The sequence below is a fragment of the Neolamprologus brichardi genome, chromosome 6 (assembly GCF_056152115.1).
Source record: "Neolamprologus brichardi isolate AB-2024 chromosome 6, ASM5615211v1, whole genome shotgun sequence".
Classification (NCBI taxonomy): Eukaryota; Metazoa; Chordata; class Actinopteri; order Cichliformes; family Cichlidae; genus Neolamprologus; species Neolamprologus brichardi.
In genome coordinates, this window is record NC_142109.1 from 6,223,288 (window position 1) to 6,359,390 (window position 136,103).

Consider the following 136,103-nt stretch of genomic DNA (forward strand, 5'->3'; position numbering starts at 1 on the left):
TGAAAGGGCAGTTGGCTCTGTCAGCATGCCTTCCTGTCTGCTCTATTTATGCTGCAGTGGTGGATTGTAGAGCTAGAAATTCTACATTTTCGAGATTTATATCCTGGGGTTTTCTGTTTCAGCGAGCTGTAATTTTGTAATTTCAAGAATCTGTCAGGAACTGGGCTGTCTTTTGATCCATACTTATTTTTATTCAACATCCAGTTAATTATTATTATTTTCTTTCCACAAGGCTCCTTACTTCTGCCTTGTTTCCTTTTCCTCCTTCCAGCTTTCTTTCTTTCCCATCTCCTGGTGACAGATGAGTGTGGTCAGAGGTCATGTGTTTGTAATTAGGTGAGCCCTGCCTCAGCACTCGGCCCTGTTTCCTGTTTCTAATCTACAGGGGGAACAGACTGCAGTTCAATCAGCCCTGAAAACAGCTGTTAGCCTCAGGCTCAGCCTTCGAATGCCACAACTTAAATAAAACTGTCTTTAACCTGTCTTCACAGTCTCATAACATTTATCAAAACCTTCTCCTCCACCACACCGGCTCCACACACTGATTTCCTTTTGCTTTGCCTGTTACATAACTGCAGAACGACTAAGACACAGGAATGCTCAAGGCTCCAGAAATGATACACTCATACTGATAACGAGCCCCATTTTTTATGTCCTTTGCTTTTTTTTTTAGATTAACTATTTCCAGCATCTTTGGGCCTGGTTCCAACTCACTTTGCTCTTCAGGTGGTTCTTGTTACGCTGGTTTAGTCTTTGTGGATTTTTCCAGCCTTCAGTGGTTTATTTCTTCTAAGTCTGTCAGCATAAAAATTTTTTTAGGGAACCAACATCAGCCGTGACAGAAGCAGTTCATCAACGCATTTACGTTATATGGGAATTATTTTCTTTTTGATTATTATTTGAGCGCAAACAAATAAAAATGGACGACGGTATCTAATAAGTAGCTCTCTTCTTTGTCTTTTTTTTCTATTTTCCTCTCCACTCAGGACTGGTGTAATTCTTGTATGCAATACATGAAGTCACTGATGTCATTAAATGACTCAAATTTAGCTGAAGCAGTTAGCATCATCTACAACTGCCAAAACACACAAAGATCCATCCTCCAAATTGCTCACAGGTGTGGAAATTAGAAGCCACTGCTGCTTTTTCATGGATTTTCACAACACAGGGTGTTTTTAGCATCATCTGTTTATTTTGAATGTCTCTCCTGTCACAAGACACATGGTACCAGCAAATTCAGCCCAAGGTCAGGCTGTGCAGTGCTCACAGAAACTGAAAAAACAAACAAACCAAGATCTACGTCTCAGCTCTACGGTCTTTAGTTTGCAAAGTTCTTCTAGAAGAACAATGTCTTTTGCATGTCTCCACTTTGGACATTTGGACCAAGTGGTGATATTTGGCCATAATGCCCACAATTGATGAAAATCTAAACACCACAGATCAACGCAAACACCTCACACCAACGATCAGCACAATGGTGGAAGGGTGATGGTTTGGGCTTGTTTTGCAGTCACAGGACCTGGGCACCTTGGAGTCACTGAGTCAACCAAAAACTCTGTTTACAAAAAATGTAGAAATGTAGAATTGCATCATCGTCTGGGCCGGCAGGTTGAATTTCTTCAGCTGCCTCAGGAAGTACATCCTCTGCTGGGCCTTCTTTATGACGGAGGTGATGGTGGGCTCCCACTTGACGTCCTGTGTGATGGTGGTACCATGGAAGCAGAATGAGTCCACAGTGGTGATGAGGGTGGCAGTCAGGATGATGGGAGGGAGTGGGGCTGCGTGCTTCCTGAAGTCCACAGTAATCTCCACTGTCTTCTGGGCCTTCAGCACCAGGTTGTTGCAGCTGCACCAGCACACCAGACGTTCAGCCTCCATCCTGTTGGGCCACAGGTGTCGAACTCCAGGCCTCGAGAGCCGGTGTCCTGCAGCTTTTAGATGAGTCCTTGATCCAACACAGCTGATTTAAATGGCTAAATGACCTCCTCAACATGTCCTGAAGTTCCCCACAGGCCTGGTAATGAACTAATCATTTGATTCAGGTGTGTTGACCCAGGGTGACATCTAAAACCAGCAGGACGCCGGCCCTCGAGGCCTGGAGTTCGACACCCCTGCTGTAGGCAGATCATCCCCGTCTGAGATGAGTCCGATAACGGACGATAACTGGTTAGTTTGTAATAGTCTTCAGATGCTTCAAAGAGCAGGGAGTAAAGTGGAGTTCGTACTGTGTGCGAGGATTATTATAGATCATCTAAATGAATCTGTAGCCCACCTTTCTAGCTGGTGTTTTTCACTCATCGGGGATAATTGGAAGGAAAATGTGTCTCAGTTGCTTGTTCATTGTTTAAGTTTAATGGGATTAGTTGAAACAGCCTGAACCGGATGGTTGTTTTCATGAATCCTGTAAACTTGAAGTTAATTGAGCTTATCGCTTTAACCGACTGTGAGAGTATTTATTTTAAGTGCTGTTGTTGTTAATGGACAACATAGTGAGCCAGTTTACACACTATGTGTAAAGCTTTTCCCATTAGAGTTCTTATTGCCAATAGTTTTGCTGGTTTTGTCACTGGTTCACTGCTGATTTATTTCTCTCTCTAATGGTGCATTTAATTGTCTTTGATGTAAAGAGTATCTTTTACTCAAATATATATTTTGACCCATTTATTTGCACGTAAATATTCTGTCTGTAATAGCAAAACATAGTAGGAAAAGCTAAACCAAACCAAATTAAACCCCTAAAGTACTCATTTGAACTAACAGCGTGCCTGCTGTGCATGTTGGAACAACCTCCACTAGTCTGGGCTGATGATCCAGGAAAGCTGTCCTGCTTTGTTTCCCCATAACAGTTTTCAGATCCCCATCGAAGGCTTAAAGTATTTACAGTGCTGCAGTCTGCCTTTCCTCCCCGAGCCTCCCTGAGGACGGCATTACAGCTAATGGGAGATATATGGCCAAACAGATGGAGCTGGCATGCTGTGGACTCATCCGCTGTCTCTCAGAGTTTGAGATGGGTTTTTGTTTGCTAGTTTGTTTTTTTATTTTAGAAATCTGGCCAGTTTTCAGACTTGATCACAAGTGTCATTCCCCTCATAAGGTTAAGTGATCTGAAGGGTGCAACATGAAGAGAATTAGACAGGTGAGGAAAATCTTCCAGAATTGTTAACACACAAAGTATAGAGCTCTTCATTTGATATAAAACTACAAGCCTTTTTGTTGCTCACTAATACAAATGAGGAGAGACTTGGTTTGTGAAGGAAATACTGTTTTTATATGTTATATAAACAAACACGTAGACATACACAGTCCAGACCCAACAGCTTAAGTGGTAAAACATATTAAAGCTATTATAGAAAGCTCATTTACAGACATTTACATAAACTGCTCTGCAGCCTCAAGTCCCTAAAACAATAAACAATAACTGTCAAATACATTCCTGCATTTGATAAAGCACCGTATGTATTTTCATATGCTGGGAAAGTGGTCAGCTCACCAAAATTACAAAAAGACAATAATGTAAATCCAGTTGTGCAATATTTTCATGCCACGTCACTGCAAATATAAGCACTCGAGTTGGATTATGATTTTCGTTATGTATGAGAGCAGATATGGAGTATGCTCACAGCCATTGTGATCCACTTGAAAAAAAAAAAGGGCTGGAGTTCACTAGCAAAGAAGAAATGTGAAGGAGTGAGAATGAGAATGACTCCACCTCAACGATCTTACTGCCGTTAAGTATTTGTAGGTAAATATAATTACAACTGCTTGTTTTGTTTTGACAAACAAATTATGATGAATGCAAATATTTATCTGTATTATTTTTCTTCTTCTTTTGAGATTGAACGACCCACTCTGATTTCTTTTGTATTTGTTTTATTATTGCTCATCTTCCCTGTGCCTTGTCCCTGATGTTCGTATGTTGCATTCCCATGCATGACCTCTGAACTGCTCCATGATCTTTGCCTTTTCCCTGCACCTCATTTGGATTGTTTGCTGTGCTGTCTGATTCCCTGTGTATGATCTCCGACAGTGTTTTGCATTAAAGATTGGGATGTTTGGACTTTTACTTGGTGTCTTGTGTTTGGGTGCATCCCTGTAGAATTTGTTCCACAAAAAGTCTGCAAATATTTGGTAGCATTTTTGTAATAAAACTCACAACTAAGGGCGTAATTCAATGTATTTTATATGAAATTACAATGTAATTATATTTACCGGCAGGTACATAAGAGGGTAACAAGTCAGGCTTTTGCAAGAAATCTGTAAAGTAATTTTAAGTATTCGGTTACTTGCAGTGAGTAAATTATACTTTGAGTAAATTACAGTATAATGTGTAAAGCCTGGAAGTCAAATGTGTTTAAGTCCCTCCATAATGTAATAATTTCCTGTAAAGCACCTGAAGATATGCAATGCTTAAAATCGACCCTGTGTCTGTTAGCTGGTGTTTCATGGAGTTGCCTAATGTATTTGCAATCATTTTATATTAGGATAGTGGGTCTTTTAGATTCAGCATTTCCATTTCTGCATGGCTCCATACAGTTGGTGGAATGGTTGCAGATGTGGGAGGTTTTTGTAATTTGGATGAACTGACATTTTAAATTGCTTCTGTGAAAGAGGACATTTGTTTAATGAATAGCCGACTGCCACAATACATTTCACTCTGACAGATTCTATGTTGCTAAGAGGCATCGCACCATAAATGTCACATAAAACTGATTGCACAGATTTTAAACTCCTGAAAAATTGGTGTGACGTCTGATTAAAAAGTACCTGAAAGCAGGTGATCATGGGAAATGGCACAAAAAGTAAGATCTTTGTACGATAAAGTATTTCTAGTGCAAAGAAATTATTTTAACTTTGTTCCCCTATGCTGTACCAGTTGTGCCTCCTATTTTCTTTTTCTTTTTAAGGTTTAGATTTAAGCATTTTGGGCCGTCTTTATTTAACAAAACAGCATTTTCCTCTCTGGGTTGAAAGGAATATTTAAGCACCTAAATTGTTTTGTGCGCTAATAAGTACCTGTTGGCACAAAGTAATATCCCTGGGAAAAAGACTTAATAATTGGACCCACACAGCCTCTCCATCCTGCCTTCTCCTCACTGGATGCTGGGAGCCACCAGGTATCCGTTGAAGGTGATGTAAACATCCACGTCGTCGCTGTAAATGGCGTTCTCCCGCTCCCTTTTGTAGAGCCGCACCCAGACCTCGTCGTTCAGAGCCAGATCCAGCATGACGCTCTGACTCTGCATGATGGACCGCTCGCTGGGCTGAGCGTACAGGATCACCTGCTCCTTGTCGTTGTGCATCAGGTGGAGGTATGTCTCCTTAAAGTTCCACGTGTGGATATTGACGTTGAAGAAGTAGATCCCGGGCACGTAGCAGTAGAACTTGCCTTTGAACATGTTAAAGTGCTCGTAGAGGTTGACAAACACAGTGTCGAACACCAGCGCCTGGTAGTAGTCCAGGCTGTGCAGGGATTTGCGGCGGCCCACAGAGAAAGAAGAGTGGGGGATCTTGCAGGCGTCTCCGGGTGTGCCTGCTTGGCCTTTGCTGCCTTTAGGGCCCATGGGGCCTCGGTAGCCAGGAGAGCCCTCCAGACCTGGTTTTCCGGGTGTACCTTTGTCTCCTTTGTCTCCTTTATCACCTAAAGGGACAAAATGAAACGTGAACAGGGAGGAAGACAGAAAACCCACAAGCGTGACTTGCATGTTTGAATATTTTAACCCTTTAAAGCCTGAGCAATGAAATAATTGCCTGAAAATTCTATATTCTTGAAAATATAGTGTTTAGTAAACCTTCTGATGAAATCTTTCATTTTTAAATTTCATAAATGATTTTATATGAGTAGAAGTCTCAAAAACTCACAGGCTCAACACATGTATCAAATGTGATACACTTGGCTTAACAGGGTTAAAAGTAAAGCTCTTAACAGACATTTTAATAAAGAAGAGGTTAGCTTTTGCAAAGTGAGATGTACTAGTGCTCACATTAATAGCAAAGGCATGTCAAGACCACATTAATTTATTCCCAGCTGGCTGCACCAGATGTTTCTTTCTTCCAAGAACTCAAAGTGATCTTGCCATTTAGCAAAGTGCAGCATTTAGTTGGATTCAAAGATTTTCTCTCAACTCTTCCATTTTCAGGTCTCCGTTTTATTGTGCGCACAGTACCATTAAGCTTGAACTTTTTCATAGTGGCTACAAATCTAGAAGCAGCAACAAATTCCAGTAAACCTTTTATATCTGACATTTCAAATCCTGCTTATAAATCTAAAGGAACTCTTTCATGAGACCTTGTGAGGATAGCATGTCTGTAAAAAGCAGTTTGTTTCCAGAATCTACTGCCTCATTAAATTTGAAGTAATCACAGCCAAAGACCAGAAGGAACTGTAATAATTTCAATTAAACACATTTATTTCTCCTTTTTCTGCTGCTGTTCTAGGCATCTGAAGGTGAACTGCTTTAGCTAGATAAAAGTCTGCTGACACCCTGAGACAGCACACGAGCTCTACTGGAGGAATGAGCATCATTCTTCTAAAACTGACTTGGAGCTTTCATGATGGCGCACTGTTTCATAAAATCTTCTATAAAAGAACAAATAGGGGTTGGTGCAATCCAAAGGTATCAAAATGGTCATCTAGCCTTGCTTCCTTTAAATTGCCTCCCCTTTGGCCATACAAACTGATTGGTGCATTTAATTCATACACCAATCAGTCATAACGCATAACGCACATATTGAACAAATATGTAAGACTGCATTCTTCCATTTGCGCAACATCTCTAAAGTTAGAAATATCCTGTCTCAGAGTGACGCTGAAAAACTAGTTCATGCATTTATTACTTCCAGGCTGGACTACTGTAATTCATTATTATCAGGATGTCCAAAAAACTCACTGAAAAGCCTTCAGCTAATCCAAAATGCTGCAGCAAGAGTACTGACAGGGACTAGAAAGAGAGAGCATATTTCTCCTGTTTTGGCTTCCCTTCATTGGCTTCCTGTTAAATCCAGAATTGAATTCAAAATCCTGCTCCTCACATACAAGGTCTTAAATAATCAGGCCCCATCTTATCTTAATGACCTTGTAGTACCATATCACCCTATTAGAGCACTTCGCTCTCGCTCTGCAGGCCTACTTGTTGTTCCTAGAGTATTTAAAAGTAGAATGGGAGGGAGAGCCTTCAGTTTTCAGGCCCCTCTTCTGTGGAACCAGCTTCCAGTTTGGATTTGGGAGACAGACACTATCTCTACTTTTAAGATTAGGCTTAAAACTTTCCTTAGTATATAGTTAGGGCTGGACCAGGTGACCCTGAATCCTCCCTTAGTTATGCTGCAATAGATGTAGGCTGCCGGGGGATTCCCATGATGCATTGAGTTTTTCCTTTCCAGTCACCTTTCTCACTCACTATGTATTAACAGACCTCTCTGCATTGAATCATATCTGTTATTAACCTCTGTCTCTCTTCCACAGCATGTCTTTATCCTGTCTTCCTTCTCTCACCCCAACCAGTCGCAGCAGACGGCCGCCCCTCCCTGAGCCTGGTACTGCCGGAGGTTTCTTCCTGTTAAAAGGGAGTTTTTCCTTCCCACTGTCGCCAAAGTGCTTGCTCATAGGGGGTCATATGATTGTTGGGCTTTTCTCTGTATCTATGAAGCGCCTTGAGGCGACTTTTGTTGTGATTTGGTGCTATATAAATAAAATTGAATTGAATTGAATTGAATAACAAGACCACCTGTCTAATATTGTGTTGGCCCCTCTTTTGCTGCTAAAACTTCCCTGACCCATCAAGGCACGGACTCCACTAGACTCCTGAAGGTGTGCTGTGGTATCTGGCGTCAAAATGTTAGCAGCAGACACTTTATGTCCTGGAAGTTGCTAGGTGCAACCTCCATGGATTGGCCTTGTTTGTCCAGTACATCACACAGCCGCTCAATTAAATTGAGATCTGGGGAATTTGGAGTTCAAGTCAACACCCCAAACTCGTTGTTGTGCTCCTCAAACCATCATGAAGAACTTTTGCTTTGTGGCAGGGAGCATTATCCTGCTGGATGATCCTCCAGTCATCATGGAACACCATTTCCATGAAAGGGTGTACATGGTCTGTAGCAGTGCTAAGGTAGGTGGTACAAGGTTTCTCAGCAGAACCTGGAGCATCACACTGCCTCTGCCAGCTTGTCTTCTTCCCATAGTGCATCACTCACATACTGCCATCTGCTTGATTTAAAAGAAAGCGTTCATGAGACCAGGTCATCTTCTTTCATTACTCTGTGATTAAGTTCTGTTGCTCACATACCCATTGTTTCCAGGAGTCAGCATGGTCACCCTGATTGGTGGCTATACAGTCTTCTACATAACAGCCTGCGATGCACTGACATCTTTCTACCAAAAACAGCATTACATTTTGAAGCTAGAGTAGCTCAATCTTTTTGATTGGATCAAGAGGTCCGGCCTTCGCTCCCCACGTGCATCAGTGAGCCTTGGCTGCCCACGACCGTGTCGCTGGTTCACCACTGGAACACTTTTGATAGATTGATAGACTGACCACTGCAGACCAGGAACACCACACAAGAGCTGCAATTTTGAAGATGCTCTGACCAAGTCATCGCAGTATGGCCCTTCTATCAAACACATTAACGGTGAGAACACAATGTTTTCTTGCTCCCTAATACATCCCAGCCACTAGCAGGTGAAAAGATAATCAGTTTTATTCACTTCATCACTTCACCTGATTGGTGCATGTTCAGCTTAAAATATAATGTTTTTAAAAAATTACTTGGATATGTTTTCCTAGTTTTTATTTGCTCTTTTCTTGTTTATATCTGTCTTCCCTGGTGGATTCTGCTAAGCTGCCACCACACACCACCAAATCGTCCTCTGGATTTGAAATTTAAATGCGATGTGACAACAAGCTCTAAAAATGATTAATGAGATTTTGTGACTACTGACTGAAATGTCTCTATTTAAGCGAACATTTTGAGTGGTGCTATTATTCCCGAAACACAAGAGAATACTTTTGAGCTGATTGTACATTTGCATGTCAAGTGACACTGCTTATTCGGTAAGCCTTCCTACATGCCATCACCATATCGCTGTGGAACAGCTGTAAAAAGATGTGAGCCAAGAAAAGGCTCAGGCATACATAAACAGAAGCTAATTTAGGAGCAGTGCAGCTTACTGAAATTATGGGATGAAAAGTGGGTGACCATTTTCACTTTCAGCTGACAGCAGAGTTGGCTCAAATCTATCTATCATCAAGGATCTAAATGCAACTTTATTACAGCAATATTCTAGGCCAATTCGAAGATGGCTTGACAAGCCTAAAGGCAAGCACTTGTGCTCCCTATTTTATGCCATATACTGACTGGCCACTTCATTACACCTATTCAACTGCTCGTTAATGCAAATATCTAATCAGCCTGTCACATGGAGGAAGCCTAGTGCATTTAGGAATGTAGACGTGGTCGAGACAACCTGCTGAGTTTAAAACTGAGAATCAGAATGGAGAAGTAAGATGATTTACGTGACTCTAAAACTGGCATTGGTTCTAGATGGGCTGATTATTGCAGAAACTGATGGTCTTCTGGGATTTTCCAAAACAACCATCTGTAGGGTTTACAGAGAATGGTCCAAAACAGAGAAAATATCCAGTGAACAGCAGTTCTCTGGGCGAAACTGACTTGTTGATGTCAGAGGTCTGCGGGAAATGGCCAGACAGCTTTGAGCTGATAAGAAGGCAACAGTAACTCAAAAAAACATTAATCACAACCAAGGAATGCAGAGATGCTTCTCCCTTGCAGCAAAATGGCTACAGCAGCAAAGGACCACAGTGTGGTCTGATGAATTTCAATCTCAATTTCTGATGCAACTTTCAGATGGTGCGGTCAGAACTTGGCGTAAACAACATGAAACTATGGCTCCATCCTGCCTTGTACTGTCCCAATCAAAAATTTAAGACCACTTGATAAATGGTAGAAAATCATATTTTGCATGGTTGGATCTTGACAAGGTTCCAAGCAGAGCTTCAACATGCAACAAGAAGAAATGGGAGTGAGACAAAACATTTTTTGAGCATGCAATTTATTGGAAACAACGTTTAAACTGAAACAGGCTGTTTGACAGCTGATCAAAAGTTTAGGACCACATGCCAAGAGTTCATGATCAAGAGTTCAGTGTTAATTGTTTGGAAGATACTGGGGATCATATTATTGGTTGGGTTTTCTCCTAAATACTGTAGTGCCTGTACAAAGAGATTACATTATAGCTTTTAGAAAAACAAAAAACAAAACTGGTGTATGATAGTTTCGTCAGTTTTGAGAGGCTCTGAGGTTATAGGGTGATAAAAAGAAACCTGTAAGTATGACTTTCAGCAAGTCTTGCTGAGCTTGCTCTGCATTATTTTAGGCAACTAAAACTGTGGTTATGATTTAAACACCTCTGGGATCGCTAAACCCCACAGGAAGAAGCCACAGTGCTTCCCTCTTTAACCATGACCAACACTTCCTGTAGAGGTAAACACTGCTCATCCTCTCCACAGAGCCACAGTGACGTCACCAGCTGTGACCAGCGTCCAAACAAAAAAGTCCTGAGCAGAGTTACAGCAGTTTCTACAAACAGTAGCTTAGCAGCACATCTGGGCACAATGACCTACAGGGAGTGACTTATCCGGCAATAATACACAGTTACTGTTACATGTTGCAAAATACTTAGATGAGAAAAAACCCCATTGTTTCTTTGGTTTGGAAACCTTTACATGTTTTTTAACCTAGTTTTAACAAAAATAATATAAAAAAAATATAATGGTAAAAAAGGAAATGGTTCTAAGTGTGAAATATACACTTTTACGTCATGGGTTTTAATTTAATTACTAACTTTCATGTGCTCATTTTAATACATACACTATAGACAACATAGAATAGTATTTTAAATATTACTAAAACTTCCAAAATAAATGAACCATCTGTTGCTCTTCTTGTAGGCAAATATAGGTCTATGACACTGTAGGTTTAGGATATTACGATCAGATGGTTATGAGTCACTGAATGTCTGGAAAAAGATCACACACGGTGCTCCTTTCCCAGGCCTGAGGCCTCAAAAGTAGTATACATGGCAGTATGGGCGGAGATTGTAACAGCAGTTACAAGTGGAAAGTTAAATGAGAATTGCTGCAAAGATTCAGGAATGACTGCAACAATAAACGTGTTATCAAAGAGAGTCACGTGCACTTAAAAAAGCACCAATTAGCCAATTGTTGCTTTTCTTTACAACTATGCAGCTGGAATGTGGACACTGCTGTTCCATGTATCAAGTACATTTCAAGCAACACTTCTTTTTATTTGCTTTTGATTTACTTGGGATGATTCTAGAGTCCGAAAGTGGATCAAGACCCACAAGTTGAGCAACTTAAAAGATAAACTTTAGATAAACATGTTAATTTGGGAACTGAAAGTACACTGACACTGAAAGCTGCAAATGTTAAACGGCAGGGTTTCATAAAAACAAACTTAAGATCCTATTACTAAAATTAAGCAACATTGCACGACACCAAGACTTAACTCCAAAGTCATGCATTTTGGAATCAACTTGACAGAAAGGCAGACATGAAAGGTCAGAGGTCAAATGTGACCTGATAATTGGATGGAAACTATAACGTGTATTTAGACAATACCTAAATGTTGCAAATAGAAGCTAAGGCAACAGATTTTTAAGCATAGTTTTAGAGATAAAAGACATTTTATGAAGGTTTGGTCTTATTTGGCCTTGAAGTAATTATTATGATGGCTAATATGTTAGGATGAGTGACAAGCCCTGATCAGAAGACCTGTGAGTCCTGCTGGTGACATATGGATACAAACATTTGCTAATATAGGTGGGCGATTCACCATGCACAGGCCTAAAGGTGAACAACAGAACCTGAATGTTGCATTTTCAGTCAGTCATCCAGGTGATTTCTTCAGTGTCAGTTGACTGCAGGTTTCCCCAACCTTATAAAAAGTACATTATAGGCCGTGAGTTCAGTTTTATCATCATTAATATGCAAATCATCATGACCTTTGATGAATGGCTATGAGTACCATTCACAGAGAGCTGGTTAAATGCTGCAGTTGTAAGATGTTTCAAAATGCACCATTAGGCCCCCTCCTTGTTTCTACCAATAAAAACACAATGTCCAGATGAACAGAATCAGGTTTCTGGGATTTTGAGGATGGATCAAGACAACAAATTAACTTTTCAATGTAATGCTACTAAAGAAAAATGAGTGGGTGTAAATTCTGATTTGCTCGTGACTGAAGGTTCGGGTTTCTTTTGAGAAATTTGGCAGGCTAGTGTCTCTCAAACTGAGATTGACTTACTGACTATGGTTACACTGTTTGAGTAAAACCAACAGCACATACTGCTGCATTTTTGATCATGCACTCAGTTCAGTTTGCTTGCTGTGCAACGCAAAGTTGCTTCACATTTTGACTCCCCACTGGATCCATGAAATTACAGTTGGACTTCGATGAGGAAAGTTGTGACATGGCACAAAAACACTTGAACTGTGTTTGCATGTGTGTAGCTTAATGATAGACCAGCAGAGACATTTTTGTGGTTCAATGGTTGGACTGGTTTACGGGCTGATCGTGGGTCAGAACAGACTTGGCATGTCCGGTAATCAAAGAACCAACAGATAAAACAACAGAGTGATGACACATCATCTGGATCGCTCTGGCTGAGTTGGCTGACTGACTTATCATATTAAACACACATGTTCTTGCAAATCCCTCTCCAACTCCATCTCTTGCATTGGGAAATCCCACTGATTCCCACTTATTAATCCCACTGATTCTCTCACAACACTTCCCCCTCTTTCTCTTACCTTCATTGTATATATATATGTACTAGTATGTGCACGCACAGATAAAGCCACACAGATGCACAAACACTGACACTCAAAGTCTTCACTGTTGGCCTTCCTCACTGCCTGCAGTAACAGTAACTCAAACAAGCTGTCATGGATTTGACTGTGTAATCAGGTGTAGTCAGCACAGGATCCACAGTGTTTATGGGAGGGCAGATTAAGGAGTCAAACTGGACCACTTCCAAGTTTTATTTAATCTGCTTCTTTTTAATTTAAAGTGGGCCTGAGGTTAGTAGGACATGTTTTGTTGGTCCTTTTCCCCACTTTCTGCTTGATGTGTGTCTGTAGCTGTGTAACCGAGCCCATGTTTACTGGTGTTAATTTGTGTTTATTGAAGTAACCACGTTTTTGGTTTTTTAAAGAAAATACACAATGTAGGAACAATTTGCTCGGAAATATTTGTGATATTGAAAGTGGGTTGTGACAAAGAGCTTTAAGATCAGGTAAGCTTTAAGGTTTCTCACATTTATTTTAATATTGCCCTGTAATTGATAAGTATTAGTAGAAGCTATTGCAACAAGACAACCTAGGACTTTTTGGACCACTGAAAATCTGGGACACCAAAGTAACTGCCTGCTTATTTGGCAATGCAGTCTAGAGCCTGGTGAATTATACTGTGGCAAGCATTGTTTTTCTCTCTCTAAATGGGCCACTTTATAGTGTAATTATCTTTGAGTTTAGTTTAGACCAAGTCTGAGTATCCTACAGCCCATTTCAAATCAAGTTACCCATTCTCTTAAAACTCATTGCACAAATATCAGGTTCAGGTTAGATGCAGTCCAGAATTGGATGTATGGTCAACCTGCCTTTGGTTCAAACTCTGAACCCCATGAAGACTCTTAGTAACCTCTAGTAACACAGTACCATGTAAGTCAGAGGTAACAGACAGGTAGCAGTCTGTTTATGTAGACTCCAAGTTAAAATGTCAAACTTTACTGCAGAAACAAACATGTTTAGAGGAAGATACAGAAAAAATACTAGCAGCCACCAGCGCTGGTCCTCAGTAGATGCGTTCTAGAGTTATCGTGTTCATGAAGTTGGGTGTTCATGCTACCCACCCATCCAGCTGGCATGCTGACAACAATACCCCTCGGTCTCTTTGATGTTTGTGATGTTGGTGCTTTTATTAAATATTTGCAACTGTATTAAAAGTAATATTATTTGCCCAATTACCGAACAGAATATCCAAGAAGTCTGTGATGGTCACATCATGGATTCCTGACTATCTATCAGAGAGGCCTCTATGTGGCAGAAGACAGGAGACTTTTCTATACAGTTTATAGCTGTATATATTATTGTGACGTGCTTTTTAACAAACTGCAAACTTCCCTCGTTTGGCCTTTGAGCTTTGGCTTGTTGACTGATTCATTTATTGTAAGAAAATGTCATTCCACCTTAATGAAATCCTTGCATACATTCATATTTTGATGCTGATATACATTTCCTACCACAGATACTGTGAAAAGCCACCATTGTCACTAGTATTTGGCTGCCTGCTGCTTTACAAAATGTTAAAAAGCGGCTGATTTTTGAAGTGGTTCCAGATTCCTTCTGTTGCGCGAGTATCTAATTTCCCTTTCACTGACAAGCTCTCATTTTACTCTCAGTTCCACTTAGCCATCACTGCATGGCTACACTTAGTAGCTCTATTCCATTATTATAGATATGTGATTACTCTCCTGATTAAGGAGTACCTCTCTCTCTCTCTCTCTCTCTCTCACACACACACACACACACACACCTGGAAAAGGAAAAGCACAGACTTTGTAAATGCAGCTTAAAATAGAGCCCTCGTAGTGCACACTTTGAAGAGTGAATGATTTTTTTTTTAGAAAATTAACAAGCAACGATTCTCCAATCATGGCATCATTTGCATGATTGACCATCAAAGTGAAGCTGCAATTATCAACTGAACGCAGTCTGTAATCAGCAGTGTTTCAGAGCTTAACAGATGCTTTTCAAGTCCGTGGTACCTTTGAGGATGGTCATGTTAATGACAGTTCGGACTTCAGGCATTTGATACTGAGCCGTGGCTGCGGGAGAGTCTTGCTGGTCGCAGCATCGTCTGCAGAGTCTGGAAGGAGACCTGGAGGGGGAGGGGACACAGCAAACCAAGGGAAGGAGCAACAGCAGCCCAAAACACCCCGACAACATGGCTGTCTCAACCTGAGGATGGAAGGAAAGAAACGAAATAAGCAATCAAAATAATGGTAATGCTCCAGGACAATGTTAAACTGTATGTCCATATGAGGCCATAGTGATGGCAGATGTTTACAGATGCATGCAACTTTATGGCTCATATAATAATAATGGTGTTTTTACTCTCTGATCAAGAGGAATTTGAAAGTGAAAAAAGATCAGCCCCCAAACCAACATTTTTTGGTTAGTTTTGTTGTTTGTTGGTGTGCCGTATTTTTCACATTCCTGTGGAAATCCGGTCTAGAAATCTGGACTATAACTGCATCTTCTTAGGAGACAATGATGTTGACAGTATTTCTCAGGTTTCTCTTGCAGCCCTTATTAGCCATTGTGTCCCTACATTTAGTGATCTATACAAGATATAATATACTACAATGCAATTTTACCATGACATTGTGGTTTTAGAGTTTCAGCAAGAAGTATTCAAAAACAAAGGCTTGAAAAAACCGTACTACTTCTTAAAAGTATGTTTGGCATTTTGAAATTTCAGAACTTAAGGTCAACTTGACAGACCAGATTATGTTATTTTAGGATTATCGTATAGTATCCAGAGGATCAAGAAGTGGAATATAAGCCTTTCTATAGACTAAAAACAAGAGTGAGAAAGTTTTCTGAGGCTGAAAATTTGATCACAATATAAAACAAAATTAATATTTTGGTTGAGAATCTTTTCAAAGCTGTTTATTACAAATGAAACATGAGTACATAATTGAAGGTTATGAAGAAAAAGACCCAAATGTGTCCATCATTATGTGCCTGTGTAACAGTAACCATAGCACAGACAATATGACACTTGATTGATGCTTTACCCAGAGTGCTTTATGGTAAAGCGAGTACATATGTTTCCAAGATGCATAACCCAGAGTCAGCCAGACCCTCCCACCCCGAAACTGTAACCACTGAGAAACACAAGACCATAAAATCCATCTGGTTAACAGGGGAATGCTACAATCTTTTCCTTTGAGCTTCTTTACACAACTAGAGACACAAACTTTGATGTTATATTAAATAAAAATCTCAAGATTAGTCTACATTGGGTTCTACAGTGAGCCCTAAGGAGCAGGGGATGTAACACTGACCAACTGACTGGTGGACAGCGAGCACCCCTCATGATGGATCTCAGCACATTTTGTTTTCTGCTGCCCCAACCGGTCATGGCAGATTGTGCCCCTCCCTCAGCCTGGTTCTGCTCAAGGTTTCTTCCTGTTAAAAGGGAGATTTTCCTTCCCACCATCACCAAGTGCTAGCTCATAGGGGGTCATCTGGCTTTTGTCTTTATTATTGTATTATCTTTGCTTTGCTCGAGGCGGCTGTTGTTGTGATTTGGCGCTATAAAAAATTTAATTGAACTGGAAACAATTGCCCAGTTTGTTGTTAACTACATATTGGTGCCTGTGGCTCAGGAATTAGAGCAGGCCATCTACATACTTAAAGGCTGGTTGATTGACCCCTGGCTGTTCCAGTCTGCATGCCAAAGTATCCTTGATACTGAACCCTGATTTGCTTCTGATTGACACATGTTGTATAAAGTGCTTTGAGCGCTCGTTTTCCCTAACATGACCAGCAACAGAAAATAGTCCATCGACAATTAATCAATAAAAATCTGAATATTGATCTAATATTTTTCCATTTACATGTGTTGTAATTTTCTGTTTTCTCAGAGAAGCATCTGAAAACAGTCTTAATAAAAACGTTTATTTGATAGAATTAGAGGCCTGCTGCTGCAGGAAATGAAGCCCATGAGAGTGGTATTCTTAGGCCATAAAAACAAAACTGCATGTGCTTGTCTGGTCTGCATTTTTCACCTATTCCTCTCATTCGCTCATATCTATTTCATTTTCATCCTCAAACGCAACACCTCTGAAAAGGAAAAGCACAACAGAACGAGAGGAAATGTTTGTGTGAGAAAGGAGAAAACTGAGGAAATGAAATAAACAGGGACGAGACAGATGAGAGATTCCCTGAGGTTTTTACAGTGATGGATGAATGTTAAAAGGATTTGAGATGACAGATGGCGCATGACTGTAGGAAAAATGAAATAACTGGAGTGCTGCCCCAACGTTTTTATCTGACTACTGATAGTAAAATATAACAGTTATTATCTGCCTCGCTATTACAGCCTGTCAGATGTCACGCAACGCATCTCTGCTCTGTTCTCCAACATGTCGGAAAAATTAGGCTCAGATTTATCATATGAATTTGTATTTCTGTCATTTTGGCAATATTCTGCGGCAAATGCAACAAGAAATGGCCTTCGGTTCCCTTTAAAGACAATCCAGACTAAAGCTGTATTTCTGTCACAAAGCAGTAACCATAAGACGAGGATGAGTGGTGCAGCTTGAAAGTGCTTACGTTGGAACGTTGAGCTGGTGTGGAAAATCTAAGTGATTATTTGGATTTTTTTCTTGGAAAGCTGTCAACTGTGGATTCACTGCAGTTGACACACAAAAAAATATATATTTTGCAGACTTCAAAGAATCCCACATGCTACTGTATATTTGCTCTCCAGTTACCAGAGTGTCCCCGAATGGGTGGCTTATTTTTACAGTGTCACAGGAACGCAGTGCACAGGACAGGGAAGCGCTCAGCAGGCACTCTGCTTGACTGACTGGCAACCTGTCAGCTTATAAAAACCCAACCCTTAGTGACAGGAAGTAATATTTCTACAGTCCCAACATAGGAAACACTTGTTGAAATTACAGGTTTTGGTCAGTGGAGGCGGTGCCCAGCCGCTGTGCACCGAGATGAAGAAAAGATGCATCTTCTTGGGTTTTCTGAAGCAGTTTTCGCACCTCAACCTTAGATAATGAGAAGAATCGTGTCATTCTGATGTCCTTTCTCTCATGTGGCGTGCAGAAGGAAACATATGTGTTTCACTAATGTAGGATTAAACCCAGAGACAAGGACACTCACTCACACCTGTGGCTCATTCAGAAGCATGAGCTGATATCTCTGTGTTGGTGCTGCTCTTATATTATGACACTAGCACTGGTCAAGGATCAACTGGCAGCAGCCAAGAAGTTAGCTCACGTACTTAAAAACTATCGCTAGCAAACCTACATTTGGCCAACAACAAAGCAAACTAAATAAAATATTTGTTCGTTGTATAAATGAATAAAGAAAATGCTTAAAATGTTGACCATTTGTTCTTAAAGAGAGTTTTATATAAAACTCAAAGTTATGACATTACAAAAATTACAATTACAATGTTGATCCTGGACCAACATTATTATGATGGGAACAACACCAACACGGGGATATCAGATATATCCCTTTAGAATGAGCGTTTCACCTATAACAAGCATGTGTTTGCACTGTGAGCGAAAACCAAAGTTACCAGAAAGGACCAACACAGGCAGGGGGAGAACGCGTGTACCTCTGTCTTAACAAGTCCTAAAACAGTTCAGGGCTCCAGCGTGTTCATGAAAACAGCCTGAACAGGTCAAAACTTCAGCAATATTTGTGCCACATAAAAATACTGTACAAATGCCTACATGCATATCAGTGAACCAACTAGAGGGACTATCATGGTGTCATGCGCGTGTCCTACGTAGAGCCTATGCATAGCTTTTCAGACCATGTCCACATATTGTAGCTATTAACTATCACCAGGGGGCAGTGTCTGTGGGGCTCACTTAAACCAATCAGCTTTTGACCTATGTATGCCATCCTCACCTTCAGGCCAGCACTGTTGCTTTTTGTAGGACTGCATGCAATCACATACGTATAGATGCATATCTCACATCCTTCACCCTGATAGCTGAATATCAACACAAATGAACACCAACAAGGTTTTATCAATTCTGCTTCAGAGGATGGGTTGGAAACGTGATCATGTGGCTTCAGGCCAATCATTGTAAATGGCAAAGGTGAGGGTCGAGCAGAAAACATGGGTAGCAACATTATTTGATGCATGAGTGCATTTAAAGGTATTGTTTAGGATTTGCCCCTAAAAGTACCACTTGAGGTTCTCCACGTTGGTCTAACCTGGTATATCCCATCCACTTCTCACCAGATTGGCAAGAATATTTATTTATTTACCGATAATTAATAACATAGTCTCCAAAAAATGAAGTGACATTTCCTCCAGCACCATGTGTTATCCTTTTGTGGTTTTTGGTAACACGTCTTGGCATGACCGTAACATTTGTCACAGGATGTGTCCTATAAGCCCAGCCAGTTCTTACTAAATTGCTTGTTACAGTTTTAGAATCAAATCTCCACCTGTATTTAATAAGTTCTACAGTTACATGCTTAGGTTTTTGAAAACTAATGACCACATTAATGACCTGCCTTACTGAAGACTATGTGGTAACCTACCATTCAGTGTGTTTTCTGTATTTTGGCAAAATTTGAAAATACTGCAGAAAGGGGGATAAACAGAAACATGAGTTATACTTGAAGATTTCGGGCAAGCACACAGCAGGCTGACACACCCTTGGCCTTATTTTATTATGCAACATGCTGTCAAATTGATGAGGCCCCACGTTCAGCTTGCTTTAAGGCAGGAAAAGAAAGTGTGCAACAGACGTTTTAAAGTTACTGAAAGCTGTGCAACTACAAAGGCAATAACAATTAGTCAGATTTTATAGCTGGTTTAATATCATCAAACAGGAAGAAAAATTAATCTCTTACATCATACTCTACCAACAAACATCACCCCAATGCGTGCCTGCGTGTGTGTGCGCGCGTGTGTGTCTGTGAATCATAACAAGTAACAACCACTAATCAGCTGATCAACACACACTGCACTCATGCAGCTGTTATAATGAATTGCTTTAAGAAGCCACGTCTACAACGCCAGAGCATCAACTTGGCATGCATCTGCACTCCGGATAAAGCACATACGCGCGCGCGCGCACGCACGCAATGTCGGGCAGTAGGCCGGCGCGTGAGAGCGTGCGCGGTGATATAGCTGCTGGGGTAAGTTTGCAAAAGAAAAAAAAAGCTACTGCTGAGTTGGCGACTTGTGAATAACTTCTTCAGCCTCTGCACGTCTCTGCAAGCGCACCGCCGGCTGCTTTTTTCTTTATCTTCATTCACCGTTTCTTTTCCCTTTTTTTTGTACAGCATTACGATGCAGAGTCGGTCGATTGTCATAAAGTCGCTGTCACATCTTGTCAGAGTGTCTGGTCGCTTTTCTTACCTGCAGGAGTCTCAGACGAGGAGGAAAAGCAGACTGCTGGTGTCAGACTGAGAGGAGGAACAACTGAGAAGAAACCTCTCTCTCTCTCTCTCTCTCTCTCTCTCCTATACACACACATTCCTCCCTCCCACTCCTGTATATAACCTACCCTCACACACAGCACAACAAATCCTCCTCTTTCATCAAATAACATAAAGTCAGTGTTACTCCCTTCTCCCCGGTGTGTTCATTTCCTGCAGCCCCTCCTCCACACAATCTCTCTCTCTCTTTCTCTCTCTCTCCTTAAACTCCAGATCCATCACTCTTACTTAACAGAGAGTCAAGATAGCTGCGCTTCCATCCAGGAGTTTTATAACAGGGAGCTAAAAGTGGCACAAGGAGCTGTCACCACCCAAACTCTAATATAGGTCATTGCTCTCCTCTGTCCAGGCAGCGCAGATGCCCATGACTCAGATTCTGGACTGCAGCGACATACTTTCATTTAATTTGTTCCATTTCAATACTATCACCGTCATAAAGTCCTGCTGTAGCTGCTGTTAAGACTGTGAAAATGCATAACCAGCATTTTCTTTTCTAAAACATGCTGCAGAATATCAGAATGAATTCAGCAGGCATGGGAGTATCTATCATCTGGGTGTCCTGGTGGTCCAGGCGCATGAAATAAGCGCATCCAAAATAAACAATTTAGCCAATTTAGATTCTGTTTATTTTGTTTTATTGGTATATCAAATTGTTCTAGTTCTTAACAAAGAGGTTATTGACATTTTCTTGGTGTCTTTAAAAAAAAACATTACTAAAAGTGGTGCAGGCAGCCATGAAAATCATAGGTCAGACAGCTCGTTAAAGCCCTCAGTCCCTTTATGGACAGTGTGTGTTACAATAAGCCTGGGGAATTTCGTGTGACCCAACTCACATCCTGTTCTCACAATATGAACTTTGTACTTTCTGGCAGAAGATACAAAGTTCCACACTGTAAGTTTGAAAGACTGAAAGTCATCAGTTGCTTGTTCAATTGATGCTCTGAACAGCACCGTGTAGTGTGGAGGTCATTGGGTGAGTGCAACCTAACAGTTACACGTACAGTTATTGTTCATGTTGATTAGTGTTATTAAAATGTGATTTGTTGTGCTTTGTATTCTTGGTAGTTTTAAAGGCTGTACTGTCAACTTAGATTTGAAGTCCAAAAGTCCAAAACTCCTCCTTAGGGATCATAAAGTAAACACATTCTGAAACACAAAATGGGTGGCTTCCATGCCCAGTGCGAAACCACTGTTCTCAGAGATTTCAGTCAGCTGATATTGCAGTGCAAAGACTGAAAAAGACCTGATGGCAGTGAACGTGAGCTCTTAACTAAACAGCAACCTGAATGGCAGAAAAATGAAGCCAGTGCAGACCTACCAAAAACTATAGTTCCTCCAAAAGCACACACAGGACTCATCTCACGTCTTTAGCTATGAAAATAACGTATTTACATCCTGGTACAAAATGCTGGTCTCCGTAGTTCAAATCACTATTGCTATCATTAGCTAATAATTTAGCTCTTCACCTGTACAAACAAGGTCATTCCTGTTTCTCAAAAGAACATTTTGCTAATGCTGAGGCCATGGATGGTGTTGTGTAGATTTCTACAAACTGAGAGATAAGTTCATTGGATGCCAAACTATCTATCCATCTGTTTTGTAAACTGGAAGCTGTGACCAGATGTCAGAGAGTGAGAGGCGGGCTACAGCATGGACAGGTCGCCAGTCTATCACAGGGGCCACAGTGGACATCTGTATCCTCCGTGTCTTCCCTCACTTTAACTGTTAATAATGTTCACCTTCCAGATATGATCCTTGTGTGTGCCTTATCAGTTACTGCCATGACAGTGGTCTCAGATGAGCTTTCTTCTCTTGAGATAGGTGTAAACTGGTGTTTCAAATCATTCAGGGGTGAAGCACAGTGACTCTGGTAAAAGGAAGATAGATACCCTGCAGCTTTTTTGTCCAAGGCCTCAAATTACTTTTCTCCTGGAGGAAAGGGTGACAGAGTTTGGTTAAATGGTGATTCTAAATTAGCCATAGGATTGAATGCAACTGTTAAGGGTTGGCTGTCTCCTTGTCTTAGCCCTATGACAGACTGGCAACCTGTTCAGGGTGTACCTCTTGCCCCATACAACCCAGAACTGGCTAAGTGGAAGAATATGGATGGAAAGATGGATGAGTATTAACTAGGAACCATGACGCAAACCATGCCAAAAAATTGATTCTGTTCATCTGGATGCAGAAGTCACTCATCCAAGTGACTTATTCAAACTTCTTAAGTCTCTGGAGACTGGAGAAGTCACTTGGATGAGTGACAAAATGTTTCTTCCACTGAAAACGCTGCATCCAGATCAACAGAATCAACTTTTTGGGATTTTCTCACCCGGATTATTGCGCATTGCATCAAGATGCAATGCGTCCTCTCAGCTTGGAGCTTGCCAGCTACTTACAAATAAGTCCATTTGAATGAATCCACTGCCCCACCATTTAGGCCACCTGATTAGGCACCTTCCTTCAAGCCAAATACATGAAAGCATTATGGAGCTTTTATTTCCCCAGGTCTACTCTACAGTTTTCTTGCTTTCATTCTCAAGGGGTAACACCTTTACTTTGGAAGAAAGATCCTCTGCCTTTGCTAGTCTGGCTAGAATCATTAACAGACATGATTAGTTTGGGTGTTTTTGTTTTTTGGGTGAAATAAATGAGCCTAGTGCATCTGTACTCGGAGAAGCATTCATTTAGGATATCTCTGTAAGATCAAAAGAGGGGAAATTCCCTGCTATTAGCACTGATTAGAGTCAAAAGTGAAAGAAGTAATAAAGTCACTTTTTAGTTGCCTCTACCTGAAGCCAGCTAGTACTTAGCACACTCTTTGGATAACACCCACACAAAAGGATAGCTGTGATGGTAAAAAACAGCTAATTATAAAGCAAGCGTACCCAGGTGCTGTTTTATAAAGATCCTTTGCCTTTGATCCTTTCTCTTTTACCAGGTCCCTGCTTCTCTGAACTCCTTCATGACACTTCAGCAGCAAACGCGGTCAGAGGCTTTTAAAACCCTAAGTACACCCAGCTTACAGGCTTAGTGATGATCTCATGGGTTTTGGGGTTTAGACACTAATTTGGTCATTTTTTTTTACTTTTCTAGTCTAGAAGCAAGACAGCAACAGGGTTTAGAAAAATCAAACTGTGTTTCGTTAGAGTTACCTCCCAAAACTTCCCATGATCTATCTTTGTCTAAACTCACAGCCCTGCTTCCTCCTCCTCCTTCTAGCATTCCATCACACGGGCTTTCGTCTATTCTCCGGGGTTTTTGATTGGGTCCTTTATGTTTTGCTTCCTGTCCAGGTCAGTGCTGAGCCCGCAGCCAACCAGACGCCACAGAAGTGAAAGTAGAAAACAAAGCAAAAACACAGAGAATACTCATGAAATCTGTGTCAAGAGCTTCAGACTGACCTTGAGCATGTAGGACCGTGCTGTATGCTGGGAGAAAGGAGTGGAAGTTGGGTTCCCTACCAATAAATTACTCTCTATCATATGTTTATTTTACAAGTGTTTATTTTAAAAATGTAACACAGCCATCAGCACTTCTGAGGGAAAAAACGTATTTCTGAAAAACGTCATTTAGACATGTTTGTTTTGGCAGCTCTGTTGAGCACACAAGTTCAGAAGTTCAAGACTGTAAATGTGAACGCATAAAGATACATAAAGATATAAAACCTCACACTGCAGTCACATAAACAAGAGTCACAGTTTTACGTCTCAGTATTCATTTTGTTTTGGTTGCCTGGGTTACATTTTCTCAGTCACGTGCAATGTTCTCATTATAATATAAAATAATAAAAAATAATGTGAAACGTTTATGTGGCCACATTTATGTCACTTACTGATTTATGGAATTGACTGAAATGTTCTCTCTCAGAAGTGTTATAGAGTCAGCAGCAACATGTATATAAATCTCACCGTGCAAAGAAGATCTGGTTTTGCTCGGACCAGACTCAACATTTGAAAGCACAAATGAATTGTTCCCTTTGTGTGCTTTGGGAACGCAGGGCCAGGGTTAAATCGGCCTCTGGAGCAACACTCGGGTAATATAACAGTGCGTCCAATGTACCATCGCTTGTTTTGATCAAATGTTTTGCTTTGTTTTGTTGGGGACAAAAGCAGCTCATTTCTTTTCCACTTTCCTACTCACCTCCATCCTCTCCACTTATAGCTTGTTTCTGAGAATGACGCCTGTGCTTTTCTGCCTCTTTACTCTTTGTGTGTGAATGAGTTGTCAAGTTGTTGTGCCTTGCCTTTTGTTTCTGCTTGTTATTGTTGAACTCCATTTTTGGTTGGCTCTTCTCAGCTCATTTGCCAACTTTGATCAACTTTTGACCTGTTTCAGTCCGTGCTTTTTGACTTTTCTGAACCACATCACATTTTCAGCAGTGGTTTCAGTTGCCTTAAACTGTGAAAGAAGTGGGCTCATGTTCTCCCAAGTCAGGGGTACTGTTTACTTATTGTCACGGTTCTGGGTCCGTTGGACCCAGTATTTTGAGTTTATTATATTTTGGTTTAATTTTCCATCATGGATTGTGTTCTTGTTCTCTTGTTGTGATTGTGATGATGATGATTATTATTAGAGTTTCATGTTTCTGTTATCCATGTTTTCGGAATTGTGGTTTCATGTATAGTTCAGTTCCATGTGTCATTTTCTGTCTCTCTGTGTTGAGTCAGTGTCTCTGAGTTGTGATTCATGTTTCCTGTGTTATTGTGAAAGTCTTTGTCTTATGTTAGTGTGTGCAGCTTTGTTCCCCCTGTCTCATTAGCCCTAATCTCTCCCAGCTGTGTCTCCCTCCTGTTGCCGATTCCCTCGTTACCACCCTGTGTATATAAGCCCTGTGTTTTCCGTGCTCAGTGTCGCGTCGTACCCTCAGATTATACCTGTGTGTTTTTGGTTTCTGTAGTCACGTCACGTTTGGTTTTCATGTCAGCAATAAAGCTGCCCTGACACTTATAAAAGCTCTTTTTCCAGTCTTAATTTATTGTTAGAGTTATCCACAGTTTGTTGGCTCACAAAGAGGCTAAGGGTTGTTGTTTCAAGATGTTTTTATTTGTCATATACAGGTAACAATGGCACATCATTACCAGCAATGAAATTCTTAGTCTGAGAGCCCTCTCAATATTGCATATAGAAAAAGTAAAAATGCACATAAGGTAAGACTTAGGTAAAAATAAATATTTAAATAAGATAATATATATTAATAAAAAGAGTAGAATAAATAAATAGGTTACTAAAAATACTGTAGTGGCTGTAATAACACACATCAGGGTTTCATAGAAACACAGACACTGATTACAGTGAAACATTATACTGGGCTGTCTGGGGTGTACATGCACCCAGTGTCAGCTGGAATAGACTCCAGTTGACATTAATATTGACAGGAACACAACTGAGGAATTCAGTTTGTGACTAAATAAACTACAGAGGCTGTCTTATGTTTGTGCAACGACTCCGCTGCAATCAATGACAAGCCCAGGGGTTAAACAGCATTCAGTTAATGAGCATTTAAATCTGATATGCAGCTAATGAAGATTACTGTCGAGTGAGTTCATTTTTTGTGTCCTGCAGCCTGGCGTTGCTTCCAATGATGGCTTGGAGTTGAGTAATAAGACAATAATGAAAATAATGACATCCTGTGGCTCGCATCGTTTTTTTTTTCTAATCCCTATGATGCAGTCAAATAACGTTGGTCACAGTACTTGAGGATCTACAAAGGAGGGTGGCATAAATAGAGTAAAGCTTTTTTAAGTGCCAGGCAATTTCAAATGCAACTTTCCAAGATGGAGAAAGATGTAAGAAAGGGGGAGCAGAAGAGGAAGAAGATGAGAGATAGGTACAGTACTTCCAGCTGCTGACAATAATCTTTTTTATACAACTGATACTTGTTTTGGGTTGCTGAGATATTGTTGAAGCACCGTCTGCTTTGATAGCGGCTGCCAGCTCTTTTTATTTTTGGTTCAGGTGTTTTTCATCAATCCAGAAGATTCTCCGTGGCTCTCAGGTCAGAGGAGATGACTGGCCAATCAAGCAGTGTGAGAAGACGGTCAGCGAACTATTTGGTATTAGTTTTGGCGCTGCGAGCAGATCTTCATAGAGTGTGTCAACAGATGGAAGCATGAAGTGCTCTGAAGTCTTCATGCAGATGGCAGTGTTGACTTTGGACTTGAAAAAGCAGAGCAGACCAACCACCACCAATAGCAACAGATAAAACCTTAAATCATCACAGATACCAAAAGGTCACACTGGACTTCAGAAACCTTGGATTGAGCCTCTTCCTACAGAATCCAGGACTTTGATTTCCAAATGAAATGCAGAATTTACTTTAATCTGAAAAGAGTATTTTAAACCACTGACTGATGTTTCACTTCTTTTTTTTCTGTAGCCCAGGTAAGACGCATCTGATGTAACTCTACTTATTTCTGATTCAGAATGGCTTCATATAAGTGACAGTTGTAGCTCTTTTTGAAGACTTCTTGATGCACTGGCAGAAGCTTCAGTCCACTTCTTGCAAAACTCTCCCAAGTTCTTGAATTAACTTTTCATGACAATCCTCCCAAGTCATCCCTACTGCTTTAGCATCTTTTTTTTTTTTTTAAATTTACCATGCTTCTTCCTTCCACGTTGATGATCATCTTCTTCATGCTCTTCATTTCCCTTTTCCATCACCCACCCAACCCTTCATACCACATAGCTTCCCCTCTGAGCCTGTATCTGCAGGAATTTTCTTCCTCTTAAAAGGGAGTTTTTCCTTCCCACTGTTGCCAAATGCTTGCTGAAAGGGGATCATGTTTTCTGCAAAATACTTTAGGGTCTGTACCTTGCAGTATGAAGTACCTCGAGTTGACTGTTATTATCATTTGTGAGAAAGCTTAAAGTTGGCCATTGTAACAGTCTCGGCACCAACGATAACCTGGGACAAAGTTCTGAGAGAAAGAATCAAACCCAGAAAAAATAAATTGGGGGGCTTCCAGCCAAGAAAAAATGTTTGTATGATTAGCACAACTGTCATAGTCGATAATGACAGTGAAAAAACAGATTTGGGGTCTTTTATACAGTCACTGGTTTTATCATTATACAGTATGCTGTCCTCGCCCTGAGTCTCTTAGTTTCACCAGCTAGACAGCGAGATAACGATGCTCCAATAACCAGACTTATTTTCCTTTTTGCGCGGATTTATTGAAGAATGGCTTCTGACCATTGCCTTCTCTTTGACCATCATAAAACTGAAAGTACAAAATACTGTATTAGCTAACTAACATTGTAAACTAGCTTGTTACACTCTTACTGCAAGCTAACAAGATAAAACTTTCAAATGTACAAATTATCGTACCATTTTCACACAAAACAAAAGATAATAATTATTTTATCGACACTCATACTTACAGACATATCTTGTCCAAGGCAACAACATTTTAAGGTCCGTATCAGCTTAGAACAATAACATTACGGTATCACTTTCCGCCATCTTTTATTTCTTCTTCACGTTCTCATTTTTTCCTTTCCCAAAGTAACCGAACCCATATTACAAAGCAGCCACTAGAGGGAGCTCTAGGGCAGTTTACAACTACAATATCCAATTTAAGTTATAAAAGGTAGAACATACAGTATACATAAAGTTTATTTAATAAACAAAATGATTAGATCCATGTCACAGTATCACATGCAGTAAACACAATCTCAGTCTTTTGGGACCTTCAGCACGAGGGGCCAGATAACCAACCATCTTCCAATCTTCAGAGCAAGTATTTTCATACATAATCTTAACAAAACAAGTATGTTTGGCAAAGTCGGTCTTTCATTTTCACCCAAGATATTTCTCTTTAATCTTAAAGTTAATTCTCTCAGATTTCCATCCTTTCATTGCCTTCCAGCTACATTATCTGGTTTACATAATTACTATTAACAGAGGAGTGCTCCATGACTTGGCTGCAGATGTGCCTTTCTATGAAGTCTGTTTAGCTGTTCAGCTTATGACAAAAAGTGACCTTGGAGAAAATCTGGAGACTCTTATAGTTAGCCTGGAGGTTTGGGTGTCTTGAGGTCTTTTTTAACAGATGTGACGCCACCTATAACCAGACAAGTGTATTAATAAATCCAGATTTTCAAATAGGTGAATATATGTTGGCTGAACATGATTTGTTTCTAAGAGTCTTTTCGAAATATCTAAAAATCTCCATTTTGCTGAGGAGAGATGGAGAGTATCAGTTTCAGAGATCACATAGTTCTTTCTCTCCCACCGGACCTCCATGGTAAAAAAAAAATGATGCCTATAGCTGCAGTTGGTTTAAAATCTCTCATTATGGGACACATTTTCTAAAGCCTAGAAAACAAAGTCAAAATGAAAAGGAGACTGCAGACAGTACACTGAAAGGTTATTTTGCCCAGTGACGCCAAAAAAATTACAGCCCACACCAGCGTAAATCAAAGCTCACACTAATTTGAAAAGGTCAAACACACCCCCACAAACCGCTGCACTCTCCTCCAAGATCGTACTTAGTGTAGCTGTGATCTTTGTGGAGACATTCAGTGTAAGTATTATAATCCACTTCAGGCTGGTGATAAGTGTTTTTCCACTCGACTCCACTTCTCAAAATGATCCACAATCCATTTCCTCTGGTCACCTGCATGAATATAACACTTCCTTTCTTTCTGTCACTTTATTTTTATCCTTTGTTCTGTGTCTGTGTCTGTCGATAGCTTTACCAGCGATTTTCTTTCTTGCATCGAGTTATGTTATTTCCCAGCTCTGCATGACTCCTCGGGTCCCATCTGTGGACACTCAACATGGAAGAAAATTAAACAGATGGTGGGACAGACAGGGGGACTTAACAGTGTGTGTGTGTGTGTGTGTGTGTGTGTGTGTGTGTGTGTGAGAATGTAATCTGAACTGCAGTTTCTGCAGTCTCTCTATGTGGATGTATCTCTTTATGTTGGATAGTTGAAAGTAATAATTCTAGGAGCTCCATATAACCCAAAGTTCCGAGTAATTATAGATGACACACTGGTTTCTGTCAAAAAGTAATTCTGTCGTTCCACTAATTTTTATTTATCTCTCCTGTGTTTACCTCCCACATCCAGCATGATTGTTGGCTGTAAGACTCTTTTAGCAGCAGACGTGTAAAGTAAAATTTGCACGTTCATAATATTTTGACCCACCTATTGTTGATGCAGCCATCCACACTGACAATGAATAATTTCCATTTCGTATGTGAATAAACAGATCAAACCAATCAGACCACTGCATTTGCCAAGAAGTGTGCTCGTAGTTCACTGAATATACAATCACATGGAAATGGTAAAATAATACTATTTTACCTCAGGCACACAGCTAGACACCACCATGATACATAATACATTAGGTTATGTTCTTTGTTGCAGCAGCCAGCTGTGTGTTCTTGTGCAAAGTTAATAACTGCAACGTTACCCGTGCAATGTGTGTGCACAGCTTTTGGAGATTTATCAGATGTTAAAGTTATGTCACCTTAAAAGTTTTGAAAGTTTTTTCAATTTTGCATCCTGCTCTGTCCCTTTAAAATACTGTTTCACTGCTACAGCTGAGCTCCAGTTAGTGAACTTAGCACCGAGATGATTTATTGCTACAGTTGCAGAGCTGGGCCAAAATGTTTACACTTCACTCTCTCTCTCTGTGCTTTTCTTTAGTTTCTGTGTCACTCTCAAATTTGATTTCCGTTCCGTTCAGATGCTTCAATGCAGAAAAAATATGAAAAAAAAAAGATTTGTCAAACCTGCCAAACTTTCATGTGTAATTCTTGGGCGTTACCGATTGCATTGAATCCAAAAAATGGATTTGTGTATTCATTGTGGGAAATATGTCAGTATGTTTTAGTGCTTATTTAAGGTTCTATTTAAAATCTATTTAAGATAGGCTTTAAAATGGTTTCTAGTCATCATTTGTAAATCCAAATCAATCAAATCAAACAGCAATCTGTAACTGTGTCCAAAACCTATACTGAGACAAAGGTTCGATATACAGTCTATGTTAACTTTGAATATGAATGTGGATCTATGTGTTAACATATTTATTCATCATCTAATGATATCTGGGAAGCAAATTTGCCTGTAGCCCATTAAGACACAATTTTTAATGACAACATTAGGGTCCCCAGAGCTAGAGATAAATAACTAAACATGGACAGCCAAGAGAAGTATCAGGGGGTGAAGGACCAACTAGAGCACATAGTAAATGATATAGATGGACAAACTGGTGATGGCTGACCAGCTGCACATAGTAGCGATGGACAAGCAGAGAAAGGTCCCTGAGTCTGACAAAAGCCACAGACTGAGCAGCTGCTATACCATCGCCTCGTGTTGCATACAAATGACATCACGGGACTTTTGGGTAATAACCCAACGCACATTACTCACCATAACTCGAAAATGAGTCATGTGGAGCCAGTCAGAGTAGATATTAATGAAAAAGGACTAAATGTGATTGTGTTGCCTTGAATGAGTTCAATTCAATTCAGTTTTGTTTATATACATTAATCCAACAGTTCAAGGCACTTTACATTGTAAGGTAAAGACCCTACAGTAATACAGGTAACAGAAAATCCAAACAATCACATGACCTCTTATGAGCAAGTGCTTTGGTGCCAGTGGGAAGGAAAAACTCCCTCTACCAGAAACCTGCAGCAGAACCAGGCTCAGGGAGGGACAGCCATCTGACACATCCAGTTGGGGGTGAGGGAAAGAAGATGGGGCAAAGACCCACTGTGGATCAGAACCAGAGATTAATAATAAGTACTGATTAAATGCAGAGGGGTGTATAAACACATGAGTGAGTGACAAAAGTAAGTGAAAAAGAAACAACCTGCAGCCTAGACCTCCTGCAGTGTAACTAGGGAAGAATTCAGGGTCCTATAACTCTATGGTTTATCAGAAAAGGAAAGCTTTAAGCCTAATCTTAAAAATTGAGACTTTATCTGTCTCCCAAATCAAAGCTGGAAGCTGTTTCCACAGAAGATGGGTCTGGAAACCAAAAGGCTCTACCTCCCATTCTTTTCAATATGCTACAAACCACAAGTAAGCCTGCAGTCTGAGAACAAAGTGCTCTAATAGGGTGATACGGTACTATGGCATCATTAAGATAAGATGGGGCCTGATTATTCAAGACCGTGTATGTAATGAGAAGGATTTTCAATTCCAAGTCACAGGCAGTGGCTTGTTTCTTTCCCATGCTCTACATTGAAGTTCACTTTTGAATTGGAAAAGTTTAATATGTCTTGTATCTAACTAATCAGAGATATTGCCAAACTTTTCTGCTTGTAACGCCCCCTCATTCACCTCCCCCTCCATATCTTTGTCTTTCTACACCCACCATTTTTTCTTCTATCTCCTTTCCACCCTAATATCTCCCTCACTCTTTCAATCCAATTTTCTCCTCTTCCTCCATTCTGTCATCCCTTGTCCTCCTCACTGTCCGCCCCCACTCCCTCACATCATTTAGGTCTTTTCATCTCTCGGTCATGCTGTCTATTTGATTGGAGCTTGCCTTTATGGAATTTCATTCTTTAGCTTTGGGGTCATTTTCTATCTGTCTCTTTCATTCCGCATATCCTCCTACTATATTCCTCATTTCCCATCTTTTTTTGAACTTTTTTCCTCACTTCTTTATCATCTTTCAATCACATTTCCTTCCTTTTTTATATCTTTCTGTGCCCAGTCTTCCCTCTCCCTTTAGTTGAGCTGTTCCCTCAGCTCATTTATTGAACTTTAGCCCATGTTCCTCTGATAATTCATATTCTTCCTCTCCTTTCCATAGTGCATTGTATTATGCCACCATTACATTAATCATTTCCATAGGTTTACTGAATAATACTAGCTTAGAAAGTTTACTTCTGAAACCATCAATCATTAAGAATCTGGACATGAAAATGTTATTTTTCTTTGCTACCATTAGCTAATATTTCCCTTTCACAAACATTACACCTATATAAACTAAAGTCATCATCAGTGTTGGGGAGTAACGGAATACATGTACCGCCATTACGTATTTAAAATACAAAATATGAGTAACTGTATTCCGTTACAGTTACCGTTTAAAAAGGTGGTATTTAGAATACAGTTACTTTGTTGAAATAAATGGATTACACTGCGGTACTTTCCTGTTTCATATTGTCGCGGGTCAGGACTGTTTGGGTTTTGTTTGACAGCTACGTTCTGTTGTTCCAGGCGGCAGTGTTACGGTTGCCATGGTTACAGGGTGACGCTCTCTCTCTGCGTGTTTCCTGGGTGAGAGAGGCCTTTTTGTTGTTGTGCTAAGCTAACAGGCAGAATGCTACCGGTATAGCTCTAAAGAATGTAGCATCATAGGCAGTGTAGTAGTTCGTGCTGCAGGGAGAATGGACTGCCATACACGTTATGTGTCTGTGAGCGAGGGAGGGAGAAAAAGGAAAAGTACGAGCTGTCATCGAGCAGAAACGGGAGCTGGAAGCATGTAAATATAATAATAACCACTGCAGCCAAGAAGAGTGCCTGACGAGCCCAGTTGTAAGTAAGCTATTAAGACTCGACTGTACACCGTGTTCGTGTTTTCCTCCAAAAACAATAAGTTCCGTTGGAGCAGCCTTTCAACGCCTCTCTCTGTCTCTCGCTAACAAAGTTGACCCAAACAACAAAGTAAAGCTAGTTTTCGGCTACGAGCTCGACAGGGAACCCGCCGTATTAGCCAGAGGTCCCTTTACTACGGTTCGGAGCCGCGGACCGTCAGTAACAGTAATAAATCACAGCAATAGTACATTCACGTAGTTGTAAACAGCATAAAGTAATCCAAAGTATTCAGAATACATTACTCTCATCGAGTAACGTAACGGAATACGTTACAGAATACATTTTGGGGCATGTATTCTGTAATCTGTAATGGAATACATTTTAAAAGTAACCTTCCCAACACTGTCATCATATTCTATAAATGACCAACACCGATAAAATCTAGATATATTTGGAAATCTTACATGAATGTGTGAGTGCCTAGGCTTTGCAGCACATTTGTATGGAGGCATGTTTCTAGGCGACTCACAACTGCCCACGTTTGACTTTTGAGTTTGAGGCCTTGTTCTGTGGTAAAACGTGCAACCCATCACCTCTCTGTTCCAGTGCTACATGTTTCATTAGGTCTCTCTTAAGGTCCCATCACAGCTTTTGAGAGAATCCTAGCAATGCTGAAGTCTGGAGTTTGGTCTTAGTCACTAAAACGCCTTCATTCGTTTCTTTTTCAGCCATTCTGTTGTAGACTGCCCTGTTTCATGACTCAGTTTCAGCCACACATTTGCTCTAGAATACTGTGGCATACAGAGGAGTTCACCGTTGACTCACTGACTGCAGGGTCCTCAGGTCCTGTGACTATAAAACAAACCTGAATCATCACACCTCCACCACCATGTTTGACAGTTGCTATGAGGTGTTTGTGCTGATATGCTGTGGTTTTCATCAAATGTGAAACTGTGCATTGTGGGCAAGCATCACCACCTTGTTCCTAAGCCATGCTGTCACCTAGCCCACGCTATCAGGATCGTTTTCTCCTGTTTTCTCTTGACAAGCCTCGTCACTGATGAGGGAATTGGAAACATTGGCTGATCAACTCAGTTCTAACACAAACCCTCTGATTAGATTCTTTGTTTCGAGGCTGGGTCTCCACTCCAGTGCTTTGATGTGTCCCAGTGTTAATCGTGCTTATCATTCCAGCCCTGTTTCTCTGTTTTGTAGCACCATGTCTGAGGCTGATACAGTTGGTTCAGTGTACACCAGACTCAGAGTGGAAACTTTTGAGACTCTGCTACTCCTCTGTGCCAAGCTGACCTTGCTGAATGGAAGGCTTCAAACTTTAGTTTCTAATTGCTCTCGGGCGACTCCAGCAGTGCATTCCTGTACCCATACACCAAAATTTGCCCAATCCATATCAGAGTACTCAAAAAATAATACATTACATACTATTTGGTCATTTTTGAAAGGTTCATTATTTATAAAATATTTTCACTAAATGTCTCATTACACTGCCCGTTTAATTTGATTTGTTATTTAAATGCTTGTAAGTTGTCCTTGAATATTTTGCAATAAAAAGTATTATTATTATTATTATAATTATTATTATTGAACAAAGATTTAACACTAAAACTTTTCTGTAATGTGAAAAAGACCATTTTTCATAGTCCTCTGAAAAACTAAGGACATCCCATAATTCAGTCAGTTGTAAAACCACTTTTTGCAGCAGAATTCATTTTTTGTATGGATTTCTCAGGCTCTCACATCATTGTTGAGAAATTTTGGCCCAGTTCAGCCTTGCAGGTATTTATTTATGCACAGCTCTCTTAAGGTCCCATCACAGCCTTTTGTCACAGCCTCTGATTAGATACTTTATTTGGCTGGGTCTCCACTCCAATGCTTTGATGTGTCCCAGTGTTAATCGTGCTTATCATTCCAGCCCTGTATCTCTGTTTTGTAGCACCATGTCTGAGGTTGATACAGTTGGTTCAGTGTACACCAGACTCAGAGTGGAAACTTTTGAGACTCTGCTACTCCTCTGTGCCAAGCTGACCTTACTGAATGGAAAGCTTCATATTGTCTTATTTTGTCTCCGTGTAGCTGCCATACTTGTTCAATCACATTGCTGCAACAAACCTTGTAAAGGTCCAGAACTTAACCCAATTAAAATTTTGTGAAGAATGCTAATGGATGCCCACAACGAACTGAAGCAACGGTGGAAAGAAGATGGGCCAAAATTCATCCATAATGATGTGGAAAAACTGATAAAGTCATACAGGAAATAATTACTTCACATTGTTACTTGTACAGGTGAGTCTACAAGCAGCTGAATCATGGGGTGTAGTTTTTCACAGGACTCCTCTTATAAAACTTTATTTTTCACATGAAAGCTAAAAACACTGAAGCTGTAAAACTGTCTACATTTTTCTGTAAAAAAAAAAAAAAAAAGAAGAAAAATCCTAAATTAAATTAGTGATGGCCAACAGCACGAAAGACTGTGGGCACCACAGCTTGAAACTGCGAGACACATGTGAGCTCATTTATGTATACAAACATACTGCATCCCATCACAGCAACTTACTTCAAAGTCATAATGTTCAGGCTAAAACATGTCATAATAGCTTTAGGATGATTAGGATGATTCATACCAGGGACCCCAAATGGTTCCCAGAAATACCAACGTCTTTTTTCCATTACATAACTGGTCAGACACCAACTTTACAACTGGATGGAATTACAGCATTATGTGCCCTGCTAATTATTATGGTCACATGTTAAAAACCCTACATACTCCAGTGTTCAAATGTTCAACTTATAGCATTCAATGTATATATAATAAAATGTATAATTTCATTGTACATTCTTGGACAATGGCAATAAAGTAATTTATTATTATTATTTATAATTATTGTTATTAGAAGCATAAATAATTAGTGTTGTTTAAAAAGTAAAATTCTAGTATTTTACTTGTTCGTTATTTAGCCGATATGTGTGTGTCTACACTGCACCTGTGCGGTTTATCAATCCAGCTTGCTACTCCACACGTTCTCGGTCACTGAAAACGGAGATTTTTAAAAACTCCGTTTTTGCGTTTATGTGTGGATGAGAAAAACAGAGAAAATGCAGCGTCAAAGGTGTGCGCCTTTTTTGACGTCACACTGTGCGCCACGTTATTGTTTCGGTGAAATGAATTTCTACAATGGCGGACATAGACAAAATACTGTTACTGTTAATTGTACTCTCTGCAGTGTTTAAATGCTTACATATACACACACAGTTACTGTCCCTCCACACATACTCGGTTCTGCTTCTATGCCCCAGCTTTGTTTACTCTTTCCCACCGAGGCTTCTAGACTTCTGATTGGCCAACATTTCTACACGGTTAGGAATATAGCGCCACCTGCTGCTTTGGCATGTTCTCCTCCCAGACTGCCCTTCTCTTCCTGTCTAAACACACAAAGCCTTAAGATGTTCAAACCATTGAGAAAGAAGCTAAGAGCAACAATGGAGAGATCAACTGTATAACAGCCTTATACCCCATAACAATAATTAAAACCAAGATTTATGACAAGTTTGGTTTAAAATTACAGTAATTATTCAACACTTTATTTCTTTTGCTGTTTCATTGCTCAATATTTTGTATTCATTGAGACACGAGAGTGAATTAAATGAGTTCCAAGAAAGCTGTATTACCATTTACTTTGTTGTATTCCATTAATTTAACAGAACTGCTCATGTGCGGGACCAATCTTAAACAATGCTTTGATTATTATTATTATTATCATTTTAATGGATAAGGCAGAAAATTATTTGATGGATAAGGTTTTAGAGCTTTGGAGACAGTTTTTAAATTTGGCAATACAGAAGAAGTGAAAATGCAGCTGTCTTTATCCACTAGTTTCCATGGAAATATTGGTCAGTTTGTTTTCAGAGAGAGTGCATGTCATTATTAGTAAATGGATCACAGCTCAGTAATTGTGAATTGTGAAATCTGTTATCCACATAAATCCACAGACACTGGCTTTCTCCTTGCTCTCCACTTTCTAAGTAAAACATACTTCAGATGCAGTAGATTCTGAATCATTTCTGGCAATAACCCAAACATGAACAGAGGTGGAAGGAACAGACAAGCTCGTGTGAAACTATGACTGAATAACAACACGATGCTCAGTGTTGAAAACCATATATGACCTGTTGTTTTTCCCACTCTTTTTTCTTTCATATTTTCCTGTTATGGTGGTGCATTACAATGGGTCATCATGGTCAAACTGCACACTAATCACTAAAGCTGTGTATATACACACACTGGAAGTGATTTGTAGAGACTAGAGTGACCAGAGACCATAGAAAGATATTTGACGATTTCAAGCACTGTGGGCAAAATAACTGCTGCTGACCAAAAGTGGGTGGGACCCAAAGTAAACTGTGTGACCAAGAAGGTCTTATTCTGATTGACATAACACCTTCCAATACCATTGTCATTGGTAGTGTCTTGTGTTCTTTTGCAGACTTTTTCAATTTCATTTTATATATATATATGTATGTGTATATATATATATATATATATATATATATATATGGAACAGAAAAACTCCCTTTCAACAGGAAGAGTGACTGATAATGGGGTGGCGGGGACATTTGACCTTTCAGGGCCACTGTACAAAAGGTTAGGCATGAGACTGCTATAAGCGCTAGGCTTCAGGTTTTTACTCTCTGTATGATATAAGTGAGAGCAGATATGGTCATTCTGAGCAACCCCCCCCCCCCCCCCCCCCACACACACACACACACACACACACACTTGTTGTTTAAACCTTCAGTTTGCAAGGGGCAGCCAATCAGAAGAAAGCAGGTTTAAAAGGGAGGAAACTATTGAGCTGCCCAAGTAGTGTCCAAAATAAAAAGATGAAACATTTGGAGTTTGAAATGAGCATAACTAGTCTGCTTTAATCTGCAAATATCTCCTTGGGTGAGACTCATGATCATTTTCATTGCATGTAAAGACTCACTGTGGCCATCTGTCAGTCTATCAAGTTTACGATTTTTCACATTTCTACTTTTAAGACTCTAATTTACCAGAATTTCACACCAAAATGTTGGCAGCTGTGGCTCTGGGAGCAATGTTGGTTGTTCAGTCACAGGTTTGGCGGTTTGGTTCCCAGTCTGTGCACTTGTCCATGGTTAGGAAAGTGAAGCTAAATCTTTGTGATGTCAAGTACCCAGCTTCACATTGTGTCACTCAGTTCATGGCAAGTGTGTAAACAATTTGGGTACCATGACAGAAACAGTGATCCAATGCCCAGACACTGACTTGTACATTAGAAGATATATTTTACTGAAACTGTCAAAATGTTGTTATCGAAAAAAGTTGTTTTTTTTAAAGTATCTGAAAACTGATTGTTGAGCAGGACATACACAACTTTCTCATCGTCTCGCTGTCTTTGCCGAGCAGTTTCCTTCATGGTTTTCTTTGATGCTCTTTTTAAAATGAAGGTAAATACACTGCATCTTAGCGTGCATCCATGGCATCTACTCAGTTCTTCCATAACTGTGAAAAATTGGTTTGTAAATAAATCCTATTGTGCATGAGGACGCTTCTCACACTGCTGCAAAGTCAGTATTCACGGCTGAGTGAGCGCAGTGAAGATGTTTTAATGTAGCAGCCCTGAGGACAGCAAGTTAACTACTGGATTGAGATTAAGTGGATTTCATGTTGCTATGGACAATGTTATTACTGCACACCCACACCCACACCTTTAGTGTGGCCTTTAGTTATACCTACGCTATTTAGTATAGACTGAGCAGGATTTATTTTGGGTTTGACCCCATTTTTAAGTGGCATTTGATACTGCAGCCAGCAATAGTGGTTTGCGTGTTGGCACATATAAAAGCTTCCAAAGAGTGTTTTGTTGGAATGTTCACGTATTCGAGACAATTATGTAAATATCAGTTTTGTGAACTGTGTTTTGTGCTTTTGTGAAATTTGGCCAGCTGGTCAGAGTTTGACATGGTTGTTCAGCTGTGCAATGTAAAATGAGAGCTATTAGCTCATGTTGTTGAAGTCAGGGGGGTTCACTGGAATTGCTGAGTCATTTAATTCTGTCACAGGGCGTTTTCATACTTGGCCTAAATACTCAAAATCTCCATCCAGCAGCATTTCTTTGGAAGACAATATTAGAGGTTTTACAACATTCATTGGCCACTTACTTAAATATCTGTGTTCAACTTCCCCTTAAAGCAAATCTCTATATGTAGTATGAGCCAGTCACATGGCAGCAGCTCAATGCATTTAGGCATGTAGATGTGGCGTGCTGACGTTCAAACTGAGAATCAGAATGGAGAAAAAAGGTGATTTAACTGACATTAAATGTGACATGATTGTTGGTGTCCCTGACGCTGGTCTGAGTAATTCAGAAACTGCTAATCTGCTGGGATTTTCCCACACAGCCGTCTCTGGGGTTTACAGAAAATGGTCCAAAAAGAAGAAAGTATCAAGTGAGTTTCAGTTCTCTGGCTGAAATTACCTTGTTAATCCCAGAGATCAGAAGAAAACGGTTAGACAGATCACCCTGTGAGCACCTTCTGTCACCTAAGAACAGGAAACTGAGATTACAATCCACTCAATAGAAGAATGAAAACATAGCCTGGTCTGATAAGTCTTCATTTCTGCTGCAACATTCACACTGTAGAGTCGAAATGAAAGCATGGATCCTCCCTACCTTATATCAACAGTTCGGGATCCTGGTGGTGTAATAATCATTGTTTGAAAATGTTTGAGTCATTTCGTACCAACTGAGCATTGTTTGGCTGCCACAGCCTACCTGGGTATTGTTGCTGACCATGTCCATCCCTTTATGACCACAGTGCATCCATCTGGGCTGCTTTCAGCAGTAACACACAGTTTTGCATTATCAATGTGCAAAAGTCTGCAGCTATCATGTCAGTATGGACCAAAATCTCTCATGAATGACCTTACTGCAGCAACCTTTCTGAATCTCTGTAAAGAATAATTAAAATAGTTGTGAAGGGAAAAGAGGGTTTAATTTGGTACAAGCAAGATGTAACTGGTAAAGAGATTGGCGAATGTAAGTGGTAATTTATAAATCATAAATCAAACAGCTGGAATCACTTCAGTTAAACTCAGCTCTTTGTTGCAGACCAAAGTTACTCTTTTTGTTAGCCAACTGCATACTTCACATTATGTTATTAAAAAAACATCTTATATTGACATTGGCACAACAGCAAGGAGTTGTTGCATCACACCTATTTTCATACTCAGTATTCATTTTGATCCCAACTACACACCAGTAAAGTTCGGTGACTGCGTCTTGTACCAATGTGTCCAGCATTTGAACATTACAAAAAACACAATTGCATAAATGATCACACCCAGAACACTTTGATTATCATAATTTGCTGAAGCAACAGGTAGAAGTGCTGAGTGTTAGTTTTGCAAAGTGTATTCAGAGAGATTGAGCATGACAGAATGACAAAAATATGTGGACATGGAGGAGCCTGCTCACAGAAAGGAAGAGAAGAGTGTGGTGTGATGTAGCAAGAGAGGGCAACAGAATATAGGAAGTGCCAGGAGGATTGCCATGATTTATATATTGGGGAAACCAAAAGACCTCTGGCGAAGTGGATGGCACAACACAGAAGAGCTAACTCGTCAAGGCAAAGACCTCGGAGTCTATTCAGACCTGCAGGCCAGTGGACAATCTTTCAGTGATGAGGAGGAATGCTGGTTTGAGCGCGTCAAGGAGGCCATTTACCTGAAAAGGAAAAGACCATCTCTGAATCGAGGAAGGGGCCTAAAGGTACATCTTTCACCATCTTACAATGCTGTGATTTCAGCCATTCCCCAACTCTCTGTGAGTGGTACTCATGATCATTGATCATTGATCAATGATCATGACAATTTGTATATTAATGATCAAGACATTGAGCTCACAGCCCACTGTTCACCGTTATGAAAATGTATTGTTTATAAGGTTGGGCAAACCTGCAGTCAGCTGAGACTGAAGAAGTTGGATAAGTGACGAAACGTTTCTCCCACTGAAAACGTTTCGTCCAGATGAACAGAATTGACCTTTTAGGAACATAAAGTGTAGAAAAGCGCAGAGGGATGTTGCAACATTCACAAGAAAGTCTCTCCCTGTTATTTCACAAGGAAATTTGAGTTTGTGGACAAAGATACAGGATGTCCGGCGTTTCCCAGAACTACGTTTGTTACTATAGTAGTACACTTTGTTGGAGAGTCTATTGTCAATCTCACAATTTTGACCAGGCTGTGAAACGTACTTGTGATTTTGGTTGTTTGAATTGTTTACTTACTTAAAAACTGAAATTAAACATATGAATTACGGTTCTGGTTGAGTTACTGCCATTGAGAGTTTGGTTACGGCGTCAAAAACCACTGATGAGAAAAAGAACATCTCTATGTGATTTGCTGTTGGCCTAATGGCCAAAGCATCAGCCTCTGTAGCTGGGATTGTGGGTTCAAGTCCAACCTGGGTCTTCTTACCTTTAAATTGTGGGTTTTAATCATGAATAGAGTGCCAACACCTAATTTGCATCTTTCATTAGTATCTTTACACTTCAGTCTGATTACAGTTTTTTCTGATGGCTTGAGCACATTTTTTGTAACTATTGGGTGTTTTTGCAAAACTCTACACACAAATAAGAAAACTCTTCACCCAATCAGCAAAACATTGTAGTTTTCTTGTAAAAGCGAATAACCCTTGCTTAACTTTCCACACTTTTGTAAAAATGGTATTTTTGTATCCAACAGTTAACACAAGCCATCATATTAATAAGCACACAATGCACCAACTACACACTGATGGTATGAATAAAAAACACATCTGGCTTTTGCTTTCTCTGTGCACAAGGTAGGCTATGACAGATTGAGCTCATACTTTTGTCATAGATCCGTAAGCATAGAGGGATCCAAACTTCAAGTACTGGTGTTTATTCACACACATCAAAACAAACAAGTGTTTATTCCCAAGTATAGGATTATTTGCAATCACCATATTGACTATATGGGTTTCTTGGTCGGCAGTGAACATGCTTCCTCTGCCCCCAGCGTCTGGTCGTCTAGCAATTCTGTAAAGTGACAATTTGGTATTGTTGTGTTTCTCATTAGCATACGGCAGTGCTACAAGTCTTAGTGCAAAGTGACTGTACTAACAGTACTAACCGATTCTCATTTCAAAATGTCCTTATGATGCTTGCTACAGTGTAGCGGCTCGAGTTAGGCTGGACCCGTTGGCCAGCTTCCCTCAGGGTCATTCCACGGTTGATTACATGGTCCACTATTGTAGCTCTGATGTCATCAGCAATTCTATTTCTTACTCTTCTTACCCTTCCTCTCCCCCCCTCCTTGTCCTCCTCTCCCCCCTCCTCGTCCTCCTCTTGCTCCTCCTTGTTCTTGTCGTCCTCTTCATGCTACTTTTTCACCTCCTCGGCCTCCTCTACTTCCCACTCCCTCCATTGTACTCCACACACAAAGCTTATCTGTATTATAGTGCTTAGGCTCATTGCAAAGTGAACTAATTATCTAAAAAAGTTTTCACATGTGACAGTGTGCCAGACAGTTGGCAAAATAGTGTAAATAATGGCCATAAATGTATATAGTTTTGCTAGGAGACCGTTGATCATTTGGAAATTGAGTGTAAAGCAGTGAGTTGTGTTTACAGTTCTGCAAAAAGAGTGCTGTGTAGTGGATTGTAGCTACAGGTTTGCAAAGTATGTGTTACAAAATGGCAAACTGAGTGCAAAGCAGTGTTTGTGCTTTTAGTTTTGCAAACTCAGTGAGTGGTTTTGCTATAAGTATTAATAGTTTTAGAAATTGTGCTATAAGAATCACAGTTAGGGTTTAAGCATTCAGACAAAACTGTAATTGTGGCTGACATCGAAATGTCAGCCTTGCATGTGTGTTTATATTTGTTATTCGCTTTTACAAGAAAACTACAATGTTTTGCTGATTGGTTGAAGAGTTTTCTTATTTGTGTGTAGAGTTTTACAAAAATAGGCAATAGTTACAAAAAATGTGCTCAAGCCATCAGAAAAAACTGTAATGTAAATATTGTTGCTAATGTTTCAAAAAGGCTCAGTACAGACAGGACACACAGTATGGTGCTATCGTAGTTGGAATGAAACGAACCCCATCTGTCCTCCTCTAACTGTTTTCACAGGCAAAGCAAAACATAAGAGCAGCGAGATGGCCGATGTCCATAACTTAATCAACATCTCAGGCCAAGCGAGCCGGCCTGTCTTTTCAGGCTCTCTCATCTGATTTATGTCCTTCTACTTTTGAATGAATGTACTGGTTTCTTGTTCCTGTATACGGTATATGCTTAACTGTTTGATAATGATGAGCTAGCATCAGTTCACACCTGAAAGTTCCTCAGCTTCTTTTTCTACAAATTCAGACTTTTGTTTTATGAGAATAAACATATTTTAAGAACATTAACAGACACAAGGATCTTATTTTGGGACCTCGGTGTTGTGTTATGTGGGAAAGTATGAAAGTCTACAGGCTTTTTATGTTTTATCTGGTGTACACAGCTCACTAGATTTGGTATTTCCAAAGGTAGCAGCTGAGGAAAAAAGAAAGATTTGAGTCTTTGTTTTCTCAGTAGTGTGTAAAATTTGCAAACATAAACAGGAGACAGTCTTGAATTTTGATTATCTTGTCTAACTGTTCTTCTGTTAGTCTCTTTCTATGACACATCGCTGTGAGTCAGCATCTCAGCGGCCTCAACGTCTGGAGTTTGTCTGTCATGTTAGTGACATGTGTCATCACAAACAGCTGATGAAAATCGGTATCAATTATGAGTCATTTTTTTTATTCATCAATTAAATCTCTATTTGCCTTTGTGTGTAATGTCTCCCCCTAATGGTAGCCAGGATGGAATGATTGAAATAGCATGATCTAAGAATCACGCAAACTGGTGTCATTTTTAATGCAAAAGTGAAATTATATCTGTTTTATACATTCAAGACATCAGACATGATTGTCAGTCACCCTTTAATGCATGGGCTACAAAAGAAATAAATAAAAATAAACAAAATCTGTGAAGGTCAATTATAAACATTATACATTATGGGGCAGGCAACACACCACTGATGGATTGTTCTTCGTGGCTCCCAAAGGCCTGTTTGAGCACTGTAGTTATGCTTGATAGAGCAGAACTGCTATTATAGTTTACAACCTAATAAAAGAGCAATTACACTGAAAATGGAAACTTCAAAATATTAAAATATCCCCCGAGGATCAGGGCTCGTTTCTCAGATGGGCAGGAGAAACACAAGAGGCAAGAGACACAGAGGACAAGACAGATAGATAGACAGACAGACAGATAGATAGATAGATAGATAGGATTTATCGAGTCTCTGTAAAGACGAGTGGTCCAAAATCCCTCCTGAGATGTGAGAAACCAACAAAGGTTTTTCCACCAAGTACTAAGCTGTGTTTTGCTATGGAGTCAAAATACTTATTTGAAAATCAATTATTATAACTTTTATATAATGTGTGTTTTAGGAGAGATGGTTGATTTCTTTGGAGTGAGCACAATTACCTATAGACAGATAGATGTTAAAATCTGTAATCAAATCTACCTTTTGAGAACATCGCCCTTCATCCGATTAAAAAGAAGAAATCACAGTGACTCATGAGCCTCCAAGAACAGGGAGTTATGCCAAACACCTGCTCCCAGTCCCTTTGAGAATGTTGTTGTTATACATGATAAAATCAATTGAAAAGAAAAACCGTCTGTCATGTGAGAGCCCATTAAACCTTGCACCTGGGTCACTCCAAATAAAATCAACCCAATCTGAAACAAGTTGCCACCTGAGCTCCTCAGAATCAGCAGATTTTTTCCTTTTTTGTATGGAGTAGTTTCAGTACATTTAATGATGCCACACAATTAGGGGTGGTTTGAAATTTGGTGCATTTTAGTTTACTTTGTTTTTCAAATATTTTTGAGCCCTCATCTTGTCTTAAGCTGAGGAGTTAGCCACACGACATTGTCATGTCTGCATAATCCCATGTGTTATATCACCATCTGGGACAGTTGTCTGCTCAAAACAAGGTAAATGGTGCTTTCCTACTCTGTCTGAGCACTCAAAGCACTTTACACAACTAATTCATTCACTTCTTCAAAGCTCTATCTACCATTCATACACATTGACACTCCGATGCATGCATCGGAGAGCAACATGGGGTTAGTATCTTACCCAAGGATATTTGGCATGCAGACTGGAGCAGACTGGGATCAAACCACCGACAGTGTTGGGAAGGTTACTTTTAAAATGTATTCCATTACAGATTACAGAATACATGCCCTCAAAATGTATTTTGTAATGTATTCCGTTACGTTACTCAATGAGAGTAACGTATTCTGAATACTTTGGATTACTTAATATATTATCATGCTGTTTACAACTACATGAATGTTCTATTACTGTGATTTATTACTGTTACTGAAGGTCCGCGGCTCCGAACCGTAGTAAAGGGACCTCTGGCTAATACGGTGGGTTCTGTGTCGGGCTTGTAGCCGAAAACTAGCTTTACTTTGTTGTCTGGGTCAACTTTGCTACTGAGAGACAGAGAGAGGCGTTGAAAGGCTGCTCCAACGGAACTTATTGTTTTTGGAGGAAAACACGAACACGGTGTACAGTCGAGTCTTAATAGCTTACTTACAACTGGGCTTGTCAGGCACTCTTCTTGGCTGCAGTGGTTATTATTATATTTACATGCTTCCAGCTCCCGTTTTTGCTCGATGACAGCTCGTACTTTTCCTTTTTCTCCCTCCCTCGCTCACAGACACATAACGGGTATGGCAGTCCATTCTCCCTGCAGCACGGACTACACTGCCTACGATGCTACATTCTTTAGAGCTATACCGGTAGCATTCTGCCTGTTAGCTTAGCACAACAACAACAAAAAGTCCTCTCTCACCCAGGAAACACGCAGAGAGAGAGTGTCACCCTGTAACCATGGCAACCGTAACGCCGCCACCTGGAACAACAGAACGTAGCTGTCAAACAAAACCCAAACAGGCCTGACCCGCCACAATATGAAACAGGGAAGTACTGCCGTGTAATCCATTTATTTCAACAAAGTAACTGTATTCTAAATACCACCTTTTTAAACGGTAACTGTAACAGAATACAGTTACTCATATTTTGTATTTTAAATACGTAACGGCGGTACATGTATTCCGTTACTCCCCAACACGTACCACTGACCTTCTGATTAGTGGCTGACCTGCTCTACCACCGAGCTACAGCCACCCCAACACAAATATCTCTTTGTACCTCATTTTAATACTGTGTTAAAATACGTAACTATTCCATCTCTGTCAAAATAACTTTCTGATAAAGTCATATTTTTAACACTTACGAATGTTGCTTATGGCAGCTCATAAAATAGTCCTGGTGTCCAAAATGTAACGTATGATATTGTATCTTGTACCTCCAAAGCATGAAGTTTTACCTCAGCAGGAGCTGCATGGAGGTAAATGTTGCTCACAGACATGTGCACTGTGTGCATTATGTATTTGTCACAAATGGCTTGAAAAAAACATTAACATTTTTTATATATGCAACTTCTACATGATTGCTATGGCTTTCCCCCCACTTTTTCTCCAGAATGATCCTATATCGTTTAACCCAAAACTCACTTTTCTGTGTCCTAATTAAGAAGGCAACCCTAACCCACCTGCTTGTTATTGTAATTGTGTCTCTTAAGATACTTTAGACACTATGAAGTTTAGATCAGGGGTGTCACACATAAGGCGTGGAGGACAACTGACAGGGGATTTCTTAAAATCACCCCGCAATTCTTCAGCTGAGACACTTGAGTTAGAAAACACAAACACTGCAGTTGTCTTTACTCGCGAGGACAAGTGACAGAGGGCTCCTACACGTAAGAGACACTCACGGACTTGTGCTCTGTCACCGTCTGCGTTCTTTATTTATACAAGAGAAATGAATACATTCGTTCAGTGACATGAGCATGTGCGTATGTGATTGTGTGTGTGTGTGTGTGTGTGTGTGTGCGAGGTCAGAACTGCTTGTTCAACTTCTTACTATCGCTGTGGAAAGATTCAGATACAAATATCAGAACACGTTTCATAAAGAACAATCAGTTCTAAACAAGGAAAAGGTCATCATGCAGTATTCTATCATCAATAAACTTATATCACTAAAAGCTTATACTGACTACTCAGTACAATTTTTCATTGACAACAGCTTTAGAAAATCTGAAAGAAGTCATAGATTTTAACTGTATTAAGTTTTAATTTTTTTTCCGACTGTTATGCTCCCAAGGTCACACCAAAGTAATCTATCGACTATAGAAATTTCTGTTTCTTACCAGTGGATCCACAGTTAAAACATGAAGTAAAAAACACCCCCATGTCCTCCAAAAAATAGCAAAAACACTGGACTTCTGTTAATTAACCAAAAAAAAAAAACTTTCAGTTTTATACTTACAGAGTGGTCTTTGCAATGATCTACCAAAACATTTCTGTAATTTTAAACATTTAGCTCTCACAGTTTAAACTGAAAGAGTTGCGCTGACAGATTTTTCTGTAGTGTAGAATAATGGCAAACTGTAGGGCACTGAAACCAGCTTAACATCCCTTAATTAGATGATCTTTTCTTTCTTTGGTTTACGTTTTACTATGTTGCAATTAGATACGCAAAGACCATATATGAACAAAAGCCAAAACTTCCAGGTCCAAAAGGTGCAGCCTTAAAACAACATTATTTCTAATAACCAGCAGGGGGCGCCTCTTCCGCTGCAAAAACAAGTTGGAGTCTGCAGAAGTATAGGAGTCTCCTCCAAAGTACCCAGCTCGAGGCTAAGTACTAAAAGTATAAATAAACTCCCACAGCGAGTATCATGACTGTGGACTTGTCTTGTTACATATATTTCACATTCATTTTGAATCAGAGATGCAAACACAGAATATATGAGGCTGTATGTGAAGTTTATTATCTTTCAAATGAGGAAGATTCAGCTTGTAAATGATTTAACAAGTTCGCTGGGTACAATTTCAAAGCGTTTTTTACTATCAGTTATTAGAGGCGTAACATTTCAGTATTTCATTACTTTTGTTACTTTGGAAAAAAGCCTTTAACATTTCACAGTTGCATTGTTTGGATAAGAACCAGTCTCAGGTCATCTGTGAACACCTTAAGGCATTTTTTCCCTCTCTTCCGGTTTGGTGTTCTGGTGCAAGTGTGACATCAGTGACTCAGGAGCTGCTGATGACCTGCTTTATCCAGTTGGTGAGCCTGGTGATGCGAGTGTAGACACCGTAGTAGTCTGGACGCCCGCAGCCTTTACCCCAGCTCACCACCCCAGCCAGGAACCAGCGACCTGAAGGCCCCTGACACACCAAGGGACCGCCCGAGTCTCCCTAACAAACAAAGGTAACGTTAACGAGGCACAAATAAGACTGGGTCTTCACAGCACAGAGGCACCATAATAATTGACAGTACTTATAATTACTACAGTGACTCACTATGTCATCATCATCATCATCAGGGGTTCTTAGATATGTGGCTTTTAAAACTCATTTTATAACATGGATGTGTTTTAAAAAACTGGGCTAAAAAGAGGAAATAACATTATAGGATTTTTTTTAATACTTAAAATTTTAATCGGTTTCTCCTTTTTTGTGGCTTTGAGGACATCTTGACAGAGAGCAGGACTACACGATTCTAAGTGATACAGAATTTTACTTTCATTGCATCATATCAACTTTAAAACACAGCAGGAACATATTGAATTTAGATTTTTTGTAATATTAGTTATATTACAGAGAGAATCCATACAAAATCAGTTTAATTTAAATCTCTGCTTTGATTTTACCTACAGTTTCTTGGCAGTTCTACATACACACTTGTGCGGTATCTCCACCCAGCAAACCAAAGCCTGGTCCTCTTTTGGCTTGTTTTGTTCGCTCTTCTTTTTTCAAATGCAGGTAAAGATATTTTAGACGGGAATGGTGAGACTGACAAAACAGTAAAACTGCAGGCTGTAAAGGAAACAATGTGTGGAGCTGAGGGGATGAAGTGCTAAGTGTTGTGTTGGACATTCTGAGTTCCACTTGCTTTTTCATTTTTAGTCATTTGATCCATTTTTGCTGCCAAAGTTCAAAGCACATGCAGCTTGTATTTCTTTGTACCTGACAGGCATCTTTCCTTCCATTGCGGTAACCGGCACAAAGCATTCTGGGAGTAACCAGGTGTCCGTAGGAACGGATGCAGGATTCCTCGCTAACCAGGCGCACATCAACTTTCTGAAGCACATTACTGGCTGTGCCTGGGAAAGGTAAGAGGACAAAGTGACAGAGGGCAAAAGAATAACCTCTCAGTCGTAATGCTGTTGAGTCTTTGTGCACTGCTTAAGGCCCCAGTAACACCAGCTTAGAGACCCGTTAGCAATTGTCTGGAAATGGCCAGTGATGAGGGAAAAACAAGTTTTCCCTGACTGCGAGTGCTTTTGGGAGGTTGTTGCAAAAAGGTATACATTTCTGCACTGACAACCTTCTTTTGATTGTTTTGGTTGTCATCACTCATAGTACGCCTGGAAAATGCTAACTAGCGTTGAGAGTCAAAGCTGTGTCTTCTGAAACATGTTGGTTTCAATTGTAAGACACAACTTTTACAGTGAAAGCAAACATTCTCCGTTTTCACTTCCCATCGCACTTTTCAACTTTCACTGTTGACTTGTCTGCAGACAAATCAGCATACTTTCATGCAAACTGCAGCAATCTGCTAGCGAGCAAAAGCAATCACAGAGAAGATTTTGGTGCAGCACCATTTGCAATAGATATCACCCAACAGCACTAATAACACTCTGCAACCTCCAGTGTCCAATAAACATTCCTAATGTGCCCTTTGTGGACTGGTGTGAGGGAACCCATTGTGTGTTTGCCCATAGAAAGCTCATATAGGGGTCCTAAAGGGGCAAAGGTGCTGTGGATCCTGTGTGTGCACAGGTATTTCTACTCTAACTGAGCATTTTAACCACTTTCCTAGAAGGCTCAAAGAAAAGACAATTTAACTCAAGCACTTTTTCCTAGAACTAAGTGCTTTGTCTAACATTCCCCGACACACTGTAGACTGAAGTATCCAGAGGAATTGATCCACCAACCTTCCAGCTGGTATATTACCCATGCTATCTAATGAGGCACAGCCACCCGACTTTGGGCCTACATGGGCCAGCATATTACTTATATTAATGAAACACTATACAGGGTAATGAAACCACGGAACATGTTTTAGTAGAGACTGAGAAGCTGAGAGAAGGTGATTGATTCAGAACCTCGGAAACGCTGTTCCACGCTGCATACAGCTGGTGGCTGTAATGTACCACGGGGCACAGTTAGGCAGCCCTCTGTGATCCCTGCTACTGGTGTGAAATGTGGGGTACATCTGGGCAGACCACACTTAGCGTGCTTTGTGTGGGCAGCTGCTGTTCCCCATAGTGTAGAACCCAGATGCACCCATGTTTGCTGGAAAGCCTGGTTGACGTGTCTTCACTTACTAATAATGAACAACAAAGGTCTTCCCTTACGGTAACAAGAAAACACTTTATTCCAATTATGATCAAGCAAATGCATTTTAATGTATTCAAATTTAGCTTCAATTTTTCTCAAAAGTTGTATTGATTCTTATGAAGCGTTGCATGCCAGTATATGTTCTCCCACACCTTTTCTCTCTCTCAGCCTTCAGTTTATTAAGTTCATCGTGATAGCAGAAACCACTTCCACCCACACCACTCCATCTCCTCCTGCCTTTTTGATTTAAATTAGGGTTTTTTTTTCCATGTGTGTTTGCTCAGATATCAAAATAGCACACCCACTTGCCTCCACATCACCATCTGCACAAAAACTCCCCGTATCTCGCACGCACTGACAAAAGGATGTTTTTAAAAACCACACAGTCGTTTGGTTGTGAAAATGATGCATCACACTGAATAATACATAAGTCGGTAATCATTCTGCAACAGGAGTCGAGCTTGCTTAAAAGAAAAACTAAAAAGTGAGTGAGTGCTCTTCTTTTAGAGCAGTGGTTCTTAACCTGGGTTCGATCGAACCCTAGGGGTTCAGTGAGTCGGTCTCAGGGGTTCGGCAGAGCCTCCACCATGACATGCACGGCTCATTTTGTGCACCAATAAAAAACATATCTATGTCTTGAATTTGAAAAAAATCATATTTTATTTTTCACTAACGAGGGGTTCAGTGAATGCGCATATGAAACTGGTGGGGTTCGGTACCTCCAACAAGGTTAAGAACCACGGTTTTAGAGTAAACCTTCCATTTTTAAAGCAGTAAATGTAACATCACTCTAGGACTAGTAGTGTTTATGAAACTGCTCAGTGGGATTTAAGTGTCTTTTAAGGTCTGTTGTTGTGTCTGTGCATAAAGCAGCCTGTAGCTCAATGTGATTTATGATCGTGGAGAATGAAAAATGACTGTTTTGAGAGGCAGGTAGGATACAGGTCCCCAACCTGAAAACAGCAATCCATTTAAAATGTCAGAAGATGAATTTTAAACCTCCAAGATGTTTGATCATAGAGGAAACTGATTAAACTTTGCTCTAATAAATATGGATGGCCACTTGAGGCTGGCTCTGAAAGCAAGTCAGTTGCCACGGTCTCCTATATCAAACTGCCCAACTTTACAGCAGAAATAAACAAGGGGAAAAAACTGGTCTCTGTGGCTAATACTCGTTTATTAAAGGTTTAAAGTTTGGGTTTATTACTGGCACAGCTGCTCTGAACAGCAGATGGCTAGGTCACAGACTGTTAAACCTTCTGTCAGCTCGTTCAAGTTACTGAAATGGACCTGTGTCTTTGCAGTTTTATTTCAATATTTTAATGTCATTTCCAGACAAAAAGTAGTCCAGATGGCACGGTACACAAGGACAGGTCTCTAGTCCATCATCACGCTAAAACAGAGAGACAACCACACACTCTAAAATCTAACCTACAACAAATTCAAAATCACCAGTTAACCTAATACGCATGTTTCTGGACCGTGGGAGGAAACTGGAGTTTCTGAAAGAAGCCCGTGCAGGCAATGAGTGAACATAAAAAGCCCCAGCTCACCAGGGGAGTCTCACCAAGACCTGTCAGAGGTGCTTGCTTATAGAGGTTTGTCTGATTGTTGGGGTTTTTCTATACTATTGTAGAGTCTTTACTTTACAATATAAAGCAAATTGAGGTGATAAAGTGTAGCAGATATGGAGGCATTTTGAGAGGTCAAACCAAAAACTTGGAAATCACTGCCATAGCAGGTTTACTGGTTATTAAAAGATACTGTAATTTGCTATTCCATACTCTAGCTTCTCTGCACATCCTTCAAGCCCTCCCCTTCCCTGTTTTCCAAGCTCACCCCCCTCACGGAGTGCCCCCCAGCCAGTGACCCAGCAGAGCAGGCCTGGCTCCAGCTGGTGCGTTGGTGGGGGCAAGCAGGTGGGTCGAGCGTGCCCAGCCAGCAGCGCAGCGGCGGGCCGGTCCAGCTTGAGCAGGGCCAGGTCGTAGTCGTGGGACTCATCGTCATAGTAATGATGAAGATGGATGCGTTGGACCCGCGCCACCTCCTCTGTAGGGCTGCTACGGTTGATCAGAAGTTTGCCAAGGTAGACTGTCCACACTGAGGGGGAGTAGAGACTGCAGCAGGAGCAGAACACAAAGAGGTCAAATGTGTTGTAGGGCCAATAAGAAAGCGTTTTTTTCCTGAGCTATTTAAAAAGAAAACACCCACACAGTTAGCAGTATTAACTCATGCCAAGAAATATCTGTTTATACTTTTTCAGCTTTTTTATCTTCCTCATCCACAGACTCTGAAGACTGCATAAGCTTTTAATCACCATGCAAGAAAATTAAGCAGAGAAAAATAGGTAATGCTCTAGAGGATGCTGCAGCTATAGTTTTTGGGGATGGTCCAGATTGTGGGGTTGAGTGTATACAAATACATAAATACTCTGCCTCTGACTCAGACAGGCTGTCACAGTTAAACCCCGGTCAGCAAAGATGCACCCGAAGGACAGAATGAGGAAGCAGCAGCAGAAATAAACTTGATTTATAAAACCACGACTAAAATGCTCCATCAAAGTCACGGCAGAGGATGAGAATATTTTAATCTTTACACAACAGAGAAACTCTGGTTGTCTTCTTATTAACAGCACTTTCTAACATTTAAGTCATCACACCACTTCCTTCCTTCTTGTTTCCTGCCCTTACCGGTCGTCATAGAAACAGTGGGCAGCCGACACCACCCACTGACTGGCGATTAAAGCGCCACCACAGATGTGGTTACCCCGCACCTGCAGGCTGGCCTGCCATGGCCACTCCCCCTCTGAGGCGTCCGTTCCCCCAACGATGCGGCTGGAGAACTGCCTCAGGCCGCACTCTGGATACACACACGCAGGTATGTTTAAACACGCTGATGCGCGCAGTGTGAGCGAATACATTTCAAATAAAATGCTCGCGAGTTATTGAAACAAATTCTCTGACATAGAAGCACACAGACGTCTCGAAATTTAAATGTGATACAATTAAAATAATGAGAAGAAAGTTAGAAGGTGTTAGGTGATCGAGTCTTCTTACCACAATGTTTCTCATCGGAGGCGTCAGGGCAGTCAGTGACAAAGTCACACTCAGGATTTGGTTTCTTCAGACACGTTCCGTCGGTACACACATAGGTCATATCTGTACACTGCACGCCTGGGCATGGACACAAGTATACATTTATATTTAATGCAATTAAACAATAAAGTTCAGGAATCTCAGAGTTGGTTGATTTTCTAATAGAGCCTGTGTACAGTTTATATCATGGCCTGTGACTGCTTCCCTCATCAGTTCAGCTTGAAGCTAAAAGGAACCAATATGCATGTGGTGCCTGTTACTGTTGAGATGTTCAGGACAAAGTCATTTGGGTCTTCCAAAAGGATGCAGGACAAGATAAAAACAGGCCACTACATCACTGAAAACAGATATGTTTTTGTCTGTCCCTGTGGCAGCAGACAGGCAGGGTTTGATTCTGCCGTGGGCGCTTTGCTGCATGCAACCCACACCTTCCTATCCCTCACCTTCATGCATCTTTCTAACTGTCACCTTCTAATTAAAAAGTCAGACACCTCAGAGATGGATGTCAGAAAAGTATTTGAACACCTGAATGAATCAATGATTTAAAATGACGTCTGGGTGGTTACATCTTAAAGCACACTTTTTATAAGCTAAGCATTTTAAAAGGTGAATGGAGGCTTTGGTTATACAGCAAACAGGAAATGTAGTGTTAGAGGCATCTACTACATATATTCCAAAAAGGGGGATCGTAGTGATTTTTCCAACTACCCTTTGCCGACGGCTGTGGAAGTATTTTATGTGTGAAAAGAAGGACACTTGCTGCCTGTTACCTTCAGTGCAGTTCATCTCATCGGTAGCTTCAGGGCAGTCTGGGTGTTGGTCACACACTTTGTAGTAGTCCACACACTGACTGTCCTCTGGACATTTGTATTGTGCCACACATACTGAGAAACACACATGTAAACACTACATTCAGAACCGTTCACTGACAAAATATTGTAGAAAAACTCAGACGTGTAACATGAGTTAGCCCACTGTGCTTCTTATTTACAGATTAAATGTATTTTGAGTGTGTCGCAGTAGATAATGAATAGCTTGATTTAATGTATGCTGGATTATGTTTATTAGGAGAAAAGCAAAAGAGGAGTTTTATTAGAGAGTACATTTGAGAGTACAAGTTATTAAATAAAGTGCTTTTGATGCTTTTGTATAACAGAAATATGCAGTAAATATGTCTGAATTTGTGGCTAGCATATTTTACTTTCTGTAAATTAGTATAATATCAGCATTAGTCTTTGTCGCTTCCATATTTTTGGTATTATGTTTTTGCATGTTTGTCATAGTTAAATGTTAGATAACCTGAGTAAATTCAAAATGCAGTTTTTAAATGATGATGATTTTATTTATTAATGGAAAATAGCCATCCAAACCTACCTGACCCTATGTGAAAAAGTAATTGCCCTGAGTGGTTCAGTGGTTCACCTTCAGGATCTTCGTGCAGAGAGCAGAATCTGTGGTTCCACCAGTTACAGCAAGTCATCGAGCAAAGCAGCCCAGACCATCACTCTACCACCAACCGCCATGTTTGATTGTTAGTATGATGATGTTTTCATGAAATGCAGTGCTAGTTTTACACCAGATGTAAACCTTGGCAAATGTCAGACGAGCCTTTGTGTTCTTTTTTCTCCTTGATCTCTCCCATGGAGGCCATTTTTGCCCAGTTTCTTTCTCAATGTTGTTGAACTCTGACCTTAACTAAGGCAAATGAGTCCTACGGTTCTTTAGATGTTGTTCTAGGTTCTCTTGTGGCCTCCTGGATGAGTCTTCAATGCACTTTTGGAGTAATTTTGTTAGGCCAGCCACTCCTCGAAAGGTTCACTGTTCCAAGGTTTCTCCTTTTGTGGATATGACTCTCACTGTAGTTTACTGTGAGTCCCAAAGCCTTAGAAATGGCGTTCTAACCCTTTCCAGACTGATAGATGTCACTGACTTTTTATCTCACCTTTTTTAGATGTCTTACTTCATCACACAGGGCCAGGAAGGTTTAGATAGCTTTTTCCCTTATCCCTGGTTATCTTTGTCTAATATTAAAATTCTCTTGATGATCTGAAATATTTAGGTCTTAAAAAATGTGCAAAAACAAAAAAATCAGGACGGGGATGAACATTTTTTCACAGCACCGAATCAATAGTGAACACTTGACCTTAGTCAAACCACAGAGAGCATTGTAGCTTGATAGGCTGCCAACACTCACAGGTTTTAAAATTAGAGATTCTTTCTGCCTTCCAAGTGCTTTCATGGGGTTTTTAAAGAGTAGGCCCATCAGATCAGATCAACATCACCCCTGGATTTAAAGCCAGGCAGCTTTCATTAGCAGCACTCTGATAAGCCTTACATATCTGATGTTTTTCTGGAACAGTTCTGCTCTCGTCCATGTCATATAAATCTGGCAGTTTTGGCTCTCCAGTGTCACAAGTGGCCTCACCATGAGGGTGGTGGCTGATAGACAATAAATTCAACATTATTTTACTTAGAATGGGCACATTTATGTGTCACATTCAGTATTTGAGCACTTACTCTACCCTCTCAATGTGAAGGGAGAATTATTTATGTTTGGAGTTCTGTATATACCACAGTTTCTCTCATCGAGGCCATTGGGACAGTCCTTGATTCCATCACAGATGGGCACGCAGAGACCGTTCACAGTGCACAGGAACTGTCCTGGGCAAGCTATAAAACACAAATACACACAGAGCTCAAAATTATGCTGAGAAAAGGTCACAAAATGACATCCCAATATTTTCATCAGCATTTCATGGCTGTCAGTTCCAGCATCCACAACTCACGATCTGACAGGTTGAAGACGCTGTATTGCAGCTGAAGGCCCGGCCCTGTGAGTGACACCTCAGATGTCATGAAGATAGTGGTTGTCGTAGAGAGCAGGAAGAGACGTTCGCTGTAGGGCTGCAGAGCCCTGGTGCCGCACAGTCTGAGAAAGGAGAGGGAGGGTGAAATTGAAGGGACGTGTCCCTGAAGGCATCACCTCTCCACTTGTACAAGAAACTATTGATCTGTTTCTTCCTGATTAAATAAAGAAAGTAAGGGATTTGTGAGTTTAAAAAACATTTAAAAAAATGTAAATTGCCTATACTGGAATTAAAATACTCTCAAACATTAGGGGATTTGGTTGGCTTGTGTGGTACAACACTGCCCCCTGTTGTTCAGTAGGGAACAAAATCTTCTCAGGGTCTAAATACTTTTTACTGAGGCTAAGAAGAAGCAGAACTCAGCACCTGTGCATTACACAGAAAGACAAAATCCTTTACACGTGACTATTTGCTAAAAAGGGAACTATTTGAAAGCACGACCCGTTATATCAGTTATGATGAGGATTTGCGTTATGTTGGGCTATCTCAAATGTTTTTTTTTGTGTGTAAACATGTATAATAAGTTCCAGAATAGGCACTAACGTTGCTTTACTGGGCTGAAAAAGGTCTTTGTGGCACAGCTTACCTGCGATTCTGGAGGATCCACTGTCCCTGGGTACAGGCCTGGTTGTAGCTGGCTCGGCTTAGCTCATAGCCCTCGAATGTCAAACTCAAGCCCATCCCTGCACTGGGCATCTGAAATCACACACAGGACAGTAAATGTATCCATCAAGTTAATTTCTTGACAGGTTGACAGTATTATTTATTAATACGAGTTACCTTTAGTGATTCAAAGTTTTACGTGGATCATTTGATGATAAATAAAATAATCAATCAACGTGTGGATCAATAAAAGATGCACAGCTGAAGGAGAGGCTTACAGTAAAGCTCCAGGTACAGTTGGTGTCAGGAGGGTAGTAGCTGGGAAAGAAGGGTGTCTTTAGTGTCCCTTGGACCCCTGATACTGCCTCCAGCTGTATAGTGGAATTACAGTCTAAGAATGATGAAGACACAAAGCAAGAAAGATTGTTCAGTCCACAATATAATCATTTAATGTCAATATATACAGAAAAGAAGGGGGAAATCATGAATATAGCAGGATCCACACAAGATTGATTTCTACCATGTCTTTCAGAACACAACTTGATTGATTCTTGATTGATTGGTTTTGTAAGACCAAGATAGATTGCCATAAAAATACATGAGGATATCAATATCTGCTGCCCAGAGACTAGATCCCACTCACTCTGGTCATTCCTGTAGCTCTTGCACAACTAACCGGTCAATAATTTCATTTATAGTGTGACATATCTAAACATCTACTGGACAGAATACCAAAATGTTTTCCAGATGATGTAACATAATCACTTGGGTGATGACCTGAAATTTTCTAGTGCCACCAAAAAGTTGACATTGCATGTTAGGATGCTGACTTTTAGTCAAATTATTGTATGATACATTTTTTTACCAGAGAGAAGTGCAAAACATTCAGGTAGGCTTACCCTGGTGTTCCCAAGCCTGCACAGACAAAGAAAAGGATTCCTTGTAATTGTATAGACCCTGTTTCCAAACCACTGTCATCCAATCTCCTGATGACAGGACACGGACCACGTGCTCATGTCTGCTGCAGCCATACACACTGGTAGGAAGCAAGGAAAGTTGCACAGAGCCCATAAATGATAGTGATAATAACGTGTTAGTATGAGTTTATATTTTGGACATCTATAACAGGAACTATAGAGGCCTAGATATGTGTAGATCATCCTATTTTAAAGGTCAGGCCAAATATTGATTTCAATTTGTGGTTTTTAAATATTCCTGTCACTTTACATTAATGCCTCACAGTGCTGTGTATCAGTCTAAATATACTTGTATTGTTAGGAGAGACTCACGATGTGATGAGATGATTATCAGCAGGGGTGAGTGAGTTGTACACCAGCAGTCTGTCACTGCACTCTGGAAGCAGCCACTCCATATGGAGCTCAAGCTGGGAGCCTGGGGTGGTCTGGAGGTGCCACAGACAGGAGGAACGCTGTGTGTTAGGGCCACGGAGCAGAATGGGGCTGCTGGACACCACCTTCTGATAGCGGTAGCAGTCTTGGGGCAAAAAAGGCAAGAATTAAAGTCAGAACTGAGTCTGTACTTTTGCGCACAGATGATGGGATTTGTAAATGTTAAACTTCAATGGCTTTTGTTTCTATGGTTTAACTTAAGCTGATAGGGATTGATGACATTACACTACATATAATGTTTTACTTTGACTTTAGATATGGAGCTATTACGTTAAAAGGAATTGTCTAAAAAGAAATTATTAAAAGATCAAACTAAACTAGAACAATGTGCCATATAAAAGTATAACACAGGAGAAAATCAGTTTATAGAGTTTTTGGCATCTGTGCTAATAAAGCTGCTAACGTTAGCATTCGAGCTAGCTAGCATAAAACCTAGAAAATGTTTTGCACTATTTATCTGCCAAACCCAACAATATATAAAGAGCTTACTAATGTTAAATGAATTTAACTTAGACATTCACTGAGCACCCAGATGCTATTAGCACTAGTTAACAGTTTACATTAACATTTACATTCCATTAACATTACTAGAGATTTGGACAGAAAATATCTTATATCTTAGGCATCTGAATCAGAACATTTACTTTTGTAAGTCAAATATGTTGTTAGCAAATTTAAATAATTCAGTTGCTAGTTAGTATCCAAGTTCCATTGTTTTTATCTTGTTATTATTATGCCCCTTTCAAAACATTTTAAAGTCATTTCAAAACTAAACATATAAACTACCTGTACTATGATGTAGTTAAACTCTAAGCATGACCAATGAGTGCCCCTTTAAGCAAGTCAAAAAAAGGGTATTAAATGTTGTCAATTAAATAATGATGCGACCTAATAGAGGTGGAGTTCAAATGTCAAAATAAGGCTTTAAAATGTTTTGCCTTTCACCCCAAAATCACATTTGTTAAATAAATTAAATTATACTGAGAAGCATGCTCAACATAAAATCCTGTTTGCCTTTGTTCCCATGAGTTACTTTATTTCTTGTCTAATGTACAGTGGACTGTGCCACTTGTAATTAAAGTTCCGGTACATGAATTAATTAATACAAAACAAGAAATTATAAACAAACTGAAATAAAATCTGATACCAAATGAGGCTTTCAAAAGTTTTACAACTTTGGGGTCAGTTTCTGTAGGGAGCAGAAAAAGAAACAGAAATTAAATTAAATGTACATTAAATTTAAATTGAAATCTTCCTTTAGCTGTTTTTCTGCCCATGTTCTTCCTCTCACCACTGACAGATAGTGTAGGGAGATGAAAAAGGTATCCATCAAAGCTGGCTGTCTCTTCCACCTTTGACCTGCTGTACCCCTTCAGGCCCTCCACCAGGCTCCTTCTGACCTTCTCCAGCGTGACTCCCTCGGCATGGCTGCTGGGTATGTTCAGCAGTATCCAGAAGTGAGCCACAACACTTCCTTCCCTGCAGAGACAAAAAGACAACCAAGACTCGAAAGACCAGTCAAAAGTTTGGACACGCCTTCTCATTTCATGGTTTTTCTTTATTTTTATGTCTATTCACATTGTACATTCTCACTGAAAGCATCAAAATTATGAATGAGCATATGAAATTATGTAGGAAACAAAAACGTTTGAACTAACTCAAAACACTTTTTATATTTTAGATTGCTTTGTACACTCTTGGCATTCTCTCGATGAACTTCATGAGGTCGTCACCTGAAATAGTTTTCCAATAGTCTTAAACAGTCTTATCCCAAACCATTGCGTTTGGGTTTAGTTTATGTGACTGAGGAGAACAGGCCATCTGGTGCAACACTTCGTCACTCTGCTTCTTGGTCAAATAGCCCTTACACAGCCTGGAGGTGTGTTTGGGGTCATTGTCCTGTTGAAAACGAAATTGTGGTCAAAATAAAGGTAAACTGGATGGGATGTAATGTCGCTGCAGGCTGCTGTGGTCGCCATGCTGGCTCAGTGTGCCTTCAATTTTGAATAAATCCCCAACAGTGTCAGACGAAGAAGGCAAGAAATTCCACAAATGAACACTGACAAGGCACACCTGTGACATGAAAACCATTTCAGGTGACTACATCATGTAATCATCATTGAGAGAGGGCCAAGGGTTTGCAGCGCTGTCAACAAAGCAAAGAGTGGCTACTTTCAGGAATCTAAAATATAAAACTGTGGCAGGAATAAGGCACGGCGGGTCCAGGGATCAGTGTTTTTAGACATTTTTTTATTCACAACACCTCACACCACACACACCTGAGTCCCCGTGTTTTAACGTGGCGGGCGTGATTGCGGATGCCGTGCAGGTGCGTCCGCCCTCCCTGCACGCCACCGCAGACCACGCCCCACCACACACCCCCATCGCCCGATTGAGGCCGGGGAGTCATCCGGCCGAACCTACTCCCCCCCCCCCGGTTCCCAACCTTGGAACAGAGCAAAGTCCGTTGCGGAGGCCGCCCACACCTCCAATGGCGGCGAGCCTTGTCCGGGGGTCGGCCACGCCTCCAGCAGCAGCGGCGAAACCGGTCTGGAGGCCGGCTACCCGGCAAGCCGGCACGACCCCGCCGGCCCCGGGAGGGGCTCACTACCCGGCGCATCTGACGCTCCGGGGCAGCTCGATCCTCGACCTCGGGCACAGGTCGAGCAGGCTCCCCTGGCACGGGGACCGCCATCTCCCCTCCCGGTTTCTCCACCGCCGCTGGCGGGAGCGCTGGCTGGGGCGCTGGCGGGAGCGGCTCGTCCGCCGCTGGCTGGGGCGCTGGCGGGAGCGGCTCGTCCGCCGCTGGCTGGGGCGCTGGCGGGAGCGGCTCGTCCGCCGCTGGCTGGGGCGCTGGCGGGAGCGGCTCGTCCGCCGCTGGCTGGGGCGCTGGCGGGAGCGGCTCGTCCGCCGCTGGCTGGGGCGCTGGCGGGAGCGGCTCGTCCGCCGCTGGCTGGGGCGCTGGCGGGAGCGGCTCGTCCGCCGCTGGCTGGGGCGCTGGCGGGAGCGGCTCGTCCGCCGCTGGCTGGGGCGCTGGCGGGAGCGGCTCGTCCGCCGCTGGCTGGGGCGCTGGCGGGAGCGGCTCGTCCGCCGCTGGCTGGGGCGCTGGCGGGAGCGGCTCGTCCGCCGCTGGCTGGGGCGCTGGCGGGAGCGGCTCGTCCGCCGCTGGCTGGGGCGCTGGCGGGAGCGGCTCCGGCAGCCCCTCCCGCGACTCCTCTTCCTCCAGCCGGTGCCGACCCTCGCGCGCCTCGTCTGCCGCCTCCGAACGGAGCGGCTCGTCCACCGCTCCCGGCAGGAGCAGCCCTTCACCCGGCTGTTCCCCCTCCTCCGGCAGGCGCAGATCCCCGCGCGCCTCGTCTGCCACCTCCGGCTGCTCAGGTGCCCCACGCGGCTCCTCCACCGCTTCACTGTCCTCGGTACACGCCTGTGGGGATGGCGCCCAGGCCCAGAGCAGCGCCGCCAGCTCCCCAATCCGTTGCAGGTGGCGCTCGGACTGGTCCTGCAGCTCGGCCTGCTGGCGACTCACCTCCGCCGCCTGCTCCCGCTGGGCGGCCGCCATTTCGGCCACCTTCTGGGCCAGCTCCTCCGCTCCCTGGCTCCGATAGGAACCCGCCGTGCCGCCTCCTGGGTTTCGGCACCACTGTGGCAGGAATAAGGCACGGCGGGTCCAGGGATCAGTGTTTTTAGACATTTTTTTATTCACAACACCTCACACCACACACACCTGAGTCCCCGTGTTTTAACGTGGCGGGCGTGATTGCGGATGCCGTGCAGGTGCGTCCGCCCTCCCTGCACGCCACCGCAGACCACGCCCCACCACAAAAACATATTTAGATATATTTACCAACTTTTTTTCTACATAATTCCATATATCTTGCTTCATATATGAGGTCTTCAGCATGTATCTAAAAAGGTAGAAAGTAGTAAAAATAAAGAAAAACCATTAAATGAGAAGGTGTGTCCAAACTTTTGACTTCTAGTGTTTTACTGTCTTTACTGATTGAAAGTATTTGGTGTCTATGGCTTCATGTTGTCATAAGTATGCTTGTTTGTGCAGGTATTTGGTGAAATACCAAAAATGACAGTTTCTTAAATAGTCACAGTGTTTCACTTGTTTGGGCCCAAAAGCAACTTCCCAGCTAAAATCCGCAAATTTACAGTATAAATAAAAAGAAAAAAGAAATGAAAAATAAAACAACAACATCTGAACAAGGGGAATTCTGAGCTGTACAATCAGTCTATAGTCTGTAGTTTATCATTTTAAGGTTGCCATGTCGAGCTTTTTGTATACAGTCTATAGAAACATGCATGACCTGCAATACAGTTGGTACTTTTACCTCATGATCTTGGGTTGATTATAATCAATCATGGCTCAAGAGTTGGGAGTTCGCCTTGTAATCGGAAGGTTGCCGGTTGGAGCCCCGGCTCAGACAGTCTCGGTTGTTGTGTCCTTGGGCAAGACACTTCACCTACCACCTACTGGTGTTGGCCAGAAGGGCCGATGGTGCGATATGGCAGCCTCGCTTCTGTCAGTCTGCCCCAGGGCAGCTGTGGCTACAACTGTAGCTTGCCTTCACCAGTGTATGAATGGGTGGATGACTGGGTGTGTAAAGCGCTTTGGGGTCCCTAGGACTAGTAAAAGCGCTATACAAATACAGACCATTTACCATAATATACCTAAAACTGTTGGTAAGATAAAGTTGATCATCTTCAGTTTTTGTCAGTTCAGAAAGCGGTAGATTCTGAACTTGTTGAAACACATCAGTATTGTAGCAGTTAGCATAAAACACCAACCACTATAAAGAAACAACTGGTGGCTGCTCCCTTATTCAAAACAGAGTAAAAGCTTACCGTATGTTAAAGCCACAAAGATATTTTTCAGAGGTTAGTTTTAAGAAAAAATGTGCAGAACAGTGTAGATTTTGAATTTTACTCAAAGCTTAACAGTAGAAAATATCCTCTCGTTGACAAAAACTTGAACTGAACTTGGAGTCATGATGGCACAATATTCACTACTTATCAACCTAGTTCAAGGCTCAATTTGTATTTTAGAATCACTGCTGGCACCTAGTCTACCACTAAACTACAATACTGCCCCATTCCTGTTGTTATGACTCTAACTTATGACTATGTGAAGAAAAAATGTAATGTACATACCCAAAGGCAAACACAGTGGTGCAGTTGAAGTATCGAGAAAGACTCGAACCTTTCATAATATTCTCTACCTGAAAGAAAGCAAAACACCATCAGCTGTTCACATTAAATCATTCAGGTGCAGGATGGTAGTATTCCTGTCAGTACACATGCACTATATGTACTTTATACTGCCAAACATAGCCTCTAAAAATGCTAATTTATAATGTATTATTTTTGCTGTGCTGTGTGGTTCTGACTAATCTGACTACAGTCTGCTCTTCTTCTGTTCTGGTCTATGGCTTATTAGTGTAATGTACTTTAATGATAACAACTGTTTGTTGTCCAGAATTATTTAATCTACAGTACCTAAACAAACTTGCTAAGCGTTATTTATTTCAGTCCCTTTTTTGTTATTGTTTACTTGTTAAGATTACATTGTGAAAATTAGTGGAAAAACAGAAAGCCTTTGAAACTGACAGGATCACCTATGAAGTGACCTAAATTTTTAGGACATCTGCATCAGAGGAATTCATGGTCCCTGCTCACCATCCTCTCGACGCCCTTGGCTTCCTTCTTGAAAACAGGACTGTTGTGAGAGGACAGATCAGTAGAGAAGTTCCTGTTGAGGATGGATAAGTAGGCAGTGTACTGCTGCTGGACACGAGCCTCTAACACCCAAACCTTGTATTCTGTTACAGAAATGTGGACCAACACAGCATAAATAGAGTAGAAATGAAATTACAGAAATTAAAGACATCAAAGAGTAACTGTGATGCTATCATAATACATAATAACAGTATCATAACAGTGATCCAATGTTCTTCATCTGTCGTATGATAATGATCCATGGGACAGCTCATTTGTGCTAAGAATAGGCATGAAAGGCAAGAAAAAAGGAAACTGGAAAATATTTGCTCACTGTATTTCAGTATACGTGTGCAGTACCATTATAAATATAGCATGTCAAACTGACTCTGATTTGCTTTCCCTAGCTGTCTGTGAGTTTCTGCTTCTTTACCACATCCTTGTCAACCTAATTCAAGCCTTACATTTACATTTTAGAATCACAGCTGGTACCTGCTTGACCACTAAACTACAACACCACACAGAGGACAATATCAACTCTTATTATTTTACACACTAACTCTAAGTTCCATCCATCCATTCGCTTCTGCTTATCCTTTTCAGGGTCACAGGGCTATCATATCCCAGCTCTCATTGGGCGAGAGGTGGGTTACACCCTGGTGGGGTACACCCTGGACAGGTCCCCCTTAGTTGCAGGGCTAACACACAGAGACAGACAGCCATTCGCACCCACATTCACACCTATGGACAATTTAGATCAGTCTATTAACCCAGAGGGGACCCACACAAACATGGGGAGAACATGCAAACTCAACACAGGCCTGATGGTGGAATTGAACTCAGGACCTGTGTGGCAACCGTGCTAAGCACCGTGCCACCGTGCTGCCTAACTCTAAGTTAGTTTGTAAAATTTCAAGACTAGATGTCACTAAATTACAGCTTGTGGTCAACTGAATTCTGTTGCCTTGTTCCTCCCGATAAAAATGCATGACCCTGGCTTCTGTAGTCATTGTAGGACCAACATGTTTTAGTCAGCTGAGAGAGAACTAAAATATTACATTTAGATAGTACTCCATAACGGCTGCATGGTCAATAGCGTATGTCAGTAAAATATTATTTGGTATTTAATGTTCGGCAATTGGAAGAGTTGGCCTTGGTTCAGGATGTGATTCCTGTTGGCGTGTTGCAAATTTGATCTGGTTGCAAAGCATTTAAATGTTTCTCCAGTTCCATCATATCCTAAAGTACATATCCTTTGCCAAAACAGCAATTCTACAGGGATCCAAACGTATGGTGTTCTGGTTTGGGTCTTTAAATTATATCCCGATAAGCAGTACAGTTACGGAGCCAGCTTCTCATGCACATGATGACTACTATCCTCAAATAATCCTCATGACTTGACAGTTATTTGAAACTGAGCATGTTGCAAAAGATCATAGGTAAACATGCAAACCAAATTTTGTAGATGCTGTATACATGTGGCCACTCACACAGCATTGTCATTGTCAGGAGCACAACTTGAGACTTAAACTTAAAATACTTAAAATATTAACAAAATGAGAGACAATGTTTTGCTCACCCAGGAAATACCAAGCCAAAATTGCTGCTGCAGCTATAATGATGACAATGAGGATGATGAGGAAGGCAAGGACACACTTGTAGGACCGAGACTTCCTAGTGGGCGGAGCCACAGCTTGTTTAGCAGCTCCCACCTGAAAACAAAAGCTTAACATGATCTACAAAGAATCTGACAGAGACAGTCCCAACGCTGTGGCATCCTTTGTTTTAAATAAAAGTCTTTAATTTTGTACGAGACGTTAAATTCCCAATCGAAAGGCCAAATGTACCCGAGAACTTCAGGAGAAGATTACACAAATAGCGCAGAAGCTTCAATAAATGCTTCAGGATCAACATGTTTTCTATATACACCTTTGGGATGTTGCATCTTCAAAAAATAAAAATGAAATGACTGAGCCTCACACAGGCTTATTTCTGCTACTTGTATCCGTGATCTCGTTCTTTCCATCTTTAAATCAAGCTTATGACCATAGGTGAAGATAAGGACGCAGCTCAGAGCGTAAATTGAGATCTTTGCTTTTACACTCAGCTCTGTCTTCACTTCAAACTGGGAGTTTAAGATCTTCTGAACCAGGGCCTCTCTCAGATGTCTCCAGCTCAGCTCCTCTCCTCACCTGAGTGTCCAGACCATACAGCCGCAGATCCTCAAGCTGTTTATTGAGGTCAGTATCTCTCAACCCAAGACACTAACTCAGGCTCCCTCCCCAGTGTCCCGAGAGGTGACATTTCATGTCCCACTCATCAGCCACTGATAGCTCTGACCACTGTCCGACAAACAATAATGTCATGAAAGCATATTTTAATAAAGGGCTTTGCAAATATAGCTATTAACTTTTCGACAGTCCCGCCAGGCACACGACCTGGCCACCCGTGTATCCGGCAGGGAAAGTACCTCCAGGACACTCGGGCCCACCCGAGCCCAGGCTTCTCGTTGAGAAGAGGGTGTCAATTGCATTCAGGGAACAGATGATGATCAAATTCATTATTGATGAGATAGCAGAGTAAAGTTACAGCAAATGGAAAGTAATCTGTACAAAACCTGGAGCTGTACTCAACTACAATACTTTAGACTTTTTTTTCAAAAGGCATCAACAGCACAGACACAGTGGATATCATTCACAGAACAATGTTTTCAACCAGGATGTAAACATTTTTATTTCTGCTGTTAGGTTGTTATAATTGGACATTTTCACATGTTTTAAATGAGACAAAATGTTCACATTTCAAATGTTTTGTTAAATTCAATTGTTTATTTGATTGGTTGATCGTAGTTTTTCATGGGTAAGATGTTATAATACCCTGGTTCACTTAGTGACTACTCCGTCTCCTAAAAATCTTCTTTAATTCAGTCCAATTCAATCCAACAGTATTTACATACAAATGAATTGAATTGAACTGAACTAAAGAAAAAACCCAACAATCCCCTATGAGCAAGCAATTGGCGACAGTGGGGAGGAAAAACTACCTTTCAAAAGGTAGAAACCTCCGGCAGAACCAGGCTCAGGGAGGGGCGGCCATCTGCCGCGACCGGTTGGGGGGTGGAGCCGATGACAAAGTTATACACAACTAAATATTAAAGCAAATATGCTTTAAAATGGGTGTTTTGGCACTGGAAGTGACTGATAATATTTAGTTGTATATTACAGTGATTTTATAGGAGACGGAGTGGAAGTCACTTAAGTGAATAGTCTCCAAAACCAGTTGCGCTCCTTTTTCTTTTTTGGTTTTTCTTTTGGCACTTGGTCATCTCGGGCCTCTGGACTTTCTGGTTTGGTAGCGCTGGCCTCCTCTTTTTCTGGCTGATTCTCCTGGAGTGTCTCGTTTTGGGCTGGAGAATTTTGAGGATTGGCAACGTTGGACTGGTCTTCTTGCTTTTTTATTGTCTCTTGCAGAGACAGCAAAAACTCCTGAAGTGTGATCTTTTCTTCCTCTGTTTGCCCGAGTTGGTTGCGGATTGTTGTGTTCTCCAGGTTTTGCTCCACGGTTTTCTCCAGCTCTTCTTTTAAATTTTGTGCCTTCAAATCATTTTTTTCACAAAGAGCCTCACTGGTGCTGAGTTTGTCTTTCAGCTCAGCGAGCTCACAGTTGTCTCTTTGTTCCTGATCTTTGCGCTTTGCAACTTCCTCTTCAAGATTCTTTTGAGTTTTGAGGAGCTGCTCACGGAGTTGTTCGATCTCTTCTTGCTGTTTTTTGCACTGGACCTCCAACTCAGCTTCTCGAACAGTTTTTACGTCTGTAGAGTCTGTGTGTGGAGCTTCTGCAGTTTGTGTTGAAGCGTCCACACTCAGCTCTGCAGCTGTGACAGCTGTGTTGCTGTCTTGAACAGGAGCCTCACTTACCTCAGGGGTGAAGTTCTCCTCGGGTGTCTTTCTACGAGCCTCTTCCAGCTGTTTTTGGAGCTCAAGGATGGTTTTTTGAGCATTTTGTCTGCAGCACTGTAGCTGCAGACGAACCCAATCATTCTGAGTTTTAGCTGCAGCAGCTTTGTGGTTTGCAGCTGTCATTTTATAAAGATTGGTTTTGCACATGTGCTGAGCCTCCTGCAGGTGGAATCTCAGCGCACCCAGTTCACCAGTCTCATTGTATGGACGACTACCATCATTTGGTGTTAAGTGAGGCTGTGGCTGAGGTGGCCCATCGTTGGTGTTATGGTCAGGATGGGGCTGATGTGGCACAGGCCCTCGTTTTGGCAAAAACCATGGATTTTGCCAGTATTGCCCTGGCCCATTATTGGGTGTAAAGTGGGCATTGGGCTGATGTTGCACAGGCCCTTGTTTTGGCAAAAACTGTGGATTTTGCCAGTGTTGCCCTGGCCCATTATTGGGTTTAAAGTGGGCATTGGGCTGATGTTGCACAGGCCCTCGATTGGGTCCAGGGTTTCTGGCTCTGGGGTTTGGGTTTGTATTTTTCTGCATCTTCTTCTTGTTTGCACCCTTTGGTTTGGCAGCATCAGATGGAGTCCCCTCATTTGGTGCCTTGTTTTTCCCTCTTGGGTTTGGGTTTTGCTGCTTAGGGCTAACAGCGGCCGATGAGGTCCCTTCCTGGGGATCAATGTTTTGCTGCATATGTTGCATTTTTCTTGTCTTTTGTCTTACAGTGTCGAATGATATTTTTTCTATTCGATCTGGGTTTGGGTTTGTGTTTTGTTGCATACACTTAACGTGTCAAATCTTTGTCTAAAGGTTGGCTCGTGGTGTGTTCCTATACAGTTGCACAGTTCTGAGACTTAAGGACTTTTGAGAGAATGTTATTGGTCAATTTCCCTTTGATCTGGAGTGTGATGTCATGGAGTGCAAATGGAGTGTGATGTCATCCACTTAGAATTCAAAATGTGATGTCATCAACTTAGCAGAGAGTCTTGTTTTTCTTTGAAATAGAATTCTACCAAACTTAAAGAAAAATGAAAAGGTAGTGAATTATTTAGTTTCACTAGTGAATCATTTAGTTAACATTTAGTTAAGTTATGTTTGGGCAGTAGGTATCAATTTGTTTAAAATGTTATTATATTTATTAGATATCTGCAAATCCCAATCAAACACACCTGATTGTTACAAAGCATATTGACACAGTTTATGGAAACATGTATGTAGAAGTGCCTGAACCTGCATCAGTCATGGCATTAAAAGCACAGAAGGAGCCTCCATTTTGAAAGGTCTTGTGCATTCTCTAAAACATGCATTTACTCTAAAAAATGTTAGATACGCAAAAATCCCTACAAAGGACATAGATCAGAGTGCATTGCTGCAGTTTTAATGTTTCAGTATTACTGACCCCATTGCTTAGAGAAGCATGTGTGATCCCCTGGTCACAGGATACGGACTTCTTTGACCCGTGGCCAAGTGCCATTGCATCACACCACATTTCTTGGTCCTTGAGAAATCATCTTGACATCCATGAGGGTTCGCTGAGTTCTGAATTTCCAACCAAAAGTCTTTTACCAGCCATCTTTGGTAATCACAGAGCTGCACATGTTGCTCTGACAGACAAAGAGCAGTCCCATTTCTGTTTGCAAGTCCAAAGGTTCAAAAAAAGACAGTCAATATTTCCCAAACCTCATTTGGCTTCAGTGTGTCACTCAGAGTTAGCTGACTTACCTCTATGCATCAGCAAAGCAAGAACTGATGGTTCGATATAACTGGGAGGAGTAAAAGTGAGTCAGGTACACAACCTGGTATCACAAATCATCACCAAGCAACAGCAGTGCACCCAGGCAACTGCCTGCACAGGTAGGACTGCAGGGAATAATAAGTTATTTACAGTCTCTATTCTCCAGAGTTAGTTTTCCCTGCAAACGAGTCTACTACACACAGAGGTATGAGTGTCTTTATCTCAGGGACTAAGGAGTTTCTCACTCCACACTGATTTAAATTTTGCCTCTGCAAATCAATTCATTATCAGGAGCACATTTTTTTTGAAAATGTTCATGTAAAATCTTTTCTTCGGTTTACATTAAACTTTAAAAATAAAAGGCCCACAAGTTATTTACACTTGTCATTTATTTTATTGTGAAGTTCATCACAGTAAACAACACGTTTTACGACTGACATGACAGTCTACATACAGGGAAACCAAGATCAGAACAATGATGGAAACTATTAGACTATTTGTCATTGACATACTTCCATTCCATTACAGACGTATACATATATATATATTTTTTTAAAAGTAAAATTATTTTTATAAAACAAATGCAAGCTCTTATATAGGTCAGTTATGCTATTAATGATCGGTTACATCTAGACATTTCATCTTCAAATATCCTGGTTATGGTTAATTTGTGATTATCATGATACCCTCTAAATGACATCAGTTCACACACTCAGCTATCTGGAACTTATTCCTTTACCAACATTTGTTTCAGTACAATAAGCTACATGCCATTTAGATGATCTCACTAAAACCACAATATAAACGCAAACACTTTTGTTATTATAACCACATTATTATTAATTTGAGTTCAGTTTCTCATTAGATAATGCATTTCGTTTTTAACAGTAACAGTTTGACCCTTTAAGACCTACCATAGAACCAAGTCCGCCAGAGCTTATATTATATTTTTACATGCTGTGGAGCCATTTTTGGGAGCATTTCAAGTTGATATACATCAATACAACCATTACAGCCCAAATTTTAATAATATGTCTGCATTAAGTGCATAGAATTACATAAATTGCAAAAAAGTGCAATAAACTACAAAAAAATTGAAAATCGTTTTTGTTTTTTTAACATATATTTCTAGTTAGAGAAATTTAAGAGGCTTATCCCTCAAAACTGTAAATACAAAAAAGTTGCACAAAATAGTTTCCCACCACAGGAAATTTATTTTGAGTGTCTTCATAGTTTTATTTTTGAAATACACCAATTTTTATACACTGCAGGAAAAACGAAAATAAATATTATAATGCAAATTTGCAAAAAAGCAGCATGTGCATCAAAATAAACTATTTCCAGCAGTGCAATATGAGTCCTAAACATCCCAGAAACGACACATTAAGTCATAAAGTCAAAGATAACTTTTAAAAACACCAGTATAGACTCATGAGGCCTTGATGGTAAAAAAAAAACTACATTTCTGGGAAATGACGTCACTTCCGGTTTCGGGCAGGTCATGGCGGACATGCGAAAGTTCGTGCTGATGAACGTGGAAAGTGTTATGAACAGCTGATCGGAATCGGCAAAGCTGTTTCTGGAATATTGTGTTTTTGTTGCTGCAAGTGGTTTTTATGCAGTTTTTGCAAAGCTATATGTGGAAGAAAACCGTGACCGAGGACAAGCTGATGGCATAAGATGTAAGTACAACTCCTCAGGTTTCATATGCAAAAAAAAATTATTGCGCTAGCTTATATGGTTGCAGAGCTACCGGGATTTAAAAGTAGTTACGCAAAACAGAGCGTGCCCGCTCCAATCGGTTTTAAAGGGTTAAGTGCAAAGTTCAGATATATGAAAAATTATTTTGTTTAAATATAAAAGATAAAGGAAAATACATTTTCCTGAGAACTTATCCGGTCGTTAAGTCTGACGTCACTAGCCGTGTCTGGGCCTAAACTCCGCTGCAGGAGTTGAGCTAGTTGAGCCTGCTGTCTGTTCTCAGCCCTCCTCCTGTTTCACTGGCATATATCCATCACCAGAGGGCTCCACCGACCTGCCTGTTGACATCAGAGCAAACCCCTGTGTCATGTGACCTGGCTGGAGCCGCAAAGCTGGACTCAGACGCGGCCCAGGCAAGTTCAGAGGCAGTTGTGGAAAAGAGAGCAGGGAGCATGGTAAAGCACTGGAAGGATGAGGTGGAAACAGGAAGCGTGTCGATTCAGTGGACTTATCAACATCCTCCATGCCCTCATCCTGACTCAGCTGCTCCTCTCCCCCACTGCTAACACCTGAATCCAAGCTGGGAAGCTCCGGGCTGTCAGCCTGCTGTTTCTCCACTCGCTCATAATCAGAACAAACCTGGATAGACTTGCCAAACACACCTCCGCTGCTTCCAAACAGCCTCTGAAAATCAGCTTTTTGTTTATTCCCTCCCTCCTTCTCTTCCTCAGCCTCAGGTTCCTCATCATGGCTATCAGTCATATTGATGCTATCTGCCTCCATGCTCTCTTCACTGACCTCTTCACAACTGCACATGCCTGAATCTAGACTCTGGAGCCTAAATCGATCATTGTCGAGCCTCTCAGTTTTCTCGTAGTCTGAAATCACCTGCACTGGCTCACTGTTACTGCTGCCTTTGAGCAGCAACATTAACTTCTCATGTTCTTTCTCTCTCGCTTCATCGCTTTCCTGTTCTGCGCTTTTCCCTTCGCCCTGAGCACCAACAGGACCATAAGGCGTGTCAGCCGCACAGGGCTTCAGATTCCCAGCAGTGAGTGAGGAAATAGGAGGAGGGCTACAAAGCTCAGAGTAACTTGGGTTAGTGAAGGTGGAGCTGGTGGAGTCATAGCTGCCTTTGCTCAACACCATCTTCTCATCTGGCTCGTAGGCCACAGCAGCATCAACAGGTGAGGTTAATTCTACAGTGATCATTTCCACTGATTTCAAGAAGGAGTGAAAGTATTCACTGGGGAACCCACTCTGGAGGAGAGAAAGTCACAGAACAGAAGAGATTAGAAAGATTTGAAATATATAAAATATTCAATCTGCACTTTAATGGAATCAGTTAAATAGGAAAGCATCAGGTGTTTGGGGTGCTTCACTCAAACTTTAGTGAATTTGAGTTGCTTGGATCATAAAGGTCATAAGTCTGTGGCTGGATCAGTGAGTCACTTTGTCTGTCTGGTTCCACCTCCCACAGAGTTCACATCTATCTGCAATGCTCTGTCTTTTTATGGTACATGTTGTGTTGGTCTGCTTTTTAAGCTACATTAGATTATTTTGTTTTGCTTTTAGACTCCTTAAACTCTCTGTAGCTCCCTGCTACTTTACAGAGTTTTTTTAAATGAAGATTTTTAGACATGAAAATTAGACCTTGATGCAGTCGACCTGTGTGGTTATACAGTGAGTCTTGTTCCCAGCAGGCAACAGGTTAACAGAGAAAATATTGCGAGGTGACTGTTGTTGTTTAATGGTGCTGCATGAATAAAACTGTACTGAACGAAAATTAAATCATTGTATAATAGACTTTCCCATGAACTTATCCAGCATCTGATCCTAACACTGTGATGAAGCACTCTACTCTTAACCCTACCCTAAAGAAGAGTCACTATTGCACTAAAACTATTGGCTAAAACACAGCTTTGAATATCTGGTAATAATTTAATTTACTGCAAACAAATTCACCACAGTATTTCATAAATGTTATGTTTACTGCCCTGAAGTGGCCACAGTATTATCTAATGCATGGAATAATAACATGTTATAACAGAGGAAATATCTGCGGTTTATACGCTTACCTGGATTTCTCGCAGGAAGGATTTTCCTGGGTCTGGTATGGGTGGACCTTTGAATTTCTTTATTATGTAAACCCTAAAAAATAAAAATAAACCAGAGTTGTCAGAAAATAACTACATCAAATGAGAAGAAATGATAATAATATTATTTGCTGTAGAAACTTGTGTCTGTGTGCACGTACCGGGTGGTTTTGTGAGTGCTTAAGAGCAGGCCTGCCAGCAACACCACCACACCGACTATCGTTACAGGAACAACAAATGTATTACCTGAAAAATACGGGACAGAACAGGTCACAGTGGCTCAGAAACATGAGAAAACTGGGTCATACAGCCAAGTCCATGAGACACAGACAAATTTGCTCCTGCAGGCCGATACAGTGAATTTTAATAGAAATCAAGATGTGACTGTGATTTATTAATCAAGAGACTAAGGATAAATTTTGCATGAAGTGCATGGGATACAAAAATACAGACATTTTCACTTATGCCCTTGATTTAATTATTATTACTAATCCATGAGTGCAAATCTTTGACTGTTTGAAGTCAGAAACCTTCAAAATGCCATTTCTTCCCTTTACTGCAGCCTCCTTCAGTTGCTGTTTGTTTCTGGATCTTTCTTCTTTTGTCTTCACTAAGTGAAAAGTACGCCATGTTGGGCTGGGGTCATGTGACCGTTTTGTCCTTTTATGAACATCTCTGTTCCTTTTGCTGCATGTTTTGGGTCATTACAGGCCCATCCTGTGAGTTTGTAATATTTGACCGAATCAGAAAATAAAGTATTGTTGTAGCTGTAGCTGCTCTGTAAGCATTCATCAGTAAAGACCAGCTAACTATTTCCATCAGCAGCCATGCATGCCAGTGCCATGAAGCTGCTGAGTTGTTGATGTGACAACCCTCTAATTGTTGTAGGACCTCTATGATAAGTCTCTTTTGGTTTTTAGCCCATTCAAGGCTTTGCACTGGTGCCCCATATGGACTGCATATTTTATGTTCCCATGAAAAACTACCAAATGGAAACTAAACACTTTGATCAACTCAAGGAAACAGTCCAGATGTGGACACTGATGCTTTGAATCTGAGAATTAATGTAGTTGTAATATTGGTAGTATGTGTTATTGCTGTCTGCCGTTTATCTTCTTCTTTGGTAGCTAACGAGTGTTTGTTGTAGACAGACCACTCCTAGATCAGTCCTATTGACTTTGAATGGAGAGCGAGCCCTCTCTCTCTCTCACCTCTCCCTTAGTGGCTGAGTGGCAGTTACCACTCCTTCCCTTTTCCCTTGTATGTTGAAGGTTGTGAGTTAAATTACAGCATCAGACATTTTTCACAATGACTTCTTCCCCTCTATGTTGTGTATTACACACCAACACACTTCAAACTTTAACCCTTTAAGACCTACCATAGAACCAAGTCCGCCAGAGCTTATATTATATTTTTACATGCTGTAGTGCCATTTTTGGGAGCATTTCAAGTTGCTACACATCAATACAACCATTATAACCCAAATTTTAATAATATGTATGCATTAAGTGCATAGTAATTACATAAATTGCAACAAAGTGCAATAAACTACAAAAAAATTGAAAATCGTTTTTGTTTTTTTAACATATATTTCTAGGTAGAGAAATTTAAGAGGCTTAACCCTCAAAACTGTAAATACAAAAAAGTTGCACAAAATAGTTTCCCACCACAGGAAATTTATTTTGAGTGTCTTCATAGTTTTATTTTTGAAATACACCAATTTTTATATACTGCAGGAAAAACAAAAATAAATATTATAATGCAAATTTGCAAAAAAACAACATCAAAATAAACTATTTTCAGCGTTTCAATTTGACTTCTAAGCATCCCAGAAACGACAAAGTCATAAAGTCAAACATAACTTTTAAAAACACCACTATAGGCTTACAAGGCACTGATGGTAAAAAACTACATTTCTGCGAAAATGACGTCACTTCCGGTTTCAGGCAGGTCATGGCGGACATGTGATAGTTCGTGCTGACGTCTATTCCAACATAGGAAGTGTTATGAACAGCTGATCGGTTTGGCAAAGCCTGTTTGTGGAATATTATGTTTTTGTTGCTGCAAGTGCTTTTTATGCAATTTTTGCAAAGCAATATGTGGAAGGAAGCCGGGACCTAGGACAAGCTGATGGCATAGCATGCAAGTACAACTCCTCCGGTTTCATATGCAAAAAAAATGATTGCGCTAGCTTACGTGGTTGCAGTGCTACCGGGATTTAAAAATAGTTAGGGAAAACTGAGCGTGCCCGCTCCGACCGGCTTTAAAGGGTTCAACCTTTTCACTTATACATAATTATTCCATGCTGCAGTAATCATGCTCAGCATGAATGAATTGGAAAGGTTTTGACATTGGTATGTTATCTTAAACAAAACACGTTGCGATAAATGTACCTGATGGTGGTTTTATTTTCCCTACTGGTGACTCCCATGATGCAGTGGGGCTCCAGTCACTCCAGGCTCCCTCAAGTTGAGGTTCAACAGACCGCACACGAACTCGTACCTCGTACTTCTCGCCTTGTATCAGTTTGTCTGGCTCCAGCTCTGCCCTGCACTCATACTCGCACTGAATTTTTTTTGGGGTGGTATCCTGACAGACAGAAAGATTTTTATATCACTTTATTTACTCTTGCTATGAATTCACACAAACACAGGGCAAGGATCATGTGTACACACTATTTAAACGTGCACTTTCAGGATCTCGACTTCATACCCAAACTCATTCACATTGTGATACAAAATCTAAACTTACACTCCATGACTGACTCTGCTGCTTCCACTGCAATTCACTTTCGTATGAACTGATCCTTTCATGTTCGGGGTCTTGGGACAACCAGGAAACAGACGTGAAGTTGACTTTTGGCTCTGCAGGAGGATTCACCTTTACTGCAAGATGACACACACAGTTGTTTTAATTCACCATGAATAGCTCGCACTGTAAATCACAAAGAGCCAGTATTTATACTGTAGATTACACTCACTGTGACAGGATGGCTTGAAGGAAGTAATTACACTCTTCATTTGGTTACAGCTCAGATTAAGGGACAACACATGGAAAGATGTAAACTGGAAAAAAGATTTAAAAATATTTACTGTTTATGACAGCAGTAAATTAATTTTATTTATAAAAAATAAATTAAATGAAAACTTAATTTATTTATATAAGTTTCTGTTTGGCAAACTTCAATTTTTACTTTAAATTCAAAATTGGAGTCACAAATATCCAATCAGATAATAGACTTGGTATAAACAGAGAGCAGCATAAAGAGAAGAAATGAAGCTTCTTTTAGACAGAGGATGACCTGAGTGCATCAGGTAGCAGGTAAAATGAAATATTAGCCTTTTGATTTTGTCAAACTATTGTGAAGGATGCAATGACTGCCATGAGGCCATCTGCAGAATATTAGCGCTGACCCATAATTCAACTAAAATATAGGACATATAATTGTATCCCAGGGTGTTGAAAACAACTAGATTTTTCCACACACTCACAGTGTATGTATCTTTAAAGATCAGGGAGCACTTCTTTAGCGCTTTTCTGGAGACATCAACAGACCTTAGGTCACAGGAAGCGCTGTAAGAACTGAGAAAAACAGTATTAATCTCTTTTTGGTGCACATGATGACAGGTGTGATTTATATATTCTGAGTATTATGTGTTGAGGATTTCTCTTTGTGATTGAGCTCCTTACAAGTAGAGAGATTTATACCGAGCATGTATGGTGCATGCAGTGTCATCAGACACGTATTCGCTGTTCCACAAACATGTGATGTTTCTATTGTAGTCAGTGTAGCAAGTGAGATCTGTGAGAATTAAAACAGGAGAGATTAAATGAAAAGGAGTAAATATGTCAAACAACAGATCTTAAAATCAGTTAAACATGAATAAAGAGGAATAAAGACTAACTCTCTGGAAGCCTGGGACACTCATCACTTCTGCAGAGCAGCAGCACAGGCAGCAGAATAAACAGGGAAAGGCTTTTCTTATTTCTCTCCATTAAGTCGACAGTTTTCTTTCTTAGAGGCTGCTGGGATGGTGACTCGTGACTGTGACTGGAAGACTTGAAGGACTGTAGTTGCTTTAGGTATTGACTGACTGCTTTCTGATTCTTCACATAAAATAAAATGTTACCATGTTAGCAACATGATTAGAGATGACACAGTTTTATTTCTCCAAACAGTCAATACATATACAATACAAAGGGCTGTTCAGCAACTGTTATTGTGGTTTGGAGACATCTACATAAAATGAAATTGAATTGAAATCATAATTTAAATGAAGCGCTTCAAAAAATAATGTTTCCATTGGTGTTGAATTTGTGGTCTTTTCTTTCAGACATGCATCTCTACCACAGCCTCACAAACTGTTGGCTGCTCGGTTTGTGTTCACTTGGTTTGATCTGCTCCACCATGTCAAATCAAATAAAACTGATACATAAATAACAACAACCTGATGTCCTGGATGTTTTCTTACACAAAAGAAATTTGCACTTAAACTGAACAAAATTCAGTAAAACATTTTTAATGTTGTAATTGTAATAATACAATTGTCTTATAAAAATAATAATAGCTGTATATTAAAGCACAGACGCTGTCCATTGAAAGACTTCAGTCAGTGACACTTACCTGCTGGCTGAGCTGCAACTGATCTGCTTCCAACTGCTGACTTAATTTCACCTGATATCCTGTCAAAGAGCATCACATGAGGGTGTTACGTATCAAATGTAACCAACTAAACTGACAAGACAAAAAAGGCAGGTGAATTCTGTGAGGTCACTGCCAGAACTACTGCCACAAATCTAGATCATCTCTCGATCACAACCCACAGAGCTCTTCTGACGAAGTGAGTGTTTCTGAGTGTTTCTTCTGAGTGTTTCGCGTGAAGCCTTGTAACCCTTTAGTTTCATCTAATCTGATTCTTCAACTTATAAATGGTTGTATATAACAGTACCTGCAGTGCACCTGTCTGTATAACTCTGAGCTGATAACTTCAAGCATGCAGTATCAGGTGGAAACTGGCTGTTCTGGGTTGTTGCTTCAGTTTTTGAATCTTCCTTGACTTTAGTACAGCCTGTCAGTTCCCCCACCCTGTTGTATTTTTGGCCACACACACACACACACACACACACACACACACACACACACACACACACACTGCACTATTTATAAGTATTAGCAGTAGCTCCCTTTGCATGTGGACCACACTGACATTTAAACTGTGTGTTTGTGTGGATTTGTGCTTTTTGTGGTTTTGCAGCCAAGAGCAAGCTGACCCACAAACACCCACATCCTCACCTAATGTCTTCACAATATGCATTAACTGACTTTAAGCATTTTATCTTTGCAAGAACACATTTATGTTCATGCGAACCTTTTTTTTCATAGTGCTCAATACAAACATATTAAGTTTAAACAGCATAGTACTGAAGTTGGTTTAGATTCTCATTCACATAATAAATATCACGTCACATTAGATACTCCAGCTTTGCCCCAAACATAGAGCCAGACTCATAAAGAAGATCTTCAGATCACATCTTCTATAGAACAAAAACTGTGGATCTTTCTGAGAACTCAAATGTTCCATTAATCTGACAGGTTCACTTCCTGCTCAAAGCTTTTCAAGTTGATATAAAAGGTGTGAAAGAGGAAATTATGCTGACTGATCCTCTTAAAATGAGCTTTCAAAGCTTTCAGTTGCGTGCTGCAACTCACAAAAATGTTTCAAAGCAGTTCATGGTTTCTGTAACAGGTGCACTTCCTTCCTGATCTACTGTTATAAATATCAAAGTTTCATGCAAACTGGGAGGCTCTGCAGTGAGCGCTCATGGGTGCTCAAGGTGACAACGTGGCATTCAGTACTTTAACAAGATAAAAGCTCTGAAACTGTACAGAATAAGATAAAAACAAGAGATTTAAAAAAAAATGGAAGAGACCCAATCAAGCCAAGATACATTTCATGAAGGAAGAAACTTATTGTTGTACATTATGTTGTGAGTCTGCTTATATTTGCTTTGTTATCTGGTCTATGCACATGCAAATGTTCTGACCACCTGATCTGCTCCTCAGTGTTGGAAGCTGAACTTTTACTCTGCCAAATCTACCCAGTGGTTGAAACATGTCACATAGTGTTTGATGTGAAGCAGCTCTTTGTTTATTCCTGTACTGAAATCCTCTGCATTCAAACCTTTCAGACAGATTCCAATTTTTTCATAGAACTTAAACACAAAAAGTTCATCAGGGGGTTTCACGAGGTTCTGCGCTGACACTCATCTTTATTCATACTTAACTTCAACAATATCACTAAAGTACTGCATGCATTTTTATTGCTGTGATGTCAGAGCCCAGCTATATTTATCTTTGAGGCCAGACAAAATGTTCATTTAGTCCAATTTAAGCGCGTCTTAAAGTCATAATTGTCTAAATAATTCAGACAATACTGAGCTTCTTGAATCGATAACCTCTGCCTCAAGTACTCTCATTGTGATTACCCTCAGACAATCTTATTTATTTTTAATTCCAACATATCCTCAGATCAAGTCTTTGGCACTGCCATCTCCCATGATGCACTTCACGTTCCTTCCGCTCTCCTTTCTTTCTCCTCCCATGCATTTCTGTGATCCCATCTGTGATCATTGTGTGGCTTCTCTTTCCTGTAGTCTGGCTTCTTCCTCACTCTGTACCTGTTTGTAAGTGTCTCCAGAAACATGTTTCTGATTACTGTCACACCAACCTTCCCACTGTTTGTTGTTTGTGGTTTCTCACTGCTTGTCTTTTCATTCTTTAGTCTACATCAGATGATTGATGCAGATGAGTTGGCCAGGTAAGTGTGTGACCTTTAAAGTGCCTGCAGATTACTAATAACATGGTGCATTAAATATAAATGCAAGAAAACCACAGCTGAAGCAAATTTCATTAGCCCAGCAGTGTCATGATGATTGACCATGACATTTTTAAAAAAATGTATCTTTGTGTTCTAACTGGTTCTTATCATTTTCACAGAGCTGTGGAGCATATGTTCTCTTTATTTATATCGTCTTCTGACTTTTGGACTTCCCCTAACGCATTACAAGAAAAAAGTGAGAAAGATGACACTCTCTTATCGCTTTCTTTTTGCCTCACTGAGTCAGAAGCAAGATAACCACAAATACACACTAAAGGCTCAAACCACATCCTAACCCCCTTCTCTTCACAGAAAACAATTTTCTTTCCACTGATAAAAAAACACACAAAACGTCATTCACTACCCAGAAAGTCTGCTTTCCCTTCCTTCCTTTCTTATTAGGTGTTTTTTCTTTACACGAGTGGTTGAAAGGCATCTGCCACAGCTTCAAACAGGTGGTAAAGGATCTAGAGAGAGTTAGTGAATCAGTAAGTGCAGCTGATTAGTAAGGAGGAAATGGCTGATCACATTATTAAACACAATCCTGGACAATGAGAGGATGTCTGAGGTCATTTTCAAGTATGACAGTGTTGTCTAAAGCTTAGCAACTACAGAAGGACAAAGCTGATGATCCATACCATAAGTTATGGGAAAGAGCTTATCAGTGAGGAGCAGTGAGCCTCCTGCTGAAAAACAGCTCTACAGATGTCAGACAGAGGACTGCAAGTCAGTAGAAGCAAAACAGAATAAATGCATTTGAATGAGAGAGAGACATGTGCAAGGAGTGGAGATAGTGAAGGTGGATGAGTTTAAATATTTGGGATCAGGCAGGGTGGAGACAAGTGTCAGGAAGGATTTGTGACAGACGTATAACTAGAGTGAAAGGCAAGCTTTACAAGTTGGTAGTTGGTATGTATGGTTTATGTGTGTATGTGTGTTTGGAGATGGTAGCACTAACAGGTAGCAGAGTTGAAGATCTTAAGGTTTCACTGTGAGTGACCAGAATAATGAGACTAGACATGAGAACATCAGAGGGACAGCTCAGCTTAAGCAGTTTGGAGACAAAGGCTGAGATGGTTTGCACATGTGCAGAGGGATATTTCAGAGTAGATGTTAAAGATGGAGCTGCAAGGCAGAAAAACAAGAAGATAGGAAGAAAAGAGTCCTAACATCCAGACAGTCTGGATGCTCGGGGCAGGGTGAAATGGAGGCCAATGATCCACTGTGATCATTTCTTAAACAAGCAGCTGAAAGAAGGAGAAGACGATTCTAGGAGAAACCAAGATGGACTTATACCAGAAGGATGACGAGACAAACGTATGCAGAAGGGAAGATACAGCTCATGAGGTCAGGGCCACTGTGAAGATGCCACTGCTGATAGATATAGCAAGGACAAATTCTGAAGTGTACAGGTTTATACTCTCAGCTCAGAATCAGCCAAATGCTGCAGAATTGGCTGGCCAGCACTTCATAATGCAAATAGATAATGGATGTAAAAGCATAACAACCCAAGAGTTTCTCAAATAAAGAAAGGATATTCTCCAAGGACTGCATACAGCATGCTTTTAAGTTACTGAAGTTAAAACTGACGACAAAGAGACCCACAAACAGTAAAGGCCTAGCAGAGCATCTCAGTGGAGGACACACAGCATTGGGTGATGTCTAGAAATGTCTTTAATACCAGATAATAAACAGATACAAAACTTTTGCTTTGAATTTTGAAATAAAGCTGAAAGTCTGCACATATTGATTGTCTGATGTGCAGAGGTGAAATTACAATCAATACTTTTGATAATAATGAGCTGTAATTCATTATTATCAAGTAGTCTTAACAACTTCCTAAAACACCAACAGTGAAGGAGAGAGGATATTTTCCCCATATTGGTTCTTTTATTGCCTCCCTGTTAAATCTAGAATATAATTTAAATTCTCCTCACATACAAAGTCATTAATAATCAGGCCTCAGCTTATCTTTAAGACCTCTGTTTCATCCCAATAGAGCAGTTTGCTCTTAGACTGCCTGCCTATTAAACTAAAATATAATAAAATAAAAATAAGTGACATTAAGAACCTATCAGTCCGGGTGTGTTCAGTGTTCTGTCATTTCCATGTCTGTAAGATAATTCAGGCTTTACCTTTGCCCTATATAACACTTCTTTATATCTTCCGTATCTAGTGTGACATTTGAAAGAGAGTTCAAAGAAAAGAAGAAGCTACGCACATTGGTTGTTATTTTTGTTTTTTTACTGATGGTTGGTCACATATTTTGACATTTCATATCTGAGAATGAAACAGCCACTATGAGTATGTGAGTTTTTCAATCCCCTTTGTACTCTTTATCAAGTTACTTAACATGTGAGCCACCAACGGCAGGTACAACGGCACCTTGTAGACTTGTTAAAGTGAAACTCTTTATGTGTTAAAAATGTTTGATGGTTACTATGACTGTGAAATAACTGAAGTGAAAGTAGTACGATTTCAAAAGCAGTGCTTAAACAGTTTAAACAGCCACACAAACCTTAATTTCATGTCTTTGTTTTTTCTTGACTTTTCAAACTTAAATAATAAGTTCTGTTTTATTAAGGCTATTTTTAAAGAGTCCTTGGGAAATATGTCTTCTTGCTGGGAGAAGCTTGAGATCTCATTACTAATTTCTACTAAAAATTACTATTGGATTAGATACTTATTTGCAACAGTGTCAGTACCAACACACCTGCTGACACACAACTTTACACAGCAGTGCTACAGACAGGCAGACATCGCCTCCCCTCACTAATAGCTGAAGGAGAGGATGTTTACACTGAAGAACACTTTGGGAGGAGTGATGCAACAACTACTTTTACAAGTGTTAACCTGGCTGGCACATACGTTACTGTCAGTTGTTTTATTATTAGCAATTAGCAGGGGCGATCGTGGCTCAAGAGTTGGCAGTTCGTCTTGTCATCAGAAGGTTGCCGGTTCGAGCACCGGTTCTGACAGTCTCGGTCGTTGTGTCCTTGAGCAAGACACTTCACCCATGCCTACTGGTTACCTACTGGTGGTGATCAGAGGGCCCGGTGGCGCCAGTGTCCGGCAGCCTCGCCTCTGTCAGTGCGCCCCAGGGCAGCTGTGGCTGCAATGTAGCTTGCCATCACCAGTGGGTGAATGACTGAATGTGCAGTAAAGCACTATACAAATACAGGCCATTTACCATTTTACCATTTTACCCAGTGGGTCACCAGGAAACTTTAGAGGGATGCGTAAGGGGGTGCATCTGGGACTATATCTTTGCCAAATCAAGCACAAGAATCCATCCACTGAGGAAACCCTGTGGAAATAAGGGCAGCAGCGTAAAATAACATTATGTGAAGGCACATTGGCCATCTGTTCAGCCATTATTAAGGTAGTGGCTAGTGGCTTTAGCTAATAATAGTAATAAGGATAATGTGGGAACTAGGCACCAAATGCAGTCTTGCCCGTATTTTGCCTTTGATGTCAAGTATCAAAGATTTTCTTGGTTGACTTTGATGATTTTTATTGACTTTGACATTCGTGTCATGACGTGACAGTATCATGGTTTCTCACAAGATGTCATGATTACATTGCTGAAGAGCCGTCTACTATAGTGAATTCGATACAGTCACCAGCTGCTAGGGAGGAATGTGTAATCCCCACAGGGCTGGACTGGTAATCTGTCAAACCGTCATACCATCATTTTCCTAGTGGGGTGACGGGTCAATTGAAGGGGCCCTACAAGTTCTAATTCTTGTTAACAGAACTGAATGTTGCAGTTGCTTTTCACACTGTTGATGGCGACTGTATGCTGTTTTCTTTGTACCAGGTAGGCACTGTTAAGTACAAGTTTTAGTTGATGCTGTTGTATAAAAAAATGATGAAGAATGATTTAGTTTTATAAGAGAAAAGCTCTTTTTATATGTTATTGTTGTTGTTGGTTAGGAAAAAGGAGATATAATGTCTCTCACCTCTTAGTTACCATAAGGAGAAAAATAAATAAATAATACTGCCACTTTATGATCACAGGTTTGGTTTCAGCTTGAACTTTTAAAGAAAGACTTTATCGATGTTGTGGTGGAAAAATATATATTAGTCTTTTGTTAAGTGTTATGTTTGGAAAAAAAAGGAAAATACTCCCAAGCTGGTGAACTGAATGTTGCAGTTGCTTTTCACACTGTTGATGACGACTGTGTGCTGTTTTCTTTGTACCAGTTGCCAGAATAAAGAGGGAGCCCAGAGTACGGGCAAGTCGTCACAGTGCCGTCCTTTCTACATGGACATATCACACCACATGCACCATAGACTCACAGAACAGCAACAGCTACACTTGCTTCTGTGTTTGCTGCTGTGAATGAGGGATAATGAAAGAACCTGGCATCTTGGTGCAAGAAGGGATGAGATGAGATTAGATTAGATTAGATGACACTTCATTAATCCCTCGGGTGGGTTCCTCCAGGAAATTCAGTTTCCAGTAGCACAGCACCGACAGACGTTGCATTTTACTGAGTTGGAATACCAAATAAAAGGGAATGAGAGTAACATGAGCATATGAGCATAAATATACCATATATACACATATATAAATACAGAATATATAATAGGGATAAATAGGAATACCAGTGGATTGCACATTTGAGTGAGTCTATTGCAAATTGATTATTGCACAGTCGAATATAAAAAAATATTACAAATATTGCACAGTAAAAAAAAGCACTACAGCTCAGTTGTTCCCGCCCTCCTTTGTTCCCCTGTTTCCCCTCCAACAAGGAGTTAAAGAGTTTGATGGTGTGTGTGACAAAGAAGTTTCTTGACTTTGGGATCCTGGGAATGTTGTACTTGTGGTTGGAGGAAGTTGAGGAAGAGCCGTTCTAGAGTCTTCATAAGATGTGACGTCAGTGCCACCGGTCGGAAGTCATTCAGCTCTCATTGGGCCGGTTCTTTTTGGGGACCGGGATGATGCAGGAGGTCTTCCAGAGGGCAAGTACTCTCCCCAGTGTTAGGCTGAGGCTGAAGATTTGTTGTAGCGGCTCCCCGAGTTCAGCAGCACATGCCTTCAGCATCCTCGACTGGATTTAGCGGAGATAAGACGACTGGATGGATCGACATAACAGATCGTATGTCAGGTGGCGAAAAAACTGCTAGGAAGTTTCCCGGTATGGCCATCGGCATTCGGTCTCTCGGAAGTGCTGCCGTGACGTTCAGTGTGTTTCTTGGATTGAGGAGGAAAACACCAAATGCAGAGCTAAGTAGTTCTTCATCTAATGCGTTGACAGACAAAAGGGTGATTGTAAACAACTGGAAAGGTGAGTAAAATTATGTTACTCCTGAGTGATAAGCTGTGTTAAGGTATTCGCCGAGAACGGACCCTGTTTGCACGTAAACGAGAATGAACAGCTTGAACTGGGGGAAAATATATAAAAAAGAACCGGAAGGAGCATGTTTGGAGGTGTGGTCCTACTCCTGAAATTCCGATACTTTATCTCCAATCTACAGCACTGTGGAGGAATTTTGACTTTAAATGGTAAATGGCCTGCATTTGTATGGTGCTTTACTTAGTCCCTAAGGACCCCAAAGCGCTTTACACTACATTCAGTCATTCACACACTGGCGATGGCAAGCTACATTGTAGCCACAGCTGCCCTGGGGCGCACTGACAGAGGCAAGGCTGCCGGACACAGGCGCCACCGGGCCCTCTGACTACCACCAATGATATTTGGCATGCAGCCAGGAGGCAGCCTGGGATCGAACCACCGACCTTCTGATTAGTGGCTGACCTGTTCTGCCACCTGGCTGTAGCTCAGGTGGCAGAGCAGTGTATTTAAGCCCAAACAGAGGGCTTAAATACACAGAGGGAGCAATCAGTGAACGAGAGACAGAAGGGAACCACAGCTGGGGCAAATCAGGGCTAACAAGACAGGGAAAGCAAAACCATAACCTGAGACACGGACTTCAAGGTACAACAGGAAACATAACACAGAGACGCAGACTTGACAAGGGGATACAGCAAACAGGGGAGACAGAGAAACAAAGGAACACAGACAGAAAGCAGAACAATAAAAAAAAACAACAAAATACTAGAAATAATAAATAAAGGCAAAATAAAAGTACAATAATAATCAAAACCCAAAACTCTGGGTGGACGACCCAGGTTTCCTAACAAAAATAGTTTATGCTGTTAAGTGCCAGGAGGATTGCCATGATTTATACATCGGGTAAAAAAAAAAAAAAAGGGGGCAGCAAGTCGTACTTGAAACCGCTCTCAGCCACACGATATATGACTACATGCTCATCCAACCGAGCTAAACCTGCGCCCGACTGCGTTAAAACACCAAAATTGGAGAATGCATAGAGAGGGGATTGCTTAACATATTAAACGGGCAATGATGTGTATTTTATTTATTTCATCAAAGTAACTGTATTCTGATTACCACCTATTTAAACAGTACCTGTAACGGAATACAGTGGGGGTGTCCAAATTCATAGGCTGCATCCTCCTTAGGCCGCATTTGTAGGCAGATTACGTCACAGCGACGTGACGAAGGCTGTCCAAATTCGCAGACTCCTCCGAATGCAGCCAACAAATGTGTCCTCCTTTTCCCCAGATTTAAAGGATGGGTCGGGTGTGTCGTTCGTAGCCCACCATATCCCAGAATTCATAGCATGGCCCAGCCAATTCCAGTTTCCACAGTTTCCAATAATGGCGGCATCTACTTAGATTTAATATTACTCTTATTACTCTTTCTGGGTCACAAAATAAACTTTTAACATATTTTCAGGCGAGAATGTAGCTGTGTGAACTTCAAATATCTGCTCGGTTTATCAAGACTTTCACATATTTGCAAAAGTGCTCCGACGTTTTCGGAGATATCTGTTAGCCACCAGCTCGATAGCTAGCCGGGGCAAGAACAGCGAAATCCCGGCACATCGTTTTCAAACCCCTCACGGTCTTTCGCTACTCAGGTTAAACATGATATATAAGTCAATTGGATAACTTAAAAATGTTATTGTTTGGCTTTTTTCAGTGTTTTATTTGTTCGTGAGTAAATCGGTTTGGCTGAGATTAAAGTGATAGTTTTCACACAGTTGAATCAACGTCAAACAGAAAACTGATTAAACAGAAATGTGAGATGGTTTGAGAATTTAGGCCAATGTCCTGTTATGTTTTACATAGCAAGAAACAAATGGTTGAGTTTATTAAACTCCACCGAGACAGCTGGTAATCCAATACTGAAGGCTAGACCATCCAGTTTCACAACAGCTCACTTCCCGTCTACCCACCCTTCGGAGAATCCGGCCCACGTCCTCAGGAGGATGCAGCCTATGAATTTGGACACCCCCAGTTACTCATATTTTGTATCTTAAATACATAACGTATGTGTATTCCGTTACTCCCCAACAGAGATGGGCAGTAATGCGTTACTTGTTACTTCAGGTAACGAGTAAAGTAAGGGATTACTATTGCAAAAACGGTAATTAGATTACCGTTACTTTCCCGTAGGAACGCTGCGTTACTGCGTTACTGCGTTACTAAAACTGTGATTTTTTTGCAAGAATGTCTCATGACAGTGACGTAAGCGAGTGCGTTGTTTGTGACAACAGCTGTGTGCAGATCAACAGTGGATTATATATTGAGTGCGGGAGAGAGTATGAGCGTGCAGCGTTTAAAGCGTGGAAGTACTGACCTTATTTTGAGTTTGATTCTATAAAAAGTGACAAAAACATTAGTGTCCGTTGTGCGTGGGAAGAAAACTTCTTTTTACCTAAACTTCCAAGCAAGCACCAAGTGCGCTACCACGTAATGGGAAATTCACAGAGAAACTCGCGGATTCTTCCACTGACCGCTGCGGCACACCTGCACCAGGGTAAACCTCCGCCTACCCACTCCTGCTTTACAGGTCTTTGACTTTATTTATTTTCTGCTGTGTTTTACTTGCATCTATTTGAAAGAGTGAGTGTAAACACAAAAAAAATTATTTTATGTGCTGGAATGTGCAGAAAATAGGTTTAAATGTTAAACTAATTTCTTCCAGTCAGAGAATGTTGCATATAATTAAATTTTTGCTTGATGCATAAAGTTAAAAGATTAAAACTAATAAAACAAGTTTTAAAAAGAGACTTTTCAATTTGATTACATTTTGTATGATGGATTATGTAGAAAAAGTAGAATTGGGCTGAAAGATCTATCACTTTATCACCTATTCAGGTTGTAAATCATGTTTTTAAAAAGTAACTAAGTAATTAATTACTTTTGAAAATAAGTAATTAGTAAAGTAATGGGATTACTTTTTGGGGGAAGTAATCGGTAATTAGTTATTGATTACTTTTTTCAAGTAACTTGACCAACACTGCTCAGAAGTTATAACGCTGTATTTACCTTCATCCGGTTGCTTGAAAGTAGTGACGGTGAAAATCGCTAGGCTTCAAAATGACACGTCAGAAACCAGCTGATGATGTCACCGTATTTACGTCCTGTTTTGGGAGTGTTGTGGGAGTTAATGTCTTATTAAACATGGAAGGAATTGTTTATAACTACTGCTGTGAGTAAAATATTTAGTCTCAAGTATGTTTGTTGAAAGGGTTCGTATACATTTCACATTTTCTTCTCCAAGAAAAAATGAAATCTTTCATCACTTCTTCTCAAACAGACGTCAGAGCGAGAACCACGTACTGACATGACTGCCGCAAAAAACAGCGGCAGCAGTGACGCTGGTCAATCCTCGGATTCCCAAGATTCATCATATGTGCCAGTGTCAGCGTGGAGCCTTGTCTCCTCGCTCCCACAACCCTGGACAAACGACAGGGACGAGGAAGAGGCGGGTCTCCCGACATCGATGCATCAGAGTGGGCATGGCCACAGAAAACACAGGAACAACTTTGTGTTAAAGATGATGAGTATGTATATTTATTTTAAAAAAAGTAAAATTCTTAAAAAAAACAAAAAACCAAATGCAAACTCTTATATAGATCAGTAATGTTAAGAAGTAAACTTTATGTTAGCTGCCATTCAAATGTAAGTTAGAAATGTTACTGTTTATTTGACATGGGACAGATGATGGCGACAGACACAGCTGTTATTATTCTGCTGTTGTCCTTGGGGCTGGCACAATATCAAATTTTTCACAAGACATATCTATACCAGTCTATATCTAGGCATTTCATCTTCAAATATCCTGATTATGGTTAATATGTGATTATCATGATACCCTCTAAATGACATCAGTTCACACACTATACAGATAACACAACTATCTCAGCTATCTGGAACTTACATTTGTTTACCAACATTTGTTTCAGTACAATAAGCTACATGCCATTTAGATGATCTCACTAAAAACACAATAAAAATGCAAACACTTTTATTATTATAACCACATTATTATTAATTTGAGTTTAGTTTCTCATTAGATAATGCATTTCTTTTTTAACAGTAGAAATATCTGATGTAACAATTCACTTTTAAAAGCAAGGTTATAGTGAACAGTTCTGATATGTGAAACATAATTTTACATAACTATGAAAATAAAAGAAAATACATTTAACGTTGCTGAAAAACGTGAAGTAGATAAAGTTTTATGTGATGTTACATTTTCCTGAGAACTGACTGACTGTGATGACTCCTCCATGTGCTACATGCTATTTTGTCCTGCTAGTTGAGCCTGCTGTCTGTTCTCAGCCCTCCTCCTGTTTCACTGGCATATATCCATCACCAGAGGGCTCCACCGACCTGCCTGTTGACATCAGAGCAAACCCCTGTGTCATGCGACCTGGCTGGAGCTGCAACGCTGGACTCAGACGTGGCCCAGGCAAGTTCAGAGGCAGTTGTGGAAAAGAGAGCAGGGAGCATGGTAAAGCACTGAAAGGATGAGGTGGAAACAGGAAGCGTGTAGATTCAGTGGACTTATCAGCATCCTCCATGCCCTCATCCTGACTCAGCTGCTCCTCTCCCCCACTGCTAACACCTGAATCCATGCTGGGAAGCTCCGGGCTGTCAGCCTGCTGTTTCTCCACTCGCTCATAATCAGAACAAACCTGGATAGACTTGCCAAACACACCTCCGCTGCTTCCAAACAGCCTCTGAAAATCAGCTTTTTGTTCATTCCCTCCCTCCTTCTCTTCCTCAGCCTCAGGTTCCTCATCATGGCTATCAGTCATATTGATGCTATCTGCCTCCATGCTCTCTTCACTGACCTCTTCACAACTGCACATGCCTGAATCTAGACTCTGCAGCCTAAATCGATCATTGTCGAGCCTCTCAGTTTTCTCGTAGTCTGAAATCACCTGCACTGGCTCACTGTTACTGCTGCCTTTGAGCAGCAACATTAACATCTCCTTTTCTTTCTCTCTCGCTTCATCGCTTTCCTGTTCTGCGCTTTTTCCTTCGCCCTGAGCACCAACAGGACCATAAGGCGTGTCAGCCGCACAGGGCTTCAGATTCCCAGCAGTGAGTGAGGAAATAGGAGGAGGGCTACAAAGCTCAGAGTAACTTGGGTTAGTGAAGGTGGAGCTGGTGGAGTCATAGCTGCCTTTGTTCAACACCATCTTCTCATCTGGCTCGTAGGCCACAGCAGCATCAACAGGTGAGGTTAATTCTACAGTGATCATTTCCACTGATTTTAAGAATGAGTGAAAGTATTCACTGGGGAACCCACTCTGGAGGAGAGAAAGTCACAGAACAGAAGAGATTAGAAAGATTTGAAATATACAAGATATTCAATCTGCACTTTAATGGAATTAAATAGGAAAGCATCAGGTGTTTGGGGTGCTTCACTCAAACTTTAGTGAATTTGAGTTGCTTGGATCATAAAGGTCATAAGTCTGTGGCTGGATCAGTGAGTCACTTTGTCTGTCTGGTTCCACCTCCCACAGAGTTCACATCTATCTGCAATGCTCTGTCTTTTTATGGTACATGTTGTGTTGGTCAAGCTAATGTAGCTTGGTTTTTAAGCTAGATTAGCTTATTTTGTTTTGCTTCTAGACTCATTAAACTCTCTGTAGCTCCCTGCTAATATATGATAATAATTTGATTTACTGCAAACAAATTCACCACAGTATTTCATAAATACTATGTTTACTGCCCTGAAGTGGCCACAGTATTATCAAATGCATGGAATAATAACATGTTATAACAGAGGAAATATCTGCGGTTCATATGCTTACCTGGATTTCTCGCAGGAAGGATTTTCCTGGGTCTGGTATGGGTGGACCTTTGATTTTCTTTATTATGTAAACCCTAAAAAAATAAAAAATTAACCAGAGTTGTCAGAAAATAACTTAAGTAAATCAAATTAGAAGAAGGTATAATAATATTATTTGCTATAGAAACTTGTGTCTGTGTGCACGTACCGGGTGGTTTTGTGAGTGCTTAAGAGCAGGCCTGCCAGCAACACCACCACACCGACTATCGTTACAGGAACAACAAATGTATTACCTGAAAAATACGGGACAGAACAGGTCACAGTGGCTCAGAAACATGAGAAAACTGGGTCATACAGCCAAGTCCAGGAGACACAGACAAGTTTGCTTCTGCAGGCCGATACAGTGAATTTTAATAGAAATCAAGATGTGACTGTGATTTATTAATCAAGAGACTAAGGATAAATTTTGCATGAAGTGCATGGGATACAAAAATACAGACATTTTCACTTATGCCCTTGATTTAATTATTATTACTAATCCATGAGTGCAAATCTTTGACTGTCTGAAGTCAGAAACCTTCAAAATGCCATTTCTTCCCTTTACTGCAGCCTCCTTCAGTTGCTGTTTGTTTCTGGATCTTTCTTCTTTTGTCTTCACTAAGTGAAAAGTACGCCATGTTGGGCTGGGGTCACGTGACCGTTTTGTCCTTTTATGAACATCTCTGTTCCTTTTGCTGCATGTTTTGGGTCATTACAGGCCCATCCTGTGAGTTTGTAATATTTGACTGAATCAGAAAATAAAGTATTGTTGTTGCTGTAGCTGCTCTGTAAGCATTCATCAGTAAAGACCAGCTAACTATTTCCATCAGCAGCTTCATGCCAGTGCCATGAAGCTGCTGAGTTGTTGATGTGACAACCCTCTAATTGTTGTAGGACCTCTATGATAAGTCTCTTTTGGTTTTTAGCCCATTCAAGGCCTTGCACTGGTGCCCCATATGGACTGCATATTTTATGTCCCCATGAAAAACTACCGAATGGAAACTAAACACTTTGATCAACTCAAGGAAACAGTCCAGATGTGGACATTGATGCTTTGAATCTGAGAATTAATGTAGTTGTAATATTGGTAGTATGTGTTATTGTTGTCTGCCGTTTATCTTCTTCTCGGCAGTTAACTAGTCTCACTCTGTTTGCAGTGGACTGATCGCTCCTACCTCATAACGACCGGCTATTATTTCTTCGTTTCTGAAGTATTCCACTTTTTTTGGTGACAAAGTCCTATTGACTTTGAATTGAGAGCCAGCCCTCTCTCTCACCACTCTGGTGAGTTAAATTACAGCATCAGACATTTTTCACAATGACTTCTTCCCCTCTATGCTGTGTATTACACACCAACACACTTTAAACTTTTTCCCATATACATAATTATTCCATACTGCAGTAATCATGCTCAGCATGAATGAATTGGAAAGGTTTTGACTTTGGTATGTTATGTTAAACAAAACATTTTGAGATAAATGTACCTGATGGTGGTTCTTTTTTCCCTACTGGTGACTCCCATGATGCAGTGGGGCTCCAGTCACTCCAGGCTCCCTCAAGTTGAGGTTCAACAGACCGCACACGAACTCGTGCCTCGTACCTCTCGCCTTGTATCAGCAAATCTTGCTCCAGCTCTGCCTTGCATCCCAGCTGTATCTTGCACTCCACCTCTTCATTGCACTGAATGCCAAGTTTTTTGCACACAGCAGGATCCTGACACAAAAAAAGCAGTGTGGAGTTGTGGATGAATATTGCTTGGATTTCACACGGCCACAAGGTTGTCATTTAAACGTGCACTTTTAAGATCACTCAGCTCAACTTAACTCACTTAAACTTGTTCACATTGTGTCACAAAATCTAAACTTACACTCCATGACTGATCCTGCTTCTTCCACTGCAATTCACTTCTGTATGAACGGATCCTTTCATGTTCAGGGACTTGGGACAACCAGGAGACAGACGTGAAGTTGACTTTTGGCTCTGGAGGAGGATTCACCTTTACTGCAAGATGACACACACAGTTGTTTTAGGTCACCATGAATAGCTCGCACTGTAAATCACAAAGAGCCAGTATTTATACTGTAGATTACACTCACTGTGACAGGATGGCTTGAAGGAAGTAATTACACTCTTCATTTGGTTGCAGCTCAGATTAAGGGACAACTCATGGAAAGACAGAAACTGGAAAACAATGTTTTAAAATATTTACTGTTAGAAAACATTTATTACGGAAGTTTCTGTCTGGCAAACTTCAAAGGGGGCTTAACAAAAGCTTAATTTTTTCCAACGACAGAAAAACTATTTGGAAGGAGTCAATGACTGCCCCGAGAATGTTACTTTCTACTTTCTGCAGAATATTAGTTCTGACTTCTAAACTACAAACTGAGATATAGGATATATGATTTTATCTCGGTGGCGCTACAATAACTTGATTTGTTCACACACTCACAGTGTATTCCATTTCAAAGATCAGGGAGCACTTCTTTAGCGCTGGTCTGGAGACATCAACAGATTTTAGGTCACAGGAAGCGCTGTAAGAACTGAGAAACAGTATTAATCTCTTTTTGGTGCACATGATGACAGGTGTGATTTATGTTATGTGAGTTTTATGTGTTGAGGATTTCTCTTTGTGACTGAGATCCTTACATGTAGCGAGATTTATATTGAGCATGTATGGTGCATGCAGTGTCATCAGACACGTATTTGCTGTTCCACAAACAGGTGATGTTTCTATTGTAGTCAGTGTAGCAAGTGAGATCTGTGAGAATTAAAACAGGAGAGACATTTTCACTTTCCTATCTTGGAGCTGCATGTCATTTACATAAACAGAGAATAACAACGGTACTGACTGTACTGACTATGACTTCATCAGGTAAAACAAATACAGATTTTCTGTGGGCTTTAGTTGCTCTTATAAAATGTGTGTCCTTGTTGTACTGAAACAGAAGACAGAGCCGATCACGTTAGCTTAGAAAAATGAGAGAAGGCAGGACTGAGAACTCTACAGTTTCTTAAACTAAACTATTTGGCTTTGGAGCCATTTGGCAAAAAAAGTACCTGATGGTGGTTTTCTTTTTCCTACTGGTGACTCCCATGATGCAGTGGGGCTCCAGTCGCTCCAGGCTCCCTGTTCAAGTTCAAGTTCAACAGACCGCACACGAACTCGTACCTCGTACCTCTCGCCTTGTATCAGTTTGTCTGGCTCCAGCTTTGCCCTGCACTCATACTCGCACTGAATTTTTTTTTTCTGCACGGTGGGATCCTGACAGACAGAAAGATTTTTATATCACTTCATTTACTCTTGCTATGAATTCACACAAACACAGGGCAGGGATCATGTGTACACACTATTTAAACGTGCACTTTCAGGATCTCGACTTCATACCCAAACTCATTCACATTGTGATACAAAATCTAAACTTACACTCCATGACTGATTCTGCTGCTTCCACTGCAATTCACTTTCGTATGAACTGATCATTTCATGTTCGGGGTCTTGGGACAACCAGGAAACAGAGGTGGCGTTGACTTCTGGCTTCGAAGGAGGATTCACCTTTACTGTAAGAGTGTGCACATGAACACACACACACACGAATCACACAAATATGTTCCATGGGCTCCGTAAATAGGTCATATTGTAAGTAACAATGAGGTAGTATATCATAGGTTACACTCACTGTGACAGGATGGCTTGTAGGAAGTGATTAGACTCTGCTTCATATGAGCACAGCTCAGATTCATGGACAACACATGGAAAGACACAAACTGAAAGAAATTGTTTTGAAAAATTAAATAAAATGATCCAAAACTAGTGAAGATCTAAATCAATTGGTAAATTTAAAATGTTTTGATTTAAATCTACAGATAATAGTTTCGATGTAAATCTATAAGTGATGTATATATGCTTGAGGCTTGAGGTTTTCCTTGGTGTCACAGAGTGAAATTCAGATTGTGATCACAAGGGTGGGACCAGTTATGCTTCTTCTTCATTTTTGACATATTATTATTTCATATGTGCAGGTATACCCGCACATATTAGAAAAAAGGGGTCCAGAATGCTCTCTCAGTTTAGCTTCTACGTTTTGAGAAATTAGTATTTTCACTTTCTTGTCAGGAATACTGATAGTCTGTGTCTGCACAGAGGCCATAATTAGCTTTAATTTCACTTCATGTGCAGAAAAGTAAAAATAAAAAAGAAGCCTGATCCTGTCTGGGTTATACTTCCTGAAATTCTTACATAGATACTCTAATATAAAATGGAAAGCAGTGTGCTTTAAATGTCCTGCTGGCCATATGCTCATCACAGGATTCTTCACATCTGTCTATACCTTAAAAAGCAGATGATTCTTTTTTTCTCTCTTGTGCAGATTTTAAACATATTTTTAATAAACAGGGTATCCACCAATGCTAGTTGTTTACACACTCACAGTGTATTCCATTTCAAAGATGAGGGAGCACGCCTTTAGGTCTGGTCTGGACATGTCAACAGACTTTAGGTCACAGGAAGTGCTGTAAGAGCTGAGAAGAAGAATATTCATTTGATTTTGCTGTAGATGATGTTACTGATGACATTTGTGACTCGTGTATTGTAGGTATTATGCATCTAGGTTTTCTTTTTGTGACTGAGATCCTTACACGTAGCGAGATTTATATTGAGCATGTATGGTGCATGCAGTGTCATCAGACACGTATTTGCTGTTCCACAAACATGTGATGTTTCTATTGTAGTCACTGTAGCAAGTGAGATCTGTGAGAATTAAAACAGGAGAGATTAAATGAAAATGAGTAAATATGTCAAACAACAGATCTTAAAATCAGTTAAACATGAATAAAGAGGAATAAAGACTAACTCTCTGGAAGCCTGGGACACTCATCACTTCTGCAGAGCAGCAGCACAGGCAGCAGTATAAACAGGGAAAGGCTTTTCTTATTTCTCTCCATTAAGTCGACAGTTTTCTTTCTTAGAGGCTGCTGGGATGGTGACTCGTGACTGTGACTGGACGACTTGAAGGACTGTAGTTGGTTTAGGTATTGACTGACTGCTTTCTGATTCTTCACATAAAATAAAATGTTACCATGTTAGCATCATGATTAGAGACGACACAGTTTTATTTCTCCAAACAGTCAGACATCAACCCACATAGAAGAAAAACAGTTGGCTACAAATAAACACAGAATAAACAGAGGACGGAACAACAGAAGTACAAGTGTTTCAGATCCTGCCTCAGTTTGTAAAACTAAAAGCAGTGATGATGTAATCAATTCAATTCAATTCAATTCAATTCAATTCAATTTTATTTATGTAGCGCCAAATCACAACAAATGTCGCCTCAAGGCGCTTCATAATCCAGACTCCTACTGTGTATACTAAGGAGCACTTAAACTTACTGTGTTTTAATTTACTTTCATCCATTTTCTCCTACTTATCCGATCTAGCATCGCAGCGATGAAAGCTAGAGTCTATCTCAGCTTGCACGGGTCGAGGGGTAAGGTGCACCCTGGACAAATCACTTTACTATATAATACAAAGTGCTGTTCAGCAACTGTTATTGTGGTTTGGAGACATCTACATAAAATGAAATTGAATTGAAATCATAATTTACATGAAGCGCTTCAAAAATTAATGTTTGTGGTCTTTTCTTTCAGACATGCATCTCTACCACAGCCTCACAAACTGTTGGCTGCTCGGTTTGTGTTCACTTGGTTTGATCTGCTCCACCATGTCAAATCAAATAAAACTGATACATAAATAACAACAACCTGATCTCCTGGATGTTTTCTTACACAAAAGAAATTTGCACTTAATCTTAAACTGAACAACATTCAGTAAAACATTTTTAATGTTGTAATTGTAATAATACAATTATTTTATAAAAATAATAATAGCTGTATATTAAAGCACAGACGCTGTCCATTGAAAGACTTCAGTCAGTGACACTTACCTGCTGGCTGAGCTGCAACTGATCTGCTTCCAACTGCTGACTTAATTTCCCCTGATATCCTGTCAAAGAGCATCACATGAGGGTGTTACTTTGTTTACGTATCAAATGTAACCAACTAAACTGACAAGACAAAAAAGGCAGATGAATTCTGTGAGGTTACAGCCAGAACTACAACACACACACACACACACACACACACACACACACACACACACACACACACACACACACACACACACACCACTATTTCTAAGTATTAGCAGTAGCTCCCTTTGCATGTGGACCACATTGACATTTGAACTATGTGTTTGTGCTTTTTGTGGTTTTGCAGCCAAGTACAAGCCAACCAGCAAACACCCACATCCTCACCTAATGTGTTCACAATATGCATTAACTGACTTTAAGCATGTTATCTTTGCAAGAACACATTTATGTTCAAGCAAACCTTTTTTTTCATAGTGATCAATACAAACATATTAAGTTTAAACAGCATAGTACTGAAGTTGGTTTAGATTCTCATTCACATAATAAATATCACGTCACATTAGATACTCCAGCTTTGCCCCAAACATAGAGCCAGACTCATAAAGAAGATCTTCAGATCACATCTTCTATAGAACAAAAACTGTGGATCTTTCTGAGAACTCAAATGTTCTAAAAGCTTTTCAAGTTGATATAAAAGATGTGATGGGGGACATTATGCTGATTGATCCTCTCAAAATGAGCTTTCAGAGCTTTCAGTTGTGTGCTGCAGCTCACAAAAATAGTTCAAATCAGGCAGTTGTTTATGGTTTCTGTAACAGGTGCACTTCCTTACTGATCTACTGTTATAAATATCAAAGTTTCATGCAAACTGGGAGGCTCTGTAGTGAGCGCTCATGGGTGCTCAAGGTGACAACGTGGCATTCAGTACTTTAACAAGATAAAAGCTCTGAAACTGTAAAGAACAAGAAATGACAAGAGATTAAAAAAAATGGAAGCGACCCAATCAAGTCAGCGAGTCTCAACATGAAGGAAGAAACTTATTGTGGTACATTATGTTGTGAATCTGCTTTGTTGTCTGGTTGTTATCTGGTCTATGCACATTGCAATTGTTCTGACCACATAAACCTAACTGACAGCATTAATGCACTGCTGCTCCTCAGTGTTGGTATTAGAGATGGCACGATACCACTTTTTTATGTCCGATACCGATACCGATATCATAAATTTGGATATCTGCCGATACCGATATGAATCCGATATAGTGTGTTTTTCAATCAATAAAACTGTTTTTTTAATATCTTGCTGCATTTTGTATAAGTTTATACTCAAGTTAAAAAACAACAACAACACTAAAGCTATTCTGTTATACAACACAGCAACACTGATCAATCTAATAAAGTTAAACCTACTCCATCCTCCCTATTCTGGTATTTTAAAGAGTACTTAGCAGAAATATTAAGCAACCTAACTAATAGGGTTGCAAACTCCCAGCAAAAGAACATAGGGAACCACCCTCTTCCTCATGATGCTCAATCAATGTAATCAACTTTAATTTGATGCAGGGGGAAAAAAATTCACAGAAAAAAATTTTTTCAAGAATAATTAAATAGATTCAACATCTTTCTTCAACAGAATTGCAGAATTCACAGATGGTACTTTCCCAAAGGAAAAAGTACTAGCTTACTAGGGTATATTAGACTTAACAGTTACTATATACAGTAATGGACTTCTATACATTTTACATCAGATTAAAACTTTGGGTGTAAGATTCAGATAATTATTAAATAATTAAAAGCTAAATATTTTAAATGAGAATAAGAAAGAAAAGTGTGTCTTTGTGCCCCCTTTTCCCTGTTAATGCCCTATCGGCCCCCCTGTCTAAACTTTGCTAGATCCGCCCCTGCACAGTTACCAGCTGTCAGCTACGTAGAAAAAGATCCTGGTCTAGAAAGTAATATTAAATAAATTCTAACAACAGCTTATCAAGCTTAATAGTGCTGCTGTTGTTCAGCTGCTGGTTTCCTCTTTCTGGTGCAAAGTGGGCCAAAAACTAAGAAGAGAGACGGACTCACGACAGAAAAGCCGATCAGCTGATCATTAAGCAGTTTCACGATTGAAGTAGCAGCAGGAGAGAGAGAGAAGAGGCAGTTGCTCCATATATCGGTTGTTAAGCTTAACGCGGGAATGCTTTACAAACATTCAGAGATGAACTTACACACTTGCTTTACTTCTCTCTGAGATAACTTCCTCGGAGATGAAATGTTTACTAGCAAGGCTACAAATACACACAGCCGCTCTATCACGTGAGCACACTGCTCCGACATGCTACGGTTATGAGGTGAGTTACGCCATGTCGCAAGTTTTGTGAGGTGCTTTTTTGATATTTAATGTATCGGATTACATTTTTTATTTCTCTCCGATATCCGATCCAGTAATTTAGCTCAGTATCGGACCGATACCGATACGTAATATCAGATCGGTCCATCTCTAGTTGGTATAGAAGCTGAACCTTTACTCTGCCAAATCTTCCCAATGGTTGAAACATATCACATAGTGTTTGATGTGAAGCAGCTCTTTGTTTATTCCTGTACTGAAATCCTCTTCATTTAAACCTTTCAGACAGATTCCAGTTGTTTCATAGAACTTAAACACAAAAAGTTCATCAGGGGGTTTCACGAGGTTCTGTGCTGACACTCATATGGCATCGGTTTATGGATCCACAACAGTGAAAGTCAGTGATCACATATCCTCTGGTGTCGGGTCGCAAATTTTGAAGCCAATATGATAACCTCCCACCAACGCTGTGGAGGCCAAACTTTGCACATCCAATTAAAATCAAATCACAGATGATGATTCTCTGGAAAATGCATAGAATTCGTAGAACAGGGTTTATTAAACATTGTCATATGAACAGCAGAACAGTACATTTAAAAGCAGAAATATCACATAGAAAGCAAGCAAACAAAACGCGAAGCAACCCCCGGGGTGTAGAGCCTTAAAGCACAAACAGAAAACACACACAAAGACAGACAGGAAAGAAGCAGCAGGAAAAAAAGAGAGAGCCCCAGTGCATATCAGAGTCATCTTATACAGGGACAGTGATCCCCCCTCCTGTCGTTGGGTATCCTTTCATCCATTGTGTTTTCTTTTCATCTTCCACTTATGATATACACGACCCTACACCATAACTTGCAAACCAGTCTCTCATCCATCATTGCACTGGGTCCCTTTGACAGTTTCATGGCCAAAGTGAGTCTGAAAGTCTGCAGAAATGCAGTTAATCGGTTAATCCATTCAACAATATTGTTGGGCCTGCATGCCAGACGTAAACTGCTATCCATGCCGAGTGAGGGTTTACTTGTTTGCCTTCTGGTGTTTGAGGGAAGAACCAGAATCCCAGGTACATGCCCTGTAAAGGCCAGGTTTTTTGTCTTACATAGATATTAAAAGGGCTGTACACTTCGGCTTTACAATCATTAATGCTTTTGTGTTACAGCCATTTAAGGGGCTTTATGCTTTTATCTTACAGCCCCAGAAAGGGCTGCAGGCCTTTGCTTTACAGCCATCTTTTGTACAGCCATTTAAAGGGCGGCACACGCAGTGAAGCAATCCTGTTAAACACCGCTGCACAGTTAAATGCAGCTGCATGCTGAGAAGGGTCCTATGCACATCCTTTAGCAGTGCCAAGCTGAATTAACCCTTTGTTGGACTAGTCACAGTTGGCCATTGATATTAATCAACATGTGCTCATACAACAAGTGGCACAACTTTTTCAATAATATAGTGGGAGATATATATGACCTAAATATATGGGTCATGTGATTTGAACATACAGGAAATGTTTAACAAAGTGCCTCCACTCTATAAACACTTCGCTGTAAATATGCATATCTATATGAGTATATATGATTACACACAATTAATGAAAGCAACTATGATTACATGTCTAGTGTATACAGGTATATATGTCATAATAAAATCCATAACACTGAGTCTCAGCACTGGTGTACCCCAGGGCTGTGCTGAGTCCACTTCTCTACTCTTTTTATAGATATGATTGCAGGCCTGTCCATCCAAGCAACAATTTTGTGAAATATGCTGATGACACCCACACACACGGACCATTACCTCCTCTTTGACTCCCACCACCCTCTGCAACACAAACTTGGAGTAATCAGGACCCGGGCAGAGAATGTTCCCTCTAAGCCTGAAGGGAAAAAGAAGGAACACACACATGTAAAGGAAGCACTTAAAACATGCAGTTATCCTAGATGGGCTTTCATCAAGTCAGCAAAGATGCACAGAAAAGAAGATCAGACACCAAGTAGGGAGGATAAGAAAGACAAACACAACAACATTGTCATCCCCTATGTAGCCGGTGTATCAGAAAAACTCAGGAGAATCTTCTCCAAGCACGACATCCCGGTGTATTTCAGACCCAGCAACACACTCAGACAGAAACTGGTTCATCCCAAAGACAAAACTCCTAAACACAAACTTAACAATGTGGTGTATGCTGTGCAGTGCAGCGAGGAATGCCCAGACCTCTACATTGGAGAGACCAAACAGCCACTTCACAAGCGCATGGCACAACATAGAAGAGCCACCTCCACAGGAAAAGACTCAGCTGTCCATCTGCATCTTAAGGATAAAGGACACTCTTTCGAGGATGCCAATGTTCACATTTTGGACAGAGAGGACAGATGATTTGAAAGAGGAGTAAAAGAAGCCATTTATGTCCACTGTGAGCGACCATCTTTGAACAGAGGCGGTGGTTTACGACACCAACTGTCTGCCATCTATAATCCAGGTTTGAGATCCTTTCCTAGACGCCTTAACGGCCATCTGACCTCAGGAAATCACACGATAGGGTGGGGCCAGGTTTCACAATGAGCTCACCCGAAACTTTGGCTGATTGTGACCTACACCCATTTTCACACCATGGCTCATGTGATTAGAGGATCTTTAGGGGGTCTTTAACTCAGTACAAGAAAAATGTAAGAAAGATGACACTCACTTCTCACTTTCGTTGTGCCTCTCCGAGTCAGAAGCAAGAAAACCACAAATACACACTAAAAGCTCAAACCACATCCTAACCCTATTCTCTTCACAGAAAACAAATTTCTTTCCACTGATAAAAAAAACAAACAAAAAAAACATCATTCACAGGTCCGCAGCTCAGACCGTAGTAAGTTTTTGGCTACGGGTTCCGTGTCGGGCTCGTAGCCAAAAACTGGGTCAACTTTGCTAGCGAGAGACAGAGAGAGGCGTTGAAAGGCTGCTCCAAAGCAACTTATTGTTTCGGAGGAAAACACGAACACGGTGTACAGTCAAGTGTTAATAGCTTACTTACAACTGGGCTCGTCAGGCACTCTTTTTGGCTGTAGTGGTTATTATTATATTTACATGCTTCCATCTCCCGTTTCTGGTTGGTGACAACCAATGTTGGTCAAGCTACTTGAAAAAAGTAATCGGTAACTAATTATTGATTACTTCCCCCCAAAAGTAATCCTGTTACTTTACTGATTACTTATTTTCAAAAGTAATTAGTTACTTAGTTACTTTTTAAAAACATGATTTAAAACCTGAATAGGTAATAAAGCAATAGGTCTTTCAGACCAATTCGACTTTTTCTGCTTAATCCATCATATAAAATGTAACCAAATGAAAAAGTCTCTTTTTAAAACTTTTTATTACTTTTAATCTTTTAACCGTATGCATCAAGGAAAAATTAAATTATATGCAATATTCTCTGACTGGAAGAAATAAGTTTAACATTTAAACTTATTTCCTGAATATTCCAGCATATAAAATAAATTTTTTTTGTGTGTTTACACTCACACTTTCAAATAGATGCAAGTAAAACACAGCAGAAAATAAATAAAATCAAAGACTCAGCATTCCTGCTGCTTTTAAATCTATTTTCACCTGTTTAGCAGGAGTAGGGCAGGCAGAGGTTTGCCCGGTGCTGCAGCAGTCATGTCAGTGGAAGGATCCGGGAGTTTCTCTGGGAATTTCACATTCCCATGGCAGCGTACTCGGTGCTTGCTCAAACGTTTAGGGTTTTTTTTCACTGTAAAAATAAGTTTTCTTCCCACGCAGAGTGTACAGCGGATGCTAATGCTTTTGTCACTTTTTACAGAATCAAAATCAAAGTAATGTCAGTACTTCCACGCTTTAAACGCTGCATGGTCATACTCTCTCCCACGCTCGATACATTATCCATTGTCGAACTGCACACAGTTGTTGCCACGAACGTCGCACTCGGTTACATCATTGTCATGAGACACTCTTGCAAACAAAATCACGGTTTAGTAACGCAGTAATGCAGCGTGCTTACGGGAAAGTAACCATAATCGAATTATCTTTTTTGCAATAGCAATCCCTTACTTTACACATTACTTTAAAAAAAAGTAATCGGATTACAGTAACATGTTACCGGTAATGCGTTACTGCCCATCTCTGGTGACAACTCGTACTTTTGGACTCTCCTTTTTCTCCCTCCCTCGCGCTCAGAGGGGGAGGGAGGGAGAAAAAGGAGAGTCGTGCTGCCGTCAGAATGGCAGTCTATTCTGCCGGCAGCACGGACTACACTGCCCATGAGTCTACATTCTTTAGGGCTATGCCATCATAGTAAATCATTTTTTGAATAATAATTTAAAAAAAATATTTCTTCACGTCTTTATGCGGGCCACAAGTAGAGGTGACATGGGCCGCGAGAATGAGACACAGGCATTAGAGCCTCTTAATGCAGCGGTGCATGCTATGAGCAGAGGGGGAATGGGTGCCCCAGGAGGTAGTAGCAAAGGGAGTCGACCGGCCACTGGATCTCCAAACATTTCTTCTCGACAGTGCTATACCGGCACTCCTGATCCGTCAGCTTCCGGCTGATGTAGAGAACTGAGCGGTCGGCTCCACCTACCTGCTTGGACAAAACGGCCCCCAGGCCTCTTTGAGTCATCTGTCACGGCAACAGCTCCCCACAGAGAGCCTGTTTTAGCTGCACAAGCACCACCTGGCACTGCACCGTCACTGGCCTAGATCGGGGGCACCTTTCCGGGTGAGATCGGTCAAGGGGCTAGCCCCAGGAACCGCCACACCTCCTTTTTGAACTTGGGGCGAGGGCAGGATGCAATCGCTGCTGTTTTCTCCACCTGTGGATGCACCTGCCCACCCTCCAAGTGGTACTCCAGATACTATACCTCCCTCCGTCCAACCGCACACTTATTCAGGTAGGCTGTGAGCCCCACCCTCCTCAGGGAATCCAGGACCGCGGCCACCCGCTGCACATGCTCCTCCTAGCTGTCACTATGGCAGATCACGTCATCTAGGTAGGCAACAGCATATGCAGCGTGCAGCAGCAGCACCTGGTCCATAAGGCGCTGAAAGGTGGCCGGGGCTCTAAACATGCCAAACGGAAACATGACAAATTGGTACAAACCATACAGAGTGGAGAAGGCCATTTTCCCCGGGACTCTGCAGACAAGGGGATCTGCCAGTAGCCCTTGGTTAAATGCAGTGCTGTGAAAAAGTGAGCAGTGCCCAACTGGTCTAGGTGTTCATCAACCTGGGTCATTGGGTACCCATCAAACTGTGACACCTCATTCACCTTGTGATAGTCGACACAGAACCACATAGAACCTTCTTTCTTCACCATGAGAACTATGGGACTACACCAGGCGCTGTGCAACTCTTCTATTACTCCAATTTTCAGCATGTCGGCCATGTCCTTCTGAACAATTTGTCTTTTATGTTCAGGAAGCCTTTAGGGCCATGAACGCACCGTCATGCCAGGATGCATTTCAATACGATGCTCAATGAGAGACGTTTGGCTGGGCAGGGGGGAGAACGTGCCTGCAAAGCTCTGTTGTAAAGCAGCAACATCCGCTCTCTGCACTTGTCTATATTTTTTCCCCCGCGCCTCAGAGCAAAAGAGAAAATGGATTCAAATTTTATATTTCTCAGTATCTGTAAACAGCTGTCCCTCGTTTATCGCGGGTGTTATGTTCTAAAAATTAACCAGCCATAGGTGAAATCAAGTAGGCAAGTAACTGATCGATCTAAACTCTTTAAACGCCAAAATTGATCATTCGATTTTTTTATGACACAACAGTGGTGAGTGTTCCCACCTTCTGCTCTTTGTAACTTAACGCGATCTTTCCGTTTTCGAGTTTTGGACATGATTTTGGAGTATATCTTCACAGTAGCGATTGACCGCAAAGTAAAGCTACCGGAAAAGTACAACCCCACATCCGTTCCTAAACCAGGAAGTTAGCATTTTCTCGTGCACAGGGTCAATTGCCTCCCTGTTAAATCCAGAATATAATTTAAAATTCCTCTCCTCACATACACGGTCTTATGTTAAAGACCTCCAACCTAACAGAGCACTTTGCTCTTAGCCTGTCTGTTTTGCCTGCCTATTAAACTAAAATATAATTTAAAAAAACATAAAGTGACATTAAGAACCTACCAGTCCGGGTGTGTTCAGTGTTCTGTCATTTCAATGTCTGTAAGATAATTCAAGCTTTACCTTTGTCCTATATAACACTTCTTTACATCTAGTGTGACTTATGAAAGAGAGTTCAAAGAAAAGAACAGAAGAAGCTACGAACTGTGGGTTTTTTTCTGACGACAGTAACTTAGTCATATGATTGGTCGCATATTTTGAAACTTCATATGAAGAACTGTGAAACACCACAACAGCCACTATGAGTATGTTATTTTTTTTCAATTCCCTTTGTACTCTTTATCAAGTTACTTAACACGTCAGCCACCAACGGCACCTTGTAGACTTGTTAAAGCGAAACTCTTTATTTGTTAAAATTGTTTCATGGTTACTATGGCTGTGAAAGCAGTGAAGTGAAAGTATTATGATTTCAAAACTAGTTCTTAAACCGTTTAAACATCTCATCTCATCTCTTTGTTTTTGTTTTGTTTTTTTTTTACTTTTGAAACTTAAATATAAGTTCTGATATGAAGATTGTGATCTCTTACCTCTGTATAATATAGGGTTTATTACTCATTGCTATTGAAAGTTTCTGTTACCTAGCAACCGCACCATAAGCAGCTACAGCTGTGGTGGACTGCTCATGTTTGACATATCATTTGTTTGACTTTAAACAGAGAAAATTGTATTGTTTGATGCTTCTGGGAGAACACCACAACCATGCACTGAGTCCCTTTAGCCAACAATTATGCTAAGTTTAGCTAGTAAACTTAGTTTGCTAGTGTAGCTCTTGAAACGAGTCTCATTTCATTGTGATGTTACAAATGTAATAGGATTTACATTATTGAGATTTTACTATATATACAAAAAAATTTGAAACAAACAATGCAGTTGTCTTAAATATTGTATTTCAGTTAAAATTCAAGGTATACATTTCTGTTTTGTATCATTTATACCTGTGTGACTGTCTGACACAGAAATATTCATACACACTGTCTGAAAGCTTTAGTTATATTTAAGGACAATATGCCATATCCCTAAAATAAACTAAAAAGATTTGATCCTTGTATGTTTCACATAAAACTGAAGACAAACTGATGAAGTAAATATTCTTTTATTGGATGAGAAATCTGCAGTACAATTTACGTAAGATGTTGAAGATATCGGAGCACCAAACAGACTGATGTTTGGGTAAGAGGCTCAAACAGGACAGATATGATACAGAAACATGACATCCTTATAAAATACTGACACACTTTATTAATTTACAACCTTTCACAGGTCTTTGAACTTTTTATTTAAATAAACTTCATACTTTTCCCACTGAAACCAGCACAATCCCACTTTGATGAAAACAACAGTTTAACTAAATATATTCTGGATAAATCAAAGAATTATCAAACTTGTCCGTGGTTCACTTTATTTTTCCTTCTTTCTCTGTCAAATCCTGTCCTGCAACATAAACATCAGTGAGTGGTTCCCTGTATGCAGCTGTTATAGTTTGGGTTGGAGATACTTCTGCAAACACAGGAAGCAAATTTTTAGAAACTGTTTTAAATGTTTTCACCAGTTCCTCAACTACAGAGAACAGCTGTCTATTCTCCCCTTGTTCTCCTCTGCATCTCTTAGCAGCTGCTGGCTCCCCTTTCTCCCCCTCTTCCTCACACACTGTTGAATCAGTCCTGGTGTATCACCAGGGTCCCATCACCTCTCACCTTCTCAGTCTCTCCTGAGTATGGACATTTGCAAAAGGAAATCAACCATGGCATTTAAGAACAAAAGCAGAAGAAGCTTATCAAATATCCATTAACTTGCAGAATGAAAACACAGTTTTCTAATAGAATCACATGGACACACTTTATGTATTCTAATCAGAGAAAAAAAACTAAGGGGAAACGGGGCCTACGATCCTGCAGAAATGTTGGAGGACTTCTCCATTTACTGTCTGTCTCAATATTAGTGGTTTATACAGGACGAGAGCTCTTTTAACTACAAACTTCAGCACAGCATGGTTGAGTCTGTGTTCTCACCACAGTTCACGGGCCAGAAGTTTGGTGAACATCTGCTCGGTTTATGCTAAAACATTTAAGTCAAAGGAGCTTGCAAAGAAAAGCGTCTGGACTTAAGTTACTTGAAGACGTTTCACCTCTCATCCAAGAAGCTTCTTCAGTTCTAAGGTTAAATGGTGGGGAGTCCCAGATTTAAACCTAGTGGGAGTATCCCCCCACAGAGGGACAAAAGGACCCCCTGATGATCCTCTAATCGCCTGAGCCAAGGTGTGAAACTGGGTGTGGGTCCCAATCAGCCAGAGTTTCGGGTGAGCTCATTGTGAAACCTGGCCCCACCTTATCATGCGAATTCCTGAGGTCAGATGGCCCAGGGTGTGAGTGGGCGTTACGGCGTCTGGGGAGGGATCTCAAAACTGGATTATAGATGGCAGAGAGTTGGTGTCGTAAATCACCGCCTCTGTTCAAAGATGGTCGCTCACAGTGGACATAGATGGCTTCTTTCACTCCTCTTTCAAACCATCTGTCCTCTCTGTCCAAAATGTGAACATTGGCATCCTCGAAAGAGTGTCCTTTATCCTGCTGAGTCTTGTCCTGTCCTTGCCACGTCTTCAAGTAACTTAAAGAAGTCCAGACGCTTTTCTTTGCAAGCTCCTTTGACTACGATGACCTGGATGACTGAGAACCTTCACAGACCTAAAACATTTAAATACGCTTGGCTTCACACTGACAAAGAGACCCAGCTTTGGCAGAAAACTGAACTAACTAACTAACCAGAGCTCATATGACCCAAAATTGCACTTCTTTATCTCATATTCATTGGGGTTAAATGTGTATTTAAACATCTTTACACCAAAAGAAAGGGCATTTTCACTGGTTTAGCCTACTAGATCAAAGTGAACTGTGCATGGCCCTAAATTGAGTTTGACATCGCTGAAGTAGGTTATACCATGGCTGGAAACTACAGCTGCACCTGATACTACATAAATAAAACTAGCAAAGTATTGTGGGAATTAGTATTTCATTAAACATGGAAGACGTTGTTAACAACTACTGCTGTGCTGCTGAATGTTTGCTAAGTAATCAAAACAAACTTAATACAACTTGTCCCCAAAAATGCAATTTTACTCAGTACTGCTGTTCCCAGACACGGAAAGCGTGAATGAACAGACGTGTCCAACTGATTGAAAAGTGACAAGATATGATGTATGTATGCTGATGTATGTATGCTGATGAAGTTAGAAAGGGTTTAGAACTTGTGATTGATCATTTTTAGTGATTAAATCAACTGAAGGCGTTTTTAGGAAAACCTGATTATAATAAATGACAATAGAAGTAATTTAAACATTAAGTAATAAATGCACAAATAAGCTTTTCAATATAACTCTGAGGCAGGATCTTTCTATTTTCACTATACAAATGTAAGAATAACAGTTTGGGGATGTACAAAGGAAGAAAATTAAACATTATTTAGTGTCAGATCCATGATGCATACACATATTAATGAAGGAACTGTTAATGTCAGTAAACCATATTGTGACATTCGGGCACAAAACTCACCTGATGTAGTGGTATGGTGATCTTCACCACTGTCGACAAGGACAAATGAGTGACTGGCGCAAGTATTTTCTATACAAAAAAAATTCGCACTGAAAAGCCTGAGCAGGAATTTTTGTTTACATAGAAAGTTTAAAAAATGTTTTGAGGTCTTTCCAGTGTTTTCAAAACTGTGTTACAGTGAGTTTTTTGGATACACATCAAACACACACACAGAACAACAAAATATGTAAAATTACATACACTTCTCACTCATTTTTTGAGAATTTCACCACTTTTAGTTTTCATGGAAAATAGCTTGTGTTATTCATGACATGACATCATTTAAAATAACTTTCTAAAGCCAGTAAATAGCTGCCACTTAAGTATAAATCTAAATCATACAAATCATTTTATATTATACAAAAAAAAAAGAAAGAAGCAAAAACGGTTGCGCTGATTTTTCATAATAAATGGGTAGGGGTGCAGTAAAAGTCACCAAGGCTCTGCACAGCTCCAAACTTCCTCTGCCAATGACATAAGTTTAAAAAATGTGCGTTGGAGCTTTACGGTATGGATTTCTATAGCCAAGCAACTCAATATGTATGTGGCCAAGAACTTTAGTGCATGTAGGGAATCTTACCACAGTTTACTTGTGTCAGTTAGGTCAGCTAGTGGGATGGCAGAGAGGGCAGCCTTTACATCATGGAAAGAGTCATTTTATTTTTTTTGCCTATGAGTTTCTAATCAAGCATAAATATGACAGACGTCACGCAGTTTCCGTAGTGTAGTGGTTATCACGTTCGCCTAACACGCGAAAGGTCCCCGGTTCGAAACCGGGCGGAAACATGTTTTTTTTTTTTTTTAACTTCAAGATGGCAGCGCAAGCTGACGCAGCGCTCTCCACAACTTAGCAGCTTTCTTTTTCTGTGTTATTGTGTAATTACTTACGCTGTTGTGTACTTCACACACATGGAGAAACTGTCATTGTTTTTCTAACAATGACAATAAAGAGCTATTCTATTCTATGTTTACGTGATGTTACATTTTCCCGAGAACCGACTGACTGTGATGACTCCTCCAAGTGCTACATGCTATTTTGTCCTGCTAGTTGAGCCTGCTGTCTGTTCTCAGCCCTCCTCCTGTTTCACTGGCATATATCCATCACCAGAGGGCTCCACCGACCTGCCTGTTGACATCAGAGCAAACCCCTGTGTCATGTGACCTGGCTGGAACCGCAAAGCTGGACTCAGACGTGGACCAAGCAAGTTCAAAGGTAGTTGTGGAAAAGAGAGCAGAGAGCATGGTAAAGCACTGGAAGGATGAGGTGGAAACAGGAAGCGTGTCGATTCAGTGGACTTATCAACATCCTCCATGCCCTCATCCTGACTCAGCTGCTCCTCTCCCCCACTGCTAACACCTGAATCCAAGCTGGGAGGCTCCGGGCTGTCAGCCTGCTGTTTCTCCACTCGCTCATAATCAGAACAAACCTGGATAAACTTGCCAAACACACCTCCGCTGCTTCCAAACAGCCTCTGAAAATCAGCTTTTTGTTCATTCCCTCCCTCCTTCTCTTCCTCAGCCTCAGGTTCCTCATCATGGCTATCAGTCATATTGATGCTATCTGCCTCCATGCTGTCTTCACTGACCTCTGCACAACTGCACATGCCTGAATCTAGACTCTGGAGCCTAAATCGATCATTGTCGAGCCTCTCAGTTTTCTCGTAGTCTGAAATCACCTGCACTGGCTCACTGTTACTGCTGCCTTTGAGAAGCAACATTAACTTCTCATGTTCTTTCTCTCTCGCTTCAGTGCTGTCTTTACTTTACTTTATTTAGTTTACATATTTACCCTTCATTTAATTACTATTATTATTAATGTCTGCATTCAAAACTTTTGCATAAGAGTGCCCCATTCCTTTACTGCAGCATCATTCAGTTACTGTTTGTTTGGAGGTCTTTCTTCTGTTTTGTCTTCACTTAATAAGAAGCATGCGTTGTGTGACTATAAAAATGTATTCTTTTGATTCTTTTATTATGAACGTACTGTGGTGGAGAACAAATCCTCCTCGCAAAAAAAATAAAATAAAGAAAATTTAAAAAAAATCATGTCACAGTTAAAAAACTTGGTAGAACTTTATAATAATATTACACTTTTAAGCATTATTGAGGTAATAAGTGTTGATGGGATTTATTTTTATCTTTAAGGCTAATACTTGATGATTAGCAACACACATTTGTTTATCCTTTACTGCACACAATGTATTGAAGAATAGTCTGGATTCACTCTGATGCTGGCAGATAAACAGGGGGAAGACCCTTCACGGGAATGTGGATGGAGGTTGTGATAGCTACAAGACAACCCCCTTCTTGAACTCTACAGGCCAAGCTGGAGAACGACAGGTGGTTGCCATGGTAATGGGAGTGCTGCCTGCAAAAGGGTCATCTCCATATAAGGTTGATATCCAGAGAGGTGCAGAAGAAGAAACGTGCACCAGCATCAGACCGAAGGCCACCCTCAACTGATTCCACCAATCATGTTAACATTCTGTTTCTGTGACCCACCATAAAGGTCTGCACTATTTGGGTGTGCTGCTCTTTGCAGCCGTTTTTTAACTTGAGCCTTCAAATGCTTAATACATTTAAGACAACACACTTTGAGCATGTTTGTCTTCTCTCTCTCAAAAATGAACCTAACAGTGTGTACTTCATGTTTTATATATAATTAGTCCTCCCCAGTATGTCATTTTTAAATACACATATATTTATACATCTGTTACTGCTACACCATGTACAGCTATCATTGATAGTAACTCACTGGTAGTATGAATTAAACACTTGCTAATACCTTACTAAAACATTAAGAATTCTTAACATTGTGACATTATTATTAAGTGCTACCAAAAACCTAAGTTTTACATACATCCCGTACATCTGTGATTTCAATTATCTGGGTACAGGTTGCAATGTGTGCTGTGAAAGTTTATAGCAATTACACATGGTAAGTTTTTTTCTTTCTTGCTGCTGGTGACTTCCATGATGCAGTGGGGCTCCAGTCACTCCAGGCTCCCTCGCGGTGCTGAAAAATAGACTGCACACGAACGCGTGCCTCGTACCTCTCGCCTTGTATCAGCAAATCTGGCTCCAGCTCTGCCTTGCACTCCTGCCCACATTGAATGCCATGTTTTTTGTGCACAGCGGGATCCTGACACACAGAAAGCAGTGTGGGGTTGAGAATGAATCTTGCTTGGATTTCACACAGCCACAGGGTTGTTATTTAAATGTGCACTTTTAAGATCACTTTACACTTAAACTTGTTCGCATTGTGTCACAAAATCTAAACTTACACTCCATGACTGATCCTGCTTCTTCCACTCGACTTCACTTCTGTATGAACTGATCCTTTCATGTTCAGGGACTTGGGACAACCAGGAAACAGACGTGAAGTTGACTTTTGGCTCTGCAGGAGGATTCACCTTTACTGCAAGATGACACACACAGTTGTTTTAGGTCACCATGAATAGCTCACACTGTAAATCACAAAGAGCCAGTATTTATACTGTAGATTACACTCACTGTGACAGGATGGCTTGAAAGAAGTGATTACACTCTTCATTTGGTTGCAGCTCAGATTAAGGGACAACTCATGGAAAGACAGAAACTGAAAAAAAAAAAGTTTAAATCAAATTTGAAGTTTGCCAAAGTCAAAGATTGGAGTCACAAATAGCCAATCAGACAACAGAGTTGGTATAAACAGAGAGCAGCCATAAAGAGAGAAGAGATTAAGCTTCTTTTAGACAGATAACGAGTACATGTTTCACCACTCAGTACAAGACTAAAGTGGTGCAGTTTGAACTGTTCAACAGGCAAAAGTCTAGTAAAATACAAATTAAAATATCAGAAGCGGAAAATGAGAAATAATAGATTCACTTAAAAGGATTTTCTGTACTTTCAGATTTCATTGCAATTTCACTTTCATGCCATTAAAAAGAAGCAGGACAAAAGCTATAATTACCTAAACTTCACTTCAAATACAGAACATTCAAAGAGCAAGTCAAAGAGCATGATTCTGGCAAAAAACAATTTTTAAAGATCGCTGCTCATTGACCCCTCTCTCTTTAACTGCGGTATATGCTTGATAAATTTGGCTAACCAGTTTTTAAAATTAATCCAACATCGATCACGACTTAGACTACAAACTGACATATAGGACATATGATTGTATATCTGGGGCTTGAAAACAATTAGATTTTTCCACACACTCACAGTGTATTCAATTCCAAAGATCAGGGAGCACTTCTTTAGCGCTGGTCTGGAGACATCAAAAGGCTTTAGGTGACAGGAAGCGCTGTAAGAACTGAAAAAAAAAAACAGTATTAATCTCTTTTTGGTGCACATGATGACAGGTGTGATTTATTTATTGTGAGTATTATGTGTTGAGGATTTCTCTTTGTGATTGAGCTCCTTACAAGTATCTAGATTTATATTGAGCATGTATGGTGCATGCAGTGTCATCAGACATGTATCTGCTGTTCCACAAACATGTGATGTTTCTATTGTAGTCAGTGTAGCAAGTGAGATCTGTGAGAATTAAAACAGGAGAGATGGGATGAAAATGAGTAAATATCAAAAAACAGATCTTAAAGTTTGTTATATGATATAAATCAAGAGGGGAGAAAAGAAGACGACTAACTCTTTGGAAGGCTGGGACACTCCTCACTTTTGCAGACCAGTAGCAGTAGCAGCAGAATAAACAGTGAAACGGTTTTCTTGTTTCTCTCCATTCTTCAGGTAGTCAGTTTTCTTACTTAGAGACCGTACAAAATAAAGTAAAAAATCATGGGGCTGACAAGATACAGATGATTCTGATTTCTCACTCTTTTTTTGTGCATGCAGTCACACACAAACATATAGAAATACATTAATACAAATACAACAAGAATAAGTTCTATAAACAGGTGATAAAACAGAAAATCCTGCCTCATTTTGTCCTCTGTGCTTCCACTTACACAGACTAAGAAAACAGTCAACGACTTCAGTCAGTGACTTACCTGCTGGTTGACCTGCGACTGATCTGCTCTCAACTGCTGATTTGATTCCACCTGATATACTGTCAAAGAGCATCATGGGACGTCTTTGCGTATCACCTGAACCACCCGAAAAACCCCCAAAAACAAACAACAAAAAAAGTTAAGTCACTGTAAACGTCACTGCCAGAAGTCGAGACGAGCTCTTGAATACACAAAACTCTTCTGACGAACATGAACTCCTGAAAGTTGATCTTCCTTTCTAAATGTTTAACGTTAAGGTTTTACTTTCCTCTAATCCAGTTATTCAGCTGATTAATAAGGGTGGAAACCACCTCCTCCTGGGTTTTTCCTTCAGTTTTATCTGTGTTTATTCATTCTTTTTCTTCTTTGACTTAAGTACAGACTCATTTCCTCCAGGATGTAGCATTTTTGAGTGTGCACAGCAACACACACAAAAACACAGCGTGTTATCTATATTAATGCATTAGCAGTAGCTGCATTTGCATGTGAACCACACTGACATTTAAACTGTATTAAAAACAGGATGAAAAATTAAATGTTTGTTAAGATTTAGTGTTTTGCATCCATGTTTTGCATCCATGTGCAAGCTAACCTAGAAAAGTTCACGCAAACCTTTCTTTTTATCGTGATCAGTACAAACATGTTAAGTTTAAATGGTCCGTGCTGAAGTTTTAGGTTCTCTATGTGTTTAGATTCTCATTCACATTATATACATATGGTATTCGGACTATATGGCCAGAGTCTGGAAATGATCTTTGGCTAAAATCTATTTCACAATTTAAAGCAGTTGATTTTAACAATAACTTGTTCTACCAGATCTATAAATGCCGAACTGCAGTAACAATAATCTGTAGCAGATGGCTAAAACATGTCAAAGAAATTATAATTTGGGTGTTGTGATTTATATATAGCCAGTCATAGTCAGATTCATGTTAAGTGGCTTAAATTAAACTTTCTCTTAGACTTTTTCAGGTAACACTGGTAATACTTTTCTACATCAGCTATTATGACTGCTGGAGTTCCACAGGGTTCTACCTTGTCTTTTTTTCTTTGTACATGCCCCCTCTAGGTCAAATTATTTGCCAACATAACAGCCTTTTTAATTGCAATGCATTAGGTTTACACTTTGAATTTTGGAAATCACCATTTCATATGGATTCATGTCAAAAAATGGATGGCCTGCATTTTACTATAGTTAAAGGAGACTAAAACAGAGATCTATTAATTATTAACTGAGAAGCTGAAGAATTACCTGGGAGTTTTATAACTCCTTAAAACACAGACTAGGAACCGTGGGATAATCTCTTGACACATATCTGAAATTTTACAGACAAATAAATGCGGCAGTCAACAGCACTTTGTTTTTGCTTAAACAAAGTGTTGTTTAAGAATTATTAAAAACACTGCATTACTACGATGTCAGAGCCCAGCCATATTTATCTATGAGGCCAGATGAAACTGTTCACTTAGTCAAATATAAGTATATCTTAAAGGCATAAAGGTCTGGATGAGTCAGGCAAACTTACAAACTTATTGTAATGACAATTTGTACAAAATACAGACTTTCTAAGTGGAGTATAATTACTTTGAATAATGACTTTTTTTTTCTTTTTTTGGCCCGCTGATATTGATGTTTTAGCCCCTCTCACCATTTTCACAGAGGCGTGAGGCACCTTCCATCTTCTGACTTTTGGACTTTCCCTAACTCAGTACATGGGCAAAAAAAACAAAAAAAAAAAACACCTCTTCTCTTTCTTTCTTTGCAAGAAAATGACTACAATCTGCAAAAATACACACAAAATGTCAAACCACATCCGAACTCAAAAATAAGTGTTTCTATTAAGAAAAACAGCCATTTGGTATTCAGAATAATCTGTCCTTCCTTTTTCACCTTTCCTCTTTTTTTCTTCAAATTAGTATTTGAGGAGGATCTGAGGCTACATCTTCTAACAGGTGGTAAAGAAGCTAGTCTCAGCCCTGTTAACATTTTATACTAAAACTCGTTCTGGTACGAGTCATGAACATTAATGCTAATATTTCTTAATAACCACATTGATTGCTGACTGAAACCCATATTTGATAACTGTTTACTGGAACTCTTCATATGAAAGATCCTAATGCAAATGGAGGAGCCCAACATTAAGATGACCAAGCAAAATTAAACTACCACATATATATATTTACTGATTTTGTCATGCTAATTACTTGCCATGAAAGACCACTGACAACTAAAGTACTGGAGGAGGAGGAGTGGCCTTGTATGTGGACAAATCCTTGAAATTTAATGTGGTGGATAAGATGACGATGGTGACTGATAATGTACTGGAAAGCATTACAGTTGAAATTTGTAAAGAAAAGTAAAAGTGTAATAATTAGCTGTATATACAGAGCTCCAGGTAGTAGTATTGAGACATTTAAAGACTGGATAGAAGAAACATTTATTCATTTGTGGAGATCTCAATACTGATTTCCTAAACCCAAATAAACATAAAACCACTGACAAATTTATAAACGCAATGTACTTTATAAACCTATTATCTAAAATTACTAGACCCACCAGGATCACATCACATTGTGCAGCTCTCATAGACAACATTTTTACAAATGAAGTTGAAAATAAGTGGACTCCTGATTAACGACATCAGTGACCATCTTCCAATTTTTTTAAAATCTATGATAGGGATTACAAGATCAATAAAATGGACAGTTTAAAAAAAATGTACAGGCGAGTAAGAACAGAAGAAAGAATGAATGCATTTAAAAAAGATTTATTGAAACAGAACTGGGGTGAAGTATATCAGGAACATGACGTTAATAGTGCGTATAATGAATTCCTTAGAATATTTACATTAGTGTACAATACCAGCTGTCCAATAAAGCAATATAGTAGGAAACATAAATATATGAACTGTCCATGGATAACAAAAGGTCTGCACAATGCATGCATAAAGAAAAATGCTCTACACTTAAGAAAGAGAACTAAAAATGCAGAAATCAGATACAAAAAATATAAAAATAGGTTAACTAATATACTTAGATATAGATAAAGGATATGAAGGATATGAAGCAATTAGATATAACTAGAAATAATATTAAAAGATTATGGGAAATACTGAACAGTGTTATAAAACGTGGGGCTGGACAAAAGAACTATCCCAAGTATTTCATTTGTAATGACCATGAAGAATACAATATGGATGTTGTGGCAAATAGTCTCAATTAATTCTTTGTAACTGCTGACCAAATTTAACAAGAACAATCACTGATCCTGGGGAAGCACAGGAAAAACCGGATACACTGATAGACAGTCTCTTTACTACCTCAATTCTCAAAAATTCTTGAAAAACTGTTAAACAACCGACTGGAAAAATTTATAGATGGTAAATGGCCTGTATTTGTATAGCGCTTTACTAGTCCCTAAGGACTCCAAGGCGCTTTACACATCCAGTCATCCACCCATTCACGCACTGGTGATGGCAAGCTACATTGTAGCCACAGCCACCCTGGGGCGCACTGACAGAGGCAAGGCTGCCGGACACTGGCACCACCGGGCCCTCTGACCACCACCAGTAGGCAACGGGTGAAGTGGCTCGCCTAAGGACACAACGACCGAGACTGTCCAGGCCGGGGCTCGAACCGGCAACCTTCCGATTACAAGGCGAACTCCTAACACTTGAGCCACGATCGCCCCCCAAAAAAGCAAACTACTCACCGAGTCAGTACGGATTCAGATCAACATCATTGGCACTATTAGATTCAATAGAATACAGGGGTCGGTGCATTGTTGGTTCTTGGTGTCCGGGGCTGGGCGCTCAGGTCATGTGCCAGCTCACTCCTGGTGGCTACTTGGCGGGGCCTGGCGCCTGCTGCTCAGTCAGGCCTCTTCCGGGGCGCGGAGGGCCCTCGGGCCTCCGGCCTCTGTGCCTGCGGCTCGGTTCACTCTGGCACAGCTGGCTGCCGGCGGAGCCGACGAGCACGCCGGTGCAGCCCCCTCTAGTTTCTGCCCGGTGGCTACTGGGTGACCCCTCGCCTGGGTATCCTCAGCCCTTCCCATGAAGGTGGCACGGATGCCCCTCCGGTGGTCCTCCTTGGGCTCTTGCACTCTGGGACCTCTGGATGTCTGGGGCCTGGATCTCCTCCATGCCTGCTTCATGCCCTGGGGGACAGGGCTATGGCTCTCTACATCCTCTTGCAGACCATTACATGGGGAAACCATTTGAATACAAGCGCGCCGATCCACACAGGTGTGCACACAGGTGTTCACTGTTTGTAGACTTAAATCACACCTTTCTTGGCTGCTACTTCAAAGCACATTGTGCGCTGTCTGTCCTGCGTGCTGCACAACAACATTCAATATTTAGTATTTACTGCTGTTTACACTTAGGTAGATTAATGCGATGGTGTTGTGTATAGTATGTTGCTTTGTTTTGTTTTGTTTTTTTTTTGTTTGTTTTCTATTCTTTTTCTCTCAACAGGTGATCCCGGAGATATTTTTTTTTCCCCCCCTTTCTCACTGTCCCTCTCCCCTTCTGTTTTTCTTTTCCTTCCTCTTTCTTTCTCCCTTTCCTATCCCTCACTCATGTCTGTCCCGTCTGTAACAACTGAAAATAAAATAAAATAAATAATAAAAACAAAGGTCGATCAAATGGACCAATACGGCAATGCCATGATGATCCATTTGGCAAAATAAATCCATTGGGTATCCTTGTTGGTCTTCAGACAACAATTCTGACCGCTAAAGAACCAAATGGGACAGGCAGAAAAGAAAAAAAAAAAAAAAAAAAAAAAAAAAGATTCAATAGAATACGTCACAAAGTCCATAGACAAAAAGCAATATGTGGCTGGGTTATTCATAGACTTGATAAAGGCATTTGACACTATAGGTCATGATATATTTTAATAAGAAAACTGGAACGTTATGGTGTCAGAGGGGGAGTTTTAGATTGGGTCCGGAGTTTTTAATAGACAGGAAGCAGTTTGTGAAATTAAATGGTGGTTGCTCCTTATGTATGGACATTGCTTGTGGTATACCCCAAGGATCAGTTTTGGGTCCAAAATTCTTAAACTTATACATTAACGACATCTGCTGACGATACAAACATTTTTTGCTCTGATGATGATCTGCAGAATTTATTGGAGGATATGACTAATGAAATAAGTAAAGTGAAGTTCTGGCTTGATAAAAATAAATTATCATTAAATTTGAATAAATCTAAACTTATGTTATTTGGAAATAGTAGTTTAAATACAAATGCAAAGATTCAAATAAATGGTGTTGATATTGAAAGAGTCAGTGAAAATAAATTTCTGGGGGTAATAATAGATGAAAAACTTAACTGGAGAGCTCACGTAAGATATATTCATTCCAAAGTATCACGAAGCATTGCAGTACTAAACAAGGCAAAGCAGGTATTCGACAGAACATCATTTCATGTTCTATACTGTTCACTGGTTTCACCATACTTAAGCTATTGTGCAGAGGTCTGGGGCAACAACTATTAAACCACATTACTTTCACTTTTTACTCTTCAACAAAAAAAGCAGTTCGAATCATCCACAATGCAGGTTATAGGGAACCCACAAACTCACTATTTTTGCAGTCTGAACCAGGTAATATTCAGAATATGTTTTTTGTTTTTCTGTGAAGAAGAAAGTTATAATTTAAGGGGGTTTTTGTAACTTTAAAACAGGGAAGGTACGTACCACAAGAAAAAGCTTTTGTGTTTCTGTGCATGGAGTGAAACTGTGGAACAGTTTGAATATGGAATTAAAGCAACGTCCAAACATAAAACAGTTCAAAAAGAGTTATAAAAATATGATCTTCTCAAACTATAGAGAAAGGGAAATTACTGAAATTAAGTGAATGTCTCTATTTAAATAATGATGTGATATTATAGTATATACATCAGAAATCTGTTCACTATTTTTATTACAGATTATATCAGTAAGGAAGCTGACTAAATATTAACTGATAACGTATGGCAAAGGGGTAGGATTAAATAAGTGTGTACTTCTTCCCTTTCAACATGTAAATGAATCTGAACAGTAGCAATATTGAAATGTATTGACTTTTGTATAGTATTTTCCCCCTCTTATATTCTTTACTAAATGTACCTGTATATTGTTTACATGTTTGAAATAAATTAACAATAACAATACTTTATGATAGAATTACATGGTGAAAAACAGAAGAAAAAAAACTATTCACATAATGGTAAATGGACTGATTCTTATATAGCGCTATTCTACTCTCCCAGAGTACTCAAAGCGCTGTATGCAACATGCCTCCTTCACCCATTCACACCCACTCATGCAAGTACTTCTAAACACAAGTGCAAACTTAATCTACATTCACACTCCGATGAATGCATCGGAATTTGCCCTCCAAATTAGGGCTGGGCGATATGACCCAAAATTCATATCTCGATATTTTTTACCTGGACGACGATATAAGATATATATCTCGATATTTTTTTAAAGCCATAAAGTAAGAACAAAAAGAGAGTTCTTAGTCAAAGCTGTGTCCCAGATGTCACACAGGCACTTTTAGCAACATACAGCATAGATGTACATAAAATTTACTCAAAAATAAATTATGAGCATTTATTAAATAATAATGCTCCATAAATAAAAGAGAACAATGTTGTTTTTGTGCGTAACAAAAAGCTCATAATTGTGCAGTCAAAATGTAAACTAACAGACGCTGAGCATAATAACAAAGACAGATTTCACAGCTGCTCTGTTCCCAACTTCTACTGTGTGACTGACAGGCTGGAGTTTGAAATCCTCTTCGTAACCACGTCTCTTAACAGGAGCCATTTATGGTCCTTATACACAGTAGTGATGGGATTTCCGGCTCTTTTTAGAGATCCGGCTCTTTCGGCTCGGCTCACTAAAAAGAGCCGGCTCTTTCGGCTCCGAACCGGCTCTTCAGGTTGTTTTGTTGCTTTAATTATTTAATCATTAACAATAATATAAAATTATGCAGAAAAGGAATTACTAATGTAAAAAAAGTGGTTTTATTTATATATGTTTATATATGGCCCCTAGAGACAAAGCACGTACAAACTCTAAAGCATATACAAACTCCAAAAAGCACGTACAAACTCCAAAACACATTTCTAGCGTTTACTGAACTTCCAAAACAGAGCTACCCAGATCACTTAAATTACACAATTAAAAGCATGTGTGTATGGTTTGTGTATTTATAGACAAGCACTCATATTTATTCAAATAATTAAAAAAACAAAAAAAGTTCCTTTACCTGTTACTACCACACACCAAATCCGGTTGTTGATACTTCCTGGCTTGTGTAGCCACTAAGTAGCAAAAACTCAACACTGCGCTCTAGCATCCTGGAGCACTTCTGTTGTCTTTTGTACGTACTTCTGAGTTTTTACGTGTTTTGGAGTTTTTACTCGTTTTGGAGTTTGTACATGCTTAGAAGTTTGTACGTGTTTTGGAGTTTGTACGTGCTTTGTCTCTAAGGGCCACCATAAATATACTTTATTTATTCACGCCACATAAAATGTAATAAATAAATCATATAATACAAAAAAACAACTATTTACATTTCAACTTTTAACTATTTAAATTTTCAGCTTTTTCCTTTTAAACAAATTTAACGTGAAACAACACAAAACACTGCAAACCACAACACAATTAAATATAAATTAAAATATTAAAACAAAAAGATGCACATTCTCTGTCATATGGGCCTGCATGATTTCTGAATCCTTTATCATCTGCAACTGAAAATAGTGGATGATTACTATACCTTTCTAATGTGACGTTGTTGTCCCTGGCTCTCTTTCTCTCTGGCTCTGTTCCTGTGCTACTGCAAGTGTAACTAACGCCCCTCCCCCCTCTGCCCAGCGCAAAGTACAGGCCGCGCATGCGGAGTTTAGCGGAAAAAAGGGCGAGAGAGAGGGTGAGAGAAAGAAAGAAAAAACCTCACGGCTCCCAATAAGGAGCCGGCTCGCGTCGTTCACTTCAAAGAGCCGGCTCGCGTCGTTCACTTCAAAGATCTGGCTCTAAGAGCCATTTCGTTCGCGAACGACCCATCACTAATACACAGTAGGGTAATATTACGTTGAAGCACAGTCAGTGTTGCCAACTTAGCGACTTTGTCGCTATATTTAGCGAGTTTTCAGACCCCCTTAGCGTCTTTTTTTCTAAAAAGCGACTAGCGACAAATCTGGCGACTTTTTCTGGTGTTATTGGAGACTTATTTATGACGACTTTTTGACGTGAAAGCGTGAATCGCTCTTACTCTCAACAAGCAGCGGTGCCGCCGGGGGCACCTCGCCCGTGCCAAAGCGCTCACGGGCGGAGGATAGTCCTCCCCCAGCTGCTATCAGCGCAGGAGACGTTTACACCTGTGCGTCCAAACTGCAAATGAATCGCGCATGAGCGAAGCCGCTGCTCCCGCACTTACTGTAACGCAGTCAGTTTTTCTTTTACCATTATGCTGTTTTGTGGATCACAAGGTTTAAAACTACTTATAAACACACACACACACAGTAACTCCACCAGAGTGTCTATTTCGGGTCACTTTTGCCGGTCCAAGCCCGGATAAAGCAGCAGGGTTGGAATTGTGACATTACAAAAAACAATAATTGCTAAAATAAATTTAATTCGTAGTTCTAAATAAACTCTAAATGCATTTAGGACGTTTTTTACTCACTTTATGTCTCTTCCACGATGTTATTTCTCTCTCCAACAACGTAGGTAACAATTACATTAGCATGACCAATTATGCAAATTAGGCGATGACGTCATTTAGCGACTTCTAGCGACTTTTAGGACAGCCAATAGCGATTTTCCTTACTGAGGAGTTGGCAACACTGAGCACAGTACGTATCACTCCGCGAGGCTCCTCGGTAGCCGTAATGCTCCGACAATCCATCAAGCGGTGCAGCACCGTAGCTTAGCAAAGTCGTACTAAAACATTTTTTGACAGATTGCTGAGCGCTGTGTATCACATAAAATCGGTTCGCGACTATCAAGCACAACCAGAATTCATACATAAGGCGCGCTGTCAACTTTTGAGAAAATGAAAGGATTTTAGGCTGTGCAGCGCCTCCGGGCTGCATGGCGTTAGCGTGGTTAGCTCATTAGCGTGGTTAGCTAGCTAACACGTTGACGGCGTCCAGCCCCACGCACGGGGCAATGCGCAGTAACTCGTTAACGGAGATTTTCCGTGTCCATCTTGTCGCTGCAGGTGAAGCGATGGGGGAGGAGGGGGAGTTGTGTTCAGTGAAGGAGGGGCGAGGCAGAGTAACGTTGCGTAAAGACAAAAGTGGACGAAAGAGAGGCAAACTTGTGGCTCCACAAGTATAGTTATAACGTAACATAGACTATATCGATATAAAGGATACTGTCACATCTTATATCTCGTATAAAAATATATCGATATTTTTTAAAAACTCGATATATCGCCCAGCTCTACTCCAGATTGCCCTCTGATGCATTCATCGGAGATTCCTGAAAGTAGCCACCCATTGCTTTGTTGAAAGCGCTGCAAACCCCTGGCCTTCTCTTAATAAGCTTCATGATTTAGTCACCTCACACCTGTTTCACTTTACAGGTGTGCCTTGTCAGGCCAGGTTGGTACCCTGCTGACAGCCCGATTTCACAACTGTTAGAATTCATATTATGACAAGAACCAATCAGCTAAGTAAAAAAACTGACAGTCCATCATTACATTAAAAAGGTCCTGTCTTTATTCATTCATCCATTTTGTGCCACTTATCCGGGTTTGTGTTGTGGTCTGTCAGTTGGTTTGTCTACTAACTCTTAAAATTTTGTATTAGAATTTACTGAATTCCTTTCCTCCCAGTCTTCATCAGATTATCTGCCAGTTTTGTATGGTAAACAGACTAAACCAAGTTAATTTTGTGAAACTTACCTTTTGTGTTCTAGCAGTCCTTTTCCTCCTCTTCCAGTATCTCCTCATTGACTGCAGGAGTACTCCTCCTTTTCCATCTCATCACATGGACCCTTCAATGATTACCTACCGCTTCACCTGCCGACCTACGCTCCAACAACTCCTCAGCCACCACCCTGCAGACCCAAACCCCTTCTGGACGTCGCCTTCTAATAAATCAAGTAAGCAATCTGGATCAGTCTTTTTTTGTCTTTATGGATTTTTGGAAGTTTTGGGATTAACTCATCCTGTGTCCTTCTCCCTAGACAACTCACCTCTGCGACCTGTACATTTTCCCAGAGCTTTGTGAAAGCCCTATTTGTTGAAAAAAAGTCCTGGGTCTGCCTGGGTACCTCTTCCTGTTCAGACTTCTGGTGTTTATGGTAGGATATTAGAAAAGAAGTAAACTATTCATTCAAATATAGAAAGCTGCTGGTTGTAGTTTTCTATATTACTTAACAACTGATTTATTGTAAGCTTCAATGGCATATCCTCGGTTTTAGCAAGTGCTACATGCTGGTATATACAGATATATATGATATGACTTCTAATTGCAATATTAACTAAATAGTCTGACTAAAGTCTCAGGCAAAATCCTTATAAAGAAAATATGACTAATAAACATGTTTAAGACATTTACAGGCTCATCATTTGGAGAACTAGTTTCATGACTTTAGTCAGAGAAATAACTGCTGACTGCATGTAATTTCTGGTAAGTTTCGAAACAGATACTGATTAAATGTGAACGTCTGCGGTTTGTTCTGAATGGACAGATTTTAGTCATAATAATACACGTAACAGAAAAAAGAAAATATGAGGAGGGTTGGAAAATGGCTTCAGTGGCTTGCGTCACTATTTCATACTGTATGAGGTGGTAACTGTACTTAAATCTATACTTGGCTATTTGTTTTTCTCTTTACTTTTACTACCTACATTTTTTTAACAAAGATCAGTAGGTTCTACTCATCGTATTTTTAAACCGGATTCGTTACTCCAGGTTTATTTATAGCGTTTATATTCAGGGGTTAAAGCGGGCTGGAAGGAGTGCAGGTGTCTGCATTTTGTGGTTGCAATACTTCAAAATCTAGCTAGCTCTACAGAAGAAGAGGAAGCAGGAAGGGAGACGTGTTTTCGAGTGGCAGGTCCAGCTGCTTTACTTCACGGGGGGGTAGATTTGATGGTAAAGACTGCTCAGTGACACTTGATAAACTTTTGGATTGGATCTGTATATTATACTAACTATATTAACTATATACTATACTATATTTATTCAAATATATGGTTATAGGATTGGCCTCAGTCCCTGGTCATGAAAACCAACATTTAATTCATATTCAGAATTTTAATCCTTTAAATGCCACTTAAATCACATAATCCTAAGGTTTTATAAATGGAGAAATGCACTTCTGTTTTTTTTCCAAATAGTACATGCAACCTGATTTATACTTGACCATCACTTCAGCTCAGTGTATATCAGTAATTAATAGTATCAATGATTTTAATGCATCATTACTTTTTGTGCAGTGTGTGGAGTTCTTCTTCGAAGTTTAGGAGACAAGTCTCTATTTCTTGCTGACTAAAGCACACCATGGGGTTAATGCTTGTATCCTTTTAATGAGCATTGCATCAACTATTATACATTGCAATTCATGTTAAAAAGAGACTTTATCAAAAATCAATTTCAATCGTATCCCAACAACCTTGTCCAGGTCATCTACGCTGCCTTTGCACCTATTGTAGCACAGGATTGCTGCAGGCTTCATATTTTCCCCATCACTGCCTGTGCTTTCTCCCCTCAACTGGGCACGTAGGACTCCGCCATGGTCATTTTGGTGAAGGCAAAGACGGATGACAGAGTCTTCCCCTGTTGTAGCGGAACAAATCTATCGTAACTCTGGTTTGTTTCTTGTGATTGTGCCAACCAGAGCCAATTTTTTTTTCTCCGTCTTCCTTCTGAGGAGTTACTCTGCCAAGGTGAATTACGTAAAGTTGTCCCATGTGACAGCGTGTCCTTGGAGCCCTTCTGTCAGTTGGAGCACAACTGACCGGGTGGGGAGTGTGATTTTTTTCCCCTCCTTTTCCCCCCGTGTAAATTTGCACCTTCCAGGCATTGGAGGTTGCCGCATCACGGGTGACCCAGATTTTAATGCCATATTTTGCGGGCTTGTTGAGCATATACCGTCGAAATCAACAGCAGCCTTTGAATGCAACAAGCTGTTTGTCGACACGCACATCAACCCCTGGACTGAACAACAGGGGAAAACAAGCAACCCATTTTTCCCACAGGATATGAAATGCAGCAAGCTTATCATCCCTGAAGCGTCCCGGGCAGGTGAGCCTGTCATCAAAGTGGATGTTAGCACTGATCTGAGAATAGCGGTAGTGGGGCATTGTAGCACGAAATATTGCCCATCTGGTCTTGTCATCCCACAAATCACGTGTTGCTTCATGCCTTGAGTGGTAGACTCCAGCTAGAATCAAAATTCCAATGTAGGCTTTCATCTCAACTTCCTATACATCCCTCCAATCCTCACACCTTTGCCTCCCATGCACGAGCCTTGTCATTCTCCATTGGATACGAGTTCTGTTTGGATCCCAATGGCTTTTTTTCCCAAAATCACCTGGTTTCTACTGGCTTGTGTGTAATTCTGAAATTTAATAGTACATTGGTTAATTTATTATATATTATTTTCAATTTGCTCTGCAACTCCTGCTGCACGTATCATCTTCAAAATACCTGGTTCTTGGATTGTGTAATTTGTCATGGACTTTACTGAGCTAAGTAGGCAGGACAAGTACCATGACATCCTGGACCCTCACAGTCCAGTAATGCTGCATGAACACTTTCCAGGAAATGGGTCTTTGGTGGGGTTTCCCCAACATCTTTCTGTAAATGAATATTCAGTAATGTGTGAATATTCAGTAATATTGTTAACAATTTTTAACAATATTTCTTACTTTCATGCAGAGTTATGTGTGGTGTTATTTAAATTTCTCATTAAGGTTTTGGTAGTTTAGATACACATGACAGTATGATTTCAAAATTCTATTATTAAAAACGAACAGATTGCATTTTATTCAGTTAATTTATCTTTTTTATGTAACCTGCACCCAGTTTCTGTGAGACAATGAGACATTCATTTGGAATGACAAAGTAATATTACTAACTTACTTTCCCGTCTTTAGCAATCACTTTTCATCAACATCCAGAGTCCCCTTTTTTGCATGAGGAGTTTCAAGTTGTAGTGCTTTGTTACGTTCCTGCCACTACAAGGCCTGCAAAAACATTACTGCTACACTATGGACAACCCCATCCATGTCATGTCTTTCATTGAAGAACAACATTTAAGGAGCCCAAACACATGCATTCCAAGCCTGCAGTTTTCTGAAATGCAGGGAAAAGTACATGGAACTACTGTTAGTAGTACTTTTAAACCAGAAATATTAAATTGTCATACAGTTATTGATATAAATGTACACACATTATATACACATATATACACAAAGATCCTTAGCATTTTTCATGATGTGGCTCAAACATCAATGAAGACCAGGAAGGTTGAACGTCTATGATGGATGCCGACCAATGATTATTGAAAAGTACTTCTGCAGCAGATCCTCCAGACTTGTTTTGCAGAACGTAATTGAAATTGTTTGGAGGAGTACCAATGATCCATCACACAAACATTACACGCCTTTTGTAGACCTTTTTTGAAGTATTTCTTGGGAAGAGAAAGTGGTTTCATTTAGGTTACAAATTAATTTCTTTAAGAATATTTACAGGGTCAAACTACATCAACTGAAATACGTTACCTGTTTCTTTGAAGGTAACGAGTTCATATTCTCCTTGAGCATGGTGGCTCTGGAGCATCAGCAACCTCATCATCATTCTAACAAATCAAATGAACTAATACAAACTAATTAAAACATGCTGTTGATGGACATTTCTATATCTTGGTAAACAAACTGACTTTTACAACCATATTTTTCAGACCATAAAGCGCACCGGGTGCACTGTCAATAAATGGGTCTGTTTTCATGCATAAGGCGCTCTGGATTATAAGGCACATTAAGCAAAACAAAACAGTCAGATAAGTCAAATTTTGCTCAACTCATTCTTCTTGCTTCCTCCACTTCCGTACCATTGATTTATTAATGTTGAATTTTCTCAGAGCTGCCCTATTCCCATGTTGTTGCAGTATATTAATGACTTACCTCGTATTGTGGATGGATTTTCTCAGTTGTTCTCCTGACTGAAGTTTGGTCCGTTTACAGCATCCTGCCATGCGATTACATTTGTCCCTAACCATCGGGAACCCTCACATTAACCTTTATCGAGTAGAAAAAAGTTAGCGTTCATCCTCCAGTTTCACTCTGTTTATGCTATGCTACCATAGCTGTGTTGCTAGCGATCACGTAGCACATCATTACATACCAGCTAGTCCAACTTCAGTAAACCTACAAATGTCACTGCTGTTTAGTTTTGTCTTCATTTATGTTGGAAGTGATAGCAGAGCCGTAGGTTTTAATTTTTTCAGAAATCTCTCAGTCAGAACATGCTATATCATATTTAGGTGGAAACTAGCAAGCTAACTTCCTTCTAACGTCTCACTCCATTAAATTTAATAAATTCTGTTTTCATGGATGCCTGGATTTAAACTTAATTGATACACCTGGAAAAACACAACATCTTATTAAAGATGACTGAATTTAGAGGGTTTTTAACTCTCATTGATGCCGCAGTGTTCATTTGACTTTGGGACCTGAAGGGGACTGAGTTTTAGACCCAGATTATTCTGTGAGGCTCCTGACTACGGTAGTTAGATTATAAGGCGCACTGTTCATTTTTGAGAAAATTAAAGGATTTTAAGTGCGCCTTATAGTCCCAAAAATGCTGTGTTTTTTTGTTTATTAAGTCAAAATTTAAATACTCACCACCAAAGATATCAAGTCCTACAGAAAATGCTCCAAAACCTCGAATAATAAATGTACATTCTAGGTTGCCTATTTTGGCCCTGGACGTCATTACAAAAGGAAATAGTAAGACTACGTGGGTACATAAGGATTACAAGACATTGGTAAATGTTTACTAGCAAATACTATAGCAGATAACTTTTTTTTTTAATCCAACCATCTTCTTCTACTTATTATTGAATTATTGAAGAGTCCAAATTGCTCATGTCTTTGGACTGTGGGAGGAAGCCGGAGTACTTTGAGAGAATCCACACAAACACAGGCAGGCCCCAGCCAGAGGTTGGGTTCAAACCCAGAACCTTGCTGTGATGCAACAGCAACTAACCACCATGCAAACATGCTGCCTACTTGGACTGTCTATACAACTATAATTCAGGGATGTAGATGTGTTAACGCATGTCACCTGTTATCATGGTCCTCCTGCTGACCTGCAGTTTCTCATTGTTTGTTTTGTGCTCCTCTTCAGTCTCTTCGATCTTTTTGTGTGCACGCACACACATCTGTGTCCGCACCTTCATGCAAACATGGGCCTGGAGAGTTTTCTGCTCTGAAGCCAGCCACACCTGATGATAATCACCTGCATCTGCTTCTGATGAGCTCATCAGATGAGCTTCTGCTTGTGGTGAGCTCCGAATTTCCCGGAGGAACCCACCCGAGGGATTAATAAAGCTTTATTTAATCTATCGACACCTAATTAAGAGACTGGCTGAGCTTCAGTCACCGCTGGATTATTGTGTGACAATAGCCAGTGAACCCCAGCTTGTGCAGCTGTGGAACGTTCTCGTGCCTTGGCAAGTAAGGAAAACTAACAGCTGTGTTTTGTTCATGCTCAGCAAACCGTGGGAGAGTATGTGGAAGGAGCCAAGTGTGTTGTTGTAAATATGGCTGTGGAGAAAAGATTTTAGAAAAGGATTCATTATCCCGGGAGCTGGAAAGTCACTGCTAAGAATATCACGTTTATAGGAACTGTTTTGCACTGCGTTGCTTTTCACTGTTAATGAATTCACCGGCTTCGTTCTGGAAGTCCTGAATTTGGGTCCTGTTTTTTCAACAGACTTGGCACTGGGTGAGAAATGTGGCACACTGTGGGTAAGTAAAAAACAGTGTTGGGGAGGTTACTTTTAAATTGTATTACACTACAGATTACATGGCAAAATCTAGTTTGTAACATATTCAATTAAGTTACTCAATGTAACCTATTCTGAATACTTTGGATTACTTGATATATTGGCATGCTTCTTACAACTACATGAATGTACTATTGCTGCGTGATTTTACCATTAGTAAACGCTACTTGCCACCGAGCTAACATTGTTAGCTGGTGTTAGCTGAGGTTAGTTCAGACTGCTTTCAGAACTGCACATGATTAGTTGCAGCAGGATGTTAATGCTATCCATCAAGTCTAACAGCCTGCAGTCTATGAACTAACCTCAGCTACGCCAGCTAATAATGTTAGCTCGGTGGCGAGTAGCCTTCAGTGATAGTAATAAATTACACAGCAATAGTACATCTAAGATACTAAAGTGGCACATAACCCAGGTAGCTACCACAACTGAAACAAGGTAGTTGCAGTAGGCTAACTACAGGTTGTTGTTGTTGTTGTTGTTGTTTTTTTTTAAGAACTTACTTCCAGATGGTTCTTTAGGTTGGAGGTTGAGCCTTTTGACGCTGAGAGCAACTTGGTTGCTGACGAACAGAGTTTGCATTGCATGGTCAGATTTCGCCCATCCCTTTCTTCTTTAAATATGAAGTGGTGTCAGAATTTCCAATTAAGAAATGCATTCCTGCCCATGCACTGCTGGCTCTGTTGCGCTGGCTCCAGTTCCATTTTGTAACTGACGCCACCAACATAAACAGGATGCTTACATTAGAGCCTTTTATTGCGTGTTTTGTTTGGGTTTCTGGCAATGCATGGAATTACCAAAATTAGAGAGGGGATAGCCTAACATATGAAAGAGGAAAGGATCGCCATGTAATTCGTTTATTTCAGCAAAGTAACTGTCTTCTAATTATCACCTTTTTAAACGGTAGTGGAATGCAGTTACTCATTTTGAATTTAAATGTATTCCGTTACTCCCCAACGCTGGTAACAAGTACAGTCACAAAAATTCAGACAACCATTCAAACTCAAATTGACACTGAAGACTAATTCATTTCTGTGTGGAGAAATGTGCCCCTGTACCTGTGTGGGTTCTCTTCAGGTACTATGGATTCCTCTAAAACTTCAAAGACATGCATGTTCTGTTAATTTGTGATTCTAAATTTCCCATTGGTATTAATGTGAGCATGAATGGTTGTTTCTATTAGTTATCCCTGCAATGAACTGGCTACCTGCCTAGGGTGGACTGTCACAGTTGGGGCAGGCTTGAGCACCCACTTTATCCTAAATTGGAGAAGCAGTTTATATTAAAAAAAAAGTATTTAAAAAGTAAGTAAAGTAATTTTAAAAGTATCCTCATTTTGTAAAACATGAATTAATAAATGTCTTTAATATTGAAATGATAACAATACTGGTAATTCTATTACACATTCAGGTGTTACTCAGAAAGGAACCTCGTCTCAAAGCGTCGTCTCTGCAGCAGGAACATCAGACATGTGTAAGGTTTTTTTTTTGTTTTTGTTTTATTAACACATGTATTAGGCACTCCCAAATCTCAGCGGACTTTTCCCCAAAGCCATGCACCTTGTGAACATTGTAAGTCTTAATACTGGCCCCTGGTTCAGTATTCATGTCAATGACCTTTAATAAAACAGCAGGGATTTTGACATTCTGTGTCTCTTATATAAAAGACAACAATAATAATACTCTGTGCTTGTAAGCTTAAGAGACTTCAAAACTGAAAGTATTTAGAAAAATTGAGTATTGTGCTGGACCTGAATATTATAAAGACTAACAAAGATGTCTTTGTTTAAAACCAGTACTTTCCAAGTACTGCAAAAGTGCAGATCCTGAAATTTTAAGGTGATTAAAAATAAGTACAAAGACACCCAAATCTTGAAAAAGTCTGTAATCATGAGAATAAGGATGTAATATGTATAATACATAACAATAGCACAAGTTCATATTTATGCTTTTAACTTTCATACACTGAACCAAACAATGATGGGGCATTGCAAATATCCCTAATCTTTTTAAGAGCTCACTAATACAGCCCTTTTGACCGTTTATTTGCTGATAACATGGCACCAAATTTTTACATTTTAAATTAAGCTTTTAACTTGCTCTTATCGCTACCATACTGAAAATGCATAAGTGCTAATTCATTGTTTGGAATATAGTACACTTTTCTTTCTTTCTTTTAAATGAAGCTTATGCGCATGTTGTTGTAATTGCTCATCTGCCAGCTTTCCTGGGTGTTAGGCTGCTGCTTTCTGTTCTCTACATCACCACTGCATTCCCACACTGCCAGTTTCAATACTGACTTCATTATTCTAGTCTAATCATCTTCTTGCCTGCTTCCTTTGGGAAAGTCAGTCTGCACTTTGTATATTAAAACTGCTGTTATCCTCTTTCAGACTCATTCATGCAACCCATCTCCACCTCATACACAAATTCCTTTCAAGCCTCAGTCTTCATCTTCACCACCACCAGTACCTAGACTCTGGGAGGAGGGGGTTTCTCTGGAGCAGTGAACTCAGAGAAATTAATTTCTCTGTTTCAGTAAATCATGTCCAGTTCTTCAAAATGATCTCTCTGTATTGAAATATTATACTAGATTATGTCTATATTGAATGACCAATGAACCATATATACCAGCTGTTAAAGGGAGCTGTCCTGACTGGACTTTATAACGATAACGCAGTGCTTTGAAAGTGCTATTAAATCCAATGGCAAATTCAAGCCTGGTAATACTTATTTAGTGATGGAAACTTTTATATGACCTCATGTACCCATCTGCCTGAATCACTTCACTGAGATGATATTAATAACAAGCTGAACAGTGTTACTTATTAAGCTTTTTTTAGTAACTATTCAACATACTTAAGCTTTTCAATTCACATTTAATTTTGAACTAAAAATACTGATCTTTCATTCCATCATGTCATTATGTCACATTTGAAAGGGCAATGTGAGAAACTAGTATCATGTGAAAACGGTGACAAAAATATGTTTTACAGAAGTGATCCCACGATGGATGTATAACAGTAGTAGAATAACACAAGCTGCTGTGTGACCTATAATAACAGTGATCATTGTAGCAATAACCCACTAAACTACACAGAGGAGAGACCAAAACACAAGGGGAACCTAACAGACAAGAAACTAAACAGGAAATACAAGGAACTCAGAGCATAGAATAAATTCAGGACTACCTAATGAATCTTAAATCATCATCATTATAATACATAACAATCACCAAAACACAAGAAAGTCAAAATGCTGGGTCAAATGATCCAGATCCATGACAGCTGCCCTGCCAAACAAAAGAGACTTTGAATTGTGGTTCTGTCAGGAAGCTCCTCTTTGGTGCTTTCTGTGACCTGTGACCACGAGAAACATTAGGAGGTGGTTAGAGTAGGCCTTAGCGGGTCTACAGGGCTGTTTTGACTGACCGGGAGACACTCTGTGAGCCTCACACCAAGGACATCAATGGGCTTACTGAGAGTATCACTGACTACATAACCTGCTGCACCGACTCCATTGTTCCAGCTCTCTCTTCACATTGCATTGTTGCCTCTAGTGAATGTCCTGACACCCTTCTCCCACCTATCACTTTCACTCATGACCAAGTTCAGAGGCAAATGAGGAGACTCCAATCAGGCAAGTCTGCTGGACCAGACAGGGTGAGTCCCCACGTCCTCAAGGTCTGTGCCCCCCAGCTTTGTGGAGTCAGAAACTGTTCATGTTGAGTCTGAGTCTGCAGAGGGTCCTAGTGCTGATGAAGACATCATGCCTCGTCCCTGTACCAAAGGCGCCACGTCCCAGTGGCCCCCAGGATTCCAGGCCTCTGGCACTGACCTCCCACATCATGAAGACCCTGGAAAAATCATCCTGGACCAGCTCCGACCCGTAGTCAGACCACATCAGGATCACCTGGATGCATCAGCAGGGGTGATGAGATAGAGTACTGGGCTGTGGTTGACTCCTTCGTCACGTGGTGCAAGCAGAATCCTCTGCAGCTCAACCAACAAATTGATTGTGGACTTTAGGAAGACCAGGAAGCCCTTGACCCCTGTTTCAATCCAGGGGGTCGATGTGGACATTGTGGAGGACTATAAATACCTTGGAGTACACATGGACAATTAACTGGACTGGGTTACAAACACCACTGCACTTTACAGGAAAGGCCAGAGTCGTCCCTATTTTCTGAGGTCCTTCAACATCTGTCAGACAATGCTCAGGATGTTCTGTGAGTCTTTTGTGGTCAGTGCTATCCTCTATGTTGTTGCATGCTAGGGCACCATGTCAACATTCTTGATATTTATTTATAATCACCCCCGTCAATCCTTGATATTTATTATTGAGTGATTTGTATATATTGTGCTATTTCTTAAATGTCTTAAATCTGTAACATATAGTATTGTTAAATAGTCTAGTCTGGTTCTGTTACTGTTATTTATACTGGAGCAACTGTAACCCACATAATCTTCTTAGGGATTAATAAAGTATGCTGATTCTGATTTCTGATATGGACCATAGAGACATCTCTGCAAACTGATGTAACAATGGTTGACGTCAAGTTTTGGACTCAAATAATGAGTCCAAAACTTGGACTGGAATTCTACCAAACTGGAATAATGGTAGAATAATGGACCGAGATACTGAACTGTATTTGAAAATATACTGTGACGTCTTACAATCGCCAGTTAAACCATAAATAAATTTGGTGTGTAAAATATTTAAAGTTTGTTTGCGAAAATACAGATTCTGTGGAGGACTGTATATCTGGGACCAGCACAGAAGCACAGATGTACTTTTTAGAGATGTTTTAAAAGAAGTGCACCCAGGGTTCAGTTCCTTTAGCCATCAGTATTGTTAACTTTAGCTAGTAAACTAGTTTGCTAACATAGCTGATAAGACTAGTGTCAATCTCACTTTGGCCGTACAAATGATAGGTCCTGCATTATATTGATATTATACTTTATATACATTGAACTATAAAATAACATTTTCTTAAGATGGAAACTATATCAGAGCATTAAACAGGCTGATGTTATTTGGGGTTAGAGGGTCTAAAAGGCTAAAGATGATACAGATGATAAATGACTTCCTTATGAAATATTATGTAATCCTGCAGATTAATTTACTCCAAAATATTGTTTTTGTCAACAAATGTGTAGCATTCATAGCATTATGTCCCATATTAATATAAGGTTAAAACACAATGTTAGAAAAATGTTAATGATATAAATATGATGAAATTTAGGGTTCTAAAGTCGCTTATGCACACTAGCCAAACAGCCACTGCGAAAAATCACATCAACAACGTACCAGTACTTTAGTGTGCCGTCATGTCCATGTCTGGGTTGTTCACGTTGTACCCTAAACATTTCTTCGACTCAAGTTTGACTCCTTTTTTCTGAGAAAAGAGGATGTGGTGCTCTGATTTGCCTTGATGACATGAGTAATTAAAAAAACATGAAAAATGGTGAAAACCCTTTTGGTCTATGTTGACACT

At 40.3% G+C, this 136,103-nt stretch overlaps 6 protein-coding genes and 1 non-coding gene across 7 annotated transcripts; 1 reads left to right on the forward strand and 6 right to left on the reverse strand.

Annotated features, from left to right (window-relative positions):
* Positions 1 to 3,245: 3,245 nt before the first annotated feature.
* c1qtnf6b (C1q and TNF related 6b) lies at positions 3,246 to 20,417 on the reverse strand. Its single transcript, XM_006803817.2, has 3 exons — positions 20,236 to 20,417; positions 14,864 to 15,056; positions 3,246 to 5,638 (listed from the first exon to the last, which is right to left on the reverse strand). Exons 2-3 carry the CDS (start codon positions 15,042 to 15,044, stop codon positions 5,091 to 5,093), a joined length of 729 nt encoding a protein of 242 aa, XP_006803880.2. The 5' UTR covers positions 15,045 to 15,056; positions 20,236 to 20,417; the 3' UTR covers positions 3,246 to 5,090.
* A 27,385-nt stretch (positions 20,418 to 47,802) lies between these two features.
* Positions 47,803 to 69,672, reverse strand: tmprss6 (transmembrane serine protease 6). Its single transcript, XM_087841548.1, has 18 exons — positions 69,437 to 69,672; positions 65,667 to 65,799; positions 64,049 to 64,191; positions 63,524 to 63,591; positions 59,658 to 59,845; positions 59,514 to 59,555; positions 58,247 to 58,451; positions 57,857 to 57,993; positions 57,236 to 57,348; positions 56,941 to 57,050; positions 56,274 to 56,416; positions 56,059 to 56,157; positions 54,258 to 54,371; positions 53,449 to 53,565; positions 53,083 to 53,251; positions 52,232 to 52,509; positions 49,016 to 49,152; positions 47,803 to 48,244 (listed from the first exon to the last, which is right to left on the reverse strand). The coding sequence occupies exons 1-18, from the start codon at positions 69,524 to 69,526 to the stop codon at positions 48,080 to 48,082; spliced, it is 2,451 nt and encodes an 816-aa protein (XP_087697674.1). The 5' UTR covers positions 69,527 to 69,672; the 3' UTR covers positions 47,803 to 48,079.
* Positions 66,896 to 68,930, reverse strand: LOC148102446 (uncharacterized). The gene has a single exon (XM_087841550.1). The coding sequence runs from the start codon at positions 68,815 to 68,817 to the stop codon at positions 67,342 to 67,344; it is 1,476 nt and encodes a 491-aa protein (XP_087697676.1). The 5' UTR covers positions 68,818 to 68,930; the 3' UTR covers positions 66,896 to 67,341.
* Positions 69,673 to 71,597: 1,925 nt separating the features above from the next.
* Positions 71,598 to 77,678, reverse strand: LOC148102447 (uncharacterized). Its single transcript, XM_087841549.1, has 9 exons — positions 77,475 to 77,678; positions 77,278 to 77,371; positions 77,061 to 77,151; positions 76,550 to 76,634; positions 76,321 to 76,454; positions 75,963 to 76,158; positions 73,731 to 73,815; positions 73,552 to 73,624; positions 71,598 to 72,733 (listed from the first exon to the last, which is right to left on the reverse strand). The coding sequence occupies exons 1-9, from the start codon at positions 77,563 to 77,565 to the stop codon at positions 71,753 to 71,755; spliced, it is 1,830 nt and encodes a 609-aa protein (XP_087697675.1). The 5' UTR covers positions 77,566 to 77,678; the 3' UTR covers positions 71,598 to 71,752.
* Positions 77,679 to 89,321: 11,643 nt separating this feature from the next.
* On the reverse strand, positions 89,322 to 97,579 carry LOC102787407 (cytokine receptor common subunit beta-like). Its single transcript, XM_087841547.1, has 15 exons — positions 97,558 to 97,579; positions 96,466 to 96,667; positions 96,251 to 96,362; positions 96,043 to 96,133; positions 95,293 to 95,380; positions 95,040 to 95,173; positions 94,673 to 94,877; positions 94,262 to 94,373; positions 94,065 to 94,155; positions 93,712 to 93,796; positions 93,483 to 93,616; positions 93,100 to 93,328; positions 91,785 to 91,869; positions 91,599 to 91,671; positions 89,322 to 91,091 (listed from the first exon to the last, which is right to left on the reverse strand). The coding sequence occupies exons 2-15, from the start codon at positions 96,554 to 96,556 to the stop codon at positions 90,111 to 90,113; spliced, it is 2,511 nt and encodes an 836-aa protein (XP_087697673.1). The 5' UTR covers positions 96,557 to 96,667; positions 97,558 to 97,579; the 3' UTR covers positions 89,322 to 90,110.
* A 12,727-nt stretch (positions 97,580 to 110,306) lies between these two features.
* trnav-aac (transfer RNA valine (anticodon AAC)) lies at positions 110,307 to 110,379 on the forward strand. The gene has a single exon. It is a non-coding gene; the product is annotated as a tRNA-Val (tRNA).
* A 127-nt stretch (positions 110,380 to 110,506) lies between these two features.
* On the reverse strand, positions 110,507 to 114,314 carry LOC148102448 (uncharacterized). The gene is made up of 7 exons (XM_087842395.1): positions 114,224 to 114,314; positions 114,000 to 114,111; positions 113,797 to 113,887; positions 113,107 to 113,191; positions 112,878 to 113,011; positions 112,527 to 112,735; positions 110,507 to 111,354 (listed from the first exon to the last, which is right to left on the reverse strand). The coding sequence occupies exons 1-7, from the start codon at positions 114,312 to 114,314 to the stop codon at positions 110,661 to 110,663; spliced, it is 1,416 nt and encodes a 471-aa protein (XP_087698521.1). The 3' UTR covers positions 110,507 to 110,660.
* Between the last annotated feature and the right edge of the window lie 21,789 nt (positions 114,315 to 136,103).

Excerpts from the sequence above, each read along its gene's own strand:
- c1qtnf6b (XM_006803817.2), bottom strand. The coding sequence starts at position 15,044 with ATGTTGTCGGGGTGTTTTGGGCTGCTGTTGCTCCTTCCCTTGGTTTGC. Across the intron at positions 5,639-14,863 it reads TAACATGACCATCCTCAAAG|GTGATAAAGGAGACAAAGGA; the intron begins GTACCACGGACT and ends TTGTCCCTTTAG.
- LOC148102446 (XM_087841550.1), bottom strand. The coding sequence starts at position 68,817 with ATGCAACAAAACACAAACCCAAACCCAGATCGAATAGAAAAAATATCA.
- tmprss6 (XM_087841548.1), bottom strand. The coding sequence starts at position 69,526 with ATGTGGTGTGATGCAATGGCACTTGGCCACGGGTCAAAGAAGTCCGTA. Across the intron at positions 56,158-56,273 it reads CGTCTTCAACCTGTCAGATC|CTTGCCCAGGACAGTTCCTG; the intron begins GTGAGTTGTGGA and ends TGTGTTTTATAG. Across the intron at positions 49,153-52,231 it reads GGGGGCACTCCGTGAGGGGG|GCACAGCCAGTAATGTGCTT; the intron begins GTGAGCTTGGAA and ends TACCTTTCCCAG.
- LOC148102447 (XM_087841549.1), bottom strand. The coding sequence starts at position 77,565 with ATGGAGAGAAATAAGAAAAGCCTTTCCCTGTTTATTCTGCTGCCTGTG. Across the intron at positions 76,159-76,320 it reads AGCAGAGTCAGTCATGGAGT|GATACCACCCCAAAAAAAAT; the intron begins GTAAGTTTAGAT and ends TCTGTCTGTCAG. Across the intron at positions 73,816-75,962 it reads GAAAATAAAACCACCATCAG|GTAATACATTTGTTGTTCCT; the intron begins GTACATTTATCG and ends CGTATTTTTCAG.
- LOC102787407 (XM_087841547.1), bottom strand. The coding sequence starts at position 96,556 with ATGGAGAGAAATAAGAAAAGCCTTTCCCTGTTTATACTGCTGCCTGTG. Across the intron at positions 96,134-96,250 it reads CAATATAAATCTCGCTACGT|CTCTTACAGCACTTCCTGTG; the intron begins GTAAGGATCTCA and ends TCTTCTTCTCAG. Across the intron at positions 95,174-95,292 it reads CTACAAGCCATCCTGTCACA|TAAAGGTGAATCCTCCTTCG; the intron begins GTGAGTGTAACC and ends ACACTCTTACAG.
- LOC148102448 (XM_087842395.1), bottom strand. The coding sequence starts at position 114,314 with ATGGAGAGAAACAAGAAAACCGTTTCACTGTTTATTCTGCTGCTACTG. Across the intron at positions 114,112-114,223 it reads GTGTCCCAGCCTTCCAAAGA|ATCTCACTTGCTACACTGAC; the intron begins GTTAGTCGTCTT and ends TAATTCTCACAG. Across the intron at positions 111,355-112,526 it reads AAGAAAAAAACTTACCATGT|TAAAGACAGCACTGAAGCGA; the intron begins GTAATTGCTATA and ends AATAAAGTAAAG.